General features: G+C 38.6%; 1 pseudogene; it reads left to right on the top strand.

Annotated features, from left to right (window-relative positions):
• Positions 1-57,488: 57,488 nt before the first annotated feature.
• LOC140015917 (ATP synthase subunit alpha, chloroplastic-like) lies at positions 57,489-115,209 on the top strand (annotated as a pseudogene).
• Positions 115,210-144,179: the final 28,970 nt, after the last annotated feature.

Here is a 144,179-nt window from a genome sequence, read left to right as displayed (position 1 = left end):
CTTTAATTCTTTGACCTAAGGCCAATTCGGCTTCTAACCTGAGGTTACAAAACCGGACAGAATGGAAGCAGAATTTTCCAGAAATCTGGAATTTTTTGTAAACAATGGAACTTTCTCAATTTTCTGGTTCTAATCACCACCAAACAACCTTATATAACCTTAATTACAACATTTACAATCATACAACAAGTTTAGGCAGAGAGCTATGAAACCCTAGCTTGCTTATTCATCCCAAAATTCATCACAACCACTTGCATAATCATGAAATTAAGCCAAAACTTAAGCTAAAAATCATCTTAAACCCAAAATTTAAGCAACAAGGATCATGACCAGATTTGTACCTCTAAAGCAAGACTTGGATGAGTGATAGTTCACTACCTTTGAAATTTCTTGGCTCCTCAAGCTTCCCAACTCACAACCTCCACTTTAATCGGTTTGGAATTGGAATTCCTCACTTAGTTGTAGCAAATCAAGAAGATGGAATGTTTTTTTCTTGCTCTCACTTTCTCACACTCTTTGGTTCGGCCAGCAGCAGAAATATGGAGAGGAAAGGTGAAAAAAATGGTTAAGTAAGAAGCCAAAGTGTCTTGGTCAAGATGCACCACCACCTTTCTTTTTTTTCTCTTCATTTTCCTTCTTTTCTAGCCACTAGTTTTGGTCAGCCTTAGCTGTAATATAAGAAGATATTTTGCTCAAGTATCAATGAACTTGTAGGGTAAGAAAGTGGTGGTCAAGTGGTGCGTTCAATCGGTAGTGCGCGGGACCCGCCGGTTCGCGCCGTTTTTCTTAAAAACTCACGTACTAGGGTTTTTACTTCCCATTTACTAACCTTATCTCATTGCTCCTAATCACATATTATTTCTCACTTAAAAGTCACTTTTAATCACCAAATTTGATCCTTGCTCCATACCGAAAATTCATCCGGTGAAAATCGCGAAAACTCTAATTTTGCTCCAATTTTGAAAACGAAGAGTGAAACCCTACTTTCTAGATTCATTTGCACTTATTGGAGAATGATTGGGTAGTAGGGCTATAATAAAGGAATAATTTTCAAATAAAAGGGTATTTTTGAGAAAAATACAAGAAATTTGCGAGTCCTCACATTAAGATTAGACTTAATTTCGTATTAAGTTTCATTGTTAAATTCTACTATTTACTACCTCTATTTTTAGATTATCCAAATTATTAATTTTCCACTATGTTGTCATTTGGATAAATGGGGAATGTATGAATTATTTTACATTTATAACAAATTATTACCTAAGTTTGGGAAAATTATAAAAAAATGTATACATATATAGTTTATTAAGATACCTCATATATTTTGCTAATAAAAAAATAGCGCAAAATCATAGCACCACAGGGTGCCATGGTACAAATAAGGAAATTTGTGTATTACATACAGGGCTAAATTGCAAAAGTTAGAGTGCCATAGTTGATTTAATGACATTGGTGAATTAGATATAGGGCTTAATTGCAAAAGTTATGGTGTAATGGTAGAGTTAAAGAAATTGGTATACTACATATGGGGCAAAATTGCAAAAGTTAGGGTGTAATAGTAGAATTGAAAAAATTAGTGTACTACAACGGGGCTAAATTACAAAAATTATGGTGTCATAGTATAATTAATGAAATTTTTTTATTACATTTGGGGCTAAATTGCAAAAGTTAGGATGGCATTGTAGAATTAATGAAAATGATCTAGGAACTAGTACTTTAGACAGTGACAACTAATTGTTATCACTACCTCTGAACCAGTTGAGCGACAGTGACGATGTTGGAAGTTGTCACTATATGAACCATTTTAGTGACAACATTTTCCTAGGTTGTCACACAAGTAATTTCCCGATCACTAATTTTTCATGTGTTGCCAAGAGAACTAGATAGGGAGTCCATGATATTGTTTTACCTTCATAACAAGTTACTAACTAAGTTTGGAACAATTATAAAATATGTATACATTTTTATTACAATACCTTCCCCATTTTACTAACGAAAAACATCGGCTAAATTGTAAATGATAGGGTGCCATAATAGAAGTAATGAAATTGGTTTTATTATACATGAGGCTAAATTGCAAAAGATAAGGTGTCATGGTAAAGTTAATGAAATTAGTTTACCACATACGGGGCTAAAATGTAAAAGATAGGATGCCATAATAGAATTAATTAAATTTATTTACAACATATGGGGCAATATTGAAAAAATTAGGATGGCATAGTAGAATTAATAAAAGTGAGTTAGGAACAATTACTTTACATAGGGACGACTAATTATTGTCACTAACTTTGAACCAGTAACCTGTGAGAACCCGTAATTTTTCCAATTTCTAGGTTTTATTATATTTCTAGGTTTTCTTATTTTCAATGATTTGTTTTCTGCACTTTCTGTATCCGGAAAATTTTCTAGATAAATTTTATGAGTAAATATAATTTTTAGATGATTTTTCTAGTATTGAATAGGTTTTGAGAAATTAAGAGTGAATACCGGACGTGGGACCCACTAGTGCGAAAAGTTCGGAAAAATTCGGCCAACTGAATTAAGTTTTGGATACTGGAATTAATTTATCGGGTGTTATGAGATATTTAGAGGTTGCAAATTTGGATTGATGTGAGAGGAAACAAAGTGATAGACTTGCATTAAATTAGGTGACAAGTGTCACCATTTGATTGGGTTACCTTTAAGACTACTATTCCATGTCTTACCATTGACCAAATAAATCACAAAATTAACCAAAAATTGCACCATTCTTTCCTCTCAAGTGCCGGCCCTCTCTCTCAAAGGAAGAAAGAAAACCTCTTCAAGTTTTGGCTTCAATCTTGCTTCAATCATCAAAACCAACCATCCAACCTTGATTTTTCTCCATAAAACACCTTCAAGTAGTGGTGGTGAGTTGTTGTGTGAAGTTATTTGGAAGGTTAAGGTGACCCATAGCTCTCTCTCTCTTGTTTTAAAGGTAAGTTGTGAAGAACCAACCCCCTCCTTTAATTGATGCTTAAATCATGATTAATGAAAGTAGAAGATGCAAGTTTATGGATTATTTCTTGATTTGTGGTTGAAATGATGAAGTTTTATTATTTTTGGGGATTTTTCTGTTTTAAATATAAGCATTATTGTGTGGCTATCTAGGATGATTAGAAATGGTCTCTAATGACTTAAGGAGGTAGGAAAAGTGATTAATTGCAACCAATTTCTGTTTTGGAAGAAAATTGAAAACCTAGGGTTCTTAAGTGGAGCATTCTGTCCGAAATTTTAGGTCATAGATAGAGGCCGAATTGGCCTTAGCTCAAAATATGAAAGTTGTAGGGAATGACATTTTAGAGGCGCCTACAAAATTTTAGGTCAATCGGAGTAGTGTAGAATGAGATAAGTCGAAATTACTATTGCTGTTCTGGTTTTACCCGAAATTGGGATTTGCGACTGTTACTGATTGTTTTGGTCTGGATTGCTTCCGAATTAGTTGTTGAGGCCTTCTGAAGAAATTTAGTCCTGTTTCTTAGCTTTCATCTGGTTTTGGAATTTCTGGATTTGGACGTGTAGAGCCTGAGTTATGATGTTTCCGCTAGAATACGTTTTGGTGAATCTGTTTTACGTTTTCGATGTAGTATCTTGTATTTTTGACCTGTTTGCACTCAAAACTGGGTTGAGTGACCTTCTGTGATGTTGTAACCCTGTCTTTTAGCTTCGAAATGGTGGGTCTTACACCTTCATCCGATAATCATAGGGCATTTGGTACCATTACCGCAAAAAGAGGTCAAAAACTGTTTTTCAAGGCCAAAGCTAATTGCACTTCCGAATTTTCTGGTTTTCTCTAATGTTTGTATATGTTCATGGAACCCTATTGGGGTCATAATTGGCATTGGTTTATGACTCGTTATCGAGTCTCCATGTACTTGTTTGCATGTTTTAGAGCTCGCTCTCATTCCGGTCATTTCCTAGCTAACTTTTGTACTTGTACTACTTTGAGCCTAGGGAACGGCTTTTGGTAAATGAGATGACTTTTGTGTGAAATGTTGGGACTGATTTGAGGAAATAATGAAGCCTTAATGGCTGGAAAAGTAAGAATTTTAGGGGAGGTGCTGCCCGATTTTCTAGGCCGTTTGGTTCCTTTAAAATGGATTTGCCTTTTGGTGGAAATGAAAGGCTTTTGGGTTGTTTGCGCCTAAGTCTTCATGTTACCTTTTCGTTTCCAAAAAAATCATGTTTTCCACCCTTGCATTAGTATTTCTTTGGCAAGGCGTACGACGTGTAGCCGAGCCTCATTTGTGCATTCCGTTTATTCGATTATGGATGTGAAACCTTCAATTGGTTTATTTTGATTATTTTAGGGTTTCTTGGCGATTAAGGCCAATCTGAAGTAAAAACTTTTGAAGTTGAGCCGGTGAGTGTACCACTCCCCTCCATTGCTGTTTAACTTGATTTCTGCTCTGCAATCTGTTTATTTGTTCGAGACGAGGGTGTACTTTATCACACTCGTTCTCTAGTCTGTTCATATGCCAATTTACTATGCAAAATTTGAATCTGTTATCTGTGTCTGCATCTGTTCGGATTTCTATGACCTATGAGCTCAATCCTGTGGCTAAGTTATTCGAGTCGGGCCGGCAAGGGCCTGGACGATTAGATAACGAACCACGGTAGTCTGTTCGGGGATTTTGGGTATTGAGACCCTTGATTCCGGGTATACTCGAGTATTACCATTTTGTTCGTTTGAGGTGAGCGGGCCCAGTAAAGGGGTGTTTGGTGGACGGAATTCGGTGTTAAGAGGGGTCTACGGACGCGTTGGTTCTATATACGTTGACGGAGAGTCAACCGGTTTGGATCAAGTACTGTGCTGGAAATTTGGCTCCTGAGAGCCACCCGTATCCTTCTGATTTGAATCATTGGTTCCTTTGCTTTACATCTGACATGTGTATCTGATTTGTTAAATGTGAAATGCCATGATTTTAATGCTATCTGTTTGGTACCTCATTGAGCGCAAGCTCACCCCTTTCTGTTCCTTTTGTTTTCCTTACAGGAAAATAAACCGTTTTGGTCTGGATTTGACAAATGGCTGCCAAATTGAGCTAGTTGAACATATCTTTTGTATAGCTCATGTATTAAAACCCTAAGTGTACTTTTGGGGCGTTTTCCCTTTTGATTTGGCAAACCGTGTATATGTATTAACTTTTGAAAGCTTTTGTATGTCATTTTGATTTGTAAACGCTAAAGTTCAGATGTGAATGTTTGTTAGCTATTTCGGTTGGGTTCTGACGGGTCGGTTACTATTCATGGCCGACTCAGGATTTCATTTTCTTTATTTTGGGTTATTTTACCATTTTGACTTGTTTACGCTCATTTGTAAGTTCCGGATCGCTATAGATAGTTCTAGTCGGCATCGTTAGTCCTGGCGAGAGCTGGGCAGGCGACCCGCCAAACCCTCTGGTTCGCCTTAGGGGGAGGTGGGGCCGTCACAAGTGGTATCAGAGCCTGCTTCGCGTGGTCTCTGCGCGGAGTGAGCCTGGACTAGGTGGTGAATGAGTATAAAGGACTAGGTGTTCACTTGAGCATAAGTTATGAATTGTGAATGTTATAGGCCTTAACTTTTTTTGTGGTATCTGAGGATCATAGATCGGTACGTCTGGTGGGAATTTCGATTGTAGATAGTTTTCTCTTGGGACTGGCCAGCTCGAGAGGTGAATTGTCTTATTTCGGATTCTTGTGCCTGAGTACTTCAGAGTTGAGGCGGTGTTAAGTATGTGAGATTTGCATTTTTGGAACATGAATGGGCTTTGTTCGGCTGGAATGAGTCCAAGAGGTTATTGGATATCTAGTTTGCATAGTAGGTGATGTAAGGGATCGGACGGGGTTATCTTAATTGGGTCTGGGACTATATCGCCTTTACTCTTGATTTGCTTTGATACCGCTATGACATAACAGTGGTTCGAGTATTGTGCATAGGATTATCTGTCTAATTTGGCATGTATTGGTGTATTTGATTAACCGTTTTCGTGATACATGGTGTGTTATATGTGCATATGTCATTGGTGTAATTGGTGTGCTAGAATTTGATTACTTTTGTCACTTCACTGTAGTTATGCGTTGAATTACCTTGGGAAAAGGGGGAAAAAGAAAAGAGAGAAAAAAATATATATATATAATAAATAAAATAATATATATATAATATGAAAGGAAGATGTAGTCGTGGTCATGGTGGTGGCCGTGGAATTGAGCGAGGTCAAGAATTAAGAGCAGAAAAGGGAAATAACCGTTGAACAAAGACCAGGACCGAGAGTACCACACCTACTTAAGAATTTATTATGACCCATTGATTTGCCTGGCAGGCTATTATTTGAGTTCCAGCAACTCCGTGAAATGGCACATTGGGTTAATATGTATCAGGAGATCGTGGTACTTCGTGACGAAATAGAGGTTCAAAGAAGACTAGCCGAATACTGGGAAGGGCGATGGAGGCACGAGTATTCCGAAAAGATTGAGCTCTTGCACCAGAACTTAGAGCTAAAAAGGGAATACGAAGGGAGTTCCGAAGAGGCTTTAGCAATGGCACAAAGCACTGTTGCTATGGGGGCTCCAAAGGAAGCTCAAAGGGTAGGAATTGTAAGGCCACAGGGGACGATCTTCCATGCCAAGAAAAGGGGCAAGAAAAGGGGTAAATTGCAGAACAGGGTGAGCAAGGTAGGCCCTTGGCGAAGAAGGGTCGTGGAGCGAGGGGTGTGACAATTCTGGAGACACTTAAGGAGGATACGCTGGGAGGAAACTCAAGGGGAAAAGGACCACTGAGGGATATCTCACAAGGAGATCAGACCCCAATTCCTCTCCCATATTGTGGCTATTGTAGAAAATCCAATCATTTTGAAAAAAATTGTTGGAAAAGAGGAGGGAGATGTCTGTGCTGTGGGAGCGCCGAGCATCGAATTGCTCAATGCCCGAGTAAAGCGCGTGAAAAGAAAGGAACCCAGCAACCAACCAAGACTGACCCTGGACCGTCAAGTGGAAAAGGGACTGGAATGCAGAATCTCGTTTCTTCTGACTCTGAAGACGAACAAGGTACAGGCCATTGGTTACTTTAAATTTTGAAGAGAAAATTTCGAGGGCGAAATTTCTTTAAGGGGGAGAGAGTGTGAGAACCCGTAATTTTTCCAATTTCTAGGTTTTATTATATTTCTAGGTTTTCTTATTTTCAATGATTTGTTTTCTGCACTTTCTGTATCCGGAAAATTTTCTAGATAAATTTTATGAGTAAATATAATTTTTAGATGATTTTTCTAGTATTGAATAGGTTTTGAGAAATTAAGAGTGAATACCGGACGTGGGACCCACTAGTGCGAAAAGTTCGGAAAAATTCGGCCAACTGAATTAAGTTTTGGATACTGGAATTAATTTATCGGGTATTATGAGATATTTAGAGGTTGCAAATTTGGATTGATGTGAGAGGAAACAAAGTGATAGACTTGCATTAAATTAGGTGACAAGTGTCACCATTTGATTGGGTTACCTTTAAGACTACTATTCCATGTCTTACCATTGACCAAATAAATCACAAAATTAACCAAAAATTGCACCATTCTTTCCTCTCAAGTGCCGGCCCTCTCTCTCAAAGGAAGAAAGAAAACCTCTTCAAGTTTTGGCTTCAATCTTGCTTCAATCATCAAAACCAACCATCCAACCTTGATTTTTCTCCATAAAACACCTTCAAGTAGTGGTGGTGAGTTGTTGTGTGAAGTTATTTGGAAGGTTAAGGTGACCCATAGCTCTCTCTCTCTTGTTTTAAAGGTAAGTTGTGAAGAACCAACCCCCTCCTTTAATTGATGCTTAAATCATGATTAATGAAAGTAGAAGATGCAAGTTTATGGATTATTTCTTGATTTGTGGTTGAAATGATGAAGTTTTATTATTTTTGGGGATTTTTCTGTTTTAAATATAAGCATTATTGTGTGGCTATCTAGGATGATTAGAAATGGTCTCTAATGACTTAAGGAGGTAGGAAAAGTGATTAATTGCAACCAATTTCTGTTTTGGAAGAAAATTGAAAACCTAGGGTTCTTAAGTGGAGCATTCTGTCCGAAATTTTAGGTCATAGATAGAGGCCGAATTGGCCTTAGCTCAAAATATGAAAGTTGTAGGGAATGACATTTTAGAGGCGCCTACAAAATTTTAGGTCAATCGGAGTAGTGTAGAATGAGATAAGTCGAAATTACTATTGCTGTTCTGGTTTTACCCGAAATTGGGATTTGCGACTGTTACTGATTGTTTTGGTCTGGATTGCTTCCGAATTAGTTGTTGAGGCCTTCTGAAGAAATTTAGTCCTGTTTCTTAGCTTTCATCTGGTTTTGGAATTTCTGGATTTGGACTTGTAGAGCCTGAGTTATGATGTTTCCGCTAGAATACGTTTTGGTGAATCTGTTTTACGTTTTCGATGTAGTATCTTGTATTTTTGACCTGTTTGCACTCAAAACTGGGTTGAGTGACCTTCTGTGATGTTGTAGCCCTGTCTTTTAGCTTCGAAATGGTGGGTCTTACACCTTCATCCGATAATCATAGGGCATTTGGTACCATTACCGTAAAAAGAGGTTAAAAACTGTTTTTCAAGGCCAAAGCTAATTGCACTTCCGAATTTTCTGGTTTTCTCTAATGTTTGTATATGTTCATGGAACCCTATTGGGGTCATAATTGGCATTGGTTTATGACTCGTTATCGAGTCTCCATGTACTTGTTTGCATGTTTTAGAGCTCGCTCTCATTCCGGTCATTTCCTAGCTAACTTTTGTACTTGTACTACTTTGAGCCTAGGGAACGGCTTTTGGTAAATGAGATGACTTTTGTGTGAAATGTTGGGACTGATTTGAGGAAATAATGAAGCTTTAATGGCTGGAAAAGTAAGAATTTTAGGGGAGGTGCTGCCCGATTTTCTAGGCCGTTTGGTTCCTTTAAGTTGGATTTGCCTTTTGGTGGAATTGAAAGGCTTTTGGGTTGTTTGCGCCTAAGTTGTCATGTTACCTTTTCGTTTCCAAGAAAATCATGTTTTCCACCCTTGCATTAGTATTTCTTTGGCAAGGCGTACGACGTGTAGCCGAGCCTCATTTGTGCATTCCGTTTATTCGATTATGGATGTGAAACCTTCAATTGGTTTATTTTGATTATTTTAGGGTTTCTTGGCGATTAAGGCCAATCTGAAGTAAAAACTTTTGAAGTTGAGCCGGTGAGTGTACCACTCCCCTCCATTGCTGTTTAACTTGATTTCTGCTCTGCAATCTGTTTATTTGTTCGAGACGAGGGTGTACTTTATCACACTCGTTCTCTAGTCTGTTCATATGCCAATTTACTATGCAAAATTTGAATCTGTTATCTGTGTCTGCATCTGTTCGGATTTCTATGACCTATGAGCTCAATCCTGTGGCTAAGTTATTCGAGTTGGGCCGGCAAGGGCCTGGACGATTAGATAACGAACCACGGTAGTCTGTTCGGAGATTTTGGGTATTGAGACCCTTGATTCCGGGTATACTCGAGTATTACCATTTTGTTCGTTTGAGGTGAGCGGGCCCGGTAAAGGGGTGTTTGGTGGACGGAATTCGGTGTTAAGAGGGGTCTACGGACGTGTTGGTTCTATATACGTTGACGGAGAGTCAACCGGTTTGGATCAAGTACTGCGTTGGAAATTTGGCTCCTGAGAGCCACCCGTATCCTTCTGATTTGAATCATTGGTTCCTTTGCTTTACATCTGACATGTGTATCTGATTTGTTAAATGTGAAATGCCATGATTTTAATGCTATCTGTTTGGTACCTCATTGAGCGCAAGCTCACCCCTTTCTGTTCCTTTTGTTTTCCTTACAGGAAAATAAATCGTTTTGGTCTGGATTTGACAAATGGCTGCCAAATTGAGCTAGTTGAACATATCTTTTGTATAGCTCATGTATTAAAACCCTAAGTGTACTTTTGGGGCGTTTTCCCTTTTGATTTGGCAAACCGTGTATATGTATTAACTTTTGAAAGCTTTTGTATGTCATTTTGATTTGTAAACGCTAAAGTTCAGATGTGAATGTTTGTTAGCTATTTCGGTTGGGTTCTGACGGGTCGGTTACTATTCATGGCCGACTCCGGATTTCATTTTCTTTATTTTGGGTTATTTTACCATTTTGACTTGTTTACGCTCATTTGTAAGTTCCGGATCGCTATAGATAGTTCTAGTCGGCATCGTTAGTCCTGGCGAGAGTTGGGCAGGCGACCCGCCAAACCCTCTGGTTCGCCTTAGGGGGAGGTGGGGCCGTCACATAACCTCATTGTAATAACATTATAAGAAGTCACTATAGGACCCATTTCAGTGACAACATTTTTTCAAGTCGTCACGATGGTGATTTCCCACCACATAGGCCAATTGCGCACCACCCATATTGTGACAATTAGTCCCGTGTTGTCACTGATGATGAGTCTACCCTCGGTCAACTATGATAACATAAAAAGTCGTCACTAAATTTACTCAACTGTGACAACTTTTTCTGTTGTCACTGAGAATGTTGTCGCAAAAAGCCAAATTTCTTGTAGTGTCTAAAGGCAAGATTTGAAGAGCTAGTCGTCCATTGGAATTGATACATTCAGACCTGTGTTCAATTAAGGTACTTTCCAATGGTGGTAGTAAATATTTTATTACTTGCATTGATGATTTTAGTAGGAAAACTTGGGTATATTTGTTGAAGAATAAATATGAAACTTGTGATATTTTAAAGAGTTTTAAAGTGTATGTTGAGAAGCAAAGTGGCCAATTTATTAAAATTTTCAGAATTGACAGAGGCACTAAATTTACTGTCTGTGATGATTTGTTGGAGAAGCATGGGATTAAACATCAGTTGACAATCAGATATACTCCTCAGCAGAATAGAATAGCAGAGAGGAAAAATTGGACTAAAATAGATATGGTGAGATCAATGATGCATGCTAAGAACATCCCTAAAGATTTTTGGATAGAAGTTGTTGCTTGTGCTATATATGTTTTTAACAGATCTCCTATGCGATGCAATTTTCGAAAGACACCACAGGAGTTATGAACTGGTAAGAAATCAAATATTTCTCATTTAAAAGTATTTGATTGTCTTGCTTATTCTCATGTTCCAAATGCTGTCAAGAAGAAGTTAGATGATAAAGCAAAAAAAATGCGTCTTTCTTGGTTATAGTCATGAAACCAAAGGTTACAAGCTGTTCAACCCAGATACGGGAAAGGTGATTATTAGCAAAGATGTCACATTTGATGAGTATGGAGCTTTCTACACTGAAGAATCCACCAATGCCATTTTATTTTGATGAAGGGAATTCGTCTAATCAACCAATAGAGTAGTCCAGACAACATGTTGGTGTTCCTTCATCTTTTGGGGGCAGTCAAATCTTATGTAGTCTTCTAATCGTCCACAACGAGAATATTGCATGCCAACTCGCTTGGAGAATTATGTTGTTGGTAACGATAATGAATTGTCGAATGAAGATATTGTAAACTTTACTTTATTTGTAAATTGTGATCCAGCTACCTTTGAGGATGCTGTCAAAGAGGATCACTGAAATCAAGCAATGGATGAGGAGATACATGCAATTGAGAAAACTAAGACATGGGAACTGACTACACTTCCATATGATAAGAAGTTAATTGGTGTCAAGTGGATTTAAAAGACCAAATACAAGCCACCTAGAGGGGTATATCGTTACAAAGTAAGATTAGTGGTTAAACGATACAAGTAAAAGGCAGCTATTGATCATTTCAAAATTTTTTCTCCAGTTGTTAGACTGGATACTATTCGCATGATTATATCTATTGCTACCAATAATTCTTGGAAGATTTATCAAATGGATGTGAAATCTACTTGCTTGAATGAAATTCTTCAAGAGGAAGTATATGTTGAGCAATCTGCAGGTTATGTAATGAAAGGGCAAGAAAATAAAGTCTATAGGTTAAAGAAAGCTTTATATGGTTTGAAACAAGCTCCTCGAGCCTAGTATAATCATATTGACTCTTACTTGATTAGAAATGGTTTTCATATATGTTCATATGAGCATATTTTGTATATCAAGTTCAATCCTGATGGTGATATTCTTATTGTATGCTTATATGTAAATGATCTGATTTATACTGGCAATAATCCCAAAGTGATTTCTGAATTCAGGGAGGCTATGATTAGTCATTTTGCGATGATTGACTTGGGATTAATATCATATTTTCTTGGCATTGAGGTTTCTCATACAAATCATGGCATATTTAGTACATAGAAGAAATATGCAGGTGACATATTAAAAAGGTTTAAGATGGATACTGCCAAGTCTATGTTGATTCCAGTTGAAAAGAAGTTGAAATTGGTGAAAGATGGAGGTGGTGAATTTGTTGATGCTGCTAATTTTAGAAGATTGGTTGGTAGTCTAAGATACTTGACATCTACAAGGCCTGGCATTACTTTTGGTGTTGGATTAATTAGTAGGTTTATGGTGTCTCCACGTCAATCACATTAGCAGGTGGCCAAAAGGATTTTAAGATATATTAGAGGTACACAATCTGATGATATCTTTTATCCATATGCTAACAATTTTAATCTTGTTGGCTTTACATACAGTGATTGGGTTGGTGACATGATTCAAAGGAGAAGTACATCAAGCTATGCCTTTTATTTAGGCAGTGGTGTATTTCATTGTCTTCTAAGAAACAATAAGTAGTGGCATTATCTACAGCAGAAGTGGAGTATATGGCAGCTGCACATAGTGCAAATAAAGTATTATGGTTGAGAAGAATACTTGATTTTCTACGGCATGAACAAGTTGGTCCTACTAAGATCTATTGTGATAGCAAGTCTACTGTTGAACTATCAAAGAATCCAGTATTTCATGGAAGAAGCAAGCACATTAATATCAAGTTTCACTTCATTCGTGAACTAGTTCAAAATTAGGAAATTACCATTGATTATTGTAAGAGTGATGATCAAGTGGCAAACATTTTCACGAAACCATTGAAGGTGGAGTTGTTTCTCAAGTTGAAGAAGATGCTTGGTATGATGCGATTTGAAGACATTGGTTTAAGAGAGGCAATGTAGGATTATTAAATCAAATCTTTTTAGGAATTAATTTATTGTTTAGTTGTGATTTCCTTTTACTAGTATATTTTAGTAGTTTAAATCCAATAGGTTTTTTGGTAATTGGTAGTCTATATAAAGACCATACGCCTTGGTCTATTAGTGTAAGAGAGAAAGAAAAGATTCACAAAGATAATAAAAGCCACCAGTTCTTGTGAGAGCCGTAATTTTCTTAAATACTAGGTTTTATTTTTCTTTTAATTGCACGCTTTTCCATATTTTATTTATTTGAAATTGTGAAAATAATTTTTTTATGAGTAAATATAGTTGTTAGATGATTTTTCTAGTATCGGTTAGGTTTTGAGAAATTAAGAGCGTATATTGGACGTGAGACCCGCTAGTGCGAAAAGTTCGGAAAAATTTGGCTAATTAGGTTAAGTTTTGGATACCGGGTTTATTTTATCAGGTGTTAAGAGATAGTTAGAGGTTACTTAGTTGGATTAATCTTGGAGAGACAAAAGGATATGTTTTAACTCAAAAGGTACTAGGTGTCGCGACATGGTTGGTTCTTGGATTTTGACCATTATTCACTAACTTTACTAAAACTCAAAATTGACCAAAATTTCCCCATTTTATTGCTTTCTTTGGCCGGCCATTAGAGAGAAGAAACCAAGAGAGAAAACTTCTTCTTCTACTTCATTTCTTGCCCAAATCTTGTAATCCAACCATTTATTTCTTAAATTCCTCCATAAAACTTACTTGCTAGGAGTGATTGAAGTGCTTGGTGGTTTTTGTTTGGAGGGAGAGACTCTCATCTACCTTGTATCTAGTGTTTGTAAGGTAAGTGGTTAAGAAATTGTTTCCTTGTTGGTTATGAGGTGAAATTAGTAGGTGTGGTAGTTGAACAAGTGATTTTTTGGATGATTTCATGACTTATGGTGAAGGTTGATGACATTTTCTATTTAATCATGAATTTTTTGATTTAATATGATTCATATGTTGTGGCTTTGTATGATGATTGGAAATGATATTGAAGGAAACTAGAAGGTGGAAGGTGTGGTTAATTACAAGAAATTTCTGTTTTGGAAGGAAAATGGGAAAGTTAGGGTTCATTATCTTACATTCTGTCCGGTTTTATTGCACCATTTTAGAGGCCGAATTGGCCTTGGTTTAAAACATAAAAATTGTAGGAAATGATATTTTAGAGGTGCCTACAAAATTTGAGGTCAATCGGAGTAGCGTAGCTTGAGAAACGTCGAAATTACCCTTGCTGTCCTGGTTTTACCCGAATGTGAGAATTGCCTCTGTAATTGGTTGTTTTGGTTGGGATTGCTTCAAAATTAGTTGTTGAGGTCTTCTGATGAATTGTATCCCTGTTTCTTAGCTTTTGGATGGCTTTGGAATTTTGGGATTTGGACTTAGGTAGCCTGTTTTATGATGTTTGCACCAGAATGCGATTTGTGAATCTGTTTTTCCGGTTCTGGTGTAGTATCTTGCATTTTTTACCTGGTTACACTCGAAACTGGGCAGAGTTGCCTTCTTGAACATTGTAGCTCTATCTCTTAGCTTCGTAATGGTAGGTCTTGCACCTTCATCCGATAATCGTAGTTCCTTGGTGCCAAAACCGTAAAATGATGTCAAAAACTGTTTTTTTCAGGGTTAAAGCTTAACTCCATTTCCGGATTTTCTGGTTTCCTCTAATGCTTATGTATGCTTATGAAACCCTCTTTTGGTAGTATTTCACATTGGTTTATGACTTGTAATCGAGTCTTATTGTGCTTATTGGAATATTTTAGGGCTTGACTTTCATTTCCGGTCATTTTTCCTAACTAAATTCTATACTTGAATGACTTTAAGCCTAGTGAACAGCTTTTGGAAATGAGATTATTTTATGTGAGATGTTGGGACTGATTTGAGGAAATAATGAAGCCATTAATGGCTGGAAAATAGGTAAACACAAGGGATTTGCTGCCGAAATTTTACTTGAAGGTTAGTTGGATTCCGACTTGTCTTTGGTCCAAGTACTTTTTGCCGCAAAATTTTATAACCCTTTTTAGTTTAGTTTTGCGTTTGGTTTGTGAAACCCTAGATATTTCCGTCCATCAGTCCAAATGCCCCGTTTCGCTTTAAAGTCATTTTTATGCGTTTTACTCATCATTTATTGGGTTTCTTCGATTTCACCTAATTGGTTGCGCTATATTCTTTCTCGTTGAATCTTAGATTTTCTCGGTGATTAAGGATACTATCCAGAAGGATATTTTGCACGTTATTTTGCATAATTAGGTGAGTGTTCCTTGTTGTTGTATTTTCTTGACTTCATGACTTGTATTATTGGTTGATAACGTGTTAAGTGCTTTCAATGATTAGCCAAAACGAGTTTTCTAGGCGAGTGTGTACTTTATCGCACTCAGCCTAAATGATTGTGAAATTTCAATGATTGAACGATTGAAATGTTACTTGTGCATGAATGTAAGCCTTTTGGCTGAACTGGCCACTGCCCCTTGTTACCGATCGACTCGAGCCAGAAGCGGATTCGGTCGGGCGATATGGTGACCTGGGTGAACGTTTGGTATACTCGAGTATTACCTTGTAGGTTGGTGGAGCCTGGCCAATTTCCAGGAGGGGGTGAATGAAATGAACGAATGAACGAACGAACGAGGGTTTATTTACAAAAATGAAATTTTCAAATAATTGGAGGAATAAGGGGAAATGTCAGGAGAACGAATGGATGATCGAATGAATTGCTCCCTGTGAGCCGTATCCTTTTAATGTATGTGTTCTTATTGCTTTCCATGCTAAATGTTTCTTGAATTATTGATTATTGATGGTCAATGTATTGGCTTTGTTGTCTAATTACATGTTCGGAACCTCACTGAGCTTTTAGCTCACCCCTTTAATTTTGTTTTCCTTATCAGGGGAAGGCGAGCAAGGGCGATAGCTCTGTATCGACTGGCTGGGTCTAGTTTTGGTTTTGTTTTGGTTCTCGCCCTAGTGCTTGGCACGGGCTGGTTGTATGGTGACTTGAGAACTTTTGTATTCTCGAAGATTGTACTTCTTTCTGAGATAGTAATGTATATAAGTTTTGTTTTAAGTTTTGGACCCTCGTTTTGCTCTTTCTTGTGGTTCTATTTCTGATTTGTGTGAGTGAACGACTGAGTCCCGGCGAGAGCTGGGCAGGCGGTCCGCTGAACCCTCTGGTTCGCCTAAGGGGGAAGTGGGGCTGTCACAGTTCTATTTCCTCTATTTCGTCTTTTAGTCTTTCAATTTATTTTCTCTTCTTATGGTTTTCATTTAATCATGAAAGCCTTGTGACTTATATTAATTATATTTTGTGGGCCTACATATGATCACATAGTTAAAGAAAATTAGACTTGCACATCAAATTAGCTCCTTATCAAACTACTTGCTTGAACTAACAAAATTCCACTTTTTAATTATTTGATGTATCCAAAAAATTCAAAATTTCATGATTATGACCATTAAATTAAAGACAATTATGCTTGCATATCAAATTAAGCTCCTTATCGAACTGTTCCTTTAATCAAGTTTTGCCTAGAAAATTTAATGCCACTTAATTAATTCAGATATTTAGTTTTGATTATCAAATGATTTGAATATATTAAAAGTTGAATCCATTAAGTTTAAGTGTTGAATTGAGTTAGGAAACAGGGCCTTACTCTTCTTTACAAATTGTTTCTCATAACTGGAAAAGTTCCACTTCTTTTAACCATTTGATGTGAGCAAACGTTTCAAAACTTCACAATTATGATCATAAATTTAGAGAAAACTAGATTTGCATTGGTTGGACATTTGCCCACTTTTATCTCTTAAAATCTTATATATCAACGCATATCCAATCCCACTTCCTGATGTATAAAAATTGGTCATATACACAGCATAAAGATTTCAATTATATCCTTAAATCCCCAAAATATTAATTCTCTTAGCCACTTTTTTTTTGGATGAAGAAAAACTCTTAGCTACATGTTTATGGTCATGAAATTATTTATTAATTTATTTATATTTTTGTTTATGGTCGTGAAATTCCTAATGCCATATATAATTAAGCTGGAGTCACTTGATCCGACTGAAACTGTAACATGATCATAATTAGTTTGAGTAATGGAAATGATGAGTTATTTACTTTGACTTAAGAGCTGACGTGCTTCAAAACTAAAAAAAAAAATAAAAATAAAACTCTAGGGCTGACGAATTGACCACAAGGTAATAAATATGTCTCCTTAATCGGAAGTACACAGATGCTTTCTTTTGAAGGCTACATATTTATACACTTGTCCTTTTCACCAGAAGCCTTTGGTAATGTTCAATGATGAATATTATTGTGGTTGATTTGCAAATAATTACCGATTAATAAACTGCGCCATTGGAGATTAGTTGCAGCCCTTATAAGTTTAGTGAATCATTATTTAGTCATTGCCCGTTATAATCTCTCTTATGCTTTATTTTGTCCCATAGTACTTTAAGATTGAACAACTAAATATACTACATAATAAAGGAAGATTTTGCTCATACAACGCAAAATGACACCTTATTAATATGGTTGTTGACTATTAATGATTTTCCTTGTTCATATAAGCTTTTCAATTGAGTCACTGGGCAGAGACAAAGAAGAAGGATATTAATTTTGCCACTGAAGTATGCGTCTAACTATAAAAGAGTCAACATTGAGCCTCCAAAAATTAGAAGTCATGGATCAAACTCTTTGTAACTATAATTTTAGTCTAACTTGATATCAATGATTATTCCGTTATTTCTGTGTAGTTAGCGTAATATTTTCAAGTATACCGTTTTTTATTTATTCCACCATTATAGGTTTACTATAACGTAACAGCAGAAAACAAAACAAACGGAATTATTCTAATGTGCCACATTTTTAGTATTTTCCAGTTTGAACTCTATTCGAGTCAAATGTTCTGATGACTAAAGATTTCTATTGATTTAAGAAGATTTTCGTGGTTTGAGATCATTTTTTCAGTAATTTACATTTGAAGTTTTCATCATATAACATTAATCAAAGAATGATCTACTGAAGGATTGAAAATATTTTAAAATTTTCACTGTGCATACTCATTCCTTACAGGAAGTAAGATTATATTTGCTGCTATAATGAGATTTGTTGATAGACCCTTCTCATAGAAGCAAACTCAATCACTTGCTTCAACCAAAAAGATTTATGACATGAGAAGTGAAATAGATCTCATATCAAATCATGCTAAATAATTGTGTCTGTTGCGAATCATATGAGTAACCCTTTCTTCTACTCGAGGACTGTCCAAACTCAAATTGCCGACTTTTTCTTTTCTTTGGGGTTCTCTTCATGCATGATGACAATAACTTTGTCCACTTGGCATGGGATTCATCCAAGTTAGCTTTCCCACGCAAGGTCATCTTGTTTGCTGAAGGTAGTGAAATTCTTGCCCTTGTTATAAAAAAAAAAAATTCTTGCCCTTATCACCAAGCTTATTCAACGTTTTAGATACCCTTTACACTGTATGTAGCAGAAGAAGAAGAATAATAATAACCATTCTATAGTACTGTTTGAACATTTTTTACCTACCCAGAGGCCAAAAGAAAATTCAAGAGGCGAAGACCCCAAAAGGATGAAGAATGCTGCATTTTGGCCTATGTTGACTTTAATTTGGCGTCAGTACTCAGTTACATGTTTTCTTCACAACAACAGGTAGAGATTATTTTATGAGGTGGTAGATAAAATATAGTACAGATTCACAAACGATATTAACAGTCTAATTATAAAGGAATTTTTTTATGAGTTAATTGTTTCTTTTCTTCATCTTTATTAATCGTCTACACATCGTTTGATATATGATAATTAATCCAAATATTATATATATATAATGCATCCAATCATAATAATGCATGCACTTAGTGTATACGAAATTAACTCTTATTAATTACTACCTTAGCTAGAGCTTTTCCATATGCATACTTTTTTTTGATAAAAGAAAAGTCAATATTATTAATAAACTAGTTTGAAATTATCCAGAACGATTTTCTTGACAAAACAATCTGCACTAATGATAGAAAATATATAGAACATGTCACAAATATATTTGATCTAAAAAATAATTAGATTTAATAGAGTTACAAAACATAAAAGATCATACTATAAATCATAAACTATCAAATCTGATCAATTGCATGAACTACTCCATAGATATTTGTGCATGTTTATTTCCTTAGATATGCTATCCAACTTATTTAAACTCAAAACTGATGTTGAAATTTGACGAGAAGACCCAACAAATTTCAGATATAACATATAGATCTAAGAAAAAAAATAACAAAAAACTAAACATGACTCTCACTAGGATAGTTTAGGAGAGAAGGAAACTCTCACTAATAAAACCACTAGGAGAGACAAAACTCTCATTAGAATACCTTAGAAAAGACTTTGAGTGTGTTTGGATTATAAAAAATTATACTTTATTTATACCTTATTTACACACACTGATTTGATTGTATCATCAGCACATTTTTTAATCACTTTTTTATCTCACATACATCATATCAAAAAATACTTTTTTCACAAAATTATCTCAAATAAGCTACAATCCAAACACACTCTTTATTAAACAAAAATAAAAACAAAGGAAGAGGAAAGGAGAACTTAACTTGAGACTAAGGTCTCCCTTCTATGGAGGAAGGACAGTAGAGAAAATGTTGAGGATAGAGAGAAGGTAGAGAAATCGAATGCTTTAATTTCCATGTGCATAGTTTGACCACCATGAAATTCGGGCTTTCAAAGGTCAGTTTCTCAGTAATTTTGAAGGCATTTGGAAATGCCGAGACCATAGAATTAGTTACTTAATCATCTAATTATTTTTCAATTAAGTCCAGGGAATATAGCACACTCCGATATTTTTCTTCTTTTGTAAGAAGAGAGAGGTTTTGACTTTCTTAAGATAGGTACTAATTCACGATTATTAAAGTATTGACATCTGTTGTTTGCTGAACTTCTCCCTGGTGTCTTTATCCCAGTCAGCTTGATGACTGATTTTAGTCCAAGTAAATAACGGTAAGTACACGTGACTGCGTCACGGCATTCTTAATTTAGTCACTAAATTTATGGGTTATTTAGAAAAAATAGAGTTGATATCGTCAAGGATAAATTATAGGGCAGGCTAAATCCATAACTCCACAATCTAAATGTACACCCTTATAACCAAATTGACCAAAAAGCCACAGCATTTATGGGGCTTAATAGATACTTTTTCAGTAAAAAAAAAAAATTAGCTTTTTTTGGGTGAAAATAGATGGTGCTAAGTTAGATTTAAAATTTATATCATTATTAATGGCCTTAAAATTTATGACATTTTTTCCATTCCCTTTAATGGCATTTATTTTTATCCTCTTATTTGGTGGCGAGAATGTTTTATCTCTTTTAATCATGTAAGAGGAGATGAGAGATTTTATTTTAATTGTGTTAAGAAAATATTTTTCCTTTTTGGCGTGTTGCATTTCAAAGTTGATTAAAATATAATTTTAGAAAATACTAGCATATCAATAATTAGGATGATGGTGTCAAACAATTTCACTTAATTAAAATTTGTAATTAATTTTTTAAACATCTCTTATTGTATGAAAGACAAGTTTTTGTATTGAAAAAAATTTCTTTCAAACTCCTATGGGCTTTATTGTCATCTTAATGCTAAGGATGTGGATTTAGATTAAGGAACACGGATTAGTTCAACCCTAATTATATATGAAGGGTTTTCCTAACAGGTGCACATAACACATCTAAATTCCATCCAATGTACTATGTATACATGTATTAACAATTACTACCCTTCCATACATTTATACGCTTTTTCTAATTAATCAAATCTAACACCTGAATTGTTTCTTAATAGGTGTTCATTCCCATTAGGCATATCCATATATAAAAGTGAAGTGTACGTGTTTGGAGCCTAGTGGTAATTAAAGAAACTAGAGTGGACAATTTGAATTTAAAGAATCTCATGCTTACTTAAAATTTTTATTTTTCTGTAAATTAGAAAAAGTTTCAAGGACACAGAACTCTTGGCTGGGTTTCGAATCAAACAGCAAATCACAACTTCATCAAAATGTTGAAAACCAAAACTGAATAAATAGTCCACTTTGCAATCAAAGTTTCTATTTAAGAAGCTTTCTCCACTTGTCGGATGGCATGCTTTCAATTGAATTTTGGGTCACGCATGTAGTCTTTCATGACCAACCTATTAATTAACCTCAAGTGGAAATTGCCATGCTGTCTGGTCACAAAAAGTTCCACACAAAAAGTTCCAAAGTGATATGGTATCTGATTATTGGGGACAAGGCTTTCTATCTCAAAAAGAAGTTGGAGATCACATGTGAAAGTTTTGATGATATATTAAAGTCATAGGACCTTGAAGGAAGATAAACCAAAATGGAAAGGCAATGCTTATCGATACAAGGATATTTCAAAAGGTCATATTTGATTTGATCTAAAGTTGATCTAGTATGCATGTGCACTATGGGACTGAAACCATTTGATTGAAGAAATTAGTGGAAAAAGTGAGCTCATCTTTTATTCCTTTTCCTTTTGTTTTTTGTTGGGTCTTTTATGGGTTTTTTTTGGGCCGCCGCGGGGGAAAGGAGGCCAGGGGGAGGGGAGGAGTTGGAGAGGGGCTTTGGGTATATCAGAAAGCTCATCTAGGTTTTTGGCTTTGTTACTCATTAATCAGTCACTACAAGATAGAGTCAGCACTATCCATTTGGATTGGTTTATTTTTCAAAAACTAGTTTTGCAAATAATATTACAATAATACACAAACAAAAACAAATTCAAAAATACTTTATTCACACAATATATCAAAAAACTTACAAATATACAAAAAAAATTTTAAAAATAAATTCTACAACATTTTCTTCTTTGACCTATCACCACCGCTCACTACTGCCAACACCCTCTCCCTCCTGGTCTCTCTTCCTCCTTCCTCTCCTCCGTTTCCTTATTACACCCCTCCCTTCGCTTCCTCCCCAAATCTGGCCTTGTCGAGGCTAGACTTAGGGGGGGAAGGGGATAGGGAAAGGGGAGGAGAAGAGGGAGGAGGGGAGGAGGAGAGTGGAGAGAAAGAAGGAGAGGGTGATGAAAGAGGGAGGAGGAAGGAGAGAGAGAAGGAAGAGGGAGTGGGAGGGTGCAGAGGGAGGAGGGAGTGGGAAGGGAAAAGGGAGCAGGGGAGGAGGAGAGTGGAGAGGAAGAGGCAGAGAGAGATGGAAGAGGGAGGAGGAAGGAGAGGAGGAAGAGGAGAATGAGGAGAGAGGAGGAAGACAGGGTTGGTAACGGTGATGGGTGGTCGTGTTAATTTTTTAAAAATTTTTAAATTTTTTAAATTTTAAAAATATCTCTAAAACATCACATAACACCACAAAATACAATTTACAATAAAAGTTTTTCATTTACATTGTTATAGCAAAATATTTCAAAAGAACTCCCAAAAATAGCTAATTCAAACGGATATATTATAAATCCCATAGTTTACGATTGGTAGTCTTAACATAATGCATCATCGAAAGAAAACAATCAGGTGCTATAATTAATTTGTCAAAGACCTTAAGCCAGCATCCAATTGTTGTTACCTTTAATCCAGTTTCTCAAAACGTCTTTGAATCGATAGTCCGCCAAAGTCCACCTTTCTTGGATTCTTTTTTTTTTTTTAACAATTCTTAGCAGTGTTTAACTTGACAACCTGTTCCGTACAGGAAGACTGGAAAACAACTAATGACCATTTTCTTAGCGCACAATTGTTCAAAGGGCTAATCACAAAAACTCCCTCTAGGGTAGGCCGCATAGCCACTTTTGCACTTTGTCGTCTTACGTTATTTTTTCTTCTCACTTTATCTTTTAAATTGTTAGTCAATTGTAATAGTATATAATGATGAAGCCAAAAATATATTTATACCCCTAAGATTTAACTATGACAAATCTTCTTAAAATATAGCTTGTTTTGCGCTTTATCCCTTAACATCATTGTTTATCAATTTGTTTGTTTATTACTAAAATTGTGGTAGCCCTACCTCTTCTCAGGGCGAACTCTAAGGATTAACAAACTGTTTGCCCAACTCTCGTAGGGACTCAGTCGACTAATGAACTAGCAATCTAAGAAAACTAACAAAATATCTTCGAAGTAAAGAGTACAAACCATAATGAAAATATAATCGCCACGTCAGCTTCCCAAACTTAGAATACAGAGTTAAAAGTCAAACCTGTAACTCCGAACTTAATTTATATAGTATGCGGCAAACTTACGAATTCAAGCTTACAAGAGTCAAAGGTAAAATCTTCTAAACAAAAGGTTACAATTCGAAATACAAGTTCAAGATAAGAGTTAAGGCTATGAAAATTCTTGACCACAGTTCCATCCCAAATCTGCTGTGGAAAACAAAAAGAGTGGGGTGAACTAAAACTCAGTGAGGTTCCAAATAAATATATAAGCACATAACTAATTAGAGACGTAATATAAACGAGTGAACGCAGTACAATCCTAGAACAAATTAATCACAATTCAATTCAAGGATACAGGTGGCTTCTAAAAGCCAAATCCACTTAAGTTTGATCGTATCGAAAATCCGTTGACTCTCCGTCAACATTTGCATCCAAGGATTTAATGTCCGTAGAACACCACTTACTCCAATTTTCATCCATCAGTCAACCCTCTTACCGAGGCCGAATACCTCAAACAATATAATTAGGTAATACTCGAGTATAGCAGTTTCCAGATTTCAGTAAACAGTCCTCGGTGTTCATCGGCCTTCTCGACCAAGCCCTTACTGGCTCGATACAACCGATTCACCTATGAGGTTGGGTACCCAAACAGTCACAGTAGTTGATGGGATATCACCCAAACAACACACATATAGTCAAATATAGAGAATCACATCTTATAAATCTTTCTAGTTGGTGTTAGTGGTTGATTTGGTGAAGTTTTTGGAAGATCTAAGGTGTCCAACACCTCTACCTCTCTTGTTACTAGGTGAGTGGTGTGTGTATCTTCCTCCTACATCTAATGATGCTTAAGTTATGCTTATTAGTGATTAAAGTGCTGAAATTTCTGGTTTTATCTTGACTTGAAGTGATTTGGTGAAGTTTTCCATTTATTGATGATTTTTCTGGTTTAATTGGATTATGATGGTGTGGTTGTTTGTGATGATTGGCAATGGCCTATAATAACTCTAGTGGGTGTGAAATGTGGATAAATGCAACCAATTTTGGATTTGGAATGAAAACTGAAAAGTTAGGGTTCTTAAATCCCCAATTCTGTCCGGTTTTGGATCATAGGGTTAGAGGCCGAATTTGACTTTTCTCAAAACATGAAAGTTGTAGGTATTGATGTGTTCGAGGTGCCTGTAAAATTTCAGGTCATTTGGATTAATGTGAAATGAGTTATGACGAAATTACTGTAGCTGTTCTGCTTTGGACAGAATGCGAAAACTGTACTGGTTATTGGCCATTTTGACTGGAATTGGTTTGGATTTAGTTGTTGGTGTCTTCTGATGAAATGTAGCTGGATGTCTTAGCTAACATATGCCTTTGGAATTTCGGCATTTGGACTTGTATAGACTCAGTTATAGTAATTACAGTTTTGTGTGATTTGCAAACCTGTTTTGGTAATTCTGGTATAGTATTTGGCATTTTCGACCTAGTTAAGCTAGGAACTGGATTGAGTGACCTTCTTCATTGTTGTAGCCCTGTTCCATAGCTTCGAAGCGGTGGGTCTTACACCCCCATCCGATAATCGTAGTGAGAGTTGTGCCATTACCGCATTATGAGGTCGAATCCGGTTTTCTTTCCAAGGCCTAAGTTTAAGGCCTTTCTTAATTCCTGGTTTGCTATCATGCTTGTATATGTTTATAAAACCCTATTGGGGTTGTGATTGGCATTGCTATATGACTCGTTATCGAGTCTCATTGCATTTGTTTACTTGTTCTAGGGCGTGACGGTGGTTCACGACATTCCCCTGACGGAAGTGCATGAAATAGCACTTATTTGATTTGTGAGTATACTACTCACTTAAATGTTACAATGTGGCTTTGTTATATGTGTAATTGATGCCTTGAAGGCTTATTTGCTTATTGGAAGTGATTAAGGTGAGGGTGTACTTGACCGCCCTCACCCCTTGTGATTTTATTCATGGTTAATGACTGTTCACTGAAATACTGTACTGGTTATATGAAATACTGAATTCCACTCATGGAAACTGATTTGGTGTCGTTTGGATGAATGTCCAACGGCTTTACTGTATCACTGAGCTCAACCCCGTTTGGTAGTCAATTGGATCGATGCCGGCGAGGGCTTGGTCGTGAAAATTGTCTTGCCACGGGGACTGTACTGAGGAACCTTGTAGTAATGAGACTCTTGGTTCCGGTATACTCGAGTATTACCAAAAGTGACTGAATGGAGTGCGGGCCCGGTTGGGGTATGATTGGTGGAAGGAAAGGAAGTAAAGTGAGGTCTACGGTTTTGGTACTTTTAACATTGACGGAGGGTCAATGAGGTTGGATCAAGATTGCAAGTGTGGAAATGGGCTCTTGAGAGCCAACCGTATCCTTTCACTGGTTTGATTTATCTCTTAATTGCATATTTGAACTGAACGGTTATGATTATGTGATCTTGACTGCTTTTGTGTGATAGTTGCTCACTGGGCTTTAGCTCATACCGTGCCATTTGTTTTCCTTACAGGAAAATGACCACTTTTGGAAAGAATGTGCTAGTTGGTTCAAGTTGAGCTCATGTGAATGTATATTTTGAATAGCTCCTTGAGGGTGAAAACCCTAAGTGTTTTGTTGCAACCAATGGTTGGCTTGTAAATGGTTATTTGTACATGTATGAACTAGTTGAATATTTGATATGCCGTCTTGGCTTGCAAATGTTGGTTTCCAATGTATATATATGTTTGGTCGATGCTTGGTTGGATTTCGAACTGATACGCGTTTCAAACGGAAAAGAAAAAAAAATTTGGAAAAGGAAAGGGCCAAATCCGGCCGGATTCTGACGTGTCCTCTACTGTTCATCGCGGCTTCGATTTTCGTTTTTTTTATTTTGTGATTTTGACCTATTTGCGCGCGTTGGTAAGCTCCGGAGCGCATTAGATCGACGTTAACTGATCCGTAGTCCTGGCGAGAGCTGGGCAGGCAGTCCGCTAACCCCTTTGGTTCGCCTTAGGGGAAAGTGGGGCTGTTACAAGTGGTATCAGAGCCACGTCGCGTGGTCTCTGCGCGGAGTGAGACTGGGCCAAGGGGTGTTGTGGTCCTAATTTCATGAATATGTCTAAGTGCTCGTTTGAGCGTAAGTTATGAACCGGGCATGTGATAAGTGTATGAATCATTATTATGGGACTCGAGGAAGCTAGGTATGTATGTCGGGTAGGAATCTTTAATAAGGATGGTTTACTCTTGGGACCGGCCGGCTCGAGATGTGAACTATCTTAGACAAGATTCTTGCGCCCGGATACGAAGGATATGAGGGCCTAGGTTAGAAAGGATTTGGTGAACTAGAAAGGCGATTCTATGGAACTTCGTGTGGTTTGTTCGGGTATGGTTAAGCGTGATCGACCTTGATTAAGATATAAATATTTGGACGAAGCCCTAGAAGGGGAAAAGCTTTTCGTGAGTTCTTTTGCACTTGTGACCTAGTTGTTCAAAGTACTTTTGAGGACCCTATTGTTTCATGCAATGACTTCGTATGTAATTGACTGACTGTTCCGTATGATTGCTTAACCTGGTTATGTGGGCTATGTGTACGTGTAATGTGTTTAAATGCATTTTCCGCCCACATACCTTCTAAAGAAATTCTGTTTTGGGATTTTGAAGAAAAACTAGGATGTACTAGTTTTATTTGTAAGCGATGAGTGGAAATAAGATATATATGCTTTAAATATGTATATTTTCCTGATTTTGGTAAAAAGGTGAATTTTACTTGAATTTCAAATTTGAAAATTAGTGAATAACTGATGAGTTGTTGAATTTTGTATATGATGGGTTAATACCAGGATAACAATTTCTAAACTAAGTTTTCCCCTTGATTGTATATTAGTGTAGTCTCACACTTGAAATTGTCCATGCTTTACACGAAGAAAATATATATATATCCTGAATTTTTGAAAGAATGGCAAGCTTATGGTTAACATTGTGAATCTTGAACTTGATAAGATTTCTGATTACTTTAAATACTTTTCTTATGTTTTAAAATTCTTGACTTTCAAGAAGAGTGAGCCAATTTTAAATGTACGGACTGAGGCAACTTTGAGATATAGAGTGACTGTATTCAAGAGTACGAAGTTAGTGTGAATTGACTTGGGTTCCATTTGGCACGTTAGTTAGCGAGTTGTATTCATTTCTTGGGTTTGAACATGGAACTTGCGACTTTACTATAGAACCTAAGATTGGTTATTCTTGGAGATGATGGTGCTTTTGCTGGTCGCTTGTTTATTTCAGATTTTTAACTTCGAATGGATAATCTTGGTTTCAGCTGGCGTTATGGCTTTATTGGATCTAATTGCGTAAGGGTATGTGATTTGATTGAAATTAGCAATAATTGGACCCTTTGGTTTAACTATAGACCTAGGAAGGGTGGTGCACGTCCTGAGACTTTGGTATCCTGCTTACATAAGCTTTTATCTGTTGTGACACTTAATTGCCTATATACAATATCTGACATATTGGCCTTATTTTGTGACTTTTGGCTCGTGCTATAATTTTGATACCTGTAAAGAATCATGTCCTGATTCAAAAATTGTTATACCTTGTATATGTATTAAGCTTTTTGATGCTTAATTATGCCTTGTCCTGTGATTATAGACTTCTATTAAGTAGGGTAGCAGGACTGGGAGTAAAGCATTATGACCGAGGGTTTAGCCAACTCCGTATTCATGGGAGAAATTGATGGATAGTTTCATGTAATTTATTAGGTCCCTAGTACTGAATATGAACCGAAAATAAATCCGAAGATCAGATCTACTGGTGTATAATGGATTAACCTAGTCGGAAACTTGGTGAGATTTTCTTGTGCGCAACATATATTATGATTGGTTTTGTGACCATATTCCAACTTTTATGGAAATTTGAACTCCGAAAGTATTGCATTGGGTTGGTAAGAGAACTCGAACTGTCTGGAACCGATTAGACTGAGCTTACTTGAGACTTGAACCTGTTTAGGCTAGTGTGGCCTTACATACCTAATGTGGATTTGAATTTGTGACTGCTTAAGAATGTGAATTGGCTGGACAGAGACTAGACCATTGTGTTCTTACTCGTACTCATGATCCTTGAGGTTGAACTTGAACTTGAACTTATACTTTTATTCGTGCTCATGCACCATGAACCTGAAGTATTTGGCTCTGCTTTGACCCTACTCTTGAACTTATTCGTACTGGTGTGACTGTAGACCGGCTACTACTCTTTTGTAGCGGTTGAACTGAACCTCTCTGGTGGGGCATTGCCTGTTGTGTTGTCCAGCACCACCAGGGATGACATTTTGCACTGAGGCTTTTGGTGAAGTTTAGCCGTTGAGCTAGCTTGTTGTGTTGTCCAGCACCACCAGGGCCAACTTACTGAACTGAAATTCTTTGGTGAAGCATAGCCGTTGTGCTAGCTTGTTATGTTGTCCAGCACCACCAGAGATGAATTTTGATCTAAAGCATCACTATACCCTGAATTTCTTCCAAATATCTGGGACCTTGCGTCCGATTTCAAGCCTTTTGCCTGTTTTATTTGGGTACGTGATTAACTCCCTATTGAACCATGACCATTTGATAGGTTGGATTGGCGTGATATGTAGTACTTGGATTATATAGGCCATGCTTTCCTGGATCATGAATTACGATAAGTGAGATTCGAATGATTTTTAGTATTTGGCCGACTTTGGGGAAAAACAAATTGGACCTGGTGAATACAAGTTGGAATAGATTGAATCCCAATGCTTGATTGGTTTCTGAGCGATATCTTGACCGGATCTATATTAGTTAGAAGGCTCGAGTGACTCTTGAGGGATATTTGATCTGATTAGTACAGGTGGAATGTCGAGGACGACATTCTTTTAAGGAGGGGAGAGTGTGAGAACCCGTAAATACCCTAAAAATTTTCCTAGGGTTTTAGTTCCCTTAATTGCATAATTTTTGCATTTTCTGGCTTAGAAACATTTTCTGGGTTGATTTTATGAGCAATTATAGTTTTTAGATGATTTTTCTAGTATTGGTGAGTTTTTAGAAAATTAAGAATATATACTGGACGTGGGACCCACTAGTGCGAAAAGTTCGAAAAAATTCGGCCAATTAGGTTAAATTCCGGATACTGTGTAAATTTTATCGGGTGTTAAGAGATAAGTAGAGTGTGTGAAGTGATTGATGTGAGAGAGAAAAGAAGTGATAAGAATGCATTAAATAGAGTGACAAGTGTCACCATGTTATTGGTTTTCCTTTAAGATTTACTATTCACAATTTTGACTTTTTTGACCAAAGGATTAAATATCCAAAAATTGCATAAAATTCACAATTTTTCTTCTCTTGTTGGCCGGCCCTCTCTCTCAAGTTCAAGGAAGGAAGAAAACCTCTTCAAGTCTTGATTTCTTCTTGCTTCAATCCATAACTCAACCAACTAAACTAGTTTCTACTCCATAAAATCTTTCTAGTTGGTGTTAGTGGTTGATTTGGTGAAGTTTTTGGAAGAGCTAAGGTGTCCAACACCTCTACCTCTCTTGTTACTAGGTGAGTGGTGTGTGTATCTTCCTCCTACATCTAATGATGCTTAAGTTATGCTTATTAGTGATTAAAGTGCTGAAATTTCTGGTTTTATCTTGACTTGAAGTGATTTGGTGAAGTTTTCCATTTATTGATGATTTTTCTGGTTTAATTGGATTATGATGGTGTGGTTGTTTGTGATGATTGGCAATGGCCTATAATAACTCTAGTGGGTGTGAAATGTGGATAAATGCAACCAATTTTGGATTTGGAATGAAAACTGAAAAGTTAGGGTTCTTAAATCCCCAATTCTGTCCGGTTTTGGATCATAGGGTTAGAGGCCGAATTTGACTTTGCTCAAAACATGAAAGTTGTAGGTATTGATGTGTTTGAGGTGCCTGTAAAATTTCAGGTCATTTGGATTAATGTGGAATGAGTTATGACGAAATTACTGTAGCTGTTCTGCTTTGGACAGAATGCGAAAACTGTACTGGTTATTGGCCATTTTGACTGGAATTGGTTTGGATTTAGTTGTTGGTGTCTTCTGATGAAATGTAGCTGGATGTCTTAGCTAACATATGCCTTTGGAATTTCGGCATTTGGACTTGTATAGACTAAGTTATAGTAATTACAGTTTTGTGTGATTTGCAAACCTGTTTTGGTAATTCTGGTATAGTATTTGGCATTTTCGACCTAGTTAAGCTAGGAACTGGATTGAGTGACCTTCTTCATTGTTGTAGCCCTGTTCCATAGCTTCGAAGCGGTGGGTCTTACACCCCCATCCGATAATCGTAGTGAGAGTTGTGCCATTACCGCATTATGAGGTCGAATCCGGTTTTCTTTCCAAGGCCTAAGTTTAAGGCCTTTCTTAATTCCTGGTTTGCTATCATGCTTGTATATGTTTATAAAACCCTATTGGGGTTGTGATTGGCATTGCTATATGACTCGTTATCGAGTCTCATTGCATTTGTTTACTTGTTCTAGGGCGTGACGGTGGTTCACGACATTCCCCTGACGGAAGTGCATGAAATAGCACTTATTTGATTTGTGAGTATACTACTCACTTAAATGTTACAATGTGGCTTTGTTATATGTGTAATTGATGCCTTGAAGGCTTATTTGCTTATTGGAAGTGATTAAGGTGAGGGTGTACTTGACCGCCCTCACCCCTTGTGATTTTATTCATGGTTAATGACTGTTCACTGAAATACTGTACTGGTTATATGAAATACTGAATTCCACTCATGGAAACTGATTTGGTGTCGTTTGGATGAATGTCCAACGGCTTTACTGTATCACTGAGCTCAACCCCGTTTGGTAGTCAATTGGATCGATGCCGGCGAGGGCTTGGTCGTGAAAATTGTCTTGCCACGGGGACTGTACTGAGGAACCTTGTAGTAATGAGACTCTTGGTTCCGGTATACTCGAGTATTACCAAAAGTGACTGAATGGAGTGCGGGCCCGGTTGGGGTATGATTGGTGGAAGGAAAGGAAGTAAAGTGAGGTCTACGGTTTTGGTACTTTTAACATTGACGGAGGGTCAATGAGGTTGGATCAAGATTGCAAGTGTGGAAATGGGCTCTTGAGAGCCAACCGTATCCTTTCACTGGTTTGATTTATCTCTTAATTGCATATTTGAACTGAACGGTTATGATTATGTGATCTTGACTGCTTTTGTGTGATAGTTGCTCACTGGGCTTTAGCTCATACCGTGCCATTTGTTTTCCTTACAGGAAAATGACCACTTTTGGAAAGAATGTGCTAGTTGGTTCAAGTTGAGCTCATGTGAATGTATATTTTGAATAGCTCCTTGAGGGTGAAAACCCTAAGTGTTTTGTTGCAACCAATGGTTGGCTTGTAAATGGTTATTTGTACATGTATGAACTAGTTGAATATTTGATATGCCGTCTTGGCTTGCAAATGTTGGTTTCCAATGTATATATATGTTTGGTCGATGCTTGGTTGGATTTCGAACTGATACGCGTTTCAAACGGAAAAGAAAAAAAAATTTGGAAAAGGAAAGGGCCAAATCCGGCCGGATTCTGACGTGTCCTCTACTGTTCATCGCGGCTTCGATTTTCGTTTTTTTTATTTTGTGATTTTGACCTATTTGCGCGCGTTGGTAAGCTCCGGAGCGCATTAGATCGACGTTAACTGATCCGTAGTCCTGGCGAGAGCTGGGCAGGCAGTCCGCTAACCCCTTTGGTTCGCCTTAGGGGAAAGTGGGGCTGTTACAAGTGGTATCAGAGCCACGTCGCGTGGTCTCTGCGCGGAGTGAGACTGGGCCAAGGGGTGTTGTGGTCCTAATTTCATGAATATGTCTAAGTGCTCGTTTGAGCGTAAGTTATGAACCGGGCATGTGATAAGTGTATGAATCATTATTATGGGACTCGAGGAAGCTAGGTATGTATGTCGGGTAGGAATCTTTAATAAGGATGGTTTACTCTTGGGACCGGCCGGCTCGAGATGTGAACTATCTTAGACAAGATTCTTGCGCCCGGATACGAAGGATATGAGGGCCTAGGTTAGAAAGGATTTGGTGAACTAGAAAGGCGATTCTATGGAACTTCGTGTGGTTTGTTCGGGTATGGTTAAGCGTGATCGACCTTGATTAAGATATAAATATTTGGACGAAGCCCTAGAAGGGGAAAAGCTTTTCGTGAGTTCTTTTGCACTTGTGACCTAGTTGTTCAAAGTACTTTTGAGGACCCTATTGTTTCATGCAATGACTTCGTATGTAATTGACTGACTGTTCCGTATGATTGCTTAACCTGGTTATGTGGGCTATGTGTACGTGTAATGTGTTTAAATGCATTTTCCGCCCACATACCTTCTAAAGAAATTCTGTTTTGGGATTTTGAAGAAAAACTAGGATGTACTAGTTTTATTTGTAAGCGATGAGTGGAAATAAGATATATATGCTTTAAATATGTATATTTTCCTGATTTTGGTAAAAAGGTGAATTTTACTTGAATTTCAAATTTGAAAATTAGTGAATAACTGATGAGTTGTTGAATTTTGTATATGATGGGTTAATACCAGGATAACAATTTCTAAACTAAGTTTTCCCCTTGATTGTATATTAGTGTAGTCTCACACTTGAAATTGTCCATGCTTTACACGAAGAAAATATATATATATCCTGAATTTTTGAAAGAATGGCAAGCTTATGGTTAACATTGTGAATCTTGAACTTGATAAGATTTCTGATTACTTTAAATACTTTTCTTATGTTTTAAAATTCTTGACTTTCAAGAAGAGTGAGCCAATTTTAAATGTACGGACTGAGGCAACTTTGAGATATAGAGTGACTGTATTCAAGAGTACGAAGTTAGTGTGAATTGACTTGGGTTCCATTTGGCACGTTAGTTAGCGAGTTGTATTCATTTCTTGGGTTTGAACATGGAACTTGCGACTTTACTATAGAACCTAAGATTGGTTATTCTTGGAGATGATGGTGCTTTTGCTGGTCGCTTGTTTATTTCAGATTTTTAACTTCGAATGGATAATCTTGGTTTCAGCTGGCGTTATGGCTTTATTGGATCTAATTGCGTAAGGGTATGTGATTTGATTGAAATTAGCAATAATTGGACCCTTTGGTTTAACTATAGACCTAGGAAGGGTGGTGCACGTCCTGAGACTTTGGTATCCTGCTTACATAAGCTTTTATCTGTTGTGACACTTAATTGCCTATATACAATATCTGACATATTGGCCTTATTTTGTGACTTTTGGCTCGTGCTATAATTTTGATACCTGTAAAGAATCATGTCCTGATTCAAAAATTGTTATACCTTGTATATGTATTAAGCTTTTTGATGCTTAATTATGCCTTGTCCTGTGATTATAGACTTCTATTAAGTAGGGTAGCAGGACTGGGAGTAAAGCATTATGACCGAGGGTTTAGCCAACTCCGTATTCATGGGAGAAATTGATGGATAGTTTCATGTAATTTATTAGGTCCCTAGTACTGAATATGAACCGAAAATAAATCCGAAGATCAGATCTACTGGTGTATAATGGATTAACCTAGTCGGAAACTTGGTGAGATTTTCTTGTGCGCAACATATATTATGATTGGTTTTGTGACCATATTCCAACTTTTATGGAAATTTGAACTCCGAAAGTATTGCATTGGGTTGGTAAGAGAACTCGAACTGTCTGGAACCGATTAGACTGAGCTTACTTGAGACTTGAACCTGTTTAGGCTAGTGTGGCCTTACATACCTAATGTGGATTTGAATTTGTGACTGCTTAAGAATGTGAATTGGCTGGACAGAGACTAGACCATTGTGTTCTTACTCGTACTCATGATCCTTGAGGTTGAACTTGAACTTGAACTTATACTTTTATTCGTGCTCATGCACCATGAACCTGAAGTATTTGGCTCTGCTTTGACCCTACTCTTGAACTTATTCGTACTGGTGTGACTGTAGACCGGCTACTACTCTTTTGTAGCGGTTGAACTGAACCTCTCTGGTGGGGCATTGCCTGTTGTGTTGTCCAGCACCACCAGGGATGACATTTTGCACTGAGGCTTTTGGTGAAGTTTAGCCGTTGAGCTAGCTTGTTGTGTTGTCCAGCACCACCAGGGCCAACTTACTGAACTGAAATTCTTTGGTGAAGCATAGCCGTTGTGCTAGCTTGTTATGTTGTCCAGCACCACCAGAGATGAATTTTGATCTAAAGCATCACTATACCCTGAATTTCTTCCAAATATCTGGGACCTTGCGTCCGATTTCAAGCCTTTTGCCTGTTTTATTTGGGTACGTGATTAACTCCCTATTGAACCATGACCATTTGATAGGTTGGATTGGCGTGATATGTAGTACTTGGATTATATAGGCCATGCTTTCCTGGATCATGAATTACGATAAGTGAGATTCGAATGATTTTTAGTATTTGGCCGACTTTGGGGAAAAACAAATTGGACCTGGTGAATACAAGTTGGAATAGATTGAATCCCAATGCTTGATTGGTTTCTGAGCGATATCTTGACCGGATCTATATTAGTTAGAAGGCTCGAGTGACTCTTGAGGGATATTTGATCTGATTAGTACAGGTGGAATGTCGAGGACGACATTCTTTTAAGGAGGGGAGAGTGTGAGAACCCGTAAATACCCTAAAAATTTTCCTAGGGTTTTAGTTCCCTTAATTGCATAATTTTTGCATTTTCTGGCTTAGAAACATTTTCTGGGTTGATTTTATGAGCAATTATAGTTTTTAGATGATTTTTCTAGTATTGGTGAGTTTTTAGAAAATTAAGAATATATACTGGACGTGGGACCCACTAGTGCGAAAAGTTCGAAAAAATTCGGCCAATTAGGTTAAATTCCGGATACTGTGTAAATTTTATCGGGTGTTAAGAGATAAGTAGAGTGTGTGAAGTGATTGATGTGAGAGAGAAAAGAAGTGATAAGAATGCATTAAATAGAGTGACAAGTGTCACCATGTTATTGGTTTTCCTTTAAGATTTACTATTCACAATTTTGACTTTTTTGACCAAAGGATTAAATATCCAAAAATTGCATAAAATTCACAATTTTTCTTCTCTTGTTGGCCGGCCCTCTCTCTCAAGTTCAAGGAAGGAAGAAAACCTCTTCAAGTCTTGATTTCTTCTTGCTTCAATCCATAACTCAACCAACTAAACTAGTTTCTACTCCATAAAATCTTTCTAGTTGGTGTTAGTGGTTGATTTGGTGAAGTTTTTGGAAGAGCTAAGGTGTCCAACACCTCTACCTCTCTTGTTACTAGGTGAGTGGTGTGTGTATCTTCCTCCTACATCTAATGATGCTTAAGTTATGCTTATTAGTGATTAAAGTGCTGAAATTTCTGGTTTTATCTTGACTTGAAGTGATTTGGTGAAGTTTTCCATTTATTGATGATTTTTCTGGTTTAATTGGATTATGATGGTGTGGTTGTTTGTGATGATTGGCAATGGCCTATAATAACTCTAGTGGGTGTGAAATGTGGATAAATGCAACCAATTTTGGATTTGGAATGAAAACTGAAAAGTTAGGGTTCTTAAATCCCCAATTCTGTCCGGTTTTGGATCATAGGGTTAGAGGCCGAATTTGACTTTGCTCAAAACATGAAAGTTGTAGGTATTGATGTGTTTGAGGTGCCTGTAAAATTTCAGGTCATTTGGATTAATGTGGAATGAGTTATGACGAAATTACTGTAGCTGTTCTGCTTTGGACAGAATGCGAAAACTGTACTGGTTATTGGCCATTTTGACTGGAATTGGTTTGGATTTAGTTGTTGGTGTCTTCTGATGAAATGTAGCTGGATGTCTTAGCTAACATATGCCTTTGGAATTTCGGCATTTGGACTTGTATAGACTAAGTTATAGTAATTACAGTTTTGTGTGATTTGCAAACCTGTTTTGGTAATTCTGGTATAGTATTTGGCATTTTCGACCTAGTTAAGCTAGGAACTGGATTGAGTGACCTTCTTCATTGTTGTAGCCCTGTTCCATAGCTTCGAAGCGGTGGGTCTTACACCCCCATCCGATAATCGTAGTGAGAGTTGTGCCATTACCGCATTATGAGGTCGAATCCGGTTTTCTTTCCAAGGCCTAAGTTTAAGGCCTTTCTTAATTCCTGGTTTGCTATCATGCTTGTATATGTTTATAAAACCCTATTGGGGTTGTGATTGGCATTGCTATATGACTCGTTATCGAGTCTCATTGCATTTGTTTACTTGTTCTAGGGCGTGACGGTGGTTCACGACATTCCCCTGACGGAAGTGCATGAAATAGCACTTATTTGATTTGTGAGTATACTACTCACTTAAATGTTACAATGTGGCTTTGTTATATGTGTAATTGATGCCTTGAAGGCTTATTTGCTTATTGGAAGTGATTAAGGTGAGGGTGTACTTGACCGCCCTCACCCCTTGTGATTTTATTCATGGTTAATGACTGTTCACTGAAATACTGTACTGGTTATATGAAATACTGAATTCCACTCATGGAAACTGATTTGGTGTCGTTTGGATGAATGTCCAACGGCTTTACTGTATCACTGAGCTCAACCCCGTTTGGTAGTCAATTGGATCGATGCCGGCGAGGGCTTGGTCGTGAAAATTGTCTTGCCACGGGGACTGTACTGAGGAACCTTGTAGTAATGAGACTCTTGGTTCCGGTATACTCGAGTATTACCAAAAGTGACTGAATGGAGTGCGGGCCCGGTTGGGGTATGATTGGTGGAAGGAAAGGAAGTAAAGTGAGGTCTACGGTTTTGGTACTTTTAACATTGACGGAGGGTCAATGAGGTTGGATCAAGATTGCAAGTGTGGAAATGGGCTCTTGAGAGCCAACCGTATCCTTTCACTGGTTTGATTTATCTCTTAATTGCATATTTGAACTGAACGGTTATGATTATGTGATCTTGACTGCTTTTGTGTGATAGTTGCTCACTGGGCTTTAGCTCATACCGTGCCATTTGTTTTCCTTACAGGAAAATGACCACTTTTGGAAAGAATGTGCTAGTTGGTTCAAGTTGAGCTCATGTGAATGTATATTTTGAATAGCTCCTTGAGGGTGAAAACCCTAAGTGTTTTGTTGCAACCAATGGTTGGCTTGTAAATGGTTATTTGTACATGTATGAACTAGTTGAATATTTGATATGCCGTCTTGGCTTGCAAATGTTGGTTTCCAATGTATATATATGTTTGGTCGATGCTTGGTTGGATTTCGAACTGATACGCGTTTCAAACGGAAAAGAAAAAAAAATTTGGAAAAGGAAAGGGCCAAATCCGGCCGGATTCTGACGTGTCCTCTACTGTTCATCGCGGCTTCGATTTTCGTTTTTTTTATTTTTTCACTCAAATTCATCCAATTCAATCCCTTAAAGTTGATAATACAGGGGTCAAGTTAAATAGCACCATTTAAGCATTAAATTCAACACACAAAATAAGGAAATGAACCAATACAGTCCAGCCAACAAGGAAGAACCAAAATAGTCCACTATCTTGTCCAAAACAACTACTTTACTTGCTCCAACTCACCTCAACTCACACATAAGTTTAGACCAATGTTTAACCAAGTTTTCTTAAGCTTAATTAAGATTCAATAAGTCACAAAGATCATGGAAAAACCTCCACTCCATGGCTGGATAGCAAAGAGAAAGAAAACAGCCCCCAAGTTCACATTCAACTCCAATCTCCATCCTTTCATTATTGTTAGCTTAAACAACATTCCAAGAGTTATCTCTAACTTTAAGAGGGTCAATAACATGTTAATACATCAAGGAAACCAATAAACAAAGCTTAGACAAAGAATCAAACACATGGCATGCCATACAACCAACCCTACTTCCACTTGTTTAGCTCAAGGAGTTTAACCACAAATAACATTAACTCAACTTCTAGTTTGTCATCAAAACCTCAAACACTTGATATAACACAATAAAGCTAAGATTTTAGGATCATTCATCTTTCTTAAGTGAAGCTAGAATCACCCAAAAGTCCACCAAACAAGAGCTCCAATCTTGAATCACACACAAGCCTTGAAGATAGTTCACTCAACTAACTTGGGTTGCTTCTCTTTTGGTTTTTGCTCAAAGTTCAAGTTAGGGTTTTCAAGCAAGAAAATGAAGTTTTTTCTTCTCTTTTGGAAGCTCAAGAGGTTCGGCCATAGGAGGAGAAAAAATGGAGCCAACAAGGTTTAAATTCTTCTAATTTCCCTGGTCAAATGAGTTGAATGGCTAGGGCATTGCCACTTATCTCAATCTTGGCCATTCTTCCTTTAAACTTTGACAAATCATGTTTCTTCACTCCAAGTATTACAAATGTCTAATTAGCACCCTTAAACTTTCACATAAGGTGTCTGAGGATGCTCACCTCGGACACGCGGGTGTCCGAGGTGAACACAAGTCTCGTCCCTCATCGGAGCTCATCCCTGTCTTGAGCACAACCCCAGAGCTCGGCTTCATCCCTAGTCCACTGTGTAGCTGACCTCGGCACCTCCACCTCAGCTGCACGCTGATGATGTCAAACCATCTGACATCGCCCAGGACCAGTGCTTTATCTGAAAAGCACTGGAGGCACTTAATGGCACCTGCACAATCCTCCCCGTCATCATGCCCAGGCAGCTACAGTGTCAGAGTCAGACCTCCTGACACGGGACAGAGCCGTAATGACCAGAGGGTGGGTCCCACCAGCATAAGCCCTCCGCTCTGTCCTCTACTCTCCCTCTATAAATACCCCAGACACACTCCCAACAAGTAGGCACACTGTTCATTTGCTTATACTCTTTTTATTCTCGTTCTCATACTAACTTGATCGTCGGAGTGATCCCAGGGGAGAAGCCCCGCCACTCACTTCGGACACCGAGGTTCACTTCGGACACAGGAGTTCACCTCACTTCATCTCAGAGAGGACTGAAGCCCCGCCACTCACTTCGGACACCGAGGTTCACTTCGGACACAGGAGTTCACCTCACTTCATCTCAAAGAGGATTGATCCAGGTCGGTCTAGGTACCAACCAAAAATCGCCTCTTCAATTGGCGCCGTCTGTGGGAACGAGACTACTATTACTAAAATGAGATCCACGCGCTCCAGAAGTGGTCGAGTTCCCTCAACTGGGGCTGGACAGACCTCGGGAGCCCAGCAAGATCGCATTTCTGAAGAGCAAGGGTCCCCGAGGACCCAGCCTAACAACGAGGAGGCCATCGCCAAGATGGCCGAGTTCGTATCACACAATCCTACCATTTTTGAGGAGCTAGGAAGGTACCTCAAGAGGAAGGGAAAAGAAAAGGCCGAGTCTTCCAAGAGGAGGCCGACGAAGTCTCCCGAAGTGCCCTCGGGTGAGGACTCCGATGAGGGGCGTCTCTCTCGGAGTACCTCCAGGCGCGCCTCTTCCAAGGCGACGTATAAACTTGCCTCCATCTCCCGGGCGTTTTCCCGGGGACTGCTAGGGAAACGAGCTGAGGACCCACCTCGGCGCCCCGGGGGCCTAGCTTCTGACTACATGAGGGCTCCGCCCTTTACTGATGACATCAACGGGGAGATGGTTCCCCCGAACTTCAAGCTCCCAAACTTGCATACCTACGATGGCCGAGGTGACCCCGAGGATCACCTCCGCGCCTTCATCTCCGCATTCCGACTCTACTGCGTCCCCGACGCTGTGATCTGCCGAGCTTTCCCCATCTTCCTACATGGGACTGCCCGGAAGTGGTTCTGGAGTCTGGAACCAGGGAGCATTTCCTCCCTGGACGAGCTGATAGACCGGTTCATCCACCGCTTTGTATCATCTCGACCAATCACCAAGACTTCAGCTTACCTCTTGAACCTGCAACAGGGTCAGGGCGAGTCCCTTCGCTCGAATACTCAAAGGTTGAACGAGGAGAATGTGCAGATACCTGACCAGAACGAGCAGGTAACTATCGCGGCCTTTACCAACGGATTGGTGGCGGGAATCTTCAACACTGAAATCCATCGGGAGTACCCCCGTACACTTCGGGAACTCTGGGATAGAGTGGACCAGGGAATCCGAAGTGAGGATGTGAACCGCATGAAGCGAGAAACCCAAGCATCTCGTACGGGGCCAGATCCCCGGAGGAGAGACACCGGCCGAGGTGAACCCGGCCCAAGTGGCACTTCAACCCAACTCCGGGACCGCCGGAGTATTTTCGATCGAATAGTGAAAGGAAGATCGTCCACCTCGGACGTTGAGCTGACACCGCTCAATTCCAGCCTGGAGACTTGGTTCTGAGGAAAAATTCAGTCAGCCGAGCTGAGCCGCAGGGGAAATTATGCCCGAAATGGGAAGGCCCTTACAGAGTTGTGGAATCTGACCCTAAAGGGTATTGTAAGCTGAGTTACCGAGATGGCTCATTAGTGCCGAGGTTTTGGCACGGGTAGTGAGGATGGTCATTTTGGCCCGGACAGTCCTAGGCCTTACTCAGTGGCGCCTCCCGCAGTGCCACCTCGGCCTTACTCAGTGGCAGGCCTTCCTCAGTGGCACCTCCCGAAGGGCCACCTCGGCCTTAATCAGTGGCACCTCCCGCAGGGCCACTTAGGCCTTACTCAGTGGCACCTCCCGAAGGGCCACCTCGGCCTTCCTCAGCGGCACCTCCCGAAGGGCCACCTCGGCCTTACTCAGTGGCACCTCCCGCAGGGCCACCTCGGCCTTACTCAGCGGCACCTCCCGAAGGGCCACTTCGGCTTTACTCAGTGGCAGGCCTTCCTCAGTGGCACCTCCCGAAGGGCCACCTCGGCCTTAATCAGTGGCACCTCCCGCAGGGCCACTTAGGCCTTACTCAGTGGCACCTCCCGAAGGGCCACCTCGGCCCATTATAAATCAAGGTGGTATCTGCCCGTTTTACCACCTCGGCCTTACTCAGTGGCACCTCCCGAAGGGCCACCTCGGCCTTACTCAGTGGCACCTCCCGCAGGGCCACCTCGGCCTTACTCAGCGGCACCTCCCGAAGGGCCACTTCGGCCTTACTCAGTGGCAGGCCTTCCTCAGTGGCACCTCCCGAAGGGCCACCTCGGCCTTAATCAGTGGCACCTCCCGCAGGGCCACTTAGGCCTTAATCAGTGGCACCTCCCGCAGGGCCACTTAGGCCTTACTCAGTGGCACCTCCCGAAGGGCCACCTCGGCCCATTATAAATCAAGGTGGTATCTGCCCGTTTTACCACCTCGGCCTTACTCAGTGGCACCTCCCGAAGGGCCACCTCGGCCTTACTCAGTGGCACCTCCCGCAGGGCCACCTCGGCCTTACTCAGCGGCACCTCCCGAAGGGCCACTTCGGCCTTACTCAGTGGCAGGCCTTCCTCAGTGGCACCTCCCGAAGGGCCACCTCGGCCTTAATCAGTGGCACCTCCCGCAGGGCCACTTAGGCCTTACTCAGTGGCACCTCCCGAAGGGCCACCTCGGCCTTACTCAGTGGCACCTCCCGAAGGGCCACCTCGGCCCATTATAAATCAAGGTGGTATCTGCCCGTTTTACCACCTCGGCCTTACTCAGCGGCACCTCCCGAAGGGCCACCTCGGCCTTACTCAGCGGCACCTCCCGAAGGGCCACCTCGGCCTTACTCAGTGGCACCTCCCGCAGGGCCACCTCGGCCTTACTCAGCGGCACCTCCCGAAGGGCCACTTCGGCCTTACTTAGTGGCAGGCCTTCCTCAGTGGCACCTCCCGAAGGGCCACCTCGGCCTTAATCAGTGGCACCTCCCGCAGGGCCACTTAGGCCTTACTCAGTGGCACCTCCCGAAGGGCCACCTCGGCCTTACTCAGTGGCACCTCCCGAAGGGCCACCTCGGCCCATTATAAATCAAGGTGGTATCTGCCCGTTTTACTACCTCGGCTAACGACCTGAGAACAATAGGGTTATTACGCTATCAAAAAATAAGGGGGACAAGCAAGGGATGAAGTCAAAGCAAAGCAAGAAATTAAAGAGCTGAGATGAGAAGAAATAGACTTTCATTCAACAGAAGTGTTACAAAAAATACAAGGCCGAGGTCAGAGTGCTACTAAACACTCTTCACCTCGGCCACCCCTTTAGAGCCTACGAGCCTACATCCCCGTATCGGCTCCAATCCCGGTCTTGGCTCCCTCCTGGGCATCTTTCTCTTCGGTCTCCTTTCCGCCGGGGTGAACTTCATCTCCAGGCTCTTTGCCAACGTCCCCTCCGGCTTCGCCCCCTCCGGCTTCGTCTCCCTCGGCATCCTCTCTTCCAGTTTCTTCCTCTTCAACCTCCTCGAACACTTCGTCGAGTTCGGACAGCCATTTGTTGAACTCGGCCAGGACCTCGGCCAGGTTCCTTCCAGCTTGGAGGCCCTCAGCCATCCGGTCGCACAACTCCTTGGAGTCCTCGTTGTAACTGACACTCTCTGCACGAAACGTCCCACTACTTCACGACGTGACGGTTACGTGCCGACTCACTCTCCAGGTCCCTTCAACTGACATGCCCACGTGTCACGTCCCCGCACCTTCCGGAGCAGGCTCGGGACACCGACTCTTCACGACTTCGGCAGAAGGAAGCCTCGATACCTCCCTGGCCCGAAGTTCCCGAGGCTTGGGGGGCTTATTGAGGATGCTCACCTCGGACACGGGGGTGTCCGAGGTGAACACAAGTCTCGTCCCTCATCGGAGCTCATCCCTGTCTTGAGCACAACCCCAGAGCTCGGCTTCATCCCTAGTCCACTGTGTAGCTGACCTCGGCACCTCCACCTCAGCTGCACGCTGATGATGTCAAACCATCTGACATCGCCCAGGACCAGTGCTTTATCTGAAAAGCACTGGAGGCACTTAATGGCACATGCACAATCCTCCCCGTCATCATGCCCAGGCAGCTACAGTGTCAGAGTCAGACCTCCTGACACGGGACAGAGCCGTAATGACCAGAGGGTGGGTCCCACCAGCATAAGCCCTCCGCTCTGTCCTCTACTCTCCCTCTATAAATACCCCAGACACACTCCCAACAAGTAGGCACACTGTTCATTTGCTTATACTCTTTTTATTCTCGTTCTCATACTAACTTGATCGTCGGAGTGATCCCAGGGGAGAAGCCCCGCCACTCACTTCGGACACCGAGGTTCACTTCGGACACAGGAGTTCACCTCACTTCATCTCAGAGAGGACTGAAGCCCCGCCACTCACTTCGGACACCGAGGTTCACTTCGGACACAGGAGTTCACCTCACTTCATCTCAGAGAGGACTGATCCAGGTCGGTCTAGGTACCAACCAAAAATCGCCTCTTCAGTATCAAACACAATTAAAAAGGTATTTGGTCCTAATGCATATAGTGAAATAAAATGATACCACTTCGAGGAGATGTTACAATTCATGTAGAATGCAATGCAAGGACATGTTATAATTTATTTAGCCTTAGGGAAATGCAAGTAATTTAAGAGAATTTATATTTTTAAGTAAGGGTTCTCAAACTCTCTCCCTCTTAAAAGAATTTCGAGACGAAATTCTCACATTGATTACTGAATAGGTCAGGATACTTTGCGCGAATGTCCTCTTCCACTTCCCAAGTATCTTCTTCTATCCCATGATTTCTCCATAAAACATTTATCAAGGGTATCCGCTTAGTCCTTAATTCCTTTACTTTTCGATCAAAGATCTGTACCGATCTTTCTTCATAAGTCAGAGATTTGTCAAGGTCAATTTCTTCTGGGTTCAGTACATGAGTGGGGTCTAGATGATACTTCTCCAACATAGAAACGTGAAATACATCATGGATGCTAGATAGACTCACTGATAACTCTAGCTGATATGCCACATTCCCTACTCGTTGAAGAATTTTGAAAGGCCCACGTATTTCGGTTGAATCTTCTTTCCTTCTCCCACTGTGAAATTTCGAAGTGGTGTAACTTTTAAAAATACCTTATCTCCAACTTCAAACTCCAAATCCTTTCATCGATTATCTATGTAACTCTTCTGTCGGCTTTGCACTGTCTGAAACCTCTGACGTATCACCTTCACCTTCTCATAAGCATCCTCGATCCATGGTATTGCAATTGGATCTAAAACCCTTCTTTCCCCTACTTCATCCCAGTATATTGGTGATCGGTACTTTCTTCCATAGAGAGCTTCATACGGTGCCATTTGTATGGGGGAATGATAACTATTATCGTATGCAAATTCAAGTAATGCCATATACTGTCCCCAACTTCCACCAAAATCCAAAATATAAGTTCTTAGCATGTCCTCAAGTGTTTGAATGGTTCTCTTTGACTGTCCATCAGTTTGGGAATGATAAGTAGTACTAAAGTTGAACTTGGTCCCCAAGGCTTCTTGTAACTGTTGCCAGAAATGAGACACAAATCGCGGATCTCTGTCGAAAACATTGCTTACTAGGATCCCATGCAATCTCGCTATCTCATCCATGTATAGTTGGGCCAATTTTTCCAAGGAGTATCTCATATTTATAGGCAAGAAATGAGCAGACTTCGTCAACCTGTCAACTATTACCCAAACTACATCATGACCTTTCTGAGTAAGGGGTAATCCTGACACAAAATCGATCGTAATATGCTCCCATTTCCACTCAAGATTTTCAAGAGGTTGTAGAAGGCTTGAGGGTTTCTGATGTTCAGCTTTTACTTGCTGGCACACAAAATATTTTTGGACAAATTGAGCAATTTTCTTTTTCATGTTATCCCACCAATACAGTCCCTTCAAATCTTGGTACATTTCACTACTTCCGAGATGTACTGTATACTTAGATCGATGCCCCTCTTCCAAAATGCCTCTTTTTAACACTTCATCTTGCGGCACCACTATCCGATCACGAAATTTCAAGATACCCTCGGAACTCACATTAAAGTCTGATATTTTTCCTTTTTGCACTTTTTCTACCTATTTTTGTACCACCCGATCATTCTTCTAAACTTCTTTTATTTAGTTCAACCAATCAGATTTCACCGTAATATTTCCCAAGTCACTCTCTGTCGGTCCAGCTGCAGATTCCATTCACTCACTTTTTCCAACAACTTTTTTTCCTTAATCATTAATCCAACTACTTGAACTTTTCGATTTAAAACATCTGCTACAACGTTGGTCTTTCCCGGGTGGTAGTTAATTGTACAGTCATAATTCTCAAGAAATTTCACCTACCGATGCTATCTCAAGTTTAGTTCCTTCTAAGAGAATAGATATTTCAGACTCTTATGATCGGTATAAACTTCAAAAGTCACCCCATATAAGTAATGCCTCCACTTCTTTAGAGCAAAAACTACAGCAGGCAATTCCAAGTCATGCGTCGGGTAAATCTACTCATGGGATTTTAATTTCTTAGAGGCATAGTATGAGGACCCGAAAATTTTCTTATTTTTATCTTATTTTATTGGTTTATTTAATTATTTATTTACCCATTTTCTCCGAATAATGTATTTCAACCATTTTAAATCCATTTACTTGGAACAATGTCTTACTCATATTTTCAAAACGTCCTGTTAGCAAAATTAATTTTCTGGGTCTCGTGAAGCAAAGGAATATCGAATACACGTTTTTCGAGACAATATTCAATCATAGAGTGCAATAATTTTGGAGAATTAAGGATGATCAATAGTAGACTAAGAAAAGTTAATTAAGGGATTAGATGTGAGTTAATTAATTATATTTTAGTTGCGTGAATCGCCCTTAAATTTCGCTTTATCACACGCGAGTCTAAAGTTCGCATATTTCACGTTGGAACAGCTAAGTGGAGATTTGAGAAATTAATACTAGACTACTAAAAGTGAATAATTATAGTGTTAAAAGAAGTACCTTGGAGAATTAGTGCATGAATATATCAAACCTGAGAGAAAATGGTGGTACGAAACCCTCGCGCGACCACTAGTGAGAGTTGATTTTTTGTACACAACCTAAAGCTAATTTTTTTCATTCTTTCTCCCCAAGTTTCATCACTCAAACCTTTCTCTTTCTCTCTCCATGGCCCGCTGAAACTCAAGGAAGAAGGGAAGAAAAAGCTTCACTCATCTAGCTCCCATTCTTGCTCCATTTCACTTCCAAAATTGCACCCAACTTCAAAACCTCTTGGAGATTAAATCTAACTTGGAGAAAGGCAACCTCTTGTGGTGTTTCTTGGAGAGTTTTTAATAGGAAAAATCTGACTTCATCAAGGGTTTAGTTGCTTGGAAGGTATAAACATCTCCCACCACAACTCTTGCTTTCTTGTTTCATTTCTTGGCATTGAAACTTGTAGTTTCCTTCTTGTTATTGTTGGTTGGATTTGGTTGGTTGAAGTGGGCTTTATAAACTCCCACCTTGGTTATATGAGGGCTGCCATGATGTTTATGTGTGTGTTAGTGTGTTTGTGATGAGTTTTAATGAAAGAAACTAGAAGAGGAAAAAGAAAGAGAGAAACCGTGAGAGGACAAGCTAGCCGAAAATTCTGTCCATGCTGCTCTGTTATAATCCAAAATTTTGTTAGTTGTTTGGATGTGAAATTGGTTGATATACATTTTATATTGTGTGAAGAAAGTGTCTAACAAAAATCATTTGATTTGGTTGAGCAAAACTTGAATTTTCAAAATTTGGAAGAAAACTGGAAATGGGTTCAGGCTGTCCGAACAATAACTTTTTGATCAAACATATCTCTTTGTACAAAAGTCAAAATCAAGTGAGCCGTAGTGATTCAGCAAAGTTTGCTATCCTGTTCTAATGGTCTGTCCGAGAGGAATGGAGGGGCTGCATCTTGTGGCTCTATTTTCCCTGACATGTGAACTGATTTTGAAAACGTTTTCTCCTGATGAAATGTGAAATTTTGAATCTAGTTTCTAACGCCATCAACCATTCCTAATTTGAACCTGTATTGACTGAGACGTGGTCTGATATTGAAAGTGCAACAAAGCTGGAAATTTGGAAATCTTTCTCTTCTTACTAGCCGAATGGTTAGATTCGGTTTGGGATGTTTTGTTTTGAAAATTTTGGTATCAATTACCTACCTATTGCTTATTATATGTTCATAGGACCTTGGTTTAAAAAATTAACTGAATTGGAATTGATTTCATGGTGCAAAATGTTTGAAAAAGGAAAGAAAAGCAAGGGGACAGATTTGCTTTGAGAATTTCCTAAACTTTGATAGTATTGTTAACTACCTTTCCATGTGAGTTTTTGCATGAAATTTGATAGAGAAGTAGTCCTCATATGGAAGTTTAAGTGTACCAAATTTAGTGGAATTTCAATACCATTTCGATTTCCAAATAACATCCCAAAGATGGCTCTTGAAATCTAGAAATTCACTGTTCACGTAGTGAAAATCAACCGACCTTGAACTGTTGTATCTTGTCACTCAAAACTCTGAATTTAGTTCCGTTTGTTGTGTTTGAAACCTTGTTTGGAACTCTTATTGTGTTATGAATTTCAAAGGTTGATTCGTTTTCTAGGAAGTTTGCCAAATTTTCAAATATCGTCGAAAAACTAGACTGGTCCTGTCTTGCTTGTTTAAATCAGCAATTTTGAGCTAAAAAATGAATGCTTTCTATTTGGAACCATGTAAAAGTTCTTCTAGGGACTTTTAGCACTTTGGATCTAGTTTCCAATGGTTAATGTTTTCCATTTTTAGACAAACGAAACTCAAGATCTGATTTTACCAAGTTTGTCGCGCAAAACTGAAATTCTTGATTTCTTAGAAAATGAACTTTTAAGAACATTCTATCCTCCTTTGCAATTGTTGGACGGTTTTAAGTGTAATTTCATGGTATAATACACGGTTCTATTAGAACTTTAAACCTTCATTTCAACTCTTGGTTTCCAAAGGTTAAACTTTTCCTAATGCGTTTTTTTGGTTGTTCCACTTTCTTGGTTAATGACACCTTATTTTATACTCGAACCTTGGAACCTTAGTTTTGATATTTTTTTTCTATGAAATGAGTGGAGTTTTGGATATGTTTGACTTCATTAATTTGGAAAAATGTGAATACTCTTTAATTTCCAAAGTTTGGACATGAGATTTAAAGTTTTGGGAAATGAGAACCATTTACTTCTTTTTCTCGATTTTCGTGCTGAAAGTGAAAAAAGTGCTATCTTTTGAATTTGAGATTTCTTATCATGAATTAAATAAAAAACCACCTTCGAGCTCTCTTGAGCATTATTTTAACAATTTAGCTAGAAAAGCTTCTTTAATTTAGCTCGAACTTGCGACTTGAAGAGTAGGTAGCGAGAAAATGTCTTTCTTTATAACCTTGATCGAGAACCTAGGTAATTATGATTGTAAATGTCTGAGGTGGTCACAAAGACGCCGAAGAGCTCGTCTGACAACTCGCTTCACTCTTAACTTGCCCTTGACTTGTGGCGAGTGTCAAGTGCATGTTAAATGCTTATGTGATTGAAATGTTGCTTGTACAAGTGTTATACATGATACGTAAACTTGCCGAGACGAGGGTGTACTTTATTGCCCTCGTCCTCTCTCTCTCCTAATTACATGATACTTGTTAACTGAATATGTGACAGCCCCACCTTCTCCTAAGGCGAACCAAAGAGGTTAGCGGACTGCCTGCCCACCTCTCGCCAGGACTAACGGTGCAGTATAAAGCGATCTATCACGTTTGAAACTTATAACGCGCGCAACAGGGCAAAAGGGCAAAATATCCCAAAATAAAAGAAACGAACTCCAGAGTCGGCTATGAATAGTAACCGACCCGTCCAAAACCCAACCAAGCATATTTATACAACGGAAATCAACATTTACAACCATAATGGCATGCCAAAACCATTCATTAAGGAGTACACATTCGATTTGCCTATCAAAAGAAAATGAACCCGTTATACATTAGGGTTTCACTTCAAGAGCTATACAAAAGACATTTACAAGCTCAGTATGGCAATTGACTATCCAGTCCATTTTCAAAAGCAATTATATCCCTGTAAGGAAAACAAATAACACGGAATGAGGCAAAGCCCAGTGGTATACCACCCAATAAGCAATCAAAGTCATATAAGAATGAACCTTCATTTAAAGTGCACAAATAAGCAATGAAGCAAAACGGTAAAAGGATACGGTCGGCTCTCAAGAGCCCATTTCCACGCTTGCAATCTTGAACCAACCTCATTGACTCTCCGTCAATGTTAAAATACCAAACCGTAGACAACTCTCTACTTCCATTCCTTCCACCCAACATACCCCAACCGGGCCCGCACTCCATTTCAGTAGCTTTTGGTAATACTCGAGTTTACCGGAACCAAGGGTCTCATTACCACAAGGTTCCCCAGTACAGTCCCCGTGGCATGATAATTTTCACGACCAAGCCCTCGCTGGCTCGATCCAATTAACTACCATACGGGGTTGAGCTCATAAATGCAGTAAAGCCATTGGATACTCGTCCAACGACATCAAATCAGTTTCCATGAATGGAATGCAGTATCTCATATATCCAGTGCAGTATTTCAGTAAAACAGTCAATAGCCATGAATAAAATCACAAGGGGTGAGGGCGATCAAGTACACCCTCACCTCAATCATTTCCAATAACCAAGTAAGCCTTCAAGGCATCAAATACACATAGCACAAAGCCACATTATAACAAGTAAGTGAGTAGTATACTCACCAAGTAAGAAAATGGTGTTTCATACACCACGGTCACCAAGACGTCGTGAGCTACCGTCACGCCCTAGAATCACGCAACAAATGCAATGAGACTCGATAACGAGTCATATAGCAATGCTAAACACAACCCCAATAGGGTTTCATATGCATAAATGAGCATACTAGCAAACCAGAAATTAGAAAATGGCCTTAGTCTTGGCCCCAAATAGAAAACTGTTTTACACTCATTATGCGGTAATGGCGTCAAATTCTCTACGGTTATCGGATGGGGGTGTAAGACCCACCGTTTCGAAGCTATGAAACAGGGTTGCAACAATGTAGAAGGTCAGTCAATCCAGTTCCTAGCTTAACTAGGTCGAAAATGCCAAATACTAACCCAGAATTCCTAAAACAGGTTCACAAAACACAAAAAACTGTAATCGGTATATCTCAGTCCATACAAGTCCAAATGCCGAAATTCCAAAGGCATAAGTTAGCTAAGTCATCCAACTACATTTCATTAGAAGACACCAACTTCAAAATCCAAACTAATTCCAGTCAAAATGTCCAATTACTATCGCAGTTTTCGCATTCTGATCAAAGCAGAACAGCTACAGTAAAAACGGCATAACTCACTCTATAGTCATCCAAATGACCTGAAATTTTACAGGCACCTCAAACACATCAATACCTACAACTTTCATGTTTTGAGTAAAGTCTAATTCGGCCTCTAACCCAGTGATCTAAAACCGGACAGAATTGGGGTTCAAGAACCCTAACTTTTCAAATTTCACACCAAATCCAAAATTGATTGTATTTAACCACATTTCACATCCACTGGAGCCATTTTAGTCCATTGCAAATCATCATTCAAGCCCCCAACATCAAGATCATATTAAACCAGAAAAAATCCCAATAAAATAAAAACTTCACCAAAACTCTTCAAATCAAGAAATAAATCACATTTTCACACACTCATGCCACTTCTAAGCATCATATAACCATCATTAAAGGTAGTAGGGTGTTTCAAGCTTCACTTACCAAAAAACAAGAGAGAGGAAGATGTGGAGCACCTTAGTCCTTCAAACAAAGTTCACCAAACAACTTGCTAGCACTAGAAGGAAAGTTTTTATGGAGTGAAATCTTGTTTATGGCCTTGATTGAGATGATTTGCTAGTAGAAACTTGAAGATTGGAGAAGTTTTCCTTCTTGCAAGAGTGAGAGAGAGAGCCGGCCAAACAAGAGAGAAAAATGGTGATTTTTTTGTGAATTTTGGATATTTAATCCCTTGGTCAAATAAGTCAAGACAATGAATAGTAATTCTTAAAAGTTCAACCAATAAGAAAGTGACACGTGGCACCTTATTAAATGCATTCCTATCCTTCTTTTCTCTCTCACATCAATCACTTCACACACTCTACTTATCCCTTAACACCCGATAAATTTTACACAGTATCCGAAACTTAACCTTATTGGCCGAATTTTTCCGAACTTTTCGCACTAGTGGGTCCCACGTCCAATATTTATTCTTAATTTTCTAAAAACTCACCAATGCTAGAAAAATCATCTTAAAACTATAATTGCTCATAAAATCCACTAAGAAAATATTTCTAAGCCAGAAAATGCAGAAAACATGCAATTAAGGGGAAAATAAACCCTAGGAAAATAATTAGGGTTTTACGGGATCTCACAGAATATATGTGATTTGTACTTGTACATGAACATGTTTAACTTGTGAGCTCTAAACGGATGCATGTACCACACCAATTCGAGTGGGAGGTATCTCTTATACCGTCTCAGTGCTATAACCTGTTCTCCGAGCAGTAGCATGTACTACACTAATTCGAGTAGGAGGTACCTCTCATGTCGACTCAGAACCATAAATAATGATTGGTAATTGTACATGAATATGTTTAACTCGTGAACTTTGAGCTGATACATGTACCACACCAATTCGGGTAGGAGGTACTTCTCATACCGTCTCAATGTTATGATCAGTTCTCTACGCAATAGCATGTACCACACCAATTCGAGTGGGAGGTACCTCTCATGTCAACTTAGAACCATAAATAATTCTGAACGGATGCATGTACCATACCAATTTGGGTGGGAGGTACCTCTCATACCGTCTCAGTGCTATAATTGGTTCTCGGAGTGATAGCATGTACTACATCAATTCGGTTGGGAGGTACCTCTCATGACGACTCAGAACCATAAACAATTTTAAGTCGATTGGAGCAATGTCTCATCGACCACTTATACTTTTGGGGGGCACCCCAACCCGTTGGCCAACCATGTAACTCGAGCCGGCGAGGGCTCCCGTATCCTTATTAAGTGTGCCTATTTTAAATTGTGAATTGCTTGTAAGTTATAGCTTTAATTCTCGCATATGTGTTATTGCTACTTGAATTATGTGTTTGCATGTTTTCTTTTCTTGGCCTCATTGAGCGTTAGCTCATCCCATTCCATTTGTTATCCCTTAACAGGAGAGCGACATGAAGGAAGTGATTGGAAGATACTAGTGAAGGCTAGTCTTTTGTATAGTTTGATATTTGTAACTGACCTTTGGGAATTGTGAGATTTGAAACTTGATGTAGTTGACTTGAGATTTGTACCCTTGGATGTACTTGTACAATGAAATATTATAGTCGTATTATCATTTTGGGCATTTTAGATGTAATCATTTGAGGATTGTAGTGAGTCCCAACGAGAGTTGGGCAGGCGGTCCGTCGAACCCTTTGGTTCGCCTTAGGGGAATGTGGGGTCGTCATAATTGGTATCAAAATTTAGGCTTCAGATCTTTGTAGTGTATCCTAAGATTAAAAGTTTAGGATGCCGGACTGTGGGATTTGATTGTGTATTAAGTGCAATGTGACCTTAGTGCTTGATGTTTTAGCGAGTAATATAGAAATGTTTGTGTTTAATTAAAGTGAAGTGATTGATGTTTTAGCAAATAATGGGGTTTGGTATCATGGATTCTTCTAGTTCTGTCCCTAGTAGGGTGGTGCACGCCGTGAGACTTTTTATATTTTGCCTGTATATACTCCTATATTTTGTGGCACTTAGTTGCCTATGTCCTGTATTTGATACTATTAACTTGTTGTTTATACCTTGACATGTGACATGACTTCTAACTTATGTAAATATCTATACTTTGATTTAAAGTGTTCATGCAATGTGTACATGTTTTTCAATACATGCGCTTATGTTTTCCTCTTTTATTAAGCGCTTAGAATCTTGCTAAATGGATCGGCGAGAACGTGGACGGGGGTGTGGGTGTGGGTTTCGGCAACGCTGCACTCCCAAGAGAGGCGAGGGATCCGCAACTGGACTAAACCAAAACCCTAGGAATGAAGGGAATGACCAAATGGCTGCAGCCCATAACCACATAATCGATGTTCTCGAACGTTTAGTTGAGCGCCAAGGCCCAGAGCCAGTTAACCAGCCTAGGAATCAAGAGAGGGATGTGGATAGAGCCCTAGTACGATTCTTGAAATTCGCCCCACCTAGGTTTCAGGGAGCGTCTGATCTCGAGGTAGCAGAAAATTGGTTTGAGAGGATGGTTGAGATTTTTGCTGTGACAACCCCACCTCTCCCTAGGGCGTACCCTAGGGTTTAGTGAACCACCTGCCCAACTCTTGCTAGGACTCAATCATGCTTAACTTGAGAAAAGAACTTACAACCATAGAAAGGAAATAAAACAATGATTTCAAACCTAGCATATACATTGATACTCAAATCCAACTACAAGTCTCATACATGTCCAAATACATTAAAATGTTTACAATCCAAGTACAATCAACCCCTAGTTGGGTGTTAGCGCGAGAACAATTGCAAAATTCAAAAAAACTAGATCACACTAGTTTGTACAAGTCTCACGCCTTGCTCGTACCCCTATAAGGAAAACAAATGGTGTGGAATGAGCTACAAATCCAGTGAGGTTCCAAATAGCAAGTTGACCATTATTTAAAAGTACAATTATCAAAGTAGAAAAATAGCGAGCATAACAAGTTCATAAAAGTGAGCAATAACACTTCAAGTAACAAATCTCAAAATGGGCGAGTGTAAAAGTTTTTCAAAAGAAACAATAACCCAATGATTAACGATCATATCAAAATATAAGGATGCGGATAGCTCTCAAGAGCCAAGTTCCCGTTGCTTCACCAGAGTTTGATCAAGTAGTAGTTGACACTCCGTCAACTTTCAAGTAAAGGAACCAATCCAGTAGAGCACCAGTTAACTACAATCTCCATCCACCAACCAAACCCCTTATTGGGCCCAAAATCCTCAATAAACACTGGTGGTAATACTCGAGTATACCGAATAGTCGAGGAGATAGCACTCCAGTTGACAAAACTAATGACCCAGGGTTCGTTAGTGAATCGACCAAGCTCTTGCCAGCTCGACTCGACCAACTAGCCACAGGGTTTCTGGAATTCCAGATAAGATACAACTCATACACATGTATATCAATTCAATTGAAATCATTGAACACGAATATATCATATTAGGGCAAGTGCGATAAAGTACACTCTTACCCTATCAATCCACTCATATATCATGTAATCACATTGGTCAAGTATTAAACACAAATGTCAAATTCAATCAAGTATTCGGAAGCACTCACCAAAGATGTAGTGCCTTTACGGGTCATGGTCAGGTATTACTCCTTGTTGGGAGTCCAAATCTGCGATAAAACATCGTTTACGAGTTTTGAAAATCAACTAAGATTCGAAACTTAAACGTTTCGTTTAATAAGAATCAAGTAATTGAAACTCATTTGGAGAATATTTGTAAACTCATGCTCGCTCTTAAAACTTTGAAACTTTGGAGCGATTAAACTTTGAAATCTCCATTTGAGATGAAGTGACGAGAAAAATGTATTTCTATTAGTCGTTACTTTCATTTTCCAAGGGTACAAGTTTCAGCCGAATTCTAACTTATATACCTCTATAAAGAAGATTCGAATACCATAGACAATCAAAGTTCAATTCGACCTCAAATCTTCACTCAAGTGGCGAGTACACACGCTTAACCCTCGAGTGAAAATTTGGGTAGCACGCCCTTTGTGTTTACCTATTTTCCAGCCATTTATGGCTTCATTATTCTTCTCAATTTAGCCCCAAAGTCACACAAAAATAACCATACCACAATAGCCTTTCAATAGGCTCAACGTCACTCAATTACAAAATAATGCTAGCAAATTGACCGGAACTAATGTTTACGACAAATATCAAAATAATAGGTTTAATGTCTCCTAGCGTTTCAGTCACAACTGAAGCTACGCTTATCAAATTGGGATGCACTTTATACCATTTCTAAGCTAAGACAAAGGGTTACAACTTTCATGAAGACAACTCAACCCAGTTCATAGTTGATCTAGGTCGAATTTGCAGATTACAGAACCAGAATTTCCTTGTCAGTTTGATTATCAGCACTGGATTCAAATGGCAATAACTCAGGCTACACAATTCCGATTGAGGTGCTTTCAGATGCGTTGAAAAGTTAAAACATAGGGCTAAACTTTTTGTGATTGATACGGATTAAAGTGAAAAAAGAAGCCAAAAATGTGAAAACTCAAAACTGTCCGCGAAAAAGAACATTTGACAGTCAAGGGTATTTCAGTCATTTCTTCACATACTACAGTGCTCCGATTGAGCTAAAATTTTACAAACAGCTATATAACATCCTTTTCTACAACTTTCATGTTTTCACCTAAACCTAATTCGGTCTCTAACATGGACAAATGAAGCTGGTCAGAAGCAAGGTAGTTCAATCTTTAAAGCTGGAAATTTGATGAAGCAAGGTAGTTCAATCTTTAAAGCTGGAAATTTGATGAATTCAAGGTTTACATTCTCATTCATGTCTTGAACCACCATCCCAACTCCCTATCCCAGCTTATAAACATCATATGCTATCTAAACAACAAGAAATACAACTGAACAACTCAAACCCTAACTCAAAAATCCACCATATCTATCAAAACTACTTAAATTACCATCATTAGCCAAGAGTATAAATTACTATACAAATTTAAACAAGATTAAGGGAAAGAAATAGGAAGGACAGCCATAATACCTCACCAAGATTCTAGCAAGAGAAATCCGCCACCTTTCCTTCCAAAACTTTAGCGCACAAAGCTTTCAAGAGTCCTAAGTAAGTGGTTAATCGGTTTAGATTTTTGGTTTTCACTCAAACTAAGCTACAAATCAAGATGGAAATGAAGTTTTCTTCTCTCTTTTTCTTCCTCAAGAGCTCGTCCAAGATGGTGGAAAATGAAGGAAGAATGAAGCTTCAAGAAGGTCAAGATGATAGGAATTAGTTTGGGTAAAAAATGGTTGGATGGCTTCCACATGTCACCACAAGATCAAATCTTCAATTTTTCTTCTTTTCTTCTTTCTTTTTAGTCAAGAATTTCGGCTCTCTCTCTTGGCTGATTAGGGGATGATATTTATGCACTAACAACAATGATCTTAAGTTAATAAAGTGATGATCAAGTGGTATGTTCAATCGGTAGTGAACGGTGCATGTCGGTTCACACCGTTTTTCCCTAAATCGCGTGTACTAGGGTTTTCATGTATGATTCCCTAACTTAATATTGTCACTTCTAATCCCACACTGTTTCTTGTCTAAAACTCACTCTTAACCACCAAATTTAGTACACACTCCGTACCGATTAGTCACACTACCATAAGACATAAAAACCCTAGTTTACCCTAACTATAAAAGAAAAGGGAAAACACTTAATTCTATTCTTTATTCTAACCATTGGGGAGGTAAATGAGTAGTAAAGATATTAGAAGTAAAGATATTAGAAAGTAATTTATACAAAATAAAAGAAAATTTTAAGAAAATAGAAAGATTTTTGTGAGTCCTCACACTTTCTCCTTCTCAAAAGCATTTCATTCTCGAAATTCATACATTTATCCGTAAATAGCTCAGGGTATTTTCCTTGCATATCCGTTTCTAGGTCCCAGATCTCACCGTAACCAAAATTTAGCTAAACAATGGAAAACACGAATCGTACCTTCTACTACCTCTGATGATTCATGTGACGGCCCCACATTCCCCTAAGGCGAACCAAAGGGGTTAGCGAACTACCTGCCCAGCTCTCGCCAGGACTAACGGTTCAGTTTAAAGTGGTCTAACGTTCCGGAGCTTACAACAGCGCGTAAACAAGTTAAAATGTCAAATAAAAAAATGAAATCGGAATCGGCCATAAATAGTAACCGACACGTCAGAACCCAACCAAACGTCGAGCAAAATTCACATCTCGAATTAAGCATTTACAACCCAAAGGGGCATACAAAAGTTAGTCAAAAGTGAATACAGGTACGGTTTGCCAAATCGAAAGAGAAACGGACCCAAAAGTACATTTAGGGTTTCAATCAATGAGCTACACAAAAGATATGTCCATCTAGCTCAATTCGGCAACCAACTATCAAATCCAGTCCAAAGGAATTTATTTTCCTGTAAGGAAAAACAAAAGGAACAGAAAGGGGGTGAGCTTGCACTCAATGATGTGCCAGACACATAGCAGTAAAATCATGGCATTTCACATTTAACAAATCAGGTACACATGCCAGATGTAAGTAAAAGAACCAATGATTCAAATAGGAAGGATACAGGTGGCTCTCAGGAGCCAAATTCCCATTCGCGTCACCGAAGCTTGATCAAAATATTAGTTGACACTCCGTCAACGCTAAAGGAGTAACCTATACATGTACCGCGAACAACACACTTCAATTATTTACGATGATCCCTCCAAACAAGCGCAAGCTTATCGCCAAATGTCTCTTCTATTACGAAGACCGCCTGGGCGCGAAGCTTATCCGGGGGATGTTTTTTATTTGCACTCACGCCTTTTGAAAAGAGCCGCTAAATCAAGTTCGAATTTAGGTGAAGGAAGTATGACCGCCCTGCCAATAGTTGAAACTCAATCGGGAGATGTTTCGGCTTATATTCCTACTAATGTAATTTCCATTACCGATGGACAAATTTTCCTATCCGCCGATCTATTCAATGCTGGAATCAGGCCTGCTATTAATGTGGGTATCTCCGTTTCCAGAGTCGGGTCTGCCGCTCAAATTAAAGCCATGAAACAAGTAGCTGGTAAATTAAAGTTGGAACTGGCGCAATTTGCAGAATTAGAAGCTTTTGCACAATTTGCCTCTGATCTCGATAAAGCTACTCAGAATCAATTGGCAAGAGGTCAACGATTACGTGAATTGCTTAAGCAATCCCAAGCAGCCCCTCTTGCAGTAGAAGAACAGATAACCACTTTCTCTGATTCCTTCCATCTCACATACCCCTACCGGGCCCGCAATCCAATCAGATCAGAAATGGTAATACTCGAGTATACCGGAATCAAGGGTCTCAATACCCAAAGATCCCAAAACAGACTACCGTGGTTCATTATCTAATCGACCAGCCCCTTGCCGGCCCGACTCGAGTAACTTGCCACGGGGGTTGAGCTCAGAGGTCACAGAAAGGTCGTTGGATACAAGTTTCCAAACGACGTCCGAACAGATACAGATACAGATTCAGATTCGCACCAAAATTGGCATATGAACAGACAAGAGAACGAGTGTGATAAAGTACACCCTCATCTCAAAAAAATTAAACAGATAGTGCAGTCATTTAAATCACATATTGCAGGGTAGAAATCAAGTTAAACAGCAATGGAGAGGAGTGGTATACTCACCGGTGTCAGTACAGATACCTCAAAAGTTTGGGCTTTAGTCACCAAAAAACCCTAAAATAACCAAGGTGAAACAATTATGGTTCCCACTTTCACGAATCCAGTACACGAAATGCATAACTAAGACTTAACTATAAGTCATGTGCCTGATCACATTAGCTACCAGTGCAAAGAAATAACAATGAAATTGGAGAAAAAGGTAGCGGATGGTATCAAAACATGAACAACCCTAAAACCCTTCGCTCAAGTCACAAGTAAATCCAACTAGCCTTCAAGTAAAAATTTCGGCAGCAAGTCCCTTGTGTTTACCTATTTTCCAGCCATTAATGGCTTCATTATTTCCTCAAATCAGTCCCAATATCTCATACAAAAATAATCTCATTTCCAAAAGCCGTTCACTAAGCTTAAAGTCATAAACCAATTCCAGATACCACCAAAATAGAGCTCCATAAGCATACATAAGCATTAGAGGAAACCAGAAAAATCCGGAAATGTAGTTAAGCGTTAACCCGAAAAACAATAGTTTTTGACGTCATTATGCGGTTTTGGTACCAATGGCACTACGATTATCGGATGAAGGTAAAAGACCCACCGTTTCAAAGCTAAGATATAGGGTTACAATATTGTAGAAGGTCACTCAGCCCAGTTTTGAGTGTAACCAGGCCAAAAATGCAAGATACTACACCAGAACCGGAAAAACAGATTCACAGAACGCATTCTGGTTCAAACATCATAAGTCAGCCTACCTAAGTCCAAATCCGGTAATTCCAAAGCCATCCGAAATCTAAGAAACATAGCTACAATACATAAGAAGACCTCAACAACCAATTCTAAAGCATTCCCAACCAAAATAACCCATTACAGAAACAATTCCCAAATTCGGGTAAAACCAGGGCAGCAAGGGTAATTCCATCTTTTCTCAAGCTACGCTACTCTAATTGACCTGAAATTTTGTAGGAACCTCTAAAATATCATTCCCTACAACTGTCATGTTTTAACCCAAGGCCAATTCTGTGAGGACTCGCAAAAACTATTATTTTATGCCTAATTTATGGCTTAATAAATTATTTAATTGGATTTTTATTCCAAGGAATATTTTCTAGTCTTATTAGACTTAAATACATGGTAATATAACTTCGTTATATTTTTAAAATGATTCGTTTCGAAAATTAATTTCCTAGAGCGCGTTTAGTAAAAATAGTGAATAGTACTTGGAGATTTTATCCGCGTAGTAGCACAATAAGCTTGGAATATTGGAGACTTATACAATGGACCTAAAATAGGTAATCTTATGAATAAATACTCAAGTGATAGTTAGTAGTGCAATCGTTATAAGAATTTCTCGGAAGTTTCGCGTTATAACGTTAAATTTGACGGTACGCGTTTTCACACGCGCGACTTTATTTGAGGGACTTTAGACCCTTATTTCGGGACAATTAAGAGTGAATAATACTTACATGAATATTAAGGCATTGGAGGTTTAGTGCACTAGCGAACCAAACGCGCGAGAAAATCGAGCCGTAATCGCACCAAACGGCCCCTAATGAGAGTTGACTTTTGGGTGAATTTCCACCACTTATTTCACCTTCTCTTGGAAGCTAAAGGAAAGTCTGATCACTCTCTCTCCTCCTCTCAAGACAGCCGACCAAACACCCTCCTCTCTCCAACTCATTTGCTTCAAAATTTCTGCTCACAAAATTCACTCAAAACCACCCCAAATCATCTCCAAATTCAACCAAACTTGCACCACACCTAGCTTGACACTTGAGGATCATTTTGAGCTGCAAACAAGGGCTGGAAATCACGGTTTTTCTGGGGTAATAGAGGGCCGAAAATTCTGCTGAACATCAACCCAAAGTAAGTGATGATCCACTCTTGGAAACTTGAAGTTTGGAAGCTATCTTACCTTGTTAAGTTCATGCATGCATTTGGTTAGCTTGTGTATGGTGTAAAAATGTGATTGTGGGCTCTTTGAATTCCCACACTTGGGTTGTTGTTGCTGATTTGATGATTGATGGTGATTATATTGTTGGTTTAGTGGTTATAATGATGCATTAGTGGTGGGTAATTAGTAGAAACTTCATTGGGTGTAAGAAGCAAAAACTTCCGATTTTGCCCCTGCCATGTTCGGCCATTTTGAGGCCGAATTTTAATGGTCTAACAGCTTGAATTGGATGTTTATAAGATGTATTTGATGTGTGAAAATTTTCATTGGAAAATATTGAGGTTTGATTGAGCAAATGAATTTTTCTTAAGAAACTAGCAAATCTGGAAAACTGTTCGCGTATGATTCTGACCAGTGGTAGTATTTTGGCTATAACTCTGTCCTCGGATGTCGAAATCATGTGCCGTTGGTGGCGTTGGAAACTAGACATTCCTGGATTTAATTTGGTATATAATGCAAGTTCTGATTCTTTGTGAGCAAGCCGAACCAAATGTTTTAATTTCGCTGTCCTGTTGCTCTGTTCATCTGGAATGAAGTGTTCAGGCAGCAACTTGATGCCCGATTTTGAACCAGATGGGTGCCGAATTTGGGAACGATTTCTTCTGTGATATTTTAACCCTATGAATGTATTTTCCAAAGGCATAAGCCATGCTCGATTTTGAGTTATATTGACTGAATTGTGACCAAAACAAGTGGACTGCTCTGTTTTGGAAAAACCCTAATGTCGGACTGGTTTGGAACAAGATCTTGGAGTGAACTTGTTAATTGATGTTCTTGATACTAAACACTTACCAAAGGCATTATGGATGTTTCTTAGGCCTTTATTTCACAAATGAACCATGATTGGATAGTTTGCTTGATTAAACGTTTTGAAATGGGTAATGAAAGTCTCAAGGCAGATTGCCTTATAATTTTCCCGAACTTTGGTTGACTAATTAACTATCTTACCGAAGGTATTTTTCCCTGAAATTTGATAGAGCGGTACCTTTCATGTGGTAGTAAAATACTGCCAATTTTGGTACCAATCCAGGTTCGTTTCGATAACCAATTAAATTCCTCATGTTGGAGGTTCAAATCTGGAAATTCTTCTCCAGTCTTGAATTTCCCAAACTTCGGGCTACCGTATCTCGGTACTCGAAACTCCAATCCTTGATCCGCTTGTTTTGTTACAAACCTCACTTGTAACACTAATTGAGCTGCAAATTTCAGAGGCCGGTTTGCAACGTGTGAATCGTGCCGAATTTCCAAAGTTGGCCGAAATCCAACTTAATTCTGCCATGTAAACCAATCCTGCACCTTCAAGCTCATTTTTGAACACTTTTCACTTCGATTCATAGAAAAGTGTCTTCTAGGAACTTATAGTACTTTCTAAAAGGTTTCCAACGGTATAAAGTTTTCCAATTCTCGACTTATACCGAGCGAGTTATGATTTTTCAAAAATTCATAATAAAACTGAAAATTTTCCAATTTCAAAGAAATAGAGTTTTTCAAGAACTCTTTATTCTTTTAATATTCTTAAACGTTTTGCTCACGATTTTCATGATAAAAACTCAAATAATATTGTACATAATACAAGACAAGTTGAACCTCGATTTACGTGTAATTGAGGTTCCTTTTTGCGAAATAATCCTTAGATTGTACTAGTGTACAATCTTCTTGATAAGTGGGTTAATTGTGTGATTATCCACTGTTAATTGCCAGGCGCACAAGGAGACCTTCAAGAGGATCTCACAGTGGACACTTGAACTCCCAGAAAATAATTCTTATTGAATTGCTCGGCGAGTGTCAAGTGTGTGAATTTTGATACTTGCTTATTTGTGGTATTTGTTGGAAGTTTTAATAATAAGGGCGGTGCGTACTTTATCGCACTCGTTCTAATTTCAAATGAACGAATGAAATGTAATGAATGAATGAAATGCAATGTTATGTCATGAATGCTTGCGTCGTTGGAGTGAACCTCCTCGACTTTCAAATGAATGGGGGACGCCCAAACTCATAGGCCGTCCTTAGACTCGAGCCAGCAATGGGCTTGGTCGGGGACTTGGGCGAGCCATGAGATATATATAAGCTCGACCTAATGAGAGGTCTTGCTTGGCATACTCGTGGAGTATCGCCTTATAATAAACTTGTGGGCCCTTGGGGTGTATGGTGGATGGAGGGAAGTAAGTGGTGATCTACGGAAATGGAAATACCGACCTGGTTGACAGGAGGGTCAATGCGGGAAGGTATACGAATGTCATCGGCAGAGCGAGTGGAATTTAGCTCCTGAGAGCTACTATATCCTTGAATTGTTTCTGATTACTTTTCCTGTTTGAATGATTGATTGTTGAAAAGACGTGATTTTATTTATTGAATTTGGGATTGATATTTGACAAAGTGCTTGCATGTGTGTTCTTGGCCTCACGAGCGTTTAGCTCACCCTATAGTTTTGTTTTCCTTAATAGGACCGAATCTTGGAGAAATATGGAGAAACCATCCGTTGTACTTTTGTTAAGACTCCTGTTATATATTTTGACTAGGCCCTGGTTTGGGTTGTACTTTTGGATATTGTAAACTTGAAAAGTTTGGGCCCTGACGTGTACTTTGAATTTAAGTCGTGTTATGATTATCCGATGTACTGGTTATACATTAAGTGACTTGTTAAGCTTGAACGCTTCCGCATTATTGTATTCATGTTGCTCTCATCGAAGTGTTTAGTTCGGTTTTAAATTGAATGGAATTGCTTGAGTCCTGGTGAGAGTTGGGCAGGCTTCCGCGGATACCCTTTGGTCCGCCTTAGGGAGATGTGGGGCGTCACAAATTCGGCCTCTAACTATAAGCTACAGTGCCGGGCAGAATGTAAGAACATGAAACCCTAGCTTTCCAAAATTTCTTCCAAAACAGAAATTGCTTGCAATTAACCACTTTTTCCACCTTCTAGATTCCTCAAATATCATTTCCAATCATCATACATGACCACATAATTATATTCATATGAAAACAGAAAAATCTCCAATAATTACAAAACTTCATCAATTCAACCACAAATCAAGATATAATCCATAATTTGCATCTTATACTACCACCAATCATGAATTGAACATCATTAGAGGGAGGAGAGGGGTCCTTAACTACTCACCTTGGCAACACAAGAGAGAGAGCAACTAATTCCTTTAGCCTTCCAAACAACTCACAAACACTAAGTGAAGAGATTTTATGGAGTAATTGCAAGATTAAACGGTTGGATTATTGAATTTGAGCAAGATTAGAGCTAGGAATTTGGAGGGATTTTCTTTCTTTCTTGCTTGAGAGAGCTGGCTTCAATAGCTTGGAAAATGAAGTGAATTTTGGTAATTTTTTGATTTATTTGGTCAATTGGTAAGACCATGAATAGTGTTCATAAAGTTCCACCAACCAAATGGTGACACTTGTCACCTCATTAAATGCATACATATCCTTTTGTTCCCTCTCACATCAATCCATATATCAACCTCTAATTATCTCTTAACACCCGATCAATTAATTTCAGTATCCAAAATTTAACTTAGTTGGCCGAATATTTCCGAACTTTTCGCACTAGTGGGTCCCACATCCGATATACGCTCTTAATTTCTCAAAAACTATTCGATACTAGAAAAATCACCTAAAAACTCTATTTACTCATAAAAATTATCTAGAAATTTTTCCTAAGAAAGAAAATGCAGAAAACACGCCATTAAAGATAATAAAACCTAAAAATTTGAAAAGTTATGGGTTCTCACACTCTCTCCCTCTTAAAGAAATTTCGTCCTCGAAATTTTCTTATCATTGGGATCTGTCAAAATCCGAGGTAACCAATGGATCATACCTTCTACGTTCTCAGATGAGTCAGGGACCTGATGATGCTCCAGGAAATATACTCGAGCCAGTACTTTCGCTCCAGTCCCTTCTCCTTTCAACTGTCCAGGGTTGGTCTTGGCTGGTTACTGAGCGTTGGTTTTGGTTGGTGGCGGAGTCCCTCTCCCTTCGCGCAGTCGTGCTGGACAGTTAGCAATTCAATGTTCGGCGCTATCATAGCGCAGGCATTTTCCTTCTTTCTTCCAACAATTTGCCTCCGTGTGATTTGGCCCTCCGCAATATCCACAGGGACCTCGAGTAGCAGTGACCGATCCTCCCGGTGAGACACCATTGGCCACCCCCGGTTGTCGTACTTCCCCGTTTCCTTTTCCACTCTTAGGGGGTGTCCTCTTATCTTCCTGTTCCGAGCTGCTCCCAGGAAAGCCCCTTTTTTTGGCTTGGAAGTTCCTAACTTGTAACCTCGCAGTTTCAACTCGCTGGGCCTTCTCCACCGCATCACTAAAGGCATTAAGTTCGGCTACTGCCAGATCCTTCTGAATTTCAGCATTTAATCCTTGGATGAATCGCCTTATCCGTCTTTGTTCGGTTACAATCAGTTCGGGCGCAAACTTAGACAACCGAGTGAATTGACTCTCATACTCGGCTACGGTTTGAGTTCCTTGGCGAAGCCGAATGAATTCATCTTCCTTCTTTTCTTGGATTAGAGGAGGGAAAAACTTGGCATTAAATTCTCTCATAAAGTTCGCCCACGTCCTCGGGATTTGTTCTCTTTCCCACTTCATTCGAATGACATTTCACCAGGAACGGGCAACTCCCTCTAGTTGAAAGACAGCAAATGTCACCTGTCTCTCCTCAGTGTAATGTAATGCAGCAAAAATATCGATCATCATCTCCAGCCACCTCTCAGCCACGTCAGGATCAGGGCCTCCGAGAAATTTGGGTGGGGAGAACTTTTGAAATCTCTCAAGGGCTCTATCCTCGCCCTCTATGTGATTACCAGGGTTCCCAGGGTTGGGGTTAGGGTTTTGACCCTGTTGGTGCACTACTTGGGTTAGCAAATCAGTCATTTGCTGCATGGCAGCAGCTATTTGGACGTTGGGGTCAATCCTAGGTTCAGGGTTTGGTCCATATGAGGTTTCCCCAGCACCTCTGTCCGGCGTGGGTTGCCTACGCCCGCGCCCACATTCTCGGCCACTACGTGTGCCCTCCATGAATCTAAGTCAATCTAGGGTCGAGGTGCAAAGATAATATTAAAGATAATTATAAGCATCAGCAAATAACAAGAGGTACACACAGAGCAAAACATATATACACACAACTAGACTGAACCAGTCACACAGTAGTAGTCAAGTAGATACAAATATGAGAGATCCATGAAAGTAGCGGAATCATCCGAAAGCACTATAGACAGACTAGGTCACGAGTACAAAAATAACTCACGAAGAGCTTTTCCCCCTCGAGAGCTCCATCCATAATCTACGACAACAACACCATCTATATCTTAATCAAATTTGATCACGCTTAACCACACCCGAACAGACCATACGAAGTTCCATAGAATTGCCTTTCTAGTTCGCCTAAGTTCTTTCTAACCTAGGCTCTCATTGATTTAGTAGCCGGGCACGAGAATCCCAAATAAGATAATTCACAACTCTAGCCAGTCGGTCCCAAGCGTAAATCATCCATATTAAGGATTCCTACCCGACATACAGATCTATCTTCCTCAAATTTCATGATAAAGATTTTTACACTTATAACATGCCCGGATCATAACTTATGCTCAAAAGAGCACTTAACCCTTTTAGACACCTTCACCAAAAGCAGGACCATAACACCACTTGGCCCCAAGCTGACTCCGCGCAGAGACCACGCGAAGCAGCTCTGATACCAACTGTGACAGCCCCACCTTCCCCTAAGGCGAACCAAAGGGGTTAGCGGACTGCCTGCCCAACTCTCGCCAGGACTAACAGTTCCGTTCAAAGCGGTCTAACGTTCCGGAGCTTACAACCGCGCGTAAACAAGTCAAAATGTCAAATAAAAAAAATGAAATCGGAATCGGCCATGAATAGTAATCGACACGTCAGAACCCAACCAAACGTCGAGCAAATATTCACATCTCGAAATTAAGCATTTACAACCCAAAGGGGCATACAAAAGTTAGTCAAAAGTGAATACAAGTACGGTTTGCCAAATCAAAAGAGAAACGGACCCAAAAGTACATTTAGGGTTTCAATCAATGAGCTATACAAAAGAAATGTCCATATAACTCAATTCGGCAACCAACTATCAAATCCAGTCCAAAAGGATTTATTTTCCTTGCGCTCAATGAGGTACCAGACACATAGCAGTAAAATCATGGCATTTCACATTTAACAAATCAGGTACACATGCTAGATGTAAGTAAAAGAACCAATGATTCAAATAGGAAGGATACAGGTTGCTCTCAGGAGCCAAATTCCCATTCGCGTCACCGAAGCTTGATCAAAATATTAGTTGACACTCCGTCAACACTAAAGGAGTAACCTATACCGTAGACCCCACTTTCTCCAATTCCTTCCACCTCACATACCCCTACCGGGCCCGCAATCCAATCAGATCAGAAATGGTAATACTCGAGTATACCGGAATCAAGGGTCTCAATACCCAAAGATCCCAAAACAGACTACCGTGGTTCGTTATCTAATCGACCAGGCCCTTGCCGGCCCGACTCGAGTAACTTGCCACGGGGGTTGAGCTCAGAGGTCACAGAAAGGTCGTTGGATACAAGTTTCCAAACGACGTCCAAACAGATACAGATACAGATTCAGATTCGTACTAAAATTGGCATATGAACAGACAAGAGAACGAGTGTGATAAAATACACCCTCGTCTCAAAGAAATTAAACAGATAGTGCAGTCATTTAAATCACAGATTGCAGGGCAGAAATCAAGTTAAACAGCAATGGAGGAGAGTGGTACACTCACCAGTGTCAGTACAGATACCTCAAAAGTTTGGGCTTTAGTCACCAAGAAACCCTAAAATAACCAAGGTGAAACAATTATGGTTCCTACTTTCACGAATCCAGTACACGAAATGCATAACTAAGACTTAACTATAAGTCGTGTGCATGATCACATTAGCTACCAGTGCAAAGAAATAACAATGAAATTGGAGAAAAAGGTAGCGGTTGGTGTCAAAACATGAACAACCCTAAAACCCTTCGCTCAAGTCACAAGTAAATCCAACTAGCCTTCAAGTAAAAATTTCGGCAGCAAGTCCCTTGTGTTTACCTATTTTCCAGCTATTAATGGCTTCATTATTTCCTCAAATCAGTCCCAATATCTCATACAAAAATAATCTCATATCCAAAAGCCGTTCACTAAGCTTAAAGTAATAAACCAATTCTAGATACCACCAAAATAGAGCTCCATAAGCATACATAAACATTAGAGGAAACCAGAAAAATCCGGAAATGTGGTTAAGCGTTAACCCGAAAAAAAACAGTTTTTGATGTCATTATGCGGTTTTGGTACCAATGGCACTACGATTATTGGATGAAGGTGTAAGACCCACCGTTTCGAAGCTAAGAGATAGGGTTACAATATTGCAGAAGGTCACTCAGCCCAGTTTTGAGTGTAACCAAGTCAAAAATGCAAGATACTACACCAGAACTGGAAAAACAGATTCACAGAACGCATTCTGGTTCAAACATCATAAGTCAGCCTACCTAAGTCCAAATATAGTAATTCCAAAGCCATCCGAAAGCTACGAAACTGGGCTACAATACATCAGAAGACCTTAACAACCAATTCCAAAGCATTCCCAACCAAAATAACCCATTACAGAAACAATTCCCAAATTCGGGTAAAACCAGGGCAGCAAGTGCAATTCCGTCTTTTCTAAAGCTACGCTGCTCCGATTGACCTGAAATTTTGCAGGCACCTCTAAAATATCATTCCCTACAACTTTCATGTTTTAATCCAAGGCCAATTCTGTGAGAACCTGTAATTTTCATTTTCTAGATTTCTCATATTTTTATGGCTTGTTTTCTGCATTTTCGTGATTAAAAAAATTTCTAGACAATTTTAAGGAGCAGATATAATTTTTTAGATGCTTTTTCTAGTATCAAATGGATTTTGAGAAATTAAGAGCGTATACCGGACGTGGGACCCACTAGTGCGAAAAGTTCGGAAAAATTCAACCAACTAGGTTAAGTTTTGGATACTGGAGTTAATTTATCGGGTGTTAAGAGACAAGTAGAGGTTGCAATTTGGATTGATATGAGAGAGACAAGTTAGGTAGGTATTTAATAAAAGGTGACAAGTGTATGAGAGAGACAAGTTAGGTAGGTATTTAATAAAAGGTGACAAGTGTCACTTGGCTATTGGTTGGACCATTTGACTACAATTGCATGTCTTACCAATTGACTTAAATATCTTAAAAATTCACCAAAAATCCCTCATTCTTCTCTTCCTCTTGGCCGAATCTCTTAAGCAAGGAAAGGAAAGAAAACTCTTCAAGAATTTGGCTTCCATCTTGCTTCAATCAATTTACTCAACCATCCAACCTTGATTTTGCTCCATAAAACCACTTAAGGAAGTGTTGGTGAGTTGTTGTGTGGAATTATTTGGAAAGCTAAGATGACCAATAGCTCTCTCTCTCTTGTTTTAAGGTAAGTTGTGAAGAACCATGTGACGCCCCGAAAACTAGGAGTATGAGAAATCGAAAATTTTTATATATTTTCTCGACAATATTTTGTTTTCTTGTCTCTAAGTCTGTTTTCTCCAATATATTAATTTTTTTATACATTTCTATAAGGAAATATAGTTTCCAAATCATTTTCTTGATCCAAGTTAGTCCACGTTAATTTTGAAGTGCGTTTTGAACGTGGGACCCGCAAGTGCGGTAAATGCATTATATTTTTGACAACTTGTTAGAACTTTGTATTAATTGATACTATTGTACAAGGTGTAAAGATATTTGTATTGGAGAGACAAAAAGATAAGTTTTAAACCTAAAGGTGACAAGTGTCACCATCTAATTTACTCATGACTTTGACCATTTGACTTTACCTTTACCTTTGCCAAATAAATATCAAAAATTGACAAAAAATAAGCTCTTATTTAAAGCTCTCTTGGCCGACTTTCTTGCTCAAAGAAAGGAAGAAAACTCTCCACAATTTTGGTCTCTAATCTTGCTCAATCTCTCAAATCAACCGTTTAATCTTGCATTTGTTCCATAAAACTTCTTCTATTAGTGTTTATGAGTTGTTTGGTGGAGTTATTTGGAAGGTTAAGTTGCCTAGTTGTTCTCTCTCTTCTATTGCTAAGGTGAGTGGTGATTGAACTTCCTCCTACACTTAATGAAGCTTAAGTTATGCCTAGTGGGAGCTAAAGTGCTGAAATTTGTGGTTTATTTCTTGGTTTGAGATGAATTGGTGAAGTTTTTAATTTATTGATGATTTTTCTGGTTTAATTTGATCATGATGTTGTGGCTGTCCATGATGGTTGGAAACGATGTTTAATAACTCTAGTAGGTGTAAATGATTGGTAATTGCAACCAATTTTGGGTTTGGAAGGAATTTGAGAAAGTTAGGGTTTTATATCCCCAATTGTGTCCGGTTTTGTATCTCATGGTTAGAGGCCGAATTGGCCTTGGATTAAAACATGAAAGCTGTAGGTATTGATGTTTTAAAGGTGCCTGTAAAATTTGAGGTCAATTGGAGTAGTGTGGAGTGAGAAAAGTCGGAAATACTGAGACTGGTCTGGGAAGGGGTGCTGCGAACAGGGTTGCCTTTTCACTCAATTTGACCGTGACTTTTCACCCTGATCCTCACCGAATTAGATTTTGGCCAAAACATGAAAGTTGTAGCCAAGGCTATAAAATAGTTGCCTGTAAATGTTCAGCTTGATCCGACCACCGTAGTATGTTAAATGACCGAAATACCCTTGACTATTTTTGAAACCTGTTTCGCGCCCAGATTTCTGTTTTCGTGTAGTCTTCCATTTTCGATCATGAAAATGCACGATTTGGCCTTTGAGGTCTTCTGATGAAATGTAGTTTGATGTATTAGCTACCATATGCCTTTGGAATTTCTGGATTTGGACTTGTAGATCCTGAGTTATGATGTTTCCGCTAGAATGCGTTTTGGTGAATCTATTTTACATTTTTGATATAATATCTTGCCTTTTTGACCTGTTTGCACTCGAAACTGGGTTGAGTGACCTTCTGCAATATTGTAGCCCTGTCTCTTAGCTTCGAAACGGTGGGTCTTCCACCTTCATCCGACAATCGTAGCGCATTTGGTACCATTACCGCAAAATGACATCAAAAGCTATTTTTCTGGTTTTGAGCTTAACCTTCATTTCCGGACTTTTCCCTAGCTTGAATTGTACGAACGAACTTATCTTTTTCATGAATGTTACAATCGCTTTCCATTGTAAATGTTTCTTGAATTATTGATACTCCATATTTACTGTTTTGCAAATGTTGTAGTTGTTTCTGGACTTATCATTTGATTTATGACATCATTGATATATGACATCATTGAAATGAACTATTGTGAAACCTATTTGATTACTGATTTTTCTGGTTACTCGCTGAGCTTCTAGCTCACCTCAAAAAAATATTTTTTCCCCCTCCACAGGGCTCAAGGCGAAGGAAGGACTTGTTGTGCTTATTCACGTGAATGGATGGCTTATATTTTGTACAATTTGGATTCGGAATCATTTTATGTATAGTTGGAAATTGTTTTCGCTTCGCTTATGACAAGTAATTATTGGAGACTTGGATGTGTAATTGTGGGAACATTTGATGTCATATTTGAGATTTATATTGTAATATATTTGAGGATTGTAGTGATCGACTGAGTCCCGGCGAGAGGTGGGCAGGCGGCCCGCCGAACCCTTTGGTTCGCCTTAGGGGGAGGTGGGGCCATCACAGTTGGTATCAGAGCTTAGGCTTTCGATCTCTGTAGTGTATACTAGGCTTGAAGTTTAGGATGCCGGACTGTAGGTTTGGTTTGCAATATTAGTGACTCTTGCGGGATATCTCGACTTGATTGGTACAAGATGGAATGTCAAGGACGACATTCTTTTAAGGAGAGGAGATTGTGATGCCCCGAAAACTAGGAGTATGAGAAACCGAAAATTTTTATATATTTTCTCGACATTATTTTGTTTTCTTGTCTCTAAGTCTGTTTTCTTCAATATATTAATTTTTTTATACATTTCTATAAGGAAATATAGTTTCCAAATCATTTTCTTGATCCAAGTTAGTCCACGTTAATTTTGAAGTGCGTTTTGAACGTGGGACCCGCAAGTGCGGTAAATGCATTATATTTTTAACAACTTGTTAGAATTTTGTATTAAGTGATATTATTGTACAAGGTTTAAAGATATTTGTATTGGAGACACAAAAAGATAAGTTTTAAACCTAAAGGTGACAAGTGTCACCATCTAATTTACTCTTGACTTTGACCATTTGACTTTACCTTTACCTTTACCAAATAAATATCAAAAATTGACCAAAAATAAGCTCTTATTTAAAGCTCTCTTGGCCGACTTTCTTGCTCAAAGAAAGGAAGAAAACTCTCCACAATTTTGGTCTCTAATCTTGCTCAATCTCTCAAATCAACCGTTTAATCTTGCATTTGTTCCATAAAACTTCTTCTATTAGTGTTTATGAGTTGTTTGGTGGAGTTATTTGGAAGGTTAAGGTGCCTAGTTGTTCTCTCTCTTCTATTGCTAAGGTGAGTGGTGATTGAACTTCCTCCTACACTTAATGAAGCTTAAGTTATGCCTAGTGGGAGCTAAAGTGCTGAAATTTGTGGTTTATTTCTTGGTTTGAGATGAATTGGTGAAGTTTTTAATTTATTGATGATTTTTCTGGTTTAATTTGATCATGATGTTGTGGCTGTCCATGATGGTTGGAAATGATGTTTAATAACTCTAGTAGGTGTAAATGATTGGTAATTGCAACCAATTTTGGGTTTGGAAGGAATTTGAGAAAGTTAGGGTTTTATATCCCCAATTCTGTCCGGTTTTGTATCTCACGGTTAGAGGCCGAATTGGCCTTGGCTTAAAACATGAAAGCTGTAGGTATTGATGTTTTAAAGGTTCCTGTAAAATTTCAGGTCAATTGGAGTAGTGTGGAGTGAGAAAAGTCGGAAATGCTGAGACTGGTCTGGGAAGGGGTGCTGCGAACAGGGTTGCCTTTTCACTCAATTTGACCGTGCCTTTTCACCCTGATCCTCACCGAATTAGATTTTGGCCAAAACATGAAAGTTGTAGCCAAGGCTATAAATTAGTTGCCTGTAAATTTCGGCTTGATCCGACCACAGTAGCATGTTAAATGAACGAAATACCCTTGACTGTTTTTGAAACCTGTTTCGCGCCCAGATTTCTGTTTTCGTGTAGTCTTCCATTTTCGATCATGGAAATGCACGATTTGGCCTTTGAGGTCTTCTGATGAAATGTATCTTGATGTATTAGCTACCGTATGCCTTTGGAATTTCTGGATTTGGACTTGTAGAGCCTGAGTTATGATGTTTCCGCTAGAATGCGTTTTGGTGAATCTGTTTTACGTTTTTGATATAATATCTTTCCTTTTTGACCTCTTTGCACTCGAAACTGGGTTGAGTGACCTTCTGTAATATTGTAGCCCTGTCTCTTAGCTTCGAAACGGTGGATCTTCCACCTTCATCCGACAATCGTATTGCATTTGGTACCATTACCGCAAAATGACGTCAAAAGCTATTTTTCTGGTTTTGAGCTTAACCTTCATTTCCGGACTTTTTCCTAGCTTGAATTGTACTTGTACTACTTGGAGATTATTGAACGGCTATTGAATGAATTTATTTGTGTGACTTTGGGACTGGCTGAGGAAATAATGAAGCCTTGACGGCTGGAAAAGTAAGCAAATTTAGGGGAAGTGCTGTCCGAAGTTTTAAAGGGTTTGATTGCTTTGAGTTTGTGATCTAAGACTTGGTTTTGGGCAAGGCAATGTTATATGATGGATTGTTTTTGAGCCATGGAGGTGAGTGACTTCAAACTATTTCTGAAGTTATTTATGAACCGTTTCCTGCATTATTTACCTTTAAACTGTTTCCAAAATTACTTTTGAACTGTTTTCTTGCATATCATGCGTGCTTGCATGTGAGTGTTCCTTATTTGCTATATTTTCTTGACTTCATGACTTGTATCATTGATTGATAACGTGTTAAGTGCTTTGAATGATTTCCAAAACGAGCTTTCTAGGCGAGTGTGTACTTTATCGCACTCGACCTAAATAGCTGTGCAATTTTCAAGGATTTAATTATTTAAATGCTAGTTGCGCATGATGTAAGCCTTTTGGGCTGAACTGGCCATTGCCTCTTGTTACCGGTCGTCTCGAGCCAGAAACGGTCTCGGTCGGGCGATTAGGGACTTGGGTGAACGTTTGGTATACTCGAGTATTACCTTTGTAGGTTGGTGGAGGTTGGTGGAGTTTGGTGAATGAAATGAATGACCAAATGATCGAGGGGTTTATTTATAAAAGAAAAGAAAATGCATTTTTCAAAAGTTTGAAGGAAGGAGGAAATGTCAGGAGAACGAACTTATCTTTTTCATGAATGTTACTATCGCTTTCCATTGTAAATGTTTCTTGAATTATTGATACTCCATATTTACTGTTTTGCAAATGTTGTAGTTGTTTCTGGACTTATCATTTGATTTATGACATCATTGATATATGACATCATTGAAATGAACTATTGTGAAACCTATTTGATTACTGATTTTTCTGGTTACTCGCTGAGCTTCTAGCTCACCTCAAAAAAATATTTTTTCCCCCTCCACAGGGCTCAAGGCGAAGGAAGTACTTGTTGTGCTTATTCACGTGAATGGATGGCTTATATTTTGTACAATTTGGATTCGGAATCATTTTATGTATAGTTGGAAATTGTTTTCGCTTCGCTTATGACAAGTAATTATTGGAGACTTGGATGTGTAATTGTGGGAACATTTGATGTCATATTTGAGATTTATATTGTAATATATTTGAGGATTGTAGTGATCGACTGAGTCCCGGCGAGAGGTGGGCAGGCGGCCCGCCGAACCCTTTGGTTCGCCTTAGGGGGAGGTGGGGCCGTCACAGTTGGTATCAGAGCTTAGGCTTTCGATCTCTGTAGTGTATACTAGGTTTGAAGTTTAGGATGCCGGACTGTAGGTTTGGTTTGCAATATTAGTGACTCTTGCGGGATATCTCGACTTGATTGGTACAAGATGGAATGTCAAGGACGACATTCTTTTAAGGAGAGGAGATTGTGATGCCCCGAAAACTAGGAGTATGAGAAACCGAAAATTTTTATATATTTTCTCGACATTATTTTGTTTTCTTGTCTCTAAGTCTGTTTTCTTCAATATATTAATTTTTTTATACATTTCTATAAGGAAATATAGTTTCCAAATCATTTTCTTGATCCAAGTTAGTCCACGTTAATTTTGAAGTGCGTTTTGAACGTGGGACCCGCAAGTGCGGTAAATGCATTATATTTTTAACAACTTGTTAGAATTTTGTATTAAGTGATATTATTGTACAAGGTTTAAAGATATTTGTATTGGAGACACAAAAAGATAAGTTTTAAACCTAAAGGTGACAAGTGTCACCATCTAATTTACTCTTGACTTTGACCATTTGACTTTACCTTTACCTTTACCAAATAAATATCAAAAATTGACCAAAAATAAGCTCTTATTTAAAGCTCTCTTGGCCGACTTTCTTGCTCAAAGAAAGGAAGAAAACTCTCCACAATTTTGGTCTCTAATCTTGCTCAATCTCTCAAATCAACCGTTTAATCTTGCATTTGTTCCATAAAACTTCTTCTATTAGTGTTTATGAGTTGTTTGGTGGAGTTATTTGGAAGGTTAAGGTGCCTAGTTGTTCTCTCTCTTCTATTGCTAAGGTGAGTGGTGATTGAACTTCCTCCTACACTTAATGAAGCTTAAGTTATGCCTAGTGGGAGCTAAAGTGCTGAAATTTGTGGTTTATTTCTTGGTTTGAGATGAATTGGTGAAGTTTTTAATTTATTGATGATTTTTCTGGTTTAATTTGATCATGATGTTGTGGCTGTCCATGATGGTTGGAAATGATGTTTAATAACTCTAGTAGGTGTAAATGATTGGTAATTGCAACCAATTTTGGGTTTGGAAGGAATTTGAGAAAGTTAGGGTTTTATATCCCCAATTCTGTCCGGTTTTGTATCTCACGGTTAGAGGCCGAATTGGCCTTGGCTTAAAACATGAAAGCTGTAGGTATTGATGTTTTAAAGGTTCCTGTAAAATTTCAGGTCAATTGGAGTAGTGTGGAGTGAGAAAAGTCGGAAATGCTGAGACTGGTCTGGGAAGGGGTGCTGCGAACAGGGTTGCCTTTTCACTCAATTTGACCGTGCCTTTTCACCCTGATCCTCACCGAATTAGATTTTGGCCAAAACATGAAAGTTGTAGCCAAGGCTATAAATTAGTTGCCTGTAAATTTCGGCTTGATCCGACCACAGTAGCATGTTAAATGAACGAAATACCCTTGACTGTTTTTGAAACCTGTTTCGCGCCCAGATTTCTGTTTTCGTGTAGTCTTCCATTTTCGATCATGGAAATGCACGATTTGGCCTTTGAGGTCTTCTGATGAAATGTATCTTGATGTATTAGCTACCGTATGCCTTTGGAATTTCTGGATTTGGACTTGTAGAGCCTGAGTTATGATGTTTCCGCTAGAATGCGTTTTGGTGAATCTGTTTTACGTTTTTGATATAATATCTTTCCTTTTTGACCTCTTTGCACTCGAAACTGGGTTGAGTGACCTTCTGTAATATTGTAGCCCTGTCTCTTAGCTTCGAAACGGTGGATCTTCCACCTTCATCCGACAATCGTATTGCATTTGGTACCATTACCGCAAAATGACGTCAAAAGCTATTTTTCTGGTTTTGAGCTTAACCTTCATTTCCGGACTTTTTCCTAGCTTGAATTGTACTTGTACTACTTGGAGATTATTGAACGGCTATTGAATGAATTTATTTGTGTGACTTTGGGACTGGCTGAGGAAATAATGAAGCCTTGACGGCTGGAAAAGTAAGCAAATTTAGGGGAAGTGCTGTCCGAAGTTTTAAAGGGTTTGATTGCTTTGAGTTTGTGATCTAAGACTTGGTTTTGGGCAAGGCAATGTTATATGATGGATTGTTTTTGAGCCATGGAGGTGAGTGACTTCAAACTATTTCTGAAGTTATTTATGAACCGTTTCCTGCATTATTTACCTTTAAACTGTTTCCAAAATTACTTTTGAACTGTTTTCTTGCATATCATGCGTGCTTGCATGTGAGTGTTCCTTATTTGCTATATTTTCTTGACTTCATGACTTGTATCATTGATTGATAACGTGTTAAGTGCTTTGAATGATTTCCAAAACGAGCTTTCTAGGCGAGTGTGTACTTTATCGCACTCGACCTAAATAGCTGTGCAATTTTCAAGGATTTAATTATTTAAATGCTAGTTGCGCATGATGTAAGCCTTTTGGGCTGAACTGGCCATTGCCTCTTGTTACCGGTCGTCTCGAGCCAGAAACGGTCTCGGTCGGGCGATTAGGGACTTGGGTGAACGTTTGGTATACTCGAGTATTACCTTTGTAGGTTGGTGGAGGTTGGTGGAGTTTGGTGAATGAAATGAATGACCAAATGATCGAGGGGTTTATTTATAAAAGAAAAGAAAATGCATTTTTCAAAAGTTTGAAGGAAGGAGGAAATGTCAGGAGAACGAACTTATCTTTTTCATGAATGTTACTATCGCTTTCCATTGTAAATGTTTCTTGAATTATTGATACTCCATATTTACTGTTTTGCAAATGTTGTAGTTGTTTCTGGACTTATCATTTGATTTATGACATCATTGATATATGACATCATTGAAATGAACTATTGTGAAACCTATTTGATTACTGATTTTTCTGGTTACTCGCTGAGCTTCTAGCTCACCTCAAAAAAATATTTTTTCCCCCTCCACAGGGCTCAAGGCGAAGGAAGGACTTGTTGTGCTTATTCACGTGAATGGATGGCTTATATTTTGTACAATTTGGATTCGGAATCATTTTATGTATAGTTGGAAATTGTTTTCGCTTCGCTTATGACAAGTAATTATTGGAGACTTGGATGTGTAATTGTGGGAACATTTGATGTCATATTTGAGATTTATATTGTAATATATTTGAGGATTGTAGTGATCGACTGAGTCCCGGCGAGAGGTGGGCAGGCGGCCCGCCGAACCCTTTGGTTCGCCTTAGGGGGAGGTGGGGCCGTCACAGTTGGTATCAGAGCTTAGGCTTTCGATCTCTGTAGTGTATACTAGGCTTGAAGTTTAGGATGCCGGACTGTAGGTTTGGTTTGCAATATTAGTGACTCTTGCGGGATATCTCGACTTGATTGGTACAAGATGGAATGTCAAGGACGACATTCTTTTAAGGAGAGGAGATTGTGATGCCCCGAAAACTAGGAGTATGAGAAACCGAAAATTTTTATATATTTTCTCGACATTATTTTGTTTTCTTGTCTCTAAGTCTGTTTTCTTCAATATATTAATTTTTTTATACATTTCTATAAGGAAATATAGTTTCCAAATCATTTTCTTGATCCAAGTTAGTCCACGTTAATTTTGAAGTGCGTTTTGAACGTGGGACCCGCAAGTGCGGTAAATGCATTATATTTTTAACAACTTGTTAGAATTTTGTATTAAGTGATATTATTGTACAAGGTTTAAAGATATTTGTATTGGAGACACAAAAAGATAAGTTTTAAACCTAAAGGTGACAAGTGTCACCATCTAATTTACTCTTGACTTTGACCATTTGACTTTACCTTTACCTTTACCAAATAAATATCAAAAATTGACCAAAAATAAGCTCTTATTTAAAGCTCTCTTGGCCGACTTTCTTGCTCAAAGAAAGGAAGAAAACTCTCCACAATTTTGGTCTCTAATCTTGCTCAATCTCTCAAATCAACCGTTTAATCTTGCATTTGTTCCATAAAACTTCTTCTATTAGTGTTTATGAGTTGTTTGGTGGAGTTATTTGGAAGGTTAAGGTGCCTAGTTGTTCTCTCTCTTCTATTGCTAAGGTGAGTGGTGATTGAACTTCCTCCTACACTTAATGAAGCTTAAGTTATGCCTAGTGGGAGCTAAAGTGCTGAAATTTGTGGTTTATTTCTTGGTTTGAGATGAATTGGTGAAGTTTTTAATTTATTGATGATTTTTCTGGTTTAATTTGATCATGATGTTGTGGCTGTCCATGATGGTTGGAAATGATGTTTAATAACTCTAGTAGGTGTAAATGATTGGTAATTGCAACCAATTTTGGGTTTGGAAGGAATTTGAGAAAGTTAGGGTTTTATATCCCCAATTCTGTCCGGTTTTGTATCTCATGGTTAGAGGCCGAATTGGCCTTGGCTTAAAACATGAAAGCTGTAGGTATTGATGTTTTAAAGGTTCCTGTAAAATTTCAGGTCAATTGGAGTAGTGTGGAGTGAGAAAAGTCGGAAATGCTGAGACTGGTCTGGGAAGGGGTGCTGCGAACAGGGTTGCCTTTTCACTCAATTTGACCGTGCCTTTTCACCCTGATCCTCACCGAATTAGATTTTGGCCAAAACATGAAAGTTGTAGCCAAGGCTATAAATTAGTTGCCTGTAAATTTCGGCTTGATCCGACCACAGTAGCATGTTAAATGAACGAAATACCCTTGACTGTTTTTGAAACCTGTTTCGCGCCCAGATTTCTGTTTTCGTGTAGTCTTCCATTTTCGATCATGAAAATGCACGATTTGGCCTTTGAGGTCTTCTGATGAAATGTATCTTGATGTATTAGCTACCGTATGCCTTTGGAATTTCTGGATTTGGACTTGTAGAGCCTGAGTTATGATGTTTCCGCTAGAATGCGTTTTGGTGAATCTGTTTTACGTTTTTGATATAATATCTTTCCTTTTTGACCTCTTTGCACTCGAAACTGGGTTGAGTGACCTTCTGTAATATTGTAGCCCTGTCTCTTAGCTTCGAAACGGTGGATCTTCCACCTTCATCCGACAATCGTATTGCATTTGGTACCATTACCGCAAAATGACGTCAAAAGCTATTTTTCTGGTTTTGAGCTTAACCTTCATTTCCGGACTTTTTCCTAGCTTGAATTGTACTTGTACTACTTGGAGATTATTGAACGGCTATTGAATGAATTTATTTGTGTGACTTTGGGACTGGCTGAGGAAATAATGAAGCCTTGACGGCTGGAAAAGTAAGCAAATTTAGGGGAAGTGCTGTCCGAAGTTTTAAAGGGTTTGATTGCTTTGAGTTTGTGATCTAAGACTTGGTTTTGGGCAAGGCAATGTTATATGATGGATTGTTTTTGAGCCATGGAGGTGAGTGACTTCAAACTATTTCTGAAGTTATTTATGAACCGTTTCCTGCATTATTTACCTTTAAACTGTTTCCAAAATTACTTTTGAACTGTTTTCTTGCATATCATGCGTGCTTGCATGTGAGTGTTCCTTATTTGCTATATTTTCTTGACTTCATGACTTGTATCATTGATTGATAACGTGTTAAGTGCTTTGAATGATTTCCAAAACGAGCTTTCTAGGCGAGTGTGTACTTTATCGCACTCGACCTAAATAGCTGTGCAATTTTCAAGGATTTAATTATTTAAATGCTAGTTGCGCATGATGTAAGCCTTTTGGGCTGAACTGGCCATTGCCTCTTGTTACCGGTCGTCTCGAGCCAGAAACGGTCTCGGTCGGGCGATTAGGGACTTGGGTGAACGTTTGGTATACTCGAGTATTACCTTTGTAGGTTGGTGGAGGTTGGTGGAGTTTGGTGAATGAAATGAATGACCAAATGATCGAGGGGTTTATTTATAAAAGAAAAGAAAATGCATTTTTCAAAAGTTTGAAGGAAGGAGGAAATGTCAGGAGAACGAACTTATCTTTTTCATGAATGTTACTATCGCTTTCCATTGTAAATGTTTCTTGAATTATTGATACTCCATATTTACTGTTTTGCAAATGTTGTAGTTGTTTCTGGACTTATCATTTGATTTATGACATCATTGATATATGACATCATTGAAATGAACTATTGTGAAACCTATTTGATTACTGATTTTTCTGGTTACTCGCTGAGCTTCTAGCTCACCTCAAAAAAATATTTTTTCCCCCTCCACAGGGCTCAAGGCGAAGGAAGGACTTGTTGTGCTTATTCACGTGAATGGATGGCTTATATTTTGTACAATTTGGATTCGGAATCATTTTATGTATAGTTGGAAATTGTTTTCGCTTCGCTTATGACAAGTAATTATTGGAGACTTGGATGTGTAATTGTGGGAACATTTGATGTCATATTTGAGATTTATATTGTAATATATTTGAGGATTGTAGTGATCGACTGAGTCCCGGCGAGAGGTGGGCAGGCGGCCCGCCGAACCCTTTGGTTCGCCTTAGGGGGAGGTGGGGCCGTCACAGTTGGTATCAGAGCTTAGGCTTTCGATCTCTGTAGTGTATACTAGGCTTGAAGTTTAGGATGCCGGACTGTAGGTTTGGTTTGCAATATTAGTGACTCTTGCGGGATATCTCGACTTGATTGGTACAAGATGGAATGTCAAGGACGACATTCTTTTAAGGAGAGGAGATTGTGATGCCCCGAAAACTAGGAGTATGAGAAACCGAAAATTTTTATATATTTTCTCGACATTATTTTGTTTTCTTGTCTCTAAGTCTGTTTTCTTCAATATATTAATTTTTTTATACATTTCTATAAGGAAATATAGTTTCCAAATCATTTTCTTGATCCAAGTTAGTCCACGTTAATTTTGAAGTGCGTTTTGAACGTGGGACCCGCAAGTGCGGTAAATGCATTATATTTTTAACAACTTGTTAGAATTTTGTATTAAGTGATATTATTGTACAAGGTTTAAAGATATTTGTATTGGAGACACAAAAAGATAAGTTTTAAACCTAAAGGTGACAAGTGTCACCATCTAATTTACTCTTGACTTTGACCATTTGACTTTACCTTTACCTTTACCAAATAAATATCAAAAATTGACCAAAAATAAGCTCTTATTTAAAGCTCTCTTGGCCGACTTTCTTGCTCAAAGAAAGGAAGAAAACTCTCCACAATTTTGGTCTCTAATCTTGCTCAATCTCTCAAATCAACCGTTTAATCTTGCATTTGTTCCATAAAACTTCTTCTATTAGTGTTTATGAGTTGTTTGGTGGAGTTATTTGGAAGGTTAAGGTGCCTAGTTGTTCTCTCTCTTCTATTGCTAAGGTGAGTGGTGATTGAACTTCCTCCTACACTTAATGAAGCTTAAGTTATGCCTAGTGGGAGCTAAAGTGCTGAAATTTGTGGTTTATTTCTTGGTTTGAGATGAATTGGTGAAGTTTTTAATTTATTGATGATTTTTCTGGTTTAATTTGATCATGATGTTGTGGCTGTCCATGATGGTTGGAAATGATGTTTAATAACTCTAGTAGGTGTAAATGATTGGTAATTGCAACCAATTTTGGGTTTGGAAGGAATTTGAGAAAGTTAGGGTTTTATATCCCCAATTCTGTCCGGTTTTGTATCTCATGGTTAGAGGCCGAATTGGCCTTGGCTTAAAACATGAAAGCTGTAGGTATTGATGTTTTAAAGGTTCCTGTAAAATTTCAGGTCAATTGGAGTAGTGTGGAGTGAGAAAAGTCGGAAATGCTGAGACTGGTCTGGGAAGGGGTGCTGCGAACAGGGTTGCCTTTTCACTCAATTTGACCGTGCCTTTTCACCCTGATCCTCACCGAATTAGATTTTGGCCAAAACATGAAAGTTGTAGCCAAGGCTATAAATTAGTTGCCTGTAAATTTCGGCTTGATCCGACCACAGTAGCATGTTAAATGAACGAAATACCCTTGACTGTTTTTGAAACCTGTTTCGCGCCCAGATTTCTGTTTTCGTGTAGTCTTCCATTTTCGATCATGAAAATGCACGATTTGGCCTTTGAGGTCTTCTGATGAAATGTATCTTGATGTATTAGCTACCGTATGCCTTTGGAATTTCTGGATTTGGACTTGTAGAGCCTGAGTTATGATGTTTCCGCTAGAATGCGTTTTGGTGAATCTGTTTTACGTTTTTGATATAATATCTTTCCTTTTTGACCTCTTTGCACTCGAAACTGGGTTGAGTGACCTTCTGTAATATTGTAGCCCTGTCTCTTAGCTTCGAAACGGTGGATCTTCCACCTTCATCCGACAATCGTATTGCATTTGGTACCATTACCGCAAAATGACGTCAAAAGCTATTTTTCTGGTTTTGAGCTTAACCTTCATTTCCGGACTTTTTCCTAGCTTGAATTGTACTTGTACTACTTGGAGATTATTGAACGGCTATTGAATGAATTTATTTGTGTGACTTTGGGACTGGCTGAGGAAATAATGAAGCCTTGACGGCTGGAAAAGTAAGCAAATTTAGGGGAAGTGCTGTCCGAAGTTTTAAAGGGTTTGATTGCTTTGAGTTTGTGATCTAAGACTTGGTTTTGGGCAAGGCAATGTTATATGATGGATTGTTTTTGAGCCATGGAGGTGAGTGACTTCAAACTATTTCTGAAGTTATTTATGAACCGTTTCCTGCATTATTTACCTTTAAACTGTTTCCAAAATTACTTTTGAACTGTTTTCTTGCATATCATGCGTGCTTGCATGTGAGTGTTCCTTATTTGCTATATTTTCTTGACTTCATGACTTGTATCATTGATTGATAACGTGTTAAGTGCTTTGAATGATTTCCAAAACGAGCTTTCTAGGCGAGTGTGTACTTTATCGCACTCGACCTAAATAGCTGTGCAATTTTCAAGGATTTAATTATTTAAATGCTAGTTGCGCATGATGTAAGCCTTTTGGGCTGAACTGGCCATTGCCTCTTGTTACCGGTCGTCTCGAGCCAGAAACGGTCTCGGTCGGGCGATTAGGGACTTGGGTGAACGTTTGGTATACTCGAGTATTACCTTTGTAGGTTGGTGGAGGTTGGTGGAGTTTGGTGAATGAAATGAATGACCAAATGATCGAGGGGTTTATTTATAAAAGAAAAGAAAATGCATTTTTCAAAAGTTTGAAGGAAGGAGGAAATGTCAGGAGAACGAACTTATCTTTTTCATGAATGTTACTATCGCTTTCCATTGTAAATGTTTCTTGAATTATTGATACTCCATATTTACTGTTTTGCAAATGTTGTAGTTGTTTCTGGACTTATCATTTGATTTATGACATCATTGATATATGACATCATTGAAATGAACTATTGTGAAACCTATTTGATTACTGATTTTTCTGGTTACTCGCTGAGCTTCTAGCTCACCTCAAAAAAATATTTTTTCCCCCTCCACAGGGCTCAAGGCGAAGGAAGGACTTGTTGTGCTTATTCACGTGAATGGATGGCTTATATTTTGTACAATTTGGATTCGGAATCATTTTATGTATAGTTGGAAATTGTTTTCGCTTCGCTTATGACAAGTAATTATTGGAGACTTGGATGTGTAATTGTGGGAACATTTGATGTCATATTTGAGATTTATATTGTAATATATTTGAGGATTGTAGTGATCGACTGAGTCCCGGCGAGAGGTGGGCAGGCGGCCCGCCGAACCCTTTGGTTCGCCTTAGGGGGAGGTGGGGCCGTCACAGTTGGTATCAGAGCTTAGGCTTTCGATCTCTGTAGTGTATACTAGGCTTGAAGTTTAGGATGCCGGACTGTAGGTTTGGTTTGCAATATTAGTGACTCTTGCGGGATATCTCGACTTGATTGGTACAAGATGGAATGTCAAGGACGACATTCTTTTAAGGAGAGGAGATTGTGATGCCCCGAAAACTAGGAGTATGAGAAACCGAAAATTTTTATATATTTTCTCGACATTATTTTGTTTTCTTGTCTCTAAGTCTGTTTTCTTCAATATATTAATTTTTTTATACATTTCTATAAGGAAATATAGTTTCCAAATCATTTTCTTGATCCAAGTTAGTCCACGTTAATTTTGAAGTGCGTTTTGAACGTGGGACCCGCAAGTGCGGTAAATGCATTATATTTTTAACAACTTGTTAGAATTTTGTATTAAGTGATATTATTGTACAAGGTTTAAAGATATTTGTATTGGAGACACAAAAAGATAAGTTTTAAACCTAAAGGTGACAAGTGTCACCATCTAATTTACTCTTGACTTTGACCATTTGACTTTACCTTTACCTTTACCAAATAAATATCAAAAATTGACCAAAAATAAGCTCTTATTTAAAGCTCTCTTGGCCGACTTTCTTGCTCAAAGAAAGGAAGAAAACTCTCCACAATTTTGGTCTCTAATCTTGCTCAATCTCTCAAATCAACCGTTTAATCTTGCATTTGTTCCATAAAACTTCTTCTATTAGTGTTTATGAGTTGTTTGGTGGAGTTATTTGGAAGGTTAAGGTGCCTAGTTGTTCTCTCTCTTCTATTGCTAAGGTGAGTGGTGATTGAACTTCCTCCTACACTTAATGAAGCTTAAGTTATGCCTAGTGGGAGCTAAAGTGCTGAAATTTGTGGTTTATTTCTTGGTTTGAGATGAATTGGTGAAGTTTTTAATTTATTGATGATTTTTCTGGTTTAATTTGATCATGATGTTGTGGCTGTCCATGATGGTTGGAAATGATGTTTAATAACTCTAGTAGGTGTAAATGATTGGTAATTGCAACCAATTTTGGGTTTGGAAGGAATTTGAGAAAGTTAGGGTTTTATATCCCCAATTCTGTCCGGTTTTGTATCTCATGGTTAGAGGCCGAATTGGCCTTGGCTTAAAACATGAAAGCTGTAGGTATTGATGTTTTAAAGGTTCCTGTAAAATTTCAGGTCAATTGGAGTAGTGTGGAGTGAGAAAAGTCGGAAATGCTGAGACTGGTCTGGGAAGGGGTGCTGCGAACAGGGTTGCCTTTTCACTCAATTTGACCGTGCCTTTTCACCCTGATCCTCACCGAATTAGATTTTGGCCAAAACATGAAAGTTGTAGCCAAGGCTATAAATTAGTTGCCTGTAAATTTCGGCTTGATCCGACCACAGTAGCATGTTAAATGAACGAAATACCCTTGACTGTTTTTGAAACCTGTTTCGCGCCCAGATTTCTGTTTTCGTGTAGTCTTCCATTTTCGATCATGAAAATGCACGATTTGGCCTTTGAGGTCTTCTGATGAAATGTATCTTGATGTATTAGCTACCGTATGCCTTTGGAATTTCTGGATTTGGACTTGTAGAGCCTGAGTTATGATGTTTCCGCTAGAATGCGTTTTGGTGAATCTGTTTTACGTTTTTGATATAATATCTTTCCTTTTTGACCTCTTTGCACTCGAAACTGGGTTGAGTGACCTTCTGTAATATTGTAGCCCTGTCTCTTAGCTTCGAAACGGTGGATCTTCCACCTTCATCCGACAATCGTATTGCATTTGGTACCATTACCGCAAAATGACGTCAAAAGCTATTTTTCTGGTTTTGAGCTTAACCTTCATTTCCGGACTTTTTCCTAGCTTGAATTGTACTTGTACTACTTGGAGATTATTGAACGGCTATTGAATGAATTTATTTGTGTGACTTTGGGACTGGCTGAGGAAATAATGAAGCCTTGACGGCTGGAAAAGTAAGCAAATTTAGGGGAAGTGCTGTCCGAAGTTTTAAAGGGTTTGATTGCTTTGAGTTTGTGATCTAAGACTTGGTTTTGGGCAAGGCAATGTTATATGATGGATTGTTTTTGAGCCATGGAGGTGAGTGACTTCAAACTATTTCTGAAGTTATTTATGAACCGTTTCCTGCATTATTTACCTTTAAACTGTTTCCAAAATTACTTTTGAACTGTTTTCTTGCATATCATGCGTGCTTGCATGTGAGTGTTCCTTATTTGCTATATTTTCTTGACTTCATGACTTGTATCATTGATTGATAACGTGTTAAGTGCTTTGAATGATTTCCAAAACGAGCTTTCTAGGCGAGTGTGTACTTTATCGCACTCGACCTAAATAGCTGTGCAATTTTCAAGGATTTAATTATTTAAATGCTAGTTGCGCATGATGTAAGCCTTTTGGGCTGAACTGGCCATTGCCTCTTGTTACCGGTCGTCTCGAGCCAGAAACGGTCTCGGTCGGGCGATTAGGGACTTGGGTGAACGTTTGGTATACTCGAGTATTACCTTTGTAGGTTGGTGGAGGTTGGTGGAGTTTGGTGAATGAAATGAATGACCAAATGATCGAGGGGTTTATTTATAAAAGAAAAGAAAATGCATTTTTCAAAAGTTTGAAGGAAGGAGGAAATGTCAGGAGAACGAACTTATCTTTTTCATGAATGTTACTATCGCTTTCCATTGTAAATGTTTCTTGAATTATTGATACTCCATATTTACTGTTTTGCAAATGTTGTAGTTGTTTCTGGACTTATCATTTGATTTATGACATCATTGATATATGACATCATTGAAATGAACTATTGTGAAACCTATTTGATTACTGATTTTTCTGGTTACTCGCTGAGCTTCTAGCTCACCTCAAAAAAATATTTTTTCCCCCTCCACAGGGCTCAAGGCGAAGGAAGGACTTGTTGTGCTTATTCACGTGAATGGATGGCTTATATTTTGTACAATTTGGATTCGGAATCATTTTATGTATAGTTGGAAATTGTTTTCGCTTCGCTTATGACAAGTAATTATTGGAGACTTGGATGTGTAATTGTGGGAACATTTGATGTCATATTTGAGATTTATATTGTAATATATTTGAGGATTGTAGTGATCGACTGAGTCCCGGCGAGAGGTGGGCAGGCGGCCCGCCGAACCCTTTGGTTCGCCTTAGGGGGAGGTGGGGCCGTCACAGTTGGTATCAGAGCTTAGGCTTTCGATCTCTGTAGTGTATACTAGGCTTGAAGTTTAGGATGCCGGACTGTAGGTTTGGTTTGCAATATTAGTGACTCTTGCGGGATATCTCGACTTGATTGGTACAAGATGGAATGTCAAGGACGACATTCTTTTAAGGAGAGGAGATTGTGATGCCCCGAAAACTAGGAGTATGAGAAACCGAAAATTTTTATATATTTTCTCGACATTATTTTGTTTTCTTGTCTCTAAGTCTGTTTTCTTCAATATATTAATTTTTTTATACATTTCTATAAGGAAATATAGTTTCCAAATCATTTTCTTGATCCAAGTTAGTCCACGTTAATTTTGAAGTGCGTTTTGAACGTGGGACCCGCAAGTGCGGTAAATGCATTATATTTTTAACAACTTGTTAGAATTTTGTATTAAGTGATATTATTGTACAAGGTTTAAAGATATTTGTATTGGAGACACAAAAAGATAAGTTTTAAACCTAAAGGTGACAAGTGTCACCATCTAATTTACTCTTGACTTTGACCATTTGACTTTACCTTTACCTTTACCAAATAAATATCAAAAATTGACCAAAAATAAGCTCTTATTTAAAGCTCTCTTGGCCGACTTTCTTGCTCAAAGAAAGGAAGAAAACTCTCCACAATTTTGGTCTCTAATCTTGCTCAATCTCTCAAATCAACCGTTTAATCTTGCATTTGTTCCATAAAACTTCTTCTATTAGTGTTTATGAGTTGTTTGGTGGAGTTATTTGGAAGGTTAAGGTGCCTAGTTGTTCTCTCTCTTCTATTGCTAAGGTGAGTGGTGATTGAACTTCCTCCTACACTTAATGAAGCTTAAGTTATGCCTAGTGGGAGCTAAAGTGCTGAAATTTGTGGTTTATTTCTTGGTTTGAGATGAATTGGTGAAGTTTTTAATTTATTGATGATTTTTCTGGTTTAATTTGATCATGATGTTGTGGCTGTCCATGATGGTTGGAAATGATGTTTAATAACTCTAGTAGGTGTAAATGATTGGTAATTGCAACCAATTTTGGGTTTGGAAGGAATTTGAGAAAGTTAGGGTTTTATATCCCCAATTCTGTCCGGTTTTGTATCTCACGGTTAGAGGCCGAATTGGCCTTGGCTTAAAACATGAAAGCTGTAGGTATTGATGTTTTAAAGGTTCCTGTAAAATTTCAGGTCAATTGGAGTAGTGTGGAGTGAGAAAAGTCGGAAATGCTGAGACTGGTCTGGGAAGGGGTGCTGCGAACAGGGTTGCCTTTTCACTCAATTTGACCGTGCCTTTTCACCCTGATCCTCACCGAATTAGATTTTGGCCAAAACATGAAAGTTGTAGCCAAGGCTATAAATTAGTTGCCTGTAAATTTCGGCTTGATCCGACCACAGTAGCATGTTAAATGAACGAAATACCCTTGACTGTTTTTGAAACCTGTTTCGCGCCCAGATTTCTGTTTTCGTGTAGTCTTCCATTTTCGATCATGAAAATGCACGATTTGGCCTTTGAGGTCTTCTGATGAAATGTATCTTGATGTATTAGCTACCGTATGCCTTTGGAATTTCTGGATTTGGACTTGTAGAGCCTGAGTTATGATGTTTCCGCTAGAATGCGTTTTGGTGAATCTGTTTTACGTTTTTGATATAATATCTTTCCTTTTTGACCTCTTTGCACTCGAAACTGGGTTGAGTGACCTTCTGTAATATTGTAGCCCTGTCTCTTAGCTTCGAAACGGTGGATCTTCCACCTTCATCCGACAATCGTATTGCATTTGGTACCATTACCGCAAAATGACGTCAAAAGCTATTTTTCTGGTTTTGAGCTTAACCTTCATTTCCGGACTTTTTCCTAGCTTGAATTGTACTTGTACTACTTGGAGATTATTGAACGGCTATTGAATGAATTTATTTGTGTGACTTTGGGACTGGCTGAGGAAATAATGAAGCCTTGACGGCTGGAAAAGTAAGCAAATTTAGGGGAAGTGCTGTCCGAAGTTTTAAAGGGTTTGATTGCTTTGAGTTTGTGATCTAAGACTTGGTTTTGGGCAAGGCAATGTTATATGATGGATTGTTTTTGAGCCATGGAGGTGAGTGACTTCAAACTATTTCTGAAGTTATTTATGAACCGTTTCCTGCATTATTTACCTTTAAACTGTTTCCAAAATTACTTTTGAACTGTTTTCTTGCATATCATGCGTGCTTGCATGTGAGTGTTCCTTATTTGCTATATTTTCTTGACTTCATGACTTGTATCATTGATTGATAACGTGTTAAGTGCTTTGAATGATTTCCAAAACGAGCTTTCTAGGCGAGTGTGTACTTTATCGCACTCGACCTAAATAGCTGTGCAATTTTCAAGGATTTAATTATTTAAATGCTAGTTGCGCATGATGTAAGCCTTTTGGGCTGAACTGGCCATTGCCTCTTGTTACCGGTCGTCTCGAGCCAGAAACGGTCTCGGTCGGGCGATTAGGGACTTGGGTGAACGTTTGGTATACTCGAGTATTACCTTTGTAGGTTGGTGGAGGTTGGTGGAGTTTGGTGAATGAAATGAATGACCAAATGATCGAGGGGTTTATTTATAAAAGAAAAGAAAATGCATTTTTCAAAAGTTTGAAGGAAGGAGGAAATGTCAGGAGAACGAACTTATCTTTTTCATGAATGTTACTATCGCTTTCCATTGTAAATGTTTCTTGAATTATTGATACTCCATATTTACTGTTTTGCAAATGTTGTAGTTGTTTCTGGACTTATCATTTGATTTATGACATCATTGATATATGACATCATTGAAATGAACTATTGTGAAACCTATTTGATTACTGATTTTTCTGGTTACTCGCTGAGCTTCTAGCTCACCTCAAAAAAATATTTTTTCCCCCTCCACAGGGCTCAAGGCGAAGGAAGGACTTGTTGTGCTTATTCACGTGAATGGATGGCTTATATTTTGTACAATTTGGATTCGGAATCATTTTATGTATAGTTGGAAATTGTTTTCGCTTCGCTTATGACAAGTAATTATTGGAGACTTGGATGTGTAATTGTGGGAACATTTGATGTCATATTTGAGATTTATATTGTAATATATTTGAGGATTGTAGTGATCGACTGAGTCCCGGCGAGAGGTGGGCAGGCGGCCCGCCGAACCCTTTGGTTCGCCTTAGGGGGAGGTGGGGCCGTCACAGTTGGTATCAGAGCTTAGGCTTTCGATCTCTGTAGTGTATACTAGGCTTGAAGTTTAGGATGCCGGACTGTAGGTTTGGTTTGCAATATTAGTGACTCTTGCGGGATATCTCGACTTGATTGGTACAAGATGGAATGTCAAGGACGACATTCTTTTAAGGAGAGGAGATTGTGATGCCCCGAAAACTAGGAGTATGAGAAACCGAAAATTTTTATATATTTTCTCGACATTATTTTGTTTTCTTGTCTCTAAGTCTGTTTTCTTCAATATATTAATTTTTTTATACATTTCTATAAGGAAATATAGTTTCCAAATCATTTTCTTGATCCAAGTTAGTCCACGTTAATTTTGAAGTGCGTTTTGAACGTGGGACCCGCAAGTGCGGTAAATGCATTATATTTTTAACAACTTGTTAGAATTTTGTATTAAGTGATATTATTGTACAAGGTTTAAAGATATTTGTATTGGAGACACAAAAAGATAAGTTTTAAACCTAAAGGTGACAAGTGTCACCATCTAATTTACTCTTGACTTTGACCATTTGACTTTACCTTTACCTTTACCAAATAAATATCAAAAATTGACCAAAAATAAGCTCTTATTTAAAGCTCTCTTGGCCGACTTTCTTGCTCAAAGAAAGGAAGAAAACTCTCCACAATTTTGGTCTCTAATCTTGCTCAATCTCTCAAATCAACCGTTTAATCTTGCATTTGTTCCATAAAACTTCTTCTATTAGTGTTTATGAGTTGTTTGGTGGAGTTATTTGGAAGGTTAAGGTGCCTAGTTGTTCTCTCTCTTCTATTGCTAAGGTGAGTGGTGATTGAACTTCCTCCTACACTTAATGAAGCTTAAGTTATGCCTAGTGGGAGCTAAAGTGCTGAAATTTGTGGTTTATTTCTTGGTTTGAGATGAATTGGTGAAGTTTTTAATTTATTGATGATTTTTCTGGTTTAATTTGATCATGATGTTGTGGCTGTCCATGATGGTTGGAAATGATGTTTAATAACTCTAGTAGGTGTAAATGATTGGTAATTGCAACCAATTTTGGGTTTGGAAGGAATTTGAGAAAGTTAGGGTTTTATATCCCCAATTCTGTCCGGTTTTGTATCTCACGGTTAGAGGCCGAATTGGCCTTGGCTTAAAACATGAAAGCTGTAGGTATTGATGTTTTAAAGGTTCCTGTAAAATTTCAGGTCAATTGGAGTAGTGTGGAGTGAGAAAAGTCGGAAATGCTGAGACTGGTCTGGGAAGGGGTGCTGCGAACAGGGTTGCCTTTTCACTCAATTTGACCGTGCCTTTTCACCCTGATCCTCACCGAATTAGATTTTGGCCAAAACATGAAAGTTGTAGCCAAGGCTATAAATTAGTTGCCTGTAAATTTCGGCTTGATCCGACCACAGTAGCATGTTAAATGAACGAAATACCCTTGACTGTTTTTGAAACCTGTTTCGCGCCCAGATTTCTGTTTTCGTGTAGTCTTCCATTTTCGATCATGGAAATGCACGATTTGGCCTTTGAGGTCTTCTGATGAAATGTATCTTGATGTATTAGCTACCGTATGCCTTTGGAATTTCTGGATTTGGACTTGTAGAGCCTGAGTTATGATGTTTCCGCTAGAATGCGTTTTGGTGAATCTGTTTTACGTTTTTGATATAATATCTTTCCTTTTTGACCTCTTTGCACTCGAAACTGGGTTGAGTGACCTTCTGTAATATTGTAGCCCTGTCTCTTAGCTTCGAAACGGTGGATCTTCCACCTTCATCCGACAATCGTATTGCATTTGGTACCATTACCGCAAAATGACGTCAAAAGCTATTTTTCTGGTTTTGAGCTTAACCTTCATTTCCGGACTTTTTCCTAGCTTGAATTGTACTTGTACTACTTGGAGATTATTGAACGGCTATTGAATGAATTTATTTGTGTGACTTTGGGACTGGCTGAGGAAATAATGAAGCCTTGACGGCTGGAAAAGTAAGCAAATTTAGGGGAAGTGCTGTCCGAAGTTTTAAAGGGTTTGATTGCTTTGAGTTTGTGATCTAAGACTTGGTTTTGGGCAAGGCAATGTTATATGATGGATTGTTTTTGAGCCATGGAGGTGAGTGACTTCAAACTATTTCTGAAGTTATTTATGAACCGTTTCCTGCATTATTTACCTTTAAACTGTTTCCAAAATTACTTTTGAACTGTTTTCTTGCATATCATGCGTGCTTGCATGTGAGTGTTCCTTATTTGCTATATTTTCTTGACTTCATGACTTGTATCATTGATTGATAACGTGTTAAGTGCTTTGAATGATTTCCAAAACGAGCTTTCTAGGCGAGTGTGTACTTTATCGCACTCGACCTAAATAGCTGTGCAATTTTCAAGGATTTAATTATTTAAATGCTAGTTGCGCATGATGTAAGCCTTTTGGGCTGAACTGGCCATTGCCTCTTGTTACCGGTCGTCTCGAGCCAGAAACGGTCTCGGTCGGGCGATTAGGGACTTGGGTGAACGTTTGGTATACTCGAGTATTACCTTTGTAGGTTGGTGGAGGTTGGTGGAGTTTGGTGAATGAAATGAATGACCAAATGATCGAGGGGTTTATTTATAAAAGAAAAGAAAATGCATTTTTCAAAAGTTTGAAGGAAGGAGGAAATGTCAGGAGAACGAACTTATCTTTTTCATGAATGTTACTATCGCTTTCCATTGTAAATGTTTCTTGAATTATTGATACTCCATATTTACTGTTTTGCAAATGTTGTAGTTGTTTCTGGACTTATCATTTGATTTATGACATCATTGATATATGACATCATTGAAATGAACTATTGTGAAACCTATTTGATTACTGATTTTTCTGGTTACTCGCTGAGCTTCTAGCTCACCTCAAAAAAATATTTTTTCCCCCTCCACAGGGCTCAAGGCGAAGGAAGTACTTGTTGTGCTTATTCACGTGAATGGATGGCTTATATTTTGTACAATTTGGATTCGGAATCATTTTATGTATAGTTGGAAATTGTTTTCGCTTCGCTTATGACAAGTAATTATTGGAGACTTGGATGTGTAATTGTGGGAACATTTGATGTCATATTTGAGATTTATATTGTAATATATTTGAGGATTGTAGTGATCGACTGAGTCCCGGCGAGAGGTGGGCAGGCGGCCCGCCGAACCCTTTGGTTCGCCTTAGGGGGAGGTGGGGCCGTCACAGTTGGTATCAGAGCTTAGGCTTTCGATCTCTGTAGTGTATACTAGGTTTGAAGTTTAGGATGCCGGACTGTAGGTTTGGTTTGCAATATTAGTGACTCTTGCGGGATATCTCGACTTGATTGGTACAAGATGGAATGTCAAGGACGACATTCTTTTAAGGAGAGGAGATTGTGATGCCCCGAAAACTAGGAGTATGAGAAACCGAAAATTTTTATATATTTTCTCGACATTATTTTGTTTTCTTGTCTCTAAGTCTGTTTTCTTCAATATATTAATTTTTTTATACATTTCTATAAGGAAATATAGTTTCCAAATCATTTTCTTGATCCAAGTTAGTCCACGTTAATTTTGAAGTGCGTTTTGAACGTGGGACCCGCAAGTGCGGTAAATGCATTATATTTTTAACAACTTGTTAGAATTTTGTATTAAGTGATATTATTGTACAAGGTTTAAAGATATTTGTATTGGAGACACAAAAAGATAAGTTTTAAACCTAAAGGTGACAAGTGTCACCATCTAATTTACTCTTGACTTTGACCATTTGACTTTACCTTTACCTTTACCAAATAAATATCAAAAATTGACCAAAAATAAGCTCTTATTTAAAGCTCTCTTGGCCGACTTTCTTGCTCAAAGAAAGGAAGAAAACTCTCCACAATTTTGGTCTCTAATCTTGCTCAATCTCTCAAATCAACCGTTTAATCTTGCATTTGTTCCATAAAACTTCTTCTATTAGTGTTTATGAGTTGTTTGGTGGAGTTATTTGGAAGGTTAAGGTGCCTAGTTGTTCTCTCTCTTCTATTGCTAAGGTGAGTGGTGATTGAACTTCCTCCTACACTTAATGAAGCTTAAGTTATGCCTAGTGGGAGCTAAAGTGCTGAAATTTGTGGTTTATTTCTTGGTTTGAGATGAATTGGTGAAGTTTTTAATTTATTGATGATTTTTCTGGTTTAATTTGATCATGATGTTGTGGCTGTCCATGATGGTTGGAAATGATGTTTAATAACTCTAGTAGGTGTAAATGATTGGTAATTGCAACCAATTTTGGGTTTGGAAGGAATTTGAGAAAGTTAGGGTTTTATATCCCCAATTCTGTCCGGTTTTGTATCTCATGGTTAGAGGCCGAATTGGCCTTGGCTTAAAACATGAAAGCTGTAGGTATTGATGTTTTAAAGGTTCCTGTAAAATTTCAGGTCAATTGGAGTAGTGTGGAGTGAGAAAAGTCGGAAATGCTGAGACTGGTCTGGGAAGGGGTGCTGCGAACAGGGTTGCCTTTTCACTCAATTTGACCGTGCCTTTTCACCCTGATCCTCACCGAATTAGATTTTGGCCAAAACATGAAAGTTGTAGCCAAGGCTATAAATTAGTTGCCTGTAAATTTCGGCTTGATCCGACCACAGTAGCATGTTAAATGAACGAAATACCCTTGACTGTTTTTGAAACCTGTTTCGCGCCCAGATTTCTGTTTTCGTGTAGTCTTCCATTTTCGATCATGAAAATGCACGATTTGGCCTTTGAGGTCTTCTGATGAAATGTATCTTGATGTATTAGCTACCGTATGCCTTTGGAATTTCTGGATTTGGACTTGTAGAGCCTGAGTTATGATGTTTCCGCTAGAATGCGTTTTGGTGAATCTGTTTTACGTTTTTGATATAATATCTTTCCTTTTTGACCTCTTTGCACTCGAAACTGGGTTGAGTGACCTTCTGTAATATTGTAGCCCTGTCTCTTAGCTTCGAAACGGTGGATCTTCCACCTTCATCCGACAATCGTATTGCATTTGGTACCATTACCGCAAAATGACGTCAAAAGCTATTTTTCTGGTTTTGAGCTTAACCTTCATTTCCGGACTTTTTCCTAGCTTGAATTGTACTTGTACTACTTGGAGATTATTGAACGGCTATTGAATGAATTTATTTGTGTGACTTTGGGACTGGCTGAGGAAATAATGAAGCCTTGACGGCTGGAAAAGTAAGCAAATTTAGGGGAAGTGCTGTCCGAAGTTTTAAAGGGTTTGATTGCTTTGAGTTTGTGATCTAAGACTTGGTTTTGGGCAAGGCAATGTTATATGATGGATTGTTTTTGAGCCATGGAGGTGAGTGACTTCAAACTATTTCTGAAGTTATTTATGAACCGTTTCCTGCATTATTTACCTTTAAACTGTTTCCAAAATTACTTTTGAACTGTTTTCTTGCATATCATGCGTGCTTGCATGTGAGTGTTCCTTATTTGCTATATTTTCTTGACTTCATGACTTGTATCATTGATTGATAACGTGTTAAGTGCTTTGAATGATTTCCAAAACGAGCTTTCTAGGCGAGTGTGTACTTTATCGCACTCGACCTAAATAGCTGTGCAATTTTCAAGGATTTAATTATTTAAATGCTAGTTGCGCATCATGTAAGCCTTTTGGGCTGAACTGGCCATTGCCTCTTGTTACCGGTCGTCTCGAGCCAGAAACGGTCTCGGTCGGGCGATTAGGGACTTGGGTGAACGTTTGGTATACTCGAGTATTACCTTTGTAGGTTGGTGGAGGTTGGTGGAGTTTGGTGAATGAAATGAATGACCAAATGATCGAGGGGTTTATTTATAAAAGAAAAGAAAATGCATTTTTCAAAAGTTTGAAGGAAGGAGGAAATGTCAGGAGAACGAACTTATCTTTTTCATGAATGTTACTATCGCTTTCCATTGTAAATGTTTCTTGAATTATTGATACTCCATATTTACTGTTTTGCAAATGTTGTAGTTGTTTCTGGACTTATCATTTGATTTATGACATCATTGATATATGACATCATTGAAATGAACTATTGTGAAACCTATTTGATTACTGATTTTTCTGGTTACTCGCTGAGCTTCTAGCTCACCTCAAAAAAATATTTTTTCCCCCTCCACAGGGCTCAAGGCGAAGGAAGGACTTGTTGTGCTTATTCACGTGAATGGATGGCTTATATTTTGTACAATTTGGATTCGGAATCATTTTATGTATAGTTGGAAATTGTTTTCGCTTCGCTTATGACAAGTAATTATTGGAGACTTGGATGTGTAATTGTGGGAACATTTGATGTCATATTTGAGATTTATATTGTAATATATTTGAGGATTGTAGTGATCGACTGAGTCCCGGCGAGAGGTGGGCAGGCGGCCCGCCGAACCCTTTGGTTCGCCTTAGGGGGAGGTGGGGCCGTCACAGTTGGTATCAGAGCTTAGGCTTTCGATCTCTGTAGTGTATACTAGGCTTGAAGTTTAGGATGCCGGACTGTAGGTTTGGTTTGCAATATTAGTGACTCTTGCGGGATATCTCGACTTGATTGGTACAAGATGGAATGTCAAGGACGACATTCTTTTAAGGAGAGGAGATTGTGATGCCCCGAAAACTAGGAGTATGAGAAACCGAAAATTTTTATATATTTTCTCGACATTATTTTGTTTTCTTGTCTCTAAGTCTGTTTTCTTCAATATATTAATTTTTTTATACATTTCTATAAGGAAATATAGTTTCCAAATCATTTTCTTGATCCAAGTTAGTCCACGTTAATTTTGAAGTGCGTTTTGAACGTGGGACCCGCAAGTGCGGTAAATGCATTATATTTTTAACAACTTGTTAGAATTTTGTATTAAGTGATATTATTGTACAAGGTTTAAAGATATTTGTATTGGAGACACAAAAAGATAAGTTTTAAACCTAAAGGTGACAAGTGTCACCATCTAATTTACTCTTGACTTTGACCATTTGACTTTACCTTTACCTTTACCAAATAAATATCAAAAATTGACCAAAAATAAGCTCTTATTTAAAGCTCTCTTGGCCGACTTTCTTGCTCAAAGAAAGGAAGAAAACTCTCCACAATTTTGGTCTCTAATCTTGCTCAATCTCTCAAATCAACCGTTTAATCTTGCATTTGTTCCATAAAACTTCTTCTATTAGTGTTTATGAGTTGTTTGGTGGAGTTATTTGGAAGGTTAAGGTGCCTAGTTGTTCTCTCTCTTCTATTGCTAAGGTGAGTGGTGATTGAACTTCCTCCTACACTTAATGAAGCTTAAGTTATGCCTAGTGGGAGCTAAAGTGCTGAAATTTGTGGTTTATTTCTTGGTTTGAGATGAATTGGTGAAGTTTTTAATTTATTGATGATTTTTCTGGTTTAATTTGATCATGATGTTGTGGCTGTCCATGATGGTTGGAAATGATGTTTAATAACTCTAGTAGGTGTAAATGATTGGTAATTGCAACCAATTTTGGGTTTGGAAGGAATTTGAGAAAGTTAGGGTTTTATATCCCCAATTCTGTCCGGTTTTGTATCTCATGGTTAGAGGCCGAATTGGCCTTGGCTTAAAACATGAAAGCTGTAGGTATTGATGTTTTAAAGGTTCCTGTAAAATTTCAGGTCAATTGGAGTAGTGTGGAGTGAGAAAAGTCGGAAATGCTGAGACTGGTCTGGGAAGGGGTGCTGCGAACAGGGTTGCCTTTTCACTCAATTTGACCGTGCCTTTTCACCCTGATCCTCACCGAATTAGATTTTGGCCAAAACATGAAAGTTGTAGCCAAGGCTATAAATTAGTTGCCTGTAAATTTCGGCTTGATCCGACCACAGTAGCATGTTAAATGAACGAAATACCCTTGACTGTTTTTGAAACCTGTTTCGCGCCCAGATTTCTGTTTTCGTGTAGTCTTCCATTTTCGATCATGAAAATGCACGATTTGGCCTTTGAGGTCTTCTGATGAAATGTATCTTGATGTATTAGCTACCGTATGCCTTTGGAATTTCTGGATTTGGACTTGTAGAGCCTGAGTTATGATGTTTCCGCTAGAATGCGTTTTGGTGAATCTGTTTTACGTTTTTGATATAATATCTTTCCTTTTTGACCTCTTTGCACTCGAAACTGGGTTGAGTGACCTTCTGTAATATTGTAGCCCTGTCTCTTAGCTTCGAAACGGTGGATCTTCCACCTTCATCCGACAATCGTATTGCATTTGGTACCATTACCGCAAAATGACGTCAAAAGCTATTTTTCTGGTTTTGAGCTTAACCTTCATTTCCGGACTTTTTCCTAGCTTGAATTGTACTTGTACTACTTGGAGATTATTGAACGGCTATTGAATGAATTTATTTGTGTGACTTTGGGACTGGCTGAGGAAATAATGAAGCCTTGACGGCTGGAAAAGTAAGCAAATTTAGGGGAAGTGCTGTCCGAAGTTTTAAAGGGTTTGATTGCTTTGAGTTTGTGATCTAAGACTTGGTTTTGGGCAAGGCAATGTTATATGATGGATTGTTTTTGAGCCATGGAGGTGAGTGACTTCAAACTATTTCTGAAGTTATTTATGAACCGTTTCCTGCATTATTTACCTTTAAACTGTTTCCAAAATTACTTTTGAACTGTTTTCTTGCATATCATGCGTGCTTGCATGTGAGTGTTCCTTATTTGCTATATTTTCTTGACTTCATGACTTGTATCATTGATTGATAACGTGTTAAGTGCTTTGAATGATTTCCAAAACGAGCTTTCTAGACGAGTGTGTACTTTATCGCACTCGACATAAATAGCTGTGCAATTTTCAAGGATTTAATTATTTAAATGCTAGTTGCGCATAATGTAAGCCTTTTGGGCTGAACTGGCCATTGCCTCTTGTTACCGGTCGTCTCGAGCCAGAAACGGTCTCGGTCGGGCGATTAGGGACTTGGGTGAACGTTTGGTATACTCGAGTATTACCTTTGTAGGTTGGTGGAGGTTGGTGGAGTTTGGTGAATGAAATGAATGACCAAATGAGCGAGGGGTTTATTTATAAAAGAAAAGAAAATGCATTTTTCAAAAGTTTGAAGGAAGGAGGAAATGTCAGGAGAACGAACTTATCTTTTTCATGAATGTTACTATCGCTTTCCATTGTAAATGTTTCTTGAATTATTGATACTCCATATTTACTGTTTTGCAAATGTTGTAGTTGTTTCTGGACTTATCATTTGATTTATGACATCATTGATATATGACATCATTGAAATGAACTATTATGAAACCTATTTGATTACTGATTTTTCTGGTTACTTGCAGAGCTTCTAGCTCGACCCAAAAAAATATTTTCCCCCTCCACAGGGCTCAAGGCGAAGGAAGGACTTGTTGTGCTGATTCACGTGAATGGATGGCTTATATTTTGTACAATTTGGATTTGGAATCATTTTATGCATAGTTGGAAATTGTTTTCGCTTCGCTTATGACAAGTAATTGCCGAACCCTTTGGTTCGCCTTAGGGGGAGGTGGGGCCGTCACAGTTGGTATCAGAGCTTAGGCTTTCGATCTCTGTAGTGTATCCTAGGCTTGAAGTTTAGGATGCCGGACTGTGGGTTTGGTTTGCAATATTAGTGATTCTTGCGGGATATCTCGACTTGATTGGTACAAGATGGAATGTCGAGGACGACATTCTTTTAAGGAGGGGAGATTGTGACGCCCCAAAAACTAGGAGTATGAGAAACCGAAAATTTTTATATATTTTCTCGACATTATTTTCTTTTATTGTCTCTAGGTCTGTTTTCTTCAATATATTAATTTTTTTATACATTTCTACAAGGAAATATAGTTTCCAAATCATTTTCTTGATCCAAGTTAGTCCACGTTAATTTTGAAGTGTGTTTTGAACGTGGGACCCGCAAGTGCGGTAAATGCATTATATTTTTGACAACTTGTTAGAATTTTGTATTAAGTGATATTATTGTATAAGGTGTAAAGATATTTGTATTGGAGAGACAAAAAGATAAGTTTTAAACCTAAAGGTGACAAGTGTCACCATCTAATTTACTCTTGACTTTGACCATTTGACTTTACCTTTACCTTTACCAAATAAATATCAAAAATTGACCAAAAATAAGCTCTTATTTGAAGCTCTCTTGGCCGACTTTCTTTCTCAAAGAAAGGAAGAAAACTCTCCACAATTTTGGTCTCTAATCTTGCTCAATCTCTCAAATCAACCGTTTAATCTTGCATTTGTTCCATAAAACTTCTTCTATTAGTGTTTATGAGTTGTTTGGTGGAGTTATTTGGAAGGTTAAGGTGCCTAGTTGTTCTCTCTCTTCTATTGCTAAGGTGAGTGGTGATTGAACTTCCTCCTACACTTAATGAAGCTTAAGTTATGCCTAGTCGGAGTTAAAGTGCTGAAATTTGTGGTTTATTTCTTGGTTTGAGATGAATTGGTGAAGTTTTTAATTTATTGATGATTTTTATGGTTTAATTTGATCATGATGGTTGGAAATGATGTTTAATAACTCTAGTAGGTGTAAATGATTGGTAATTGCAACCAATTTTGGGTTTGGAAGGAATTTGAGAAAGTTAGGGTTTTATATCCCCAATTCTGTCCGGTTTTGTATCTCATGGTTAGAGGCCGAATAGGCCTTGGCTTAAAACATGAAAGCTGTAGGTATTGATGTTTTAAAGGTGCCTGTAAAATATGAGGTCAATTGGAGTAGTGTGGAGTGAGAAAAGTCGGAAATACTGAGACTGGTCTGGGAAGGGGTGCTGCGAACAGGGTTGCCTTTTCACTCAATTTGACCGTGACTTTTCACCCTGATCCTCACCGAATTAGATTTTGGCCAAAACATGAAAGTTGTAGCCAAGGCTATAAGTTAGATTCCTGTAAATTTTCGGGTTGATCCGACCACAGTAACATGTTAAATGACCGAAATACCCTTGACTGGTTTTGAAACCTGTTTCGCGCCCAGATTTCTGTTTTCGTGTAGTCTTCCATTTTCGATCATGAAAATGCATGATTTGGCCTTTGAGGTCTTCTGATGAAATGTAGCTTGATGTATTAGCTACCGTATGCCTTTGGAATTTCTGGATTTGGACTTGTAGAGCCTGAGTTATGATGTTTCCGCTAGAATTCGTTTTGGTGAATCTGTTTTACGTTTTTGATATAATATCTTGCCTTTTTGACCTGTTTGCACTCCAAACTGGGTTGAGTGACCTTCTGTAATATTGTAGCCCTGTCTCTTAGCTTCGAAACGGTGGGACTTCCACCTTCATCCGACAATCGTAGCGCATTTGGTACCATTACCGCAAAATGACGTCAAAAGCTATTTTTCTGGTTTTGAGCTTAACCTTCATTTCCGGACTTTTCCCTAGCTTGAATTGTACTTGTACTACTTGGAGATTATTGAACGGCTATTGAATGAATTTATTTGTGTGACTTTGGGACTGGCTGAGGAAATAATGAAGCCTTGACGGCTGGAAAAGTAAGCAAATTTAGGGGAAGTGCTGTCCGAAGTTTTAAAGGGTTTGATTGCTTTGAGTTTGTGATCTAAGACTTGGATTTGGGCAAGGCAATGTTATATGATGGATTGTTTCTGAGCCATGGAGGTGAGTGACTTCAAACTATTTCTGAAGTTATTTATGAACCGTTTCCTGCATTATTTACCTTTAAACTGTTTCCAAAATTACTTTTGAACTGTTTTCTTGCATATCATGCGTGCTTGCATGTGAGTGTTCCTTATTTGCTATATTTTCTTGACTTCATGACTTGTATCATTGATTGATAACGTGTTAAGTGCTTTGAATGATTTCCAAAACGAGTTTTCTAGGCGAGTGTGTACTTTATCGCACTCGACCTAAATAGCTGTACAATTTTCAAGGATTTAATTATTTAAATGCTAGTTGCGCATCATTTAAGCCTTTTGGGCTGAACTGGCCATTGCCTCTTGTTACCGGTCGTCTCGAGCCAGAAACGGTCTCGGTCGGGCGATTAGGGACTTGGGTGAACGTTTGGTATACTCGAGTATTACCTTTGTAGGTTGGTGGAGGTTGGTGGAGTTTGGTGAATGAAATGAATGACCAAATGATCGAGGGGTTTATTTATAAAAGAAAAGAAAATGCATTTTTCAAAAGTTTGAAGGAAGGAGGAAATGTCAGGAGAACGAACTTATCTTTTTCATGAATGTTACTATCGCTTTCCATTGTAAATGTTTCTTGAATTATTGATACTCCATATTTACTGTTTTGCAAATGTTGTAGTTGTTTCTGGACTTATCATTTGATTTATGACATCATTGATATATGACATCATTGAAATGAACTATTGTGAAACCTATTTGATTACTGATTTTTCTGGTTACTCGCTGAGCTTCTAGCTCACCTCAAAAAAATATTTTTTCCCCCTCCACAGGGCTCAAGGCGAAGGAAGGACTTGTTGTGCTTATTCACATGAATGGATGGCTTATATTTTGTACAATTTGGATTCGGAATCATTTTATGTATAGTTGGAAATTGTTTTCGCTTCGCTTATGACAAGTAATTATTGGAGACTTGGATGTGTAATTGTGGGAACATTTGATGTCATATTTGAGATTTATGTTGTAATATATTTGAGGATTGTAGTGATCGACTGAGTCCCGGCGAGAGGTGGGCAGGCGGCCCGCCGAACCCTTTGGTTCGCCTTAGGGGGAGGTGGGGCCGTCACAGTTGGTATCAGAGCTTAGGCTTTCGATCTCTGTAGTGTATACTAGGCTTGAAGTTTAGGATGCCGGACTGTAGGTTTGGTTTGCAATATTAGTGACTCTTGCGGGATATCTCGACTTGATTGGTACAAGATGGAATGTCAAGGACGACATTCTTTTAAGGAGAGGAGATTGTGATGCCCCGAAAACTAGGAGTATGAGAAACCGAAAATTTTTATATATTTTCTCGACATTATTTTGTTTTCTTGTCTCTAAGTCTGTTTTCTTCAATATATTAATTTTTTTATACATTTCTATAAGGAAATATAGTTTCCAAATCATTTTCTTCATCCAAGTTAGTCCACGTTAATTTTGAAGTGCGTTTTGAACGTGGGACCCGCAAGTGCGGTAAATGCATTATATTTTTAACAACTTGTTAGAATTTTGTATTAAGTGATATTATTGTACAAGGTTTAAAGATATTTGTATTGGAGACACAAAAAGATAAGTTTTAAACCTAAAGGTGACAAGTGTCACCATCTAATTTACTCTTGACTTTGACCATTTGACTTTACCTTTACCTTTACCAAATAAATATCAAAAATTGACCAAAAATAAGCTCTTATTTAAAGCTCTCTTGGCCGACTTTCTTGCTCAAAGAAAGGAAGAAAACTCTCCACAATTTTGGTCTCTAATCTTGCTCAATCTCTCAAATCAACCGTTTAATCTTGCATTTGTTCCATAAAACTTCTTCTATTAGTGTTTATGAGTTGTTTGGTGGAGTTATTTGGAAGGTTAAGGTGCCTAGTTGTTCTCTCTCTTCTATTGCTAAGGTGAGTGGTGATTGAACTTCCTCCTACACTTAATGAAGCTTAAGTTATGCCTAGTGGGAGCTAAAGTGCTGAAATTTGTGGTTTATTTCTTGGTTTGAGATGAATTGGTGAAGTTTTTAATTTATTGATGATTTTTCTGGTTTAATTTGATCATGATGTTGTGGCTGTCCATGATGGTTGGAAATGATGTTTAATAACTCTAGTAGGTGTAAATGATTGGTAATTGCAACCAATTTTGGGTTTGGAAGGAATTTGAGAAAGTTAGGGTTTTATATCCCCAATTCTGTCCGGTTTTGTATCTCATGGTTAGAGGCCGAATTGGCCTTGGCTTAAAACATGAAAGCTGTAGGTATTGATGTTTTAAAGGTTCCTGTAAAATTTCAGGTCAATTGGAGTAGTGTGGAGTGAGAAAAGTCGGAAATGCTGAGACTGGTCTGGGAAGGGGTGCTGCGAACAGGGTTGCCTTTTCACTCAATTTGACCGTGCCTTTTCACCCTGATCCTCACCGAATTAGATTTTGGCCAAAACATGAAAGTTGTAGCCAAGGCTATAAATTAGTTGCCTGTAAATTTCGGCTTGATCCGACCACAGTAGCATGTTAAATGAACGAAATACCCTTGACTGTTTTTGAAACCTGTTTCGCGCCCAGATTTCTGTTTTCGTGTAGTCTTCCATTTTCGATCATGAAAATGCACGATTTGGCCTTTGAGGTCTTCTGATGAAATGTATCTTGATGTATTAGCTACCGTATGCCTTTGGAATTTCTGGATTTGGACTTGTAGAGCCTGAGTTATGATGTTTCCGCTAGAATGCGTTTTGGTGAATCTGTTTTACGTTTTTGATATAATATCTTTCCTTTTTGACCTCTTTGCACTCGAAACTGGGTTGAGTGACCTTCTGTAATATTGTAGCCCTGTCTCTTAGCTTCGAAACGGTGGATCTTCCACCTTCATCCGACAATCGTATTGCATTTGGTACCATTACCGCAAAATGACGTCAAAAGCTATTTTTCTGGTTTTGAGCTTAACCTTCATTTCCGGACTTTTTCCTAGCTTGAATTGTACTTGTACTACTTGGAGATTATTGAACGGCTATTGAATGAATTTATTTGTGTGACTTTGGGACTGGCTGAGGAAATAATGAAGCCTTGACGGCTGGAAAAGTAAGCAAATTTAGGGGAAGTGCTGTCCGAAGTTTTAAAGGGTTTGATTGCTTTGAGTTTGTGATCTAAGACTTGGTTTTGGGCAAGGCAATGTTATATGATGGATTGTTTTTGAGCCATGGAGGTGAGTGACTTCAAACTATTTCTGAAGTTATTTATGAACCGTTTCCTGCATTATTTACCTTTAAACTGTTTCCAAAATTACTTTTGAACTGTTTTCTTGCATATCATGCGTGCTTGCATGTGAGTGTTCCTTATTTGCTATATTTTCTTGACTTCATGACTTGTATCATTGATTGATAACGTGTTAAGTGCTTTGAATGATTTCCAAAACGAGCTTTCTAGGCGAGTGTGTACTTTATCGCACTCGACCTAAATAGCTGTGCAATTTTCAAGGATTTAATTATTTAAATGCTAGTTGCGCATAATGTAAGCCTTTTGGGCTGAACTGGCCATTGCCTCTTGTTACCGGTCGTCTCGAGCCAGAAACGGTCTCGGTCGGGCGATTAGGGACTTGGGTGAACGTTTGGTATACTCGAGTATTACCCTTGTAGGTTGGTGGAGGTTGGTGGAGTTTGGTGAATGAAATGAATGACCAAATGAGCGAGGGGTTTATTTATAAAAGAAAAGAAAATGCATTTTTCAAAAGTTTGAAGGAAGGAGGAAATGTCAGGAGAACGAACTTATCTTTTTCATGAATGTTACTATCGCTTTCCATTGTAAATGTTTCTTGAATTATTGATAGTCCATATTTACTGTTTTGCAAATGTTGTAGTTGTTTCTGGACTTATCATTTGATTTATGACATCATTGATATATGACATCATTGAAATGAACTATTATGAAACCTATTTGATTACTGATTTTTCTGGTTACTCGCAGAGCTTCTAGCTCGTCCCAAAAAAATATTTTTCCCCCTCCACAGGGCTCAAGGCGAAGGAAGGACTTGTTGTGCTGATTCACGTGAATGGATGGCTTATATTTTGTACAATTTGGATTTGGAATCATTTTATGCATAGTTGGAAATTGTTTTCGCTTCGCTTATGACAAGTAATTATTGGAGACTTGGATGTGTAATTGTGGGAACATTTGATGTAATATTTGAGATTTATATTGTAATATATTTGAGGATTGTAGTGATCGACTGAGTCCCGGCGGGAGCTGGGCAGGCGGCCCGCCGAACCCTTTGGTTCGCCTTAAGGGGAGGTGGGGCCGTCACAGTTGGTATCAGAGCTTAGGCTTTCGATCTCTGTAGTGTATCCTAGGCTTGAAGTTTAGGATGCCGGACTGTGGGTTTGGTTTGCAATATTAGTGATTCTTGCGGGATATCTCGACTTGATTGGTACAAGATGGAATGTCGAGGACGACATTCTTTTAAGGAGGGGAGATTGTGACGCCCCAAAAACTAGGAGTATGAGAAACCGAAAATTTTTATATATTTTCTCGACATTATTTTCTTTTATTGTCTCTAGGTCTGTGTTTTTCAATATATTAATTTTTTTAGACATTTCTACAAGGAAATATAGTTTCCAAATCATTTTCTTGATCCAAGTTAATCCACGTTAATTTTGAAGTGTGTTTTGAACGTGGGACCCGCAAGTGCGGTAAATGCATTATATTTTTGACAACTTGTTAGAATTTTGTATTAAGTGATATTATTGTATAAGGTGTAAAGATATTTGTATTGGAGAGACAAAAAGATAAGTTTTAAACCTAAAGGTGACAAGTGTCACCATCTAATTTACTCTTGACTTTGACCATTTGACTTTACCTTTACCTTTACCAAATAAATATCAAAAATTGACCAAAAATAAGCTCTTATTTGAAGCTCTCTTGGCCGACTTTCTTTCTCAAAGAAAGGAAGAAAACTCTCCACAATTTTGGTCTCTAATCTTGCTCAATCTCTCAAATCAACCGTTTAATCTTGCATTTGTTCCATAAAACTTCTTCTATCAGTGTTTATGAGTTGTTTGGTGGAGTTATTTGGAAGGTTAAGGTGCCTAGTTGTTCTCTCTCTTCTATTGCTAAGGTGAGTGGTGATTGAACTTCCTCCTACACTTAATGAAGCTTAAGTTATGCCTAGTCGGAGTTAAAGTGCTGAAATTTGTGGTTTATTTCTTGGTTTGAGATGAATTGGTGAAGTTTTTAATTTATTGATCATTTTTATGGTTTAATTTGATCATGATGGTTGGAAATGATGTTTAATAACTCTAGTAGGTGTAAATGATTGGTAATTGCATCCAATTTTGGGTTTGGAAGGAATTTGAGAAAGTTAGGGTTTTATATCCCCAATTCTGTCCGGTTTTGTATCTCATGGTTAGAGGCCGAATTGGCCTTGTATTAAAAAGCTGTAGGTATTGATGTTTTAAAGGTGCCTGTAAAATTTGAGGTCAATTGGAGTAGTGCGGAGTGAGAAAAGTCGGAAATACTGAGACTGGTCTGGGAAGGGGTGCTGCGAACAGGGTTGCCTTTTCACTCAATTTGACCATGACTTTTCACCCTGATCCTCACCGAATTAGATTTTGGCCAAAACATGAAAGTTGTAGCCAAGGCTATAAAATAGTTGCCTGTAAATGTTCAGCTTGATCCGACCACCGTAGTATGTGAAATGACCGAAATACCCTTGACTATTTTTGAAACCTGTTTCGCGCCCAGATTTCTGTTTTCGTGTAGTCTTCCATTTTCGATCATGAAAATGCATGATTTGGCCTTTGAGGTCTTCTGATGAAATGTAGCTTGATGTATTAGCTACCATATGCCTTTGGAATTTCTAGATTTGGACTTGTAGATCCTGAGTTATGATGTTTCCGCTAGAATGCGTTTTGGTGAATCTGTTTTACGTTTTTGATATAATATCTTGCCTTTTTGACCTGTTTGCACTCGAAACTGGGTTGAGTGACCTTCTGCAATATTGTAGCCCTGTCTCTTAGCTTCGAAACGGTGGGTCTTCCACCTTCATCCGACAATCGTAGCGCATTTGGTACCATTACCGCAAAATGACGTCAAAAGCTATTTTTCTGGTTTTGAGCTTAACCTTCATTTCCGGACTTTTCCCTAGCTTGAATTGTACTTGTACTACTTGGAGCTTATTGAACAGCTATTGAATGAATTTATTTGTGTGACTTTGGGACTGGCTGAGGAAAAAATGAAGCCTTGACCGCTGGAAAATTAAGCAAATTTAGGGGAAGTGCTGTCCGAAGTTTTAAAGGGTTTGATTGCTTTGAGTTTGTGATCTAAGACTTGGATTTGAGCAAGGCAATGTTATATGATGGATGGTTTCTGAGCCATGGAGGTGAGTGACTTCAAACTATTTCTGAAGTTATTTATGAACCGTTTCCTGCATTATTTACCTTTAAACTGTTTCCAAAGTTACTTTTGAACTGTTTTCTTGCATATCATGCGTGCTTGCATGTGAGTGTTCCTTGTTTGCTATATTTTCTTGACTTCATGACTTGTATCATTGATTGATAACGTGTTAAGTGCTTTGAATGATTTCCAAAACGAGCTTTCTAGGCGAGTGTGTACTTTATCGCACTCGACCTAAATAGCTGTGCAATTTTCAAGGATTTAATTATTGAAATGCTAGTTGCGCATGATGTAAGCCTTTTGGGCTGAACTGGCCATTGCCCCTTGTTACCGATCATCTCGAGCCAGAAACGGTCTCGGTCGGGCGATTAGGGACTTGGGTGAACGTTTGGTATACTCGAGTATTACCTTTGTAGGTTGGTGGAGGTTGGTGGAGTTTGGTGAATGAAATGAATGACCAAATGAGCGAGGGGTTTATTTATAAAAAAAAAGAAAATGCATTTTTCAAAAGTTTGAAGGAAGGAGGAAATGTCAGGAGAACGAACTTATCTTTTTCATGAATGTTACAATCGCTTTCCATTGTAAATGTTTCTTGAATTATTGATACTCCATATTTATTGTTTTGCAAATGTTGTAGTTGTTTCTGGACTTATCATTTGATTTATGACATCATTGATATATGACATCATTGAAATGAACTATTGTGAAACCTATTTGATTACTGATTTTTCTGGTTACTCGCTGAGCTTCTAGCTCACCCCAAAAAAATATTTTTTCCCCCTCCACAGGGCTCAAGGCGAAGGAAGGACTTGTTGTGCTTATTCACGTGAATGGATGGCTTATATTTTGTACAATTTGGATTTGGAATCATTTTATGTATAGTTGGAAATTGTTTTCGCTTCGCTTATGACAAGTAATTATTGGAGACTTGGATGTGTAATTGTGGGAACATTTGATGTAATATTTGAGATTTATATTGTAATATATTTGAGGATTGTAGTGATCGACTGAGTCCCGGCGAGAGTTGGGCAGGCGGCCCGCCGAACCCTTTGGTTCACCTTAGGGGGAGGTGGGGCCGTCACAAACCACCCTCCTCCTTTAATTGATGCTTAAATCATGCTTAGTGGTAGTAGAAGATGCAAGTTTATGGATTAATTCTTGATTTGTGGTTGAAATGATCATGTTTTATTATTTTTGGGGATTTTTCTGTTTTAAAATAAGCATGATTGTGTGGCTATCTATGATGTTTGGAAATGGTCTATAATGACTTAAGGAGGTGGGAAAAGTGATTAATTGCAACCAATCTCTGGTTTGGAAGAAATTTCAGAAAACTAGGGTTCTTGAGGGAGCATTCTATCCGAAATTTTAGGTCCTAGATAGAGGCCGAATTGGCCTTGACTTAAAACATGAAAGTTGTAGGGAATCCCATTTTATAGGTGGCTACAAAATTTTAGGTCAACCGGAGTAGTGTAGAATGAGATAAGTCGAAATTACTATTGCTGTTTTGGTTTTACCTGAATTGGAGAATTGCGCCTGTAATTGGTTGTTTTGGCTGGAATTGCTTCTGAATTAGTTGTTGAGGCCTTCTGATGAAATTTATCCCTGTTTCTTAGCTTTCAACTTGTTTTGGAATTTCTGGATTTGGACTTGTAGAGCCTGAGTTATGATGTTTCCGCTAGAATGTGTTTTGGTGAATCTGTTTTACGTTTTTGATGTAGTATCTTGCATTTTTGACCTGTTTGCACTCAAAACTGGGTTGAGTGACCTTCTGTGATGTTGTAGCCCTGTCCTTTAGCTTCGAGATGGTGGGTCTTGTACCCTCATACGATAATCGTAGTGAAATTGGTGCCATTACCGCAAAATGAGGACAAAAACTGTTTTTTCAGGGCCAAAGTTAATTGCATTTCCGAATTTTCTGGTTTCCTTTAATGTTTGTGTATGCTTAGGGAACCCTGTTTTTGTAGTATATAGAATTGGTTTATGACTTGTAATCGAGTCTTATTGTGTTCATTTGAATAGTTTAGGGCTTGACTTTCATATTCGGTTATTTCCTAGCTAAATTTTGTACTTGAATGCCATTAAGCCTAGTGAACGGCTTTTGGGAATGAGATTATTTTTGTATGAGATGTTGGGACTGATTTGAGGAAATAATGAAGCCATGATGGCTGGAAAATAGGTAAACACAAGGGATATGCTGCCGAAATTTTACTTGAATGCTAGTTGGATTTACTTGTGTTTTGAGCGAAGGGCTTTTGGGTTGTTTGAGCCTAGGTCTTCAATTGTTTTCCTTGGATTATTTTAGGGTTTATTGGTGATTAAAGCTCTCTTTTGGGAGGTATCTGCACTGACCCTGGTGAGTGTACTACTCACTTGTGTGTTACTATATGGCTTTGAATGTAACTTGCTTGAAGTGAATTGAATGTGACTTGATTGCAGTGAAAGTGTACTTTATCACTCTCACTTATATGCCTTATATCATTGTTGTCATGTTATTGTAATGTTATATGAAATGAAAGTACTCGACTTGGTTTCGATTGGGCGAGTATCCAACGACTACAAATGTTATCAATGAGCTCAACCCCATTGGTAGTTGATTGAATCGAGCCGGCGAGGGCTTGGTCGTGCCAATTAATGAACCTTGGGTAAAGTTATATGGAATCTTGTAGTTGTAGACACCAAATTTTTGGTGTAATTTCATTTACTATTTATTTTTAGTTTTTTTATTTGTCGTGTTAGTTTTATTCGATTTTTAGTTTTTAGTTTATAGTTTTATTTTTATTTTTAAGTTTTTAGCATAGAATTTCTTGAAATGAAAAAAAAGAGAGAAAAAGGAAAAATCATGAAAAATGAAAAAAAAAGAAAAATCATAAAAAAAAAGAAAAAAAAGAAAAGGAAAAGGGAAAAATAGCAATTTTGTTTTATTCATTTCTGTTTAATTTATCTTTTATTTTTGTTTGGTTCATTTAGAAAAAACGAAAAAGGGGAAAACGATGAAAATGGAAAATGAAAAATGGGGGAAATGGGATTTTACACTTTGTTGTTTCTAGTTTTTATTTTTTCATCCAATGTTAATTAAGTTGTTTATTATTATTATTATTATTATTATTATTTATTTTTATTTTAATTAATCTTAAAAAAAAAGAGAAATGCGGCATGAAAGCTGCGTATTGCCGCAGCTTGCAAGAAAGGGCTCATCGCAGCCCCTTATCTGCAAAATATAGAAGAGTGTTTAAGGGTTTTAGGGTAGAGGATTCCCATATAAAATAGGAAAAGAAAGGCAGCCGACAGAGGGAGTTTGAGGGGGGAGATGATGTGAGAACCCTCATTTTTTTAAAAATATAATTTCCCCAAACTACATGCCTTGCACCAAGATTTAAACCACCTCTTATATGCCTAGCATTATATTTTACAATGTGTTACAACAAATTCCTTGTATTGACTCTCACTTTAAAATATAATTTCCCCAAATTATTTGCCTTATCCTAGGATTTAAATCATATATTATATGTCCTTACATTATATTTTCTAGGTGTTATAATAATTTTCATGCATTACACTTCATTCCTTTTTACTTGTAATAAAACATTTTTTCTTGAGTTGATTTTAATTATACACCACTTGCATTTTACCAAGTGTCTTTATATTAGTGGTAGAGATCTTACATGTAGGATTATAGGTGTTAAAGAATGATTGGTACACTTGGAAAGGTTAGTTAGAGGTGTTAAAGAATGATTGGTGCACTTGGAAAGGTTAGTTAGAAGTGTTAAAGAATGATTGGTGCATTTGGAAAGGCTAAGACACCATTAGTCAAAGATTAAGAAAGAATGGGACAAGTAAGTGGACATGTGGCAAAACCTTAGCCAAGTATCTTGTTGGAACCAAGATTAGAAGATTATTTAAACTAGCCAAAGCCTTTTTTTTTTTCTTGAGTGTTGGCTGAATTTCGGCTCAAGGAAGAGAGAGAGAGAGAGAGAGAGAGAGAGCTCCCAAATCAGGTTTTCTTACCTAAACAAATCAAAGACCAAAATTCAAGAGAAGAATTTAGGGTTTGCAAGGAAGCTTTCTTTGTTTTTGGTGTTGAATTCCAACCTTGGAGCTTCTACTTGGTGGATTTCTTGGTGATTTGAAAACCTTGTAAGTAAGGCAAGTATTCTTTAATTTGGGGTTTTTATGTGTTAGATTATCTACTATAAGCTCTAATCATGAATTGCAAGTTATTGTGGTTGGAATTGGAAGTTAACCCCTTGAATTAAACAAGTAGTGGATGAATTGTTTGTATGCACACCAAGTGTTTGATGAAATGTTCAACCCTTATTCATGTATGTTTATGAGGTATTGATATGCTTTAAAACCCTATATGGTCAGATGTAATACTTGAGATATGCAAAAAGTGAAAATAATGAGAAGAGTGAAAGTTGGGAAAGAATTAAGTGTGCTGACCGAAATTTGTCCAGCTTGCTTTCTGAATTTTGCCCTGATATTGCATGCATATTTTGGCTACAAATGTGAGTGATATATGTTGGTTTATGTGTGTAGAGGTTGTCTACAAAAAATTAGCCAATTTGGTTGAGTAAATTTTGAGTTACAAGCAAAGGAACAAAACTGGACAAGGTCCAGAATTTTCTGTCCAGCAATCTTGTCAAGGCCATAACGTTTTACTCACTGATCGGAATTGAGTGCCGTTTGTGGCATTTGAAAGTAGACTCCTAGAGTTTTAAAACGGTACCAAGCTCACTTTCTGGTTCGTCTTGAACGATCCGTGGCGAGTCGTGGAATTTGACTGCCTGGGCGGTACTGTTCATCCGTGGCAGTCCAGAAATTTCATTTGGTCTCTTAATTTGGAGCTACTTATGTTGGGATTTTGGAAATGGTTTCTTCTAGACAAATTTAGCCTTATGAACCTAGTTTCCAACGCAACTGACAAAACCTACTTCCGACTCTCCTACAATGAGCCGTGACCGTTTTCCCGAGACTGGCCGGCCGACACTGTTCAAACCGAAAATGAAACCTTTGAATTTAAATGAAACCTTTCTTTACCAAGCAATCATATGAACACTAAACATGTATTTTCATGAACTTTTACTATACTTTGGACCTCATTTACATGAAGGATTAAGTAGATTATCTTAGTTACTTAGCTTCTTCATGAACCTATAATTTAGTGAGAAACGAATCTTATTGTTATCATTTTCATTCGTTGCCCTAGGATCGGGAAACGGAGGTGACTGTAACTGAATCATTTGAAGTTGATAATGACTTTTGTTTGACAGGTGAGTGTTCCACGACCTGCTACTTGTTATGTGGGATACTTGTATATGTGAAAACCTTGATGTGCTATTGACTGAGCCAAGCACTGTTTTAATTAAAGTTGGAAGCGAGTGTGTACTTTATCGCACTCGACCTTCCTTGATTTCCACTGAGGCTCTATATATTGTTACACTGTGATGTGAAATTTTAATTGTGACTATGAATGAGTTGTTAGGGTGATATCCCTTCAACTACTGTTACTGTTTTGGTACCCAACCTCATAGGTGAGTCGGTTGTATCGAGCCAGCAAGGGCTTGGTCGAGAAGGCCGATAAACCTTGAGAACTATTTATTGTTCACTGGAAATTGAATCTTGCTTGGAGGTTCCTGGTGAAGCATAGCCGTTGTGCTGCTTGTTGTGTTGTCCAGCACCACCAGTGATAAAATCCTCGGCTTGATACTGTTTCATTGGAATCCTTGAGCATTGGAACTCGGATTCCTGGTATACTCGAGTATTACCAAACTACTGTTTATGGAGTGCGGGCCCGGTGGGGGGTAGATTGGTGAACGGAGACTGGTGAAAGTGGTGTTCTACGGACCCTTTTATACTGTGCATACAAATGTTGACGGAGTGTCAACAGGAGGCAATTATGATCAAGCTCAAGTGGATCTTTGGCTTTTGAAAGCCACCCGTATCCTTGAATTGAACTGTGATTAAACTGTTATCCTACTGTGTGATATTTATTTGATTATTTCTGTGCTCTTATTTGGCTATGTGCTTACTTGTTTTACTTGGAACCTCACTGAGTTTTAGCTCACCCCATTCCCTTTGTTTTCCTTAACAGATCGGGGATGGATTTGATCAAGAGCTTTCTTAGCTTGACATTGTTTTGGACTGGTATTTGAGATTATAACCTTTTGCTTAAGTAGACCTTACTTTTGACTCCTGTAAGCTTAAACCTATAAGTTCGACTCATGTTATGTAAGTTTATGCGTGGAGTGGTAAGTTGACATTTGGCTATATGTATACTAAGCTTTTGGATTGTTGGTGAAGTGATTATGTTTTATTTAGGGTTACGCTCCAAAGCATGGAAAATATTTCCTCTGCTTCATTTGAGTTATTAGTACTTTGATCGACTGAGCCCCGGCAAGAGTTGGGCAGGCAGTCCGCTGATACCCTAGGGTTCGCCCTAGGGTGAGGTGGGGCTGTCACAGTTGGTATCAGAGCTTAGGCTTTAGATCTTTGTAGAGTATCCTAGACTTAAATGTTTAGGATGCCGGACTGTGTGATTGGTTTGAAAGTTGAGTGATTGCTAGTAGGAACTTACCGATGATTAAGTATCAAATCAGGCCCGGAGAAGCTAGAGCCTATTAAAGCCCATCTAACCGCTACAGGCGTTGCAAGTGCCATCATACTTATATCTACCCTAATGAAGTAGTGTTGGTCGTGGTGAAGGGGCGGAAAGTTGCCATAAGGGACAACGCTAGGCTTGAATCTGAAGTGAATCAACTGAAGGAAACTATTAAAATGCGAGCCGATCGAATTAAGGAGCACAAGTATGATATGGTTGAAGGCCATGAAAGGATTGATGATCTGTGTGCGTAGTTTGGAGAAACTCAGGAGCGTATGGTTAAGGGGGCAATGAAAGTGAGGAATAGAGTTGAATCGATTCTGAACATTTGCAATGACTTACTTGGAGATGTGTACGATGAGGCTTCCCACATTGGAGGCGAGGCAGGAGCAGAACCTGCCCAGATTGAGGGGTCAGCTAGTCTTGCGGTGGATTAAGCCTCCACTTCTAGGCTACTATTTTGGGTGATTTTGACTACTATACATAGAACGGATAGGGGATGTAGTGACTTGGTGGTTGTACAGCTTTCTTTTGATTACATGCACTAGGTTTTTGCTTAATATGACTGTACGACTATATCTGTACTTTTGAGGCTCGTACTTACTACTTTTGGTCTTGTTATCTTGTAAATGACTGCCATGAGCCTTTGAATGTATAGTACTTGATTGTTGACTGTTGATTTTTGACTTTGGACTATTGACTTTGAATTTTGACTTTGATAATTGACTTTGACTTTTGACCTTTGACCTGACTTTTGATTTTTGGCTATGACTTTATTTTGGTATCGCATTCAAATTACTTTGCATTTTACTCGCCTATCGTGACTCTGATTTCCCTTTTATTTAGTGTTTTAGAATGAATAAGTATCTGTTATGTATCGACGCGTACTAACCCATTAGTTATAATACTTAAGGCCCTAGACTAGTGAGTAATAATGGAGACTAGATGACAGTATAGTAGGGGCCATGAGTGTGGATCTAGGTAGGTCCAAGAATAAGAGGAGGAATAAAGGTCTGTAATCAATTAGAACCAAGGACCCGAATGTGGAGAAGAAGTCCAGGTAGCTACAGCTATCAATTGTATGACTGATCTAATGTTTACTGGCCCGTTTGGTTGACCATCGAGGTCAAGTATCGGGTAACTAGTAAAGGAACCTTGAAGTAAGTGAAGATAGGGCCCTGAGACGATTCCAAAGTTCGCTTCCCTTAAATTTCTTAGAGGACCAGATTCCAAAGCTGCCGAGAACTGGTTTGAAAGAATGGAAGATATTTTGCTGTTTCACGTGGTCCCTGCGCGGAGTGAGTTTGGGGTCAAGTGGTGTTTTTGGGCGTAAGCTATGAATCATGACTATTATAAGTATAAACCCTTATCAGTGTCCTTGGGAGAAATAGGTATGTACGTCGGGTAGGAATCCCTAATACGGGTGATTTACTCTTGGGACCGGCTGGCTCAAGTTGTGAATTGTCTTATTGTGGATTCTTATACTTGAGTACCAAAAGTGGAGAGCACTGGAATAATGGTCTGTATCTTGATTGCACCTGAGATAAATTTTAATGGTAAAAATCAAGGCGCGAAAGATTCTAACACCTGACCTAGTTAATGGACTGATTGAGGGAATGGATCTCGGAAGTTATCATGGACTAATCTAGAAATAGTCTGTTAGGATTTCTATAGACGGTGGCTAAATTATAGTGTACGTCGAGCGATTTGCACTAAAGACCTATTTCCCTCTCCTATGACTGTGAAGACTTGATAAGTGTTTATTTTGAATATGAGGTGGTTTGATTGCAACTATATGGATATTTCTACCCCTCTTGTGATATTCTTTCCTATACTTCCTTAACAACTATCCACTAATGTCTAAGTATGGACTTGACTCGATTATTATCGTGGTGAGATCGTGAGTTTTGGAATTATGCATGGGGATTTGAGAAAAGAATTGGATTCTATACTTGTATACAAAAGCTTGAGATAGGGTGTGAAACTTTTGAGATACGAAGTACACTTTAGGATTTCATTATGTACATAAGTGATAAGAATATTCCTTATGTTAAACTCCCCAAATAAGAATGAGTGGCATAATATTTTGAGATGTTGCCCTACCTGTATTCTACTTCCTTGTCTATCTCATTTGAAAATAGCTAAGTTTAATTCCTCGTGGTTAGATTGGAAGTGAATGAGCTCAAAAGTTATATGACTAGAGTTTCCAATTGTATATAGTTACTTATTCTGCTCCTTTGATTTGCCTGGCAAGCTATCATCGAGTTAAGTGAATTGGTGAGATGACAAATATGACTGATCTGCATAAGAAAATAGAGATTATTCGAATGGAAGTAGAGTTCCAAAAGAGATTAGCTGAGTACTGGAAAGGATGATGGGAACAAGAATACTTGGAGAAAATTGAACCACTGCACCAGAACATAGAATTGAAAAAAGAAATACGAAGGGATTCTAGAAGAGGTGCGGAATGAGTTTGAATTAGTGCATTTGCCTAATCGAATAGCATCTTAAGACATTCCTAGTCAAAGTTAGCCATTTAGTGAGATTTTGCCTAAAATAGTTGTAATCATTGAACTATGCGTAGTGAAATTTTTATGTAGTAAGCTGTATTCTCGTTAGGAATAGTGAACTTGATACCTGCTATTTTAATAAGTGTTATTAAAAAAATTGGTTGTTGGGCAGTATTGGATCCTTGCCCATGAATCTATCCCTATATTTTAGTCTTTAAGTTAAGCAAAAATTTTTCGTTTGTCATTCGAAAGGAAGAAATTATTCAATGGATAGTGTATGGGTTTGAGAGCTAGCAAGAATAGTAGCCAAGTTTTAACTCTTCTTTTACGAAGGTTAAAGTTTATGTCACATTTTTCACCTCGACTAAATCAAAGGGTTGACCAAATTGTTTTCATTTTCCTCTTGCTCGGCCGAACAAATGGAGAAGAAAAACCAAAGAGAGACCTTCAACTCTGACCTCAAATTTGTACTTGAATCTTGAGTTTCAACCAACTAATTTGCAAACTACTCTATGGAAATGATAACTAAGGTAGATTTCAAGGTATTGGTAGGGTGATTTTGCAGGAAGAAACTCTAAGTTTTCATCTTTCTTGAGGTTACAGGGTACCTTTGATAATAAACTTTCCTCTACTTTAAATATATGCAAACTGGTGGTTTACTGTTTCAATTTCGGTTGTTTTATGAGAAAATATCATGGTTTGAAGTTGTGTCATGAAATTTTCAGTTTTATGGTACTTTTCTGTCCACACATGATACTTAAGTGTTGGCCATGGTTTGGTAGTTTTGTTATGTGAAATATCTAGCTTTTATATGCTAGTTTGACTTGCCTAAAGAAACTTCTAGCTTGTGATTAGGAATTTCAGCTTAAGGTTTCATTTTCTAACTTGAATAGGTGACAGTTATATGCTTGATGTAGTGAGTTGTTGGCTTGATATTTATATGCTTGAGTTGAAGCTATTTCATGGGAAGAATAAAGCCTTGAATGGGCTGGAAAAGTTAGTAAACACAAAGAAAGTGCCGCTGAAAATTTTTCCGCGGGGAACCTTGGAAAGTTTTACGAGATCCGTTATATCTTGATGTAGAAAAGTTAAAAAATTGAGTTTCATTTATTATGTTTAAAACTAGGTTCAGAATATCAGTATTGTTTTCAATTCCCATGAATATCTACGATTTTTCAAAGTTGACTGAAATTGTATACCTGTTCTGTCTGTTACTGGGTGAAGCAGCAACTTTAGGTTGGAATTTGACTGACTTGTGGATTGGATCTTACAACGGTACCTTCTAGAAGGTTGTAACAATTTGAATCTATATTCCGACGGTATAAAGTTTATAAGTTTTGGACATAAGAATCTCGAGATATGACTTTCAAATGAGATCACGTAATATTGGAAAATTCCTATTTTCTTAGGATTATTCCTACTTACATTTTCAACTTTAAGATTGGAGTTGGTAAACTATTTTGAGGTTGGTTTATGAGTGGATTGAGGCTTAAATAAAAGGAAAATGAGTTCTTCAAATCATTTTAGATCAAAAGGTCAGACAGTTTACAACTTTGCATTTTGAACGTCTTTTCTACTTTCCCCAAACGTTTGGCTATAAGTGATACTTGTCTGCTCTAAATGACTTTTGCAACATTGATTAGTAAGGACATGAGGATTATTCCTCGATTAGAACAAGCTAGTATTATATTTTGATAGGTTATACGAGTATGAAACTTGTAAATTGATACATGTTCTAAATAAAGATTTGGAGCCTCAATTCCTACATAATGCGGCTTTATATTGCTGGTCTTTTACTAAAGCATGTGCTCACAGGACTCGAGAGAGGTAAAAAGGATATTCACCGAAAATATTTTGAACTACTCAGTAATCAAGCTGAGAATTTCGAGGGCGAAATTCTTTAAGGGGGAGAGAGTGTGAGAACCCTCATTTTTTTAAAAATATAATTTCCCCAAACTACATGCCTTGCACCAAGATTTAAACCACCTCTTATATGCCTAGCATTATATTTTACAATGTGTTACAACAAATTCCTTGTATTGACTCTCACTTTAAAATATAATTTCCCCAAATTATTTGCCTTATCCTAGGATTTAAATCATATATTATATGTCCTTACATTATATTTTCTAGGTGTTATAATAATTTTCATGCATTACACTTCATTCCTTTTTACTTGTAATAAAACATTTTTTCTTGAGTTGATTTTAATTATACACCACTTGCATTTTACCAAGTGTCTTTATATTAGTGGTAGAGATCTTACATGTAGGATTATAGGTGTTAAAGAATGATTGGTACACTTGGAAAGGTTAGTTAGAGGTGTTAAAGAATGATTGGTGCACTTGGAAAGGTTAGTTAGAAGTGTTAAAGAATGATTGGTGCATTTGGAAAGGCTAAGACACCATTAGTCAAAGATTAAGAAAGAATGGGACAAGTAAGTGGACATGTGGCAAAACCTTAGCCAAGTATCTTGTTGGAACCAAGATTAGAAGATTATTTAAACTAGCCAAAGCCTTTTTTTTTTTCTTGAGTGTTGGCTGAATTTCGGCTCAAGGAAGAGAGAGAGAGAGAGAGAGAGAGAGAGCTCCCAAATCAGGTTTTCTTACCTAAACAAATCAAAGACCAAAATTCAAGAGAAGAATTTAGGGTTTGCAAGGAAGCTTTCTTTGTTTTTGGTGTTGAATTCCAACCTTGGAGCTTCTACTTGGTGGATTTCTTGGTGATTTGAAAACCTTGTAAGTAAGGCAAGTATTCTTTAATTTGGGGTTTTTATGTGTTAGATTATCTACTATAAGCTCTAATCATGAATTGCAAGTTATTGTGGTTGGAATTGGAAGTTAACCCCTTGAATTAAACAAGTAGTGGATGAATTGTTTGTATGCACACCAAGTGTTTGATGAAATGTTCAACCCTTATTCATGTATGTTTATGAGGTATTGATATGCTTTAAAACCCTATATGGTCAGATGTAATACTTGAGATATGCAAAAAGTGAAAATAATGAGAAGAGTGAAAGTTGGGAAAGAATTAAGTGTGCTGACCGAAATTTGTCCAGCTTGCTTTCTGAATTTTGCCCTGATATTGCATGCATATTTTGGCTACAAATGTGAGTGATATATGTTGGTTTATGTGTGTAGAGGTTGTCTACAAAAAATTAGCCAATTTGGTTGAGTAAATTTTGAGTTACAAGCAAAGGAACAAAACTGGACAAGGTCCAGAATTTTCTGTCCAGCAATCTTGTCAAGGCCATAACGTTTTACTCACTGATCGGAATTGAGTGCCGTTTGTGGCATTTGAAAGTAGACTCCTAGAGTTTTAAAACGGTACCAAGCTCACTTTCTGGTTCGTCTTGAACGATCCGTGGCGAGTCGTGGAATTTGACTGCCTGGGCGGTACTGTTCATCCGTGGCAGTCCAGAAATTTCATTTGGTCTCTTAATTTGGAGCTACTTATGTTGGGATTTTGGAAATGGTTTCTTCTAGACAAATTTAGCCTTATGAACCTAGTTTCCAACGCAACTGACAAAACCTACTTCCGACTCTCCTACAATGAGCCGTGACCGTTTTCCCGAGACTGGCCGGCCGACACTGTTCAAACCGAAAATGAAACCTTTGAATTTAAATGAAACCTTTCTTTACCAAGCAATCATATGAACACTAAACATGTATTTTCATGAACTTTTACTATACTTTGGACCTCATTTACATGAAGGATTAAGTAGATTATCTTAGTTACTTAGCTTCTTCATGAACCTATAATTTAGTGAGAAACGAATCTTATTGTTATCATTTTCATTCGTTGCCCTAGGATCGGGAAACGGAGGTGACTGTAACTGAATCATTTGAAGTTGATAATGACTTTTGTTTGACAGGTGAGTGTTCCACGACCTGCTACTTGTTATGTGGGATACTTGTATATGTGAAAACCTTGATGTGCTATTGACTGAGCCAAGCACTGTTTTAATTAAAGTTGGAAGCGAGTGTGTACTTTATCGCACTCGACCTTCCTTGATTTCCACTGAGGCTCTATATATTGTTACACTGTGATGTGAAATTTTAATTGTGACTATGAATGAGTTGTTAGGGTGATATCCCTTCAACTACTGTTACTGTTTTGGTACCCAACCTCATAGGTGAGTCGGTTGTATCGAGCCAGCAAGGGCTTGGTCGAGAAGGCCGATAAACCTTGAGAACTATTTATTGTTCACTGGAAATTGAATCTTGCTTGGAGGTTCCTGGTGAAGCATAGCCGTTGTGCTGCTTGTTGTGTTGTCCAGCACCACCAGTGATAAAATCCTCGGCTTGATACTGTTTCATTGGAATCCTTGAGCATTGGAACTCGGATTCCTGGTATACTCGAGTATTACCAAACTACTGTTTATGGAGTGCGGGCCCGGTGTGGGGTAGATTGGTGAACGGAGACTGGTGAAAGTGGTGTTCTACGGACCCTTTTATACTGTGCATACAAATGTTGACGGAGTGTCAACAGGAGGCAATTATGATCAAGCTCAAGTGGATCTTTGGCTTTTGAAAGCCACCCGTATCCTTGAATTGAACTGTGATTAAACTGTTATCCTACTGTGTGATATTTATTTGATTATTTCTGTGCTCTTATTTGGCTATGTGCTTACTTGTTTTACTTGGAACCTCACTGAGTTTTAGCTCACCCCATTCCCTTTGTTTTCCTTAACAGATCGGGGATGGATTTGATCAAGAGCTTTCTTAGCTTGACATTGTTTTGGACTGGTATTTGAGATTATAACCTTTTGCTTAAGTAGACCTTACTTTTGACTCCTGTAAGCTTAAACCTATAAGTTCGACTCATGTTATGTAAGTTTATGCGTGGAGTGGTAAGTTGACATTTGGCTATATGTATACTAAGCTTTTGGATTGTTGGTGAAGTGATTATGTTTTATTTAGGGTTACGCTCCAAAGCATGGAAAATATTTCCTCTGCTTCATTTGAGTTATTAGTACTTTGATCGACTGAGCCCCGGCAAGAGTTGGGCAGGCAGTCCGCTGATACCCTAGGGTTCGCCCTAGGGTGAGGTGGGGCTGTCACAGATGATTCTAGAGAGGAGCTAGGTTTTGGGGCTGCAAAAACAGGAGAGAGAGAGAGAGCAGAATGACGGGGGGAGATAGCAAAAAGAAAAGAGAAACCAGAGGAAAAGGGAGGCGGCCGTAAGGTTACTGAGTAAGAAATCAGAAAAAAAAAATAGCAAGAGTGGAGGGCTAGATTAGAACTGAAAGGCAAAAACAGAGGGGGAGGTAACGAGTGAAAGAAAAACTCAGCACTTCCATCGTTGGTTTCTGTCATCTTTGTACGAGTTTTCACAGCAAGTCATCCATTGAAGATCCTGCCAAGCTGCTTCTTTTTTTGCTATCTAGGTATATTGATGCTTACTTCTTTTCTTTTTCGGTATGATATTGATGTTATTATGCTGCCATGCTTGTGTTTGATAGTTTCAAAAAAAAAAAATGGATTCAAAGCTCCCTGTATAGTCTGTCTGATGAAGCCGTGGGTCTGCTGTTTGATCGAAAGGCTTGGACTTTCTCCAACCTGATGAACTAAAGGCTGTATCTTTGGGCTTTGTTTGTGTAATCTGGATTTGTTAGAGTTTTTGGATTTCATGTGAAAGGTGCGCTGCAACAAGTGTCTCAGCTTGTTGCAGCAGCGTTTCCTTTCTTTGGTTGTCATAGCTGTGCTTTAGTTGATATGTTTGATTTGGTTTGATGCCTGACTGTGGTGCCGTGACAATATCCGCCTCTAAAATTGCATTTAGAGAGGTTTTTAGTTTCGGATTTTAGCAAATAAATTTGAGGGCTAATGAATTTTGATGATGGCTGTGGAAACTTGACAAATGTTTAGATATTTTTTCTGTTTAAGACTATCCTATGTTACCAATTCAAATCAGTTCAAATGTTTAGATGTTTGGGTTCCGTTTGCTAGTTCGAAGTGCTCGGTTTTTGATGGTCTTTTGTTGAAATTTCTGGACTGGTTCGATTTTCCTTTTGGTCTTGTTTGATCATGTCTTCATGCCTTTGCTGGCTGCATTTTGAAGCAGCAATCTGCGGTACAATAGTGAGCTGCAACAGGGTATCTGTTGTTGCAGCAACATTGCTAGATGTATCGTTTGGTTGTTTTAAAGTTTGAGCGGTTTAATTTCTGGGGTGGGTTCGTTGTCTCTGGGTTGCGTTTATTGGATAGTGGGCAAGAGTTGAAATGGTTTTTATCAAAGGTTCGGGGGTCTTCTTTCTCTTTGCTGGTGTCTTCCTCTGTTTCACACATTTTTGTTTTGGTGGCTGATATGGATAGTTCAGTTCATTCTCTTAATGTTAAATCCTGGTCAGCGTACGTTAGGAGGATGCGTAGGAAATTCTGTTCTTTGATTCAAGTTGAAGTTGCATGTCTTTGGTTTGTGGCCTAAAGTCATTCATCTACCTCATTAGAATGATTTGAGTTTGTGAATAAATTACTTTGCTCGCAACAAAAATGAATACTGCTGGTTTCCTTTGCTTGCTCCAGATTTGCATGCTCCTTTGTGAATAAGTTTTCCAGCCTTGACCGAAAGTTGTAGTTTGTATGCATGAGAAGCTTAACAGGATTTTGAGCATGGGTTTGTGATTTGAAATGCTTGAGTGCAGCTTCCATGCGAACTGCCTAAGCTCAAAAGATTTGTTTGCTGAAGTTTCAAACCTTTGATGTTTTGCTAATTTTTCTGTTTGAATGAAGTTGCTAATTTTTCTGTTTGTCTGAATAAAGTTGCTAAGTTTTCTGTTTGTTGGGTCTGAATGAAATTGGTTGGTTTGGAAAATTTGATCACGGTTGTGATTAAGAAGCTTGAGCTTGAGAAGAAAGTGCAGCAGTCTTCGGTTGCTAGAGTATGTGAAGTAATTGCAGAAACTTGTTTCATGGCTATTGCATAGAACTTGCATGTTTTTTCCTTCTAAGTTTCTACCTGTTGAGGTGATGGTAATGACATAGTTTGCATCTTAGTTAAAGCTATGTATGTGAACTTGAAATCTGATTTTTTTGGAAATAAGATGTGAGTTTGAGTTGGGTTTCGTTTGAGCAAGCATGAGAGAAAATGTTGCAGAAATAGATTTTCTTACGTGAGTTGCATGAGCTGCATGAAAAACCAAAAGAAAAATTGCACTTCGGCCCCCCAAGTCCCCTTTTGACTCACTATGGCCCAAGTACATTCCAATTTCTTGCAATTGAGTCCTAAATTAATTGCAATTGGAACCATGACATGACTCTCTCTTTGTTTTTGGACCCCTGAATTTCCTAAAATGTTTGAATTGGGTTTGGGTGATTGATTAATATTGCAATTGGGTCCTTGATAGTTGCTATTTTTGGGAATTTGATGGATCATTCCACTTTCTTGGTAATTATGCACTGTGTGATTTCATTTGAGTTGCAATTAGGGGAATTTTGGTGATTTTCCTTATACTTTACTATTCAATTGGTGCCTTGACCCCTTTTTTGTTTTGAAGCCATTTTTCCATCATTTGCTTACCATTGCGATGAGGTATAACTTTCTTTTATCTTTGTTTGTCTCTCTTATATGATCCAAGGTGCTAAGTGAATTGCATGTCTACTTTGCTTTCTTTACATTTCTTTAATTCCCTTCATTCCTTTCATTTACTTTTGCTTTATTAAGTTATTCTTTTAATGGGGTATGTGTACACCTCTTGGCTTGTAATAGATAGGGCTGTGGCGAGCAATTTGGTCCATTTTCCCCTTCCCTTTTTGTTTTAGTTAGTGAATGTAATAGGTTCATTAGTTTGGTTGCATGCCTACGTGTTAAGTGTTTAATCGCTTTATTAGGTCCTTGCATCTAGTCAAGCATGCTAAGTGTTATGTGCTACGTGTTTATAAGTGATTCACATGTCTACTCGCTTTTTATAATGTGGATGAATGGAATGGATGAATGTACGTTTCCACTAGTCCAACGCTAGTCGGAATTCATAGAATGGGCTAGTCCAACGCTAGACCCTTAGGGATTTCCCCTCGTTAGTACATGTTTGCATGTTCATTACATGTCATGCATTCTTTTTAGTTTTATCATTTTGCATGCCCCTCGAACCCCTTTTCCCTCCATTTTAGGATTTTTGCATTTCATGCTAGTTATAGGGTTCATTTGCTTGAGAGTCCCCTTAAATATGGGATATAGACGAGTGTGGCTTTTTCTAAGCCTTAGCACGCTTGTATTCCCTCTATAAAAGGGCAAATTGAGTCACGATTTAGGTCTCCCCGTACCCAATATGCATGAATTCCCTAGGCTCATACATTCTAAATCCACTCTATCATTACACTTTCACTTTCCCTCCCATTTGCACACGGGCATCTCTTTATCCCTTCACTTGCACCCGAACACTTTTATCATCACTTGCATACATGCACTTCATATTATCATTTCACATACCGTACCTTGCCCACTCACGTGCACATTTTCATTTACATATTTATTGTTTTTTATTACTTTTTCAAACTCATGTCCACACATTGCATACATGCATTCCATTCATTTGCATACCACTCGCATTATTCGTGACTTCTTCAAAGGATCATTATTGGGCTTCACAATTAATGTGATTGGCACCACTCAACCTTTGAAGAGAAATTTCCCCCAATACCCCTAGGTCTAGGGTTTGCATTCATGTAGTGCATCCAAATGTAATAAATTCTTTGGTTAAAACAAGAAAATCTTTGATTAAATCACGCAACTAGCCTTGGCTAGGTCGAAGGGGTGCCTTGGATTTCTATCCTTGCCTTCCCCTTCGTCAAATGTGACTCCCGAACCTTTTTCGTTGGTTTACGTGGACTAGGAGTCGTTTAAAAGGGGTTTCTTACTACTTTTCCTATTTTTCTTTAAAAATTCATTTTTTAGGTGACTTGGTACGCCTTAACTCATTACTAAGTGGCGACTCCGATTCTGATTTCAAAAACCCTTTTTAAACTACATTTTGGGTCAAATCGTCGCATTCTCAAACCCCCATTTAGACCCATTTTTCTTTTAAATCAAAACTCATTTTCCAATCACAAATTGAATCAAAAAATACATTTTTTAAACCATTTATTTATTTATCAAAAAATGGGGCGCGACAGTTGGCGACTCAACTGGGGATGTTCGAGAGTCCGAGCAAATTTGATTTAATCAATCTTTTTCTTCTTTTAATCTTTTCATATATCACATTTGGGTGTTTAGGATTGCATTTTTCCTTTTATTAGGATTTTGCATTTCACGCGTATCCAACTACTCTCTCGCTCACGAATGTATGATTGGTTGATTGGATGTATGTTTACTTGCTTACCTCGCGCTCGTATTGCATTTGGGGGGGTGTGTGTCACCTTAGAGCCTCACGTTGGTTCTTGATCCCTCCCCTCCAAACGAGCACTAGCATACGCGCATGCGCTTTAATTATTTTTACCCCTCATTTATTTTTCTTTTAGTGGCTTGTCACGCCACTCCACCCTATTAGGATTTTAGGCGACCCACTTGGACATGTGATCGTGACACGACGTGCGCGTAGCATGATCCGAGGGGTCACTCGATCTTCCGCTTTAAACTTTAGGTTAATGACCTATTAGTTTTTAGTCGAAGGTTGAGGATTCTTTTTAGATTCGCCCAGACGGGTAGCCGTAACACGACGTGTGCGTTGCAACGTCTGGGGAATCGCTCGAGCCACCGACAAGGGACCTTGGGAGTGATGACCCTTGGTTTTCAAGTCTGAAGGCTTGGGGACCTGAGCTTGTCGAGTCTAGATGCATTAGTGAACCCCAACCTCATGCATCCATTTTAGAATTGCCTAGGGTAGAGTCGACCTTACCCTATTAGGGACACCATGCACGAGGGGAGGGATCCCACCCTCTTTCCTTATTTCTTTGTTGCTTTTGTATCATCTAATTGTCCAACGTGTTATGTGATTATGTGTTGAACTAACGTTTCCTTGTTTCTTATCCTTCGCATTCACAAACGTTAGGAAATAAGAGGTCTGGCATGACCTCCTTTTAGGACCTACCCTTGTAGATAGGCTATTGCACGTTTGAAAATTGTGGTATATTTTGTTCATAAATTAATAATGCCATACCATTTTAGGCCTACCCTGGCAAATAAAGGGTTCCTTAGGTCACATTTCATTTCGAATTGCATTTTTTCTGTTTTGATAAAAATGGCATCATGCATAAACCTTAGAAAGGGAATGCCACATAGGGAATCCCGTGTTTAGGAATAAGCCACCTTGTGTCTCGGATACTTAATCCAGTGAGACTTGCACGTTTACATTTTGTACCATCCAAAGGGGTAGTGCACAAGGTAAGGTAGGATCCGATCATTTTCATAGAGTGACCTTTGGAATATGAGCGTCTAATAATCACTTTTTGGCCATTTTATCAAAGTTGGTAAAAATCCCTTGCGCAAAGGACATTAATTTGAAGAAATTCACAAATGATTCCTCTTGTTGAGACGATGAATAAATTGAGGCCAAATCGTGATTTTAGAAGGCTCATAGACTAATTTTTTTTGAAACCACCAATGGCCGGCCGATTCAATCGATCCATTTTGTCAATTCATAATCAATTTTGAATAAACCATCTTTTGACCAATTTACCCTTTTTAGGGTCATTCGGTCGATTTTGAATAAATCGTCATTTCATTTGACCAATTTACCCTTTTTAGGGTCTTTTGACCAATTTACCCTTTTTAGGGTCATTCGGTCGATTTTGAATAAATCGTCAATTCATTTGACCAATTTACCCTTTTTAGGGTCATTTGACCAATTCACCCTTTTCCGGGTCACCTGGTCGATTTTGAATAAATCGTCAATTCATTTGACCAATTTATCCTTTTTAGGGTCATTTGACCAATTTACCCTTTTCAGGGTCATCTGGTCAATTTTGAATAAATTCTCAATTTCATTCAATTCATTTGACCAAGTTCTTTTTTTTAGGACGATCCGGTCAATTTTGAATAAAATTCTCAATTTCATTCAATTCATTTGACCATGTTCTTTTTTTTAGGACGATCCGGTCAATTTTGAATAAAATTCTCAATTTCATTCAATTCATCCGATCAAGTTCCTTTTTTAGGATGATTCGGTCAATTTTGAGTAAGTTTTAAATTTCACTCAATTCATTTGACCCGTTTCCCTTTTTAGGGTAATCCGGTCGATTTTTAATAAATTGTCAATTTCATTTGACCAATTAGGGTTTCAATGTCGGATTTCAAAACTTAGTCGATTTTTGAGAAAACCATCCATTGCATCCAGCCATTTGATCAGTTGGGGTTTTGACCCGTGCTTCGCTGGAAAAATTTGGTCAACGAATTCCAATTTCTTCGATAGGAAGTTCGTCAAGGTCAAACCCGTGCGTTTTTGCAAAATCTTGTATTGATCAAAAGTGATCAATCCATTCGGACGTGGACCTCATTTTGCAAAAATTACTTTCACTCAATGAGTTGATCAGATCCATCAGGTATGGTATGGTGCCTACCCTAGAGGATTGCATTTTCATGCTAGGCCTACCCTTGGCACAAAAAGGGTTCCCCCATAGGACATGCATCCGAATTTTCTGGATATCTACTAACTCTTGCCTTTTTCTCTTTCTTTTCTTTATTTTTTATTATTGTAATAACTAAGCAAGGGTTAAATCTAAAGGCAATCTTTTCAAAAATTCTCAGGTAATATTTAAACATAGCTTCTCGTCAAAGCCCCATCATAACACGATCCCGTAGCCAAGCTCAGAGGAGTCGTGTAAACATGAGTTCACAACCGGAACAATCAGATAGGTCTGCTACTACCGCTCAACCCGAGACTATGAGTTTGGGGGTTCAGTTGACTGAGATGCTCACTAAGTTCGACAAGATGACCACTGAGATGGCGGCCCAAAGGAAATTGATTGACGAGCTAATCAACAGCGGAATTCAACCTGAACCTATACCCGTCAAGCAGGCAGAGCAAGAGCCATTCGTCATCCCTTCAACTCAAGTCACTGTTATTCCATCTTTACCTATTCCACCCGAAGGAACTTTCACATATCCCACCATACATTTGCCATACACTTGCCCTCCTGATCCTTCATTTTTCCCTGCTTACATGCAAGGTCCACAACCCCAACTTACTTCAAACATACCACCAGAGCTATATACTTTCTATCACACTGCTGCTGAGCCATTCCCACCAGACCACACTGCTCAAACCAAGCCAGAAATGGGGGAATCTTCCGCTCCCGTTGATATAAATCTGCTCAAACGCCTTGACCGTTTCGATGAATTTATAAGGAAAAGTCAGGGTTTAAACAAACAAGGAGTGCTGGACTATGATGAGCTTTGTCTCTTCCCGAATGTACAATTGCCTGAAGGGTTCAAAACCCCGAAGTTTAACAAGTATGATGGGACAGGCAATCCCAAGACACATCTCCGATTGTTCGCCAACAAGTTGGGTAGGCCAACAGATGATGAAAATCTGCCTTTGAGGCTATTCCCAGAAAGTCTGGAAGGGGATGCACTCGACTGGTATTCCAAGCTGAAACCCGAAGAAGCAAAGACCTGGCTTGACTTGTCCAATGCTTTTGTAAAGCAGTATGAGTATAATTGCGAGCTGGCTCCAACACGAACCACATTGGAAGGGACAAAGAGGCAGCCATCTGAAGATCACAAGACTTATGCCAAGAGGTGGAGGAAAATAGCTGCCAAAGTTGAGCCACCAATGACTGAGGACGAAATCATACGCACTTTCATTAAGGCACATGATCCGCCGTACTTTGAAGAAATTTTTCGCATGACTAGATGCTCATTTGCCGCCATTGTTAATAAGCTTGAGGAATTTGATGATTTCGTGAAGGCTGGAAAGATTGTAAATGTGTCTGCCCTCAAATCGCAGTTGGATGCTTTGCAAAGCCAAGGTAGTAATGGGAAGAAGCAATTCCAAAAGAAAGAGGGGGAAATCGCTTTTGCCTGGGATCAAAACCCTGTCTCAAAGCCCAGACCTCGACAATATCCTACCTACTCCAACCCTTACCCTTACTATTTAAACCTTCATCCTGTTTATCACACCAACACCAATCAACCTCGACCTCGCCCTAAATACACCAACTCGTCTATAGCCCCTTTTCAAATATCTCAGCCTAACTTTCAACAAGTTCGACTCCGACCTCCCTACAATCAACAATTTTCTCCACCAAATAGACATACCTACAACTATCCCCAACACACTAAAACCTACAATCAAAGCCGTACCCGAACATTCACCAACCTAGGCAGGCCTCTGGACCAATTGTATGAACAATTAAAGGCTGCCGGTAGAATTGGCATAATTCCCCCTCCAACTTACTCTCATGGCGCCCCTGCCGGATACAATCCTCAGTACACTTGCGCCTATCATTCGGGAGCACCCGGCCACCCAACCACTGATTGTAGAGCACTTAAGCATAAAGTGCAAGACATGATCGAGGCAGGGGAAATAGTGATTAGAGAAGGGCCAGAACAAGGACCAAATGTGGATAAGAACCCCCTGCCAGAGTACGATAACACCATTGGGGTTATTATGGACAATACGGAATTCAAGGAGCCTGCTAAAAACTCATCAAGTGAGGCTGAAGTGTTTGGAAATGACGCAGAATTTCCCGATATCCCTGAGGGATCAATTTCCAATTGGACAGCCGAATTTCTACCCATTCAGAAGGAGTTTCGGTAAACCTAAAGGGGGTTTGTCATTCATGCGAATTCATGAGGAAAAAACTTTTGCATCTAATTAGCTAATGAAAACATCTTTACTTTTGACCAAAATTTGCGCATGTAAATATTTTTACGTTTTCATTTCATTTCCGTTTGTTTTCAATCAAAGGTTTTATGAAAATGAACAAGTCATTCTTGTTATGTTATTTTGGTTTATTCGTTTGTTTATATTTCGGTCATATTGTTTGTTCATTTGTTTGTTGTATATTTGTTTGCTTATTATTCCAAATTTGTTAATTCTGTCAAATGGCCAAAGATGAAATTATTTGACCCTTTGGATATCACTTTTCTGGAATTCAATAATGGCAATCTCTATCTCACTCACGACTTGAGAATTTTGGAACCCAGATATCAAAGCAAGAGTGATAAAGAGAAAGTATTTGATTCTTTTTCAAAAAATCTTGAACAAAACGAGGAGAAATTCGAACCAAACCTAGAAGCCATGGCAATTGTTCACATTGGCACTGAGAATGAGGTCAAAAGGCCATAAATCAGCATTCGTTTGGACAAAAGCAGAAAAGGAGATGATTAAGAGTTTGACTATGTGTCAAGGTGTACAGATGGTTGGAGGCAGTCTCGTTTGCAGTGGTAGAAATTCCATCTTTGCACACTCTAATGGGAGTTCAGCCAAGAATGCCGTTTGTCATGAAATGTTACAAACATGCCTGGCCTGAGCTTACGACAAGAAGTTTCATCAGCATACATTTTGAGGAAGGCGACAAAGCACTCAAGCGAACTTTGCCAATACAAGACGAAGGTAGAAATAAATTCACTCAAAATCAGAAAGGGCCGTTCATCGTCCAAAAGGTATTACCTGGCGGAACACTCATTTTGACGGAAATGGATGGTCAAACATTCCCTCAACCCATCAAATCGGACATGTGTAAGAAGATTTTCATTTGATCATGCAAATTTTCCTTAGAAATTCATGCAAATGACAAAATGCAAGTCAGGCCCTCTTCTTTTACATTTAAAGCATTTTATCCCTACTTGTCCCCTTTGAGCCATCAGAATTGACAAATTTTCGTTTGACAGCCCCTGAGAATTGCAAACCCCACACTGGGGCAAGTTCATTTTGAAAAGAGATGATTGGAAAGAAAAGAAAAACCTCACACTGGGGCAAATTTATCTTTGAAAGAAAGATGGAAAAAGAAAGAATCCCACACTGGGGCAAATTTAATTTTTGAAGAAAAATGCAAAAGTGAAAAAATGCAATGAAAAATGCAAAGAGAAGAATTCAATCAAACTGGGGCAAATCTTCCTCGGTTTCGTTCAAAAATTGGAGATGGTCTCAAAATGATGCAATCTCAGGTTATTTCACACCTTTCAGAAATTTTGCTTTCAAGCTTCAACTTTTTTTCAAAGCACCCCACCGGACCTCATTATAAAAGCCCAAAGTCCTGGCTTTCGTCACTTGCTGCATTTCTATTAGAAAATTTGTTAATCAACTGGCAGGTGATGTCCGTAATGTCTTCGCCTAATCTTATGAGGGAAGTACATTTTACTGATGCCAGAAATCTTTAATTCATGTTTCTGAGTCGATTTTGGTCAAGCTCTTCCATTGCTTACTTAGGTGAAACCCGAAAGGGCGCCTCAAAAAAAAAAAAAAAACAAGCAAAACAAAAACAAAAAGGGTGGGGGCAACCTTGGTAAAAACCAGAAAGGGCGCCAAGGCAGGTTTTTGCAACGAGCAAGCACGAGGAGGAACAGCTAGTGACTTGGTTCATTTGGATTTCTTCTCATTTTTGTCATACTTCGGCCAATATTAAATTCTAGAACAAAGATATCCAGAGATTTGAATATGACATCTGTTGGCCAAAACTGTGTTGCTTTGTAAAAACATTCTTTTCCAAATACATCTTTTCTCATGTGCTGGTATTCATGGCATTTTATAGGATTAAACATAGTTGGATGTGTTTTACATTTTTTGACATATTCATTCCATGCAGAACATAGGAAATCACCTTGCATATATTTTGATTTTTCATGCATCATTCTTTCACCATTGGATTCGGATGGATGATAAACCCTAAGGTTTGTGCAAGGATAGGGGATTCAATCATTTGTCAAAGTGGGTAAAATGCGACAAAGCTGCCACAGCGATTTGGTGACGTGGTAAGTGGGCACTTTATTGGTCTCCGAAATCGAAAGGTTTCAAAATTACAAATTCAACCAAGGCAGATGTCGCAGCAAAAGTTGGCAAAGGCATCCAAAGACTCATGTTTACACGATTCTCAAGGCAAACTGGATCAAATGATGGTGGCAAGTCTATTATTTCCTCTTTTCTTGCAGGAATGCTACATCTACAAATGGAAACAACCACCATCTTTTCTCGCCCAAATTAATGTCAGAAAAACTCCCCCAGTGGATAAAGACGAATCAACAGTATTATTGGCAAGTGCAATCAGAAGAAACAATATGTTAAATCAAAATTAGCTATTGTTTCAACTACAAGGATCAAATTTTCCCTCGATGCAAAACTTCTAGCTGTTCTCAGGTAAAAACTCAACTCATCGTTTTCTATCCCATGGGTCTATCCCAAATTTTACATTTCTGTCTGGGTCTATCCCGTGGGTCTATCCCAATTTTACATTTCTGTCCGGGTCTATCCCGTGGGTCTATCCCAAATTTAAGTTTTTCTGTCCGGGTGTATCCGGTGGGTTTATCCCAATTTAAATTTCTGTTCGGGTCTATCTCGTGGGTCTATCCCAAATTTAAATTTCTGTCCGGGTCTATCCCAAATTTAAATTTCTGTTCGGGTCTACCCCGTGGGTCTATCCCAATTTTACATTTCTGTCCGGGTCTATCCCGTGGGTCTATCCCAAATTTAAATTTCTGTTCGGGTCTACCCCTTGGGTCTATCCCAATTTAAATTTCTGTTCGGGTCTATCCCGTGGGTCTATCCCAATTTTACATTTCTGTCCGGGTCTATCCCAAATTTAAATTTCTGTTCGGGTCTACCCCGTGGGTCTATCCCAATTTAAATTTCTGTTCGGGTTTATCCCGTGGGTCTATCCCAAATTTAAATTTCTGTTCGGGTCTACCCCGTGGGTCTATCCCAATTTTACATTTCTGTCCGGGTCTATCCCGTGGGTCTATCCCAAATTTAAATTTCTGTTCGGGTCTATCCCAATTTTAAATTTCTGTTCGGGTCTATCCCGTGGGTCTATCCCAATTTTACATTTCTGTCCGGGTCTATCCCGTGGGTCTGTCCTGTTTTAAACTTCCAGTTCGGGTCTATCCCGTTTTTAAATTCCTGTTCAAGTCAGTCCTGTTTTAAACTTCCAGTTCGGGTCTATCCCGTTTTAAATTTCTCGTCCGAGTCAGTCTCATTAAAAGGAGTCAGTCCTCATGACAATAACAGCAGTCGTTCGAGTAGCTGAAGCCGAATGACCCAGGTAAGTATTTGGTGTCTACTTCTTTGTCTCAAGTTTTTTCAAAACTCAGACAAAGAGGGGCAAACTGTAGACACCAAATTTTTGGTGTAATTTCATTTACTATTTATTTTTAGTTTTTTTATTTGTCGTGTTAGTTTTATTCGATTTTTAGTTTTTAGTTTTTAGTTTTATTTTTATTTTTAAGTTTTTAGCATAGAATTTCTTGAAATGAAAAAAAAGAGAGAAAAAGGAAAAATCATGAAAAATGAAAAAAAAGAAAAATCATAAAAAAAAGAAAAAAAAAAGAAAAGGAAAAGGGAAAAATAGCAATTTTGTTTTATTCATTTCTGCTTAATTTATCTTTTATTTTTGTTTGGTTCATTTAGAAAAAACGAAAAAGGGGAAAACGATGAAAATGGAAAATGAAAAAAGGGGGAAATGGGATTTTACACTTTGTTGTTTCTAGTTTTTATTTTTTCATCCAATGTTAATTAAGTTGTTTATTATTATTATTATTATTATTTTTATTTATTTTTATTTTTATTAATCTTAAAAAAAAAAAAAGAGAAATGCGGCATGAAAGCTGCGTATTGCCGCAGCTTGCAAGAAAGGGCTCATCGCAGCCCCTTATCTGCAAAATATAGAAGAGTGTTTAAGGGTTTTAGGGTAGAGGATTCCCATATAAAATAGGAAAAGAAAGGCAGCCGACAGAGGGAGTTTGAGGGGGGAGATGATTCTAGAGAGGAGCTAGGTTTTGGGGCTGCAAAAACAGGAGAGAGAGAGAGAGAGCAGAATGACGGGGGGAGATAGCAAAAAGAAAAGAGAAACCAGAGGAAAAGGGAGGCGGCCGTAAGGTTACTGAGTAAGAAATCAGAAAAAGAAAATAGCAAGAGTGGAGGGCTAGATTAGAACTGAAAGGCAAAAACAGAGGGGGAGGTAACGAGTGAAAGAAAAACTCAGCACTTCCATCGTTGGTTTCTGTCATCTTTGTACGAGTTTTCACAGCAAGTCATCCATTGAAGATCCTGCCAAGCTGCTTCTTTTTTGCTATCTAGGTATATTGATGCTTACTTTTTTTCTTTTTCGGTATGATATTGATGTTATTATGCTGCCATGCTTGTGTTTGATAGTTTCAAAAAAAAAAAATGGATTCAAAGCTCCCTGTATAGTCTGTCTGATGAAGCCGTGGGTCTGCTGTTTGATCGAAAGGCTTGGACTTTCTCCAACCTGATGAACTAAAGGCTGTATCTTTGGGCTTTGTTTGTGTAATCTGGATTTGTTAGAGTTTTTGGATTTCATGTGAAAGGTGCGCTGCAACAAGTGTCTCAGCTTGTTGCAGCAGCGTTTCCTTTCTTTGGTTGTCATAGCTGTGGTTTAGTTGATATGTTTGATTTGGTTTGATGCCTGACTGTGGTGCCGTGACAATATCCGCCTCTAAAATTGCATTTAGAGAGGTTTTTAGTTTCGGATTTTAGCAAATAAATTTGAGGGCTAATGAATTTTGATGATGGCTGTGGAAACTTGACAAATGTTTAGATATTTTTTCTGTTTAAGACTATCCTATGTTACCAATTCAAATCAGTTCAAATGTTTAGATGTTTGGGTTCCGTTTGCTAGTTCGAAGTGCTCGGTTTTTGATGGTCTTTTGTTGAAATTTCTGGACTGGTTCGATTTTCCTTTTGGTCTTGTTTGATCATGTCTTCATGCCTTTGCTGGCTGCATTTTGAAGCAGCAATCTGCGGTACAATAGTGAGCTGCAACAGGGTATCTGTTGTTGCAGCAACATTGCTAGATGTATCGTTTGGTTGTTTTAAAGTTTGAGCGGTTTAATTTCTGGGGTGGGTTCGTTGTCTCTGGGTTGCGTTTATTGGATAGTGGGCAAGAGTTGAAATGGTTTTTATCAAAGGTTCGGGGGTCTTCTTTCTCTTTGTTGGTGTCTTCCTCTGTTTCACACATTTTTGTTTTGGTGGCTGATATGGATAGTTCAGTTCATTCTCTTAATGTTAAATCCTGGTCAGCGTACGTTAGGAGGATGCGTAGGAAATTCTGTTCTTTGATTCAAGTTGAAGTTGCATGTCTTTGGTTTGTGGCCTAAAGTCATTCATCTACCTCATTAGAATGATTTGAGTTTGTGAATAAATTACTTTGCTCGCAACAAAAATGAATACTGCTGGTTTCCTTTGCTTGCTCCAGATTTGCATGCTCCTTTGTGAATAAGTTTTCCAGCCTTGACCGAAAGTTGTAGTTTGTATGCATGAGAAGCTTAACAGGATTTTGAGCATGGGTTTGTGATTTGAAATGCTTGAGTGCAGCTTCCATGCGAACTGCCTAAGCTCAAAAGATTTGTTTGCTGAAGTTTCAAACCTTTGATGTTTTGCTAATTTTTCTGTTTGAATGAAGTTGCTAATTTTTCTGTTTGTCTGAATAAAGTTGCTAAGTTTTCTGTTTGTTGGGTCTGAATGAAATTGGTTGGTTTGGAAAATTTGATCACGGTTGTGATTAAGAAGCTTGAGCTTGAGAAGAAAGTGCAGCAGTCTTCGGTTGCTAGAGTATGTGAAGTAATTGCAGAAACTTGTTTCATGGCTATTGCATAGAACTTGCATGTTTTTTCCTTCTAAGTTTCTACCTGTTGAGGTGATGGTAATGACATAGTTTGCATCTTAGTTAAAGCTATGTATGTGAACTTGAAATCTGATTTTTTTGGAAATAAGATGTGAGTTTGAGTTGGGTTTCGTTTGAGCAAGCATGAGAGAAAATGTTGCAGAAATAGATTTTCTTACGTGAGTTGCATGAGCTGCATGAAAAACCAAAAGAAAAATTGCACTTCGGCCCCCCAAGTCCCCTTTTGACTCACTATGGCCCAAGTACATTCCAATTTCTTGCAATTGAGTCCTAAATTAATTGCAATTGGAACCATGACATGACTCTCTCTTTGTTTTTGGACCCCTGAATTTCCTAAAATGTTTGAATTGGGTTTGGGTGATTGATTAATATTGCAATTGGGTCCTTGATAGTTGCTATTTTTGGGAATTTGATGGATCATTCCACTTTCTTGGTAATTATGCACTGTGTGATTTCATTTGAGTTGCAATTAGGGGAATTTTGGTGATTTTCCTTATACTTTACTATTCAATTGGTGCCTTGACCCCTTTTTTGTTTTGAAGCCATTTTTCCATCATTTGCTTACCATTGCGATGAGGTATAACTTTCTTTTATCTTTGTTTGTCTCTCTTATATGATCCAAGGTGCTAAGTGAATTGCATGTCTACTTTGCTTTCTTTACATTTCTTTAATTCCTTTCATTCCTTTCATTTACTTTTGCTTTATTAAGTTATTCTTTTAATGGGGTATGTGTACACCTCTTGGCTTGTAATAGATAGGGCTGTGGCGAGCAATTTGGTCCATTTTCCCCTTCTCTTTTTGTTTTAGTTAGTGAATGTAATAGGTTCATTAGTTTGGTTGCATGCCTACGTGTTAAGTGTTTAATCGCTTTATTAGGTCCTTGCATCTAGTCAAGCATGCTAAGTGTTATGTGCTACGTGTTTATAAGTGATTCGCATGTCTACTCGCTTTTTATAATGTGGATGAATGGAATGGATGAATGTACGTTTCCACTAGTCCAACGCTAGTCGGAATTCATAGAATGGGCTAGTCCAACGCTAGACCCTTAGGGATTTCCCCTCGTTAGTACATGTTTGCATGTTCATTACATGTCATGCATTCTTTTTAGTTTTATCATTTTGCATGCCCCTCGAACCCCTTTTCCCTCCATTTTAGGATTTTTGCATTTCATGCTAGTTATAGGGTTCATTTGCTTGAGAGTCCCCTTAAATATGGGATATAGACGAGTGTGGCTTTTTCTAAGCCTTAGTACGCTTGTATTCCCTCTATAAAAGGGCAAATTGAGTCACGATTTAGGTCTCCCCGTACCCAATATGCATGAATTCCCTAGGCTCATACATTCTAAATCCACTCTATCATTACACTTTCACTTTCCCTCCCATTTGCACACGGGCATCTCTTTATCCCTTCACTTGCACCCGAACACTTTTATCATCACTTGCACACATGCACTTCATATTATCATTTCACATACCGTACCTTGCCCACTCACGTGTACATTTTCATTTACATATTTATTGTTTTTTATTACTTTTTCAAACTCATGTCCTCACATTGCATACATGCATTCCATTCATTTGCATACCACTCGCATTATTCGTGACTTCTTCAAAGGATCGTTATTGGGCTTCACAATTAATGTGATTGGCACCACTCAACCTTTGAAGAGAAATTTCCCCCAATACCCCTAGGTCTAGGGTTTGCATTCATGTAGTGCATCCAAATGTAATAAATTCTTTGGTTAAAACAAGAAAATCTTTGATTAAATCACGCAACTAGCCTTGGCTAGGTCGAAGGGGTGCCTTGGATTTCTATCCTTGCCTTCCCCTTCGTCAAATGTGACTCCCGAACCTTTTTCGTTGGTTTACGTGGACTAGGAGTCGTTTAAAAGGGGTTTCTTACTACTTTTCCTATTTTTCTTTAAAAATTCATTTTTTAGGTGACTTGGTACACCTTAACTCATTACCAAGTGGCGACTCCGATTCTGATTTCAAAAACCCTTTTTAAACTACATTTTGGGTCAAATCGTCGCATTCTCAAACCCCCATTTAGACCCATTTTTCTTTTAAATCAAAACTCATTTTCCAATCACAAATTGAATCAAAAAATACATTTTTTAAACCATTTATTTATTTATCAAAAAATGGGGCGCGACAGTAGTATGCGAGACTCTCGATTCCGGTATACTCGAGTAATACCAAAGTGCAAGTGTTTGGAGTTTGGGTCCGGTAGGGGGATGTTAGGTGGAAGGAGTGGAGGTAAAGTGGAGTCTACGGTTGGTTACTTTTGAACATTGACGGAGGGTCAATGACGTCCGATCAAGAAATGCAAACGAGGAAAGGGCTCTTGAGAGCCATCTGTATCCTTTTATCACCATATTTGAAGTGTGCCTTTGCTTATTTTACTAAATTGAATGAAAGCTTGATGCTTATATGCACTTGGGTGCGTAAGTGATAGTATCTCACCGGGCAATTAGCTCACACCATTCTTTTGTTTTCCTTACAGGAATATGACTTTTTTTGGAATGAATCTTGATAGATAGTTACCAAATGAACTAGATGTATATTTCTTTTGTATTGTATATGAAGGGAAACCCTAAATGTATCTTTAGGGCCGATTTCACTTTCAATTTGGCAAACCGTGTATATATTCACTTTTGAAAACTTTTGTATGCTGCTTTGGGTTGTAATTGCTCAAATTCCATATGTGAATGTTACTTGATAGTTGGTTGGGTTCTGACGGGTCGGTTACTATTCATGGCCGACTCCGAATTTTATTTTTTTTATTTTGGGTTATTTTGCCCTTTTGCCTTGTTTACGCGCGTTATAAGTTCCGGAACAAAATAGATTGCTCTAAACTGCACCGTTAGTCCTGGCGAGAACTGGGCAGGCAGTCCGCTAACCTCTTTGGTTCGCCTTAGGGGAAGGTGGGGCTGTCACAGGTGGTATCAGAGCCACTTCGCGTGGTCTCTGCGCGGAGTGAGCTTGGGCCAAGTGGTGTTATGGTCCTGATTTCATGGATATGTCTAAGTGCTCGTTTGAGCGTAAGTTATGAACGGGGCATGTTATAAGTGTAAAAATCTTTATTATGGAACTTGAGGACGACAGATAAGTATGTCGGGTAGGAATCTTTAGTATGGATGATTTACGCTTGGGATCGGCTGGCTCGAGTTGTGAATTATCTTAAATGGGATTCTTGCGCTCGGATATGAAGAGATAAGAGTCTAGGTTAGAAAGAATTGGGCAAACTAGAAATTGCGATTCTATGGATGACTTTGTATGTACCTGACTGACTGTTCTGTATACATGTTGATCCTGTTATGTGTTCTCTGTATATGTGTTATGTGTTTAAATGCTCGACGATGGAGTTGAGTAGTTAATTGTTCTTGTTTACTTGTTCCTGTTTAGTGCTGCGAAGGAGGGGTTAGGTGCCCTTTAACAGTATATTTATTTTGTGACCTAGATCGACTTGGATTGTATGGAAGGCACACGTAGTGGACGGGGGCGTGGGCGCGGGAATAGGCAACCAACGCCAGACCGGGGTGCTGGGGAAACCTCATCTGGACCCCATCTTGAACCGAGAGTTGATCCCAATGTACAGATTGATTTGTGGTTGAAATGATCAAGTTTTATTATTTTTGGGGATTTTTCTGTTTTAAAATAAGCATGATTGTGTGGCTATCTATGATGATTGGAAATGGTCTATAATGACTTAAGGAGGTGGGAAAAGTGATTAATTGCAACCAATCTCTGGTTTGGAAGAAATTTCAGAAAACTAGGGTTCTTGAGGGAGCATTCTGTCCGAAATTTTAGGTCCTAGATAGAGGCCGAATTGGCCTTGGCTTAAAACATGAAAGTTGTAGGGAATACCATTTTATAGGTGCCTACAAAATTTTAGGTCAACCGGAGTAGTGTAGAATGATATAAGTCGAAATTACTATTGCTGTTCTGGTTTTACCTGAATTGGAGAATTGCGCCTGTAATTGGTTATTTTGGCTGGAATTGCTTCCGAATTAGTCATTGAGGCTTTCTGATGAAATTTAGCCCTATTTCTTAGCTTTCAGCTTGTTTTGGAATTTCTGGATTTGGACTTGTAGAGCCTGAGTTATGATGTTTCCGCTAGAATGTGTTTTGGTGAATCTGTTTTACGTTTTTTATGTAGTATCTTGCATTTTTGACCGGTTTGCACTCAAAACTGGGTTGAGTGACCTTCTGTGATGTTGTAGCCCTATCTTTTAGCTTCGATATGGTGGGTCTTGTACCCTCATACGATAATCGTAGTGAAATTGGTGCCATTACCGCAAAATGAGGACAAAAACTGTTTTTCAGGGCCAAAGTTAATTGCATTTCTGAATTTTCTGGTTTCCTTTAATGTTTGTGTATGCTTAGGGAACCCTATTTTTGTAGTATATAGAATTGGTTTATGACTTGTAATCGAGTCTTATTGTGTTCATTTGAATAGTTTAGGGCTTGACTTTCATATTCGGTTATTTCCTAGCTAAATTTTGTACTTGAATGCCATTAAGCCTAGTGAACGGCTTTTGGGAATGAGATTATTTTTGTACGAGATGTTGGGACTGATTTGAGGAAATAATGAAGCCATGATGGCTGGAAAATAGGTAAACACAAGGGATATGCTGCCGAAATTTTACTTGAAGGCTAGTTGGATTTACTTGTGTTTTGAGCGAAGGGCTTTTGGGTTGTTTGAGCCTAGGTCTTCAATTGTTTTCCTTGGATTATTTTAGGGTTTATTGGTGATTAAAGCTCTCTTTTGGGAGATATCTGCACTGACCCTGGTGAGTGTACTACTCACTTGTGTGTTACTATATGGCTTTGAATGTAACTTGCTTGAAGTGAATTGAATGTGACTTGATTGCAGTGAAAGTGTACTTTATCACTCTCACTTATATGCCTTATATCATTGTTGTCATGTTATTGTAATGTTACCTGAAATGAAAGTACTCGACTTGGTGTCGATTGGGCGAGTATCCAACGACTACAAATGTTATCAATGAGCTCAACCCCATTGGTAGTTGATTGAATCGAGCCGGCGAGGGCTTGGTCGTGCCAATTAATGAACCTTGGGTAAAGTTATATGGAATCTTGTAGTATGCGAGACTCTCGATTTCGGTATACTCGAGTAATACCAAAGTGCAAGTGTTTGGAGTTCGGGCCCGGTAGGGGGATGTTAGGTGGAAGGAGTGGAGGTAAAGTGGAGTCTACGGTTGGTTACTTTTGAACATTGACGGAGGGTCAATGACGTCCGATCAAGAAATGCAAACGAGGAAAGGGCTCTTGAGAGCCATCTGTATCCTTTTATCACCATATTTGAAGTGTGCCTTTGCTTATTTTACTAAATTGAATGAAAGCTTGATGCTTATATGCACTTGGGTGCGTAAGTGATAGTATCTCACTGGGCAATTAGCTCACACCGTTCTTTTGTTTTGCTTACAGGAATATGACTCTTTTTGGAATGAATCTTGATAGATAGTTACCGAATGAACTAGATGTATATTTCTTTTGTATTGTATATGAAGGGAAACCCTAAATGTATCTTTAGGGCCGATTTCACTTTCAATTTGGCAAACCATGTATATATTCACTTTTGAAAACTTTTGTATGCTGCTTTGGGTTGTAATTGCTCAAATTCCATATGTGAATGTTACTTGATAGTTGGTTGGGTTCTGACGGGTCGGTTACTATTCATGGCCGACTCCGAATTTCATTTTTTTTTATTTTGGGTTATTTTGCCCTTTTGCCTTGTTTACGCGCGTTATAAGTTCCGGAACAAAATAGATCGCTCTAAACTGCACCGTTAGTCCTGGCGAGAGCTGGGCAGGTAGTCCGCTAACCTCTTTGGTTCGCCTTAGGGGAAGGTGGGGCTGTCACAGGTGGTATCAGAGCCACTTCGCGTGGTCTCTGCGCGGAGTGAGCTTGGGCCAAGTGGTGTTATGGTCCTGATTTCATGGATATGTCTAAGTGCTCGTTTGAGCGTAATTTATGAACGGGCATGTTATAAGTGTAAAAATCTTTATTATGGAACTTGAGGACGACAGATAAGTATGTCGGGTAAGAATCTTTAGTATGGATGATTTACGCTTGGGACCGGCTGGCTCGAGTTGTGAATTATCTTAAATGGGATTCTTGCACCCGGATATGAAAGAGATGAGAGTCTAGGTTAGAAAGAATTGGGCAAACTAGAAATTGCGATTCTATGGATGACTTTGTATGTACCTGACTGACTGTTCTGTATACATGTTGATCCTGTTATGTGTTCTCTGTATATGTGTTATGTGTTTAAATGCTCGACGAGGGAGTTGAGTAGTTAATTGTTCTTGTTTACTTGTTCCTGTTTAGTGCTGCGAATGAGGGGTTAGGTGCCCTTTAACAGTATATTTATTTTGTGACCTAGATCGACTTAGATTGTATGGAAGGCACACGTAGTGGACGGGGGCGTGGGCGCGGGAATAGGCAACCTACGCCAGACCGGGGTGCTGCGGAAACCTCCTCTGGACCCATCTTGAATCGAGAGTTGATCCCAATGTACAGATTGCTACCGCTATGCAGCAAATGACAAACTTGCTGGCACAAGTGGTGCAGCAACAAGGCCAGAATCCAAATCCTAATCCAGGAAACCCTGGAAACCCTGGCAATCATGTTGAGAGCGAAGACAGAGCTCTTGAACGATTTCAAAAGTTTGCTCCACCCAATTTCATTGGGGGACCCGATCCGGATGTTGCCGAAAGGTGGCTCGAAAAGATGGTCGATATTTTCGCCGCCCTGCACTATACCGAAGAACGGCAGGTGACTTTTGCCGTTTTCCAGCTGGAAGAGGAGGCCCGCTCCTGGTGGAATGTCATTCGGCAAAAATGGGAGTGGGAACAAACGCCCAGGACTTGGGTAAATTTTATGAGGGAGTTTAACGCGAAATTCTTCCCTCCTCTGGTTCAGGAGAGGAAGGAAGATGAGTTCATCCGACTCCGCCAAGGAGTTCAATCGGTGGCGGAATACGAGAGCCAGTTCACCCGCCTGTCCAAATTTACGCCTGAGTTGATTGTGACGGAGCAACGACGAATTAGGCGTTTTATCCAGGGCCTAAACGTGGAGATTCAGAAGGACCTCGCAGTTGCTCAAATTAATGCTTTTAGCGAGGCCGTTAAGA

The sequence above is a fragment of the Coffea arabica genome, chromosome 10c, assembly GCF_036785885.1.
Source record: "Coffea arabica cultivar ET-39 chromosome 10c, Coffea Arabica ET-39 HiFi, whole genome shotgun sequence".
NCBI classification, from domain to species: Eukaryota; Viridiplantae; Streptophyta; class Magnoliopsida; order Gentianales; family Rubiaceae; genus Coffea; species Coffea arabica.
Note: the sequence above shows the minus strand (reverse complement) of the source record. Positions and strands in the feature narration are given on the sequence as shown.